Here is a 112,558-nt window from a genome sequence, read left to right as displayed (position 1 = left end):
GAGGTGTGTATATATATGTGTATATATCACAAGTGGGAAACGCTACTGGTGAAGAAAAGATGGTTCTGATAGACAAACTGTGGGACGACGTTCTTGGCGGGGCGCAGCCTGATCAGGGCCTTGACCAGCTCCGGAGGCTCACCACTAGGCCCTTGCCTATCATTGGAGGTTTTCCTTTTTCTTTCCTCCCTTCAAATTTCGTTTCTTAGAAGGGCTTTTATCTTTCTTTTAAAACCCACTTTTCCAAGCTTTCCATAAATTGCTCAAGCAGACATGAAGAAAGGCTTGTAAGAATTTTGATATTTTAGCGAAATCAATAGGTAGATGATCTTGTCGCCTATAAGATCCGAGTCTATTTTGTCACTAACCTCATAGTTCATTGGTACACTCTTCTCGGTTCAGCCTAGTCTTTTTGTCTTCCCGAGATTTTGTATGGTCTAGTACCTTAGTCCTGTATTTTTTCTGAAAGTACTATACGGCCTACGCCATAGGATGATCCAAACCGTCCATTTGGTGGGCCATAACATAAATAGGTTTTGCCCAAAAAAATCATTTACGTATGATGATTTCAACCCATAGAGGATCCAAACCGTCCTTTTGACGGGCCATAACATAAATAGGACAAAGCCCCCTTCGATCTATAGAGGAAATGCATATTATGGAAACCATCTATAGAAGGTTGAAATCATCATACTTAAATGATTTTTTGGGCACAAACTATTTAGGTTATGGCACGGTTTGAACGCCAAACCCTATCTTACCGATCAAAAAAAGTTGATCTGCTCTGTTGTTGTGCAGAAGGAGATGCAAACAGCAAATACCAGAGGTCGATGTCGATGCCGGCGACCCCAGCCACGCCGAGGACACCGACCTCGCCTTCTACTCCTCGAAAGGACAACGTGTGGAGGAGCGTTTTCAACCCTGGTAGTAATCTCGCCACTAAAAGCATCGGTGCCCATGTTTTCGATAAGCCAGAGCCCAACTCCCCCACCGTTTATGACTGGTATTCATCATCCTCTCACTCTCTTGAAACCAAAATAAGGGGCTGTATCTATCAAAATAAGAGGTGTAAATATCATTTTTATCGTCCTAATTTTCTTCGTCGTTTCGACTGCAGGCTCTACAGTGGAGACACTAGGAGCACACATCGTTAAGGTGGCGTTTCTATAGAGAGAGCGGCGTTGGTGGTGTACATAAGTCTTCCGTATGCTTAATGGTTTGGTTTTCAGCGAGTCGTTTTTATGTTGGGTATGGTTTCTACTGTTTTAAGTATGAATGTACAGAAGTTGAGTCTACTACTACTGCTGCTACTACTACTACTATGTACGACTAAACTTGCAATACTTGAAATAAAGGTTGTTTCCCTTTGGAAAATGGTATAAAAGGAACACTTCTACATTCTTCCTAAAATACACTGATTGGGCCCCACTGCTACTCGTTTAGGTGTGATCATATCCGTTGGTCAGAACAGAAACTACTTCCGGGCAGTTGAGAACAACTTGATCAGATGATGATTCTGGGCCCCTTTCATCTATAACCCTCGTTTAGGCTTACTCCTGGAAAATCTAAACGTTGATTTTCCCATCCTCGCATGGGATGAGCCCCACTATCATGATGTTCTACTAGATCAACGGTCTTGATTTCACGAAGATACCCTAGTAAGCCCAAATTTGGCTTCTACCATTGATCATAACTGCTTACTGGTTTCCTTTGCACTAAATATTTATTTAGTAATTTTAATTCGATGATTGAAAGGAAAGGAATCAAGTGATTAGCCTTCACAGTTCACATTAACGACAAAAGAAATAATAGATGTCACAATTAAAGTCGCATATGGTACTTTCGTGTGTGGGTAGCTCTGGAGTATACAAAAAGACTTTGATTATTGTAATCGAACACGACAAGATTAGGTGAGATGTCATTAGGATATAATGAAAGGAAAGTGATGTATTCGTCCCCTGCTGTGACCTGTTTCAAGGCCTAATTAAAAATCAGCACTTATAAATTGCAGTGACAAATCGACCCCCAAATATTTTAAATCGACCCCAATGTGTCTCTCTCTCTCTCCTATGGGTTAGAGAGAGAGACACATAGGGGTTGATTTAAGATATAGGGGTCCATTTATCACTCCCCTTATTAAAACAATAGGGGCGTCCTATCTTAGAAATTATGTGGTGTAAGGCCTTACAACAATAAGGCCCTTGTCAGGTAAAGGTACCACCCTTGATATTTGATCCAACTGTGCCTTGTCCGGTAAAGGTACTACACTTGATATTTGATCCAACAGTGGCTTCCCAGAAAGTGAGCTGCTGTTGGATCAAATATCAAGGGTCGTACTGGAAACTATATAAGTTTAAAACTTGGATTGTTTGACTTTAAAATTTAGTAATAGGTGGTGAATTTAAATTTTAATTTGAACTTTGCAATCAGAATTGGGATTTAATCTTCCTTATAAGTTTAACTATTCACTCAAGGTCCTGATATTAATGGACATTGGGGTCTGATTCTTTAGTACAGTGCTGAACCTAGATGGTCATAGACAAGGAGGAGAACTGTAAGTGATATGCAATAAAACAATGAAGCAATGAGAACTTATGATAACAGTTCCAAGCCGCCACAAATTGGATGTTCGTGTGAATTATTGAACGCAAATTCTCATGAATGTTTGTGAGAAGGAGGAATCAGTTAGGGCCCGTTTGGATACCCCTTGGATTTGGATTTGGATTTTCAAAATCCATGGATTTGAAATCAAGAATTTTAAAATTCACAAATTTATAAATAACGCCGTTTGGATGACCACGTATAGATTTGGATTTCAAGTCTAAATTATTATTTTTTGTTTGGATGCTCTTTGGATTTGAATTTGAAATCTAACAAAACCAAAAAATCCTAAAATACTTGATATAGGGGTGTATAGATTTGGATTTCAAGTCTAAATTATTATTTTTTGTTTGGATGCTCTTTGGATTTGAATTTGAAATCTAACAAAACCAAAAAAATCCTAAAATACTTGATATAGGGGCATATTTGCCATTTTTCATGATCCAGTGGTATTCTAGTCATTTTACTCTATATGGGGGCATTTTGATCATTTTTATGTCATAAAGGCGTTTTAGTCATTTTCCATGACTCAAGGTATTTGGTAGTTTTCACCCAGTATAGGTTATTTTGCATGACCCGGGGGTATTCTAGTCATTTTACCTAATATGGCGTACTTTTATCATTTTTATCTCATGAGGGATTTTTAGTTATTTTAGTCATTTTTCATGAGCCATAGGTCATTTTTAATTGATATAAGAGTATTTCGATAATTTTTCATGATCTTGGGGTATTTTAGTCATTTTACCCTATATGAGGTTATTTTGATCATTTTTATGTTATAAGTGTATTTTAGTCATTTTGCACGACTCGGGGGTAGTTTGTCATTTTTACCTAATATAGGGGAGTTTACCTAATATGGCGTATTTTTATCTCATTATGGTATTTTTAGTCATTTTAGTCATTTTTTATGAGCCATGGGTTATTTTTACTTGATCTAGGGGTATTTTAGTAATTTTTCATGATATTGGGGTATTCTAGTCATTTTATCCTGTATGAGGTTATTTTGATCATTTTTATGTCATAGAGGGCATTTTAGTCATTTTGCATGACTAGGGGTATTTTGTCATTTTTACCTGGTATACGATGTATTTTGATCAGTTTTTAATGTCATGTGGGTACTTAAGTCATTTAACACTTTTTTGGTATATATTAGTCATTTTAACCCCTTACGGGTCAGATTTAGATTTATAAATAACTTCTCGCAGAAAGGATTTATAAATCCAAAAAATTACACTAACATGAGGAATTTGTAAATCTTGTGGATTTCACTCAAATCCAAATCCAGATGTAATAGAGGCTTGCCAAACGCCGAATTTGGATTTAAAAATCCAAATTCACCTCCAAATCCAAATCCAAGGGGTATCCAAACGGGCCCTTACCAAATTCAAACTTCAGACAGAACTATAAACTAAACAGGGTAGTTCAAAATCCTTACGTGTGCAGCGAGATATAGGTGTGAACACGAATAGTGAAGTAAATTAGTGTAAACAGACACAAGAAAAGATGATGAAAATGGTGTAAATATGAATAAGATCAACACAGGCAGATCGGTGCAAATAAAATCATGAATATGAGAGTAGAATCTGCATAAATAAATCCCTATTATGAAATAGAAGGGTTTAGGCCTCTCTTGTTTACAGAGATGACCGGAGAATCGCGTCAAGGAAGAGATAGTGAAGGTATGTTTGAAGACTCTGAGATGGCATTGAAGCCGCTGCCCCGGTGTTGAAGTAACGGAAAATGTAGGAAAAAAAAGAAGGAAAATGTTAAGAAAAGCTTGCTTGTTACTGTGATTTCTTGTGTAGGGCTGGCAATGGTGCGGGACCGGATGTTGCATTCCCTGTCCCCGTCCCCGCGGGAAGGGAAATTCCCTTCCCCGCCCCACGGGGAATATCTAATCCCCGCCTCGTCTCCCGTCCTGCACAAAAAATCCTCACCTCAAAAAAGATTTTTAATGCCCATAAAAAAGAAAAAGACAAGCCGTGTTTGTGCACTTATCAAAATATGGTAGTGCCAATATCACTAGTCTAAAAAAATATTTACTGTTAACAAAAACAAAAACTAAAACATTACTAAAATAAGAGGATATTGATAATGGCTTGCATATTAAAACGGGGCGGGTCCATCTCCATCCCCACCCTGTCCCCGCTTCGGGGAATTTTTTAAGTCCCCGTCCCCGCTGCAAGTCATGGAATCCCCGCCCCATGCAGGGCGGATCCCCGTTTTCACGTGTGAAATTGCCAGCCCTATTCTTTTGTGAGAGTTTTTATGTAGAGAGGAGGATCATTGAGTGGTATTTATAGAGAGAAAAATGGGAGGATAAGAGACGTTTGGCCAAATCTATCAAGGGGATTTTGATGTCTTTTTATGGAAAATCAATATGTAAACATGGGTTTGATTGAGATTTCTTGAAGGAATGGTGGATCTAGAGTGGGATTCAAAATTTTTGAAGAGATTTAATGTGGAAAATGGGATTTTGGAAACTTTGGGGGGAAATGCCGGTGGAAAGAGGGAAATCACGTTTTTAGGGCTTAGTGGCAACCCTTTGTAGATTTGAACATGGTGTTAAATTTCGACCGAAATCGAAATTTCGGTGAGGAACGAAACGAAACGGTACTGAAACCGAAATTCCCGAAATTTACCAAATTTCGATCAAACTTTCGTAAAATTCGGTAATTTTGTCGAAATTTCAAATAAAATAATATTTTTTATTCCTTTAAAGAATTCCGATCGAAATTTCGTCCTTAAAAAATGGGATTTTGTGCGGCAATACCAAATTTCGCACGAAATTTCAGGATTTCGGCTTAATTTTCGGTTTCTGATAGGTCCGAAATTTTAGACGAAACTGAAATTTAAAACCATGGATTTGAATAAGTTTGGGGTGTTTTTTACACTTAAAGAAGCATGGCATATGTTGTAAATAGGGAGGGAAATGAGGGCCTTCCTTTTTTGACTTTTCAAAGGAAGAGAAAAGGACAAAATTCTTTTTAAAATATTTAGTAAGAATCAGAAATTTTCATCTAAGAGACTACGCTAACAATCCATCCCGTGGAACATAACACTATTCTTCCCTGCCTGGAGTGTAGCTTCTTTAGGCCCTGTTTGTTTTGGGTTTTGTGAACCTATTGTGAGTCAAAAACTGATTAATGGACTCAAAATTAAGGCCCTTCGACTCCAATAATCATATATGGACTCAAAATCAATTCTCAAATCCCAAACAAACAGGCCGTAAATGTAAATTTGAGCCCGATAATCAATTTAGGAAATAATTAATTTTCAAAATCCAAAATAAACAGGGCTTAATGTTTTTCTTCAAGTTGGAGCTGAATTTGCAAGTTGGGGGTTTCAACCAGAGGTTGCTAATATCGATCCCATGGCTCGAGAGGGTTTTGCCCACCAAATGTTTTTTTTTTTTTTTTTTCAAAATTTTTAAGGCACTGGTACATTTCCCCAATCCCATGGCTTGAGAGGGTTTGCAATATCTTTTTGGATAATCCCTGAGACAACCCTAATCACAGCAGTTATGAAATACCTAGCAAGGGTTCAACTCATTGGTAGGGCCATCAAACATTAATAGCACTTATCAACCCTTATAAACCCTTAGACAACCTTAATCACGACAGTTATGAAATACATAGCAAGGGTTCAACTTAATGGTAGGCCCATCAAACATTAATAACACTTATGAGCCCATATAAACCCTTAAGATGCCCTTAAGACACCCTTATACACCATCATAAAAAGACAGAGTTATCAAACACATTAAATGAGATATTAGGGGTTACAAGCACAAACCCTAATAAGACAAAAATAAAACTCACATTTTTCTCCTTTTTTTGTTCCAGGCGTTAATGGAGATTGGGGAAAAAAGAAGGATTGGTAGAAAAATAAGGGAACCCTTTTTTATCCTTTTTTATGGTTTAACGTGTATTTTGAGGGTGGAAGGGTATTTCGGTCAAAAACCTTGTCAGGAAAAGCAAAATGGAACCCTTTGACAAGTTTGAAATTCAAGGGTTCCATCTCACTATTTCAAATATGGAACAATTACCGATGGGGGACAAACAGTAGGCGAAATTATCAACATGACCCATGCTTTTCAAAAATTATCAACGAGGGACAAAAGAGATCTCGTCAGTAAGAGCTGGACGAAAATGCCCTTTGGCATTTACAACACGTTTTGACTTTAGTTTTTACCTTCTTCCCTCTTCTTTTACTTTCCCATTATCACCTTTTTGATTTTTTACCCTACTAGTCATCTTCCTCCTCGTTCAGCCACAATTGTTGCTGGCAAATCTTGAAAACTAGAATGTTGAGTTCTTATCTATATCTAGGTTTTGTTTTTCTATTTTTTTTAGCAAATCCCAAGCTAAAATAGTCACTCGTATTTAGCAAATCTCAAGCTAAAAATTGTGTGGTTGCTGTCTATAGCTAAAAAATGGTGGTTGCTAAGAGGAGTTTTTATATGGTGTAAGCCCAAACAACAATGCTGTGGATGAAATATCAAGGTTGGTACTTCCACCTAAGAGTCCCTTCTTATAAAAAGACATCCATGCAGCATAAAGCAAAGCAAAACAGAATCAGTGAAGAGAAGGAAGTGAAGGGAAGATGCCTATGAGACTGGTTTTTGTGCCGTTACCCGCAATCGGGCACCTTATTTCCATGGTGGAGTTAGCTAAGCGCCTTGTCCAACACAATCCCTTCTCTATCACCTTCCTCTTGGTTCCACCCCCTTACAAATCCTCTACCTTCTCCACCACCACCTCGTATATCGAATCAGTGGCCTCCTCCGGCCTCGACATCCACTTCGTCCACCTCCCTTACGTCGAATCCACACCAAATCCGAGCCCAGAAGCCTCCATCTCAATCTACATAAACAGCCATAAGCCCCACGTCAAACACGCCATCACTCAACTCCTCTCCTCCTCTCCTTCCACCCCTATCGCCGCCTTAATCCTCGACATCTTCTCCCTCACCATGACCGACGTGGCCTCCGAGTTCGGCATCCCTCCCTACCTCTACTCCCCAATTTCAGCCATCTTGATAGCTTTTATGCTCTACCTCCCCACCCTCCATACTAAATTCGCGTGCGAATTCAAGGACTTTGGAGGACTAGTCGAGATCCCGGGCTTTGAGCCATTGTCACCCTTCATCCTTCCTTCTGTAGTCATGGACAAGAAATGAAATCCAAGTAGTGACTTGGTTTGGCAACCTAGAGGGGGGGAGGGGGTGAATAGGATGTTTATAAAACCTTTACCTTTTTAAAAACTTTTCCTAAGATTTCACCCAAGACTTATCCCTTGTTTAATTAAGTTTGAAATAGTTGAACTTAAACAATATTACAAATTAATATAAGTTCAAAACCCTTGTTTATTAGCAAACTTAATTAGGTGATTTTAATAGCCTAGTTGGCAAGGTTAAGATATTTAGGTTGATTGTCAATGCTAACTACTCACTCAATTCTAAGCACAAATAATCAAATAAGAGAGTGAGATGGAGTGAGAGAAATACCAATCACACAAGTGACACAAAGATTTATAGTGGTTCGGCAAACGGCCTACTCCACTCTTCTCAAGGTCGCACTTAAGGATTTTCACTATTGAGACCTCCACGACGCCCGGCTCCAAGGCTTTTACAATCCAAGGGAATTAAATAAGGATGCCCTTCCACCTTTACAATGACTCTCCTTCTCCGCCGAGTTCTAAGCACTTCACCCAAGGAAATTAAAAACAACGGATGCCCTTGCCACCGATCGAATAAAGAAAAAGATAAAAGCTTTGCCTCTATGTAGGCTACAATGCAAGTTGAAGCTCCAAGGATGCTCTCAAGAATAGACAAGTTTAAGCCTAAACCAATCTCAAATGCTTTTCTCAAATCAAGGCACAAGAGGTTGGTGAGAGAAATTACCCAAAATAGTTCACAAATGATTTTCTAGGGTTTTTTGAAGTTGGACAATGTTCATCTTATCTTTTAGACCCTTTGAATGGGTATATATGAAGTCCCAACTCCATGTGACCGTTTGGGGGGGGGGGGTAAAACAGTCAAAACTGGGTCAAATATTCAACTAGCCGTTGCACCACAACGGCTATATTTTTTTGAACAAAAACACTTCTCGGAGTTCCGAGAATTCAAACAGAATATGGGATTTTATTCCCTGGACCATTTCTCGGAGCTCCGAGAAAATTCTTGGAGTTCCGAGACTGGTTTTTCAGCATTTAGTGTTTAACTTGTAAAATTCATATCTCCCTCATTTCTCATAAGATTTTGACGTTCCTGTACTCTACGGATATGAGAAAAATGAGAGCTATCCGTTAAAAATATTTTCAAAAATATTTGAAAATATTTTAAATAAGTTTTGATAGTATTTAGTTGCTGGTCCAAGTTGTTGCTTCGGAACTCTGTTTTGTTCATTCTTGTGTTGAATGTCATATGGGTCCCAACATGTTGGTACACCACCATGTCCATTCACTTATCCATTTAAGTCCTTAAAGGGTGTGTTAGTCTCTTTGAAAAAATATTTTTAGGGGTTTTAAGATGTGCCTTGATAAGAGAAAACACAAGAGAGAAAGGTGATGCATACTGTCTCATTCTAAGTACTCTCTTGTTCTCTTGAGCCAATCTTCATTTGATCTTCAATGGTGTGCTTGGCTTGCTTTGGGATCTTCAAGGTTGAGCGTTTTTGCTTGACACCTTCCAAGGATGATGCCACCATTTGGTTCAAGCTCCTTTGAAAGTTGTTGATCCACAAGCTTTGGCCTTTATTAATCTTCTTTTGTTTGTTCAATGCTTTGACATGGTTGTGTGGAACTTCTCCTTGGTTGATCCTCCAAGGTATGGTTTGTCCAAATATTGTCTAGCTCCTTTGTCCTTTGTTTGGTTAATCTTCAAGCATAGGCCATCAATGGTGTGTGCTAGCATGGATTGACATGTGAATTCCTTGTGTACAGCACAACACTCAAGGCAAACAATTAGTCCATAAATGACTAATCAATTTGCGTTTGTTAATCATCAAAACAAGATGATTGAATGAACCCATGGGGAACCCTTGGGCTTACAAGAAATCTGATGGCTATAAGTGGTTCACCTTCCTCTGCGAAAAGATGGGTTTGACGAAGGGCATAATAATCAACACTTTTACAGAGCTAGAATCCAAGGTCCTGGAAGCAATCAATGAGGGCCGATGCTTAACTGACCATCCGACTCCACCCATTTATGCAGTCGGACCCTTGCTCGCTCTCAATGGCGAGCCACCATCGTTAGAAAACCCATGCATCGAATGGTTAAACAAGCAGCCCGCTGCGTCGGTGGTGTTCTTGTGCTTTGGGAGTAATGGTGCATTCCCTGAGCGTCAGGTGAAGGAGATAGCTCTTGGGTTACAGCAAAGTGGGTCTCGATTTTTGTGGTCATTGCGGTGCCGTTCTGGAGAAGGGTTTGGCATGTTAGAGGACGCGAATCTGAATGAGGTTTTGCCGGAAGGGTTCTTGGAATAGATCGAAGAGAGAGGATTGGTATGGCCATCTTGGATCCCACAAACAGCGATCTTGGCACACCCTGGTGTGGGGGGTTTCGTTTCACACTGTGGGTGGAACTCCATTCTGGAGAGCCTGTGGTATGGGGTGCCGATTCTGGCATGGCCGCTGTATGCTGAGCAGAAGCTGAATGGGTTTCAGCTGGTGAGGGATGTGGGTTTGGCAGTGGAGCTGAAATTGGATTATGAGGGAGGGGTTTTTGTTAGTGCGGACGAGGTGGAGAGGGGAGTGAGGTGTTTGATGGGGGACAGCAGGGTGAGGGGGAGGGTTAAAGAGATTTCAAATGCGAGTCGTAAAGCACTGGAAGAAGAGGGTTCTTCGTTTGCACATATGAAGAGCCTGATTGACCAACTCACCAAATTGGACGTGTAGTAAGCAGTTCACTAGCTGCTTCAAGAAGTTTGATGTTCTTAATTTGTATTTTGGGTTTAGTATTGTAGACACCCCATTTTTGACCGTGCCCTGCACCTCCATGTTTTGTGCTTAACCTTTTCAAATCAGTGTGTATGGACCCCAAATTACACCCTGGGCTAGCTTAGGGTCCCACCAAGGTCCCTATGAAATTTCGTCAAGATCCGTCCACATTTGCCTAGTGAACGAGCTAAGGCAGGGTCGCGATGCAAGTTCGGAAGGGCGGAGGTGAAATACGTCATTTCCCATGTACAAGAGGGCATTCTTGGAAATTTCTATTTCTTCCTCTTCAAGCAATGAGTAAGGGCCATTAGATCAAATTAGAGGGTTAGGATCATGTAGAGAGAGGGGAATCTTTGCCCCATTTTTTTTTTACTTGGACACCCCCTGTAGGTCATAATTCGTTAAAAATTACATAGAGGAGGGCTGTCCAAGGGAGAAGTAGGGGGGTCAATTTCATCATCTTGTTTTTAATAAAACCCATCGAGCTAGGGTTTGAAAGGGAGGGGTGATTCCTGCAGCCGCATAGCAGAGGCATAGAAGCAGAGAGAGGGAGAGGGAAAAGAGGGTGAGGTTTTGGTTTTTCTCCCTCTCCCCATCTCCGATCATCTCCTTCAACCGGCAAGCCGGAGCTCCGGCCTCTTCTTCTTCCTCCTCCTCTTCTTCTTCTTCTTTTATTCTCAAAACCCACATCAACCTCCATCATCTTCTCCGGGGAGAAATACCCAAATCCGGCCGGCCACCATCATCAAAGCCGCACCAAACCCACCTCCGGCCACCACTCCATCCCATTTCTCTGCAAACCCACACACAAACCCCATTTCATGACCCCTTTTCTATCTTCCCCACTAAACCCATTCATCTCCACCATCTAAGCCACCGACCACCACTTCTCCATCTCCACCCATCTCTGCAACTCCGGCCGGCCACCTCCATTCTCAGCCACTTCTCATTCCCATTTCCCCAGTAAAACCCCGTTCTCCGACCACCTCCATCTTCACAACCCCACTAAACCCACTCCATTTCCACCATTTCTATTTCAGCAAAGCCCATTTCGAATTCCTCCTCATCAGCCACCCCCCCAAACCCTCTACCCCATTAAATCTCTCGAAATAGAAGAAGAGGGTTTCTAGCGATTTCAAAAAAAAAAAAGGAAAAAAAAAGAAGGAAAAAAGGGAGATCGAGAAGGAATTTGCACAGAGAGATCAAGAGGAAGCGAAACCAAAGAGTAAGACAGAGAAGAAGGTACCCCCTTTACTCTTCTTGTTAATTCCTATCATGGTTGTTCTTCAATCGTGGGTTTGAATTTTGCTCCTTGCTAGAGAATTTTTCTGCCGATGGTGTCTGAGAAGTGTTTTATTGATGGTGTTTGGATGAGTGTTGAGTGGTTTTCAATGATTTTATCGGATCTTAATTGATTTCTTTTCTTGGTATTCTAATTCGAGCATTCGAGTAGTAGCCTGATTTGTATCGATATCGGATAATGCTCTGTTTTGTCTGAGATTTTGCTATACTCTAAAAACTCTATAAAATATTGCTCTTCCTAGCTTCATATTCACTACTTCAGTAGTCTCAGATATTTGTTTCGTATAACTGACATAATTTGGACCTAGGGGCTGATATATTCACTCTTTCTCTCTCAAATGTTCATGTATGAGCCCTGTCATTTTTCTTTGGAGTATTGTATATCGTTTATCTTTTGGGAATTTTTGGGTCCACTTGCTGATTGCACAAATCCTAGAATCTGTACATTTTCTGTTTGTAATAGAACCCTTTCTCTCAAAATTTTGATCCAATATAGATGGGTATGACCATGTTCAAAAACTTGCCATGATCTAGATTGCCGACACCTGCTCAATGGTCATGTTCCCTGTTTTGACAAGAGTCAGCCCATGGCTATTCTCCCAGTTTTAAGCATAATTCAGACCATGGTTATCCTCTTTTATACAGATTTTTCAATGGCTTGAATGGGTATTGTGGTTATGTATATCTGACTAGTCATTTCATTGTGATTAGTTTTAAAATTTAGTTTGTAGGGGAAGCAAAGTACATTTCTAGTAAGGATTTTCTAGTGATGATTTTACTAATGAATGATTGTTATCCATCTAATCCTGGAGGGTGTTTTCATGGTGATGGCCTCACAAATTTTTGGCGATGTGTGAGAAAAGTTATCAAATTCTAGAGAAAGTTTGCGGTCAGATTCTTTACATTGGATATGGCCCAGTCAGCCCATTGAAGTGTAGTGAAGAATAATCATTTGTTTACAGCTGGCAGCCATGATAAAAAAAGGGGGGGGATGTCTTAGATTAAAAGCTATTTTAAGAACCATCAAAGCTCTGTAAAGGTTCTAATTCTACTTGAATGGTTGTTGCCCTTTATTGAATCTTGGAATTGAAATCTTTTGAGTTAAAGTGATTAGTCATAGGTATTTGGGTAATGAGTGGATGTCTTGACCTGACTTATGAATTCTTTGAGAACTGGAGAATCAAGCTGTAGGGTTTCTAATGAGAGAATCATTTCGGTTAATAGAGCAGAGAGAGTAGAGTAGAGGATTTATCATTAGAGTCTCTTTATCCACCCCTTTGCCCTTCGTGTCCATTTTCATATCTCATCATTTTCTACAGGGCTTAGAGGTTTCCCCTTTTTCGAGGTCATTACTTCTTTTACAGTTTAGGAGTTTCTTCACTTTCGAGATCATTTCTTGCGCGTTCCTTGGGATCCCTTTTGAGTTTCGGGATTCTCTCGATTTTGGGAACACTGTGTCGGGCTTTGGCAACGATGGAATGTTTCTTGAGCCAGCCTCTTCCCTTCATGCCTTAGAGTTTTCGCAGGTTAAGGGATTCTCTCCTCTTAGAATGTTTAGCCAGTTAGGACCCTTCCTTAGTGGCTGATTGTTTAGTAGTTCTTATTATAAGGTTTTTGTCTGGGTCTTTTGTTTAGAAGTCTACCCTTAGGGTTAGAAGCTTTTCATCTCTCGTTTGTTAAGGGTCTTCCCTCGAAGGTTAGTTTCGTTTTCGTCTCTTTGAGATTATTTTCGTGTATCGGATTTTTAGTTCCCTCATATATTTTCTTTCCCCCAAGGCTTTAGGGATCCCGTTTCCCTCTAAATTACTCTACCGCGATATGGTGGGTAAGGAGGCTCTTCTATCGGATCCCTTTTAGCTGAAGGGTGTTAACACACTTTTTAATCGTCAAAAATATAAAAGCACTTCAAAAACAGTTTAAAACCTTAAAAAAATATATAAAGTGTTTCTTTTAGAAGCGTAGTTTGAGAGTTCGTTTCGAACTACGTTGGCTTGATTCTCTTTCACGAGGTACATAGTGCAGCTTGGGATTCTTATCCCAGGTCCAGCCAAACCTTTGTAAATAAATCATTCAAACTCTTTAAAAAAAGTACAAAAATATTTCATAAACCTGTTTTCGAAATTCTTCCTCTAGAGTTAGAACTTTGTCCTAGAAAGAGAGTTTTAGAGTTAGGGGTTTGTCTTTGGTTTTAGTCTTTGATTTGTTATGTGCTTGTTTACGTTTGTTTTAGAGTTAAGAGTTTCTCCTTGATGTGTTGTTTGATTTGTTGTGTGTGGTTTGTGTTAGAGTTAGGAGTTTGTTACGCCTCCGTCCGGTCAGTTGGCGATTCACATCGTCGACTGATGACTAGGTCTAGGATGCGTTAGCAATCCTATTATTTTCCTTAGGGCATACAGCCTAGTTACGCGTAGGTTGTAGGAACCACCTGCATTAGCTTAGGGCTAACCTGCATTTAGTTAGGGCATATAGGGTGTCCTAAAATCTACAATTCACTGGAATTTAAATAATCGTCTAAGAAACTTTAATAACTGGTCCGGTCTTTTAGATCGAGTCTAGGATAGAGGTCCAGGTGTCTTAGGCATCCTAGTTTAGAATAGGCGCGAAGAACTACGTTGCCTTGATTCTCGTGGAGGCGGGGATACGTAGGCTTCTTTGGATGAATATCAGACCATCCGAGGACTCGGGCTAAATCGTTTAGAGTCTTAGGATTTGTTGCGCAGACCTTATACCTGTAGCTGTAGCATGCATGTGTTCGTCCACCAGAACTTAGATACCAGTTAGGTATGTCACTCATAACCTAGCAATATTTAGGTGACACATCTTTTATTTTATTTTGTATATGCTTATTATTTTATCCCCTGGTCATGCATGATTAGGTAGACGTCTTCCCGGGGATATTTTATTCCCATTTCACATGATTTTGCCCAAAATTCTTCGAAGTTAATAATAAATGGCATAAGAGACCAAGTGTTCGCACTCGGGCGAATTGGGGGCGCTCTTCGGACCTTCTCCATTCGTCATCAGGCACGGACCTTTTGTATCTCTGGTTATCCAATGCAAACAGAGCATTTGTTTTTGGTTCCATGGCGCATCCATGGATGGCGACTCTGAGTTATTTTCAGGTACATCTTGGTTTCGAGCCCTGGCTCCGGATCAGGATGTATCTCTTTCTTTTTATATCGCCACTCATGCTATGCTATGAGGGTGGCATCCGTTTCGAGAGTTCCTTGGTAGAGCTCTCCTTCACACGTGGATGATCCAGAGAGGGTGTTGGGGACTCGTTCCCTCACTCGTCCTCTCAGGATCGGGGTCCACAAGTATCTATCTATCTATATATCTATTCTCACTTGTTAAATCGCCTTTGTATTTTGTAATTTGTATTTTGGGTTTAGTATCTATCACTTGTTCTTAATTTGTATTAATTGAGTTTTGTTAACCTACTAATATGATGCCCCTGACTTGAGCGACGTGACATGCGCCGCACGGTTGCAATGCGGTCACAAACATGCAAGGCCTCCGAAACGAATCATCTCAAACAGCAGTAGTTACATGCATGGTTTAAAATTTCGGTTTTAGTAACCGTTTCGGACCCCACCAAAAATCGAAATTTCAGTCCGAAATTTGGTAATTTGGTTCCAAATTCCGGACCCAAATTTTCGAAATTCCGAAATTTTGTAACACTTTTTTTTAAATAAATAATGTCTTTAAACTGAAATTTCGGTCCGAAATAGCGAAAAATTGAATTTCGAAAATTTTCGGTTTCGGTCCCCACCAGTATCCGAAATTTCGGATTTCGGTCGAAATTTTAAACCATGGTTACATGCATAAATCAATATCAACCACCATATAGATAAAGGTGGAAAACTACTAAATAAAATGAGTAACTAGAAGTGTCTATCTATCTAGTATCTACTACTCTCTCTCTCTCTCTCTCTCAACCGGAGCAGGAGAAAAACCCCATGTTCGCCTTCTCTTTTCCCAGTTATTTTGGGTTTTATCTTTTTTATGTTTATCTTATTTTCTCATGTCTGTATTTTTCATTTTCAATTGGTACAAATCTGTAAACGAGGAGCTTGCTGCTTTTATGGTTGTTTCAGATCTCCAGGAGAGAGCGTCTAAAACCTCTGACGATTTGCAGGGGTTCGACAAGGGTATCACGATCACCAAGTTCCAGGATTTCCCGATACAAGGTACTCCTTCATTTGGTTGATTTCTCTTTTTTCTTTTAATGGGATACCATATCTGAACTCTTAGTTGGTTCAGAAATCTCTCATGGGAATTAGCAAGGGAGTTTTCCCAAAGCCTAGGTTGTGTGACCAGTTTTTTATTTCCATTTTTTAAATCATGGATTCATTGTTCTTTTGTTTTAGCTGAATTGAGTTTCATTTTCAAACACTGATGCTGCTTATTCCTGCAGATTTCTTCCTTTTAGGGACTTCTGGCGCAACCCAAAATACCAAGATCAGACAAAAATCAAGAAAGAACAAGTAACAAGAAGAACTCGTATGAAATTTCACGTATGCCGTGAAGATAAAATTTTATTCAATCTCAAAAACTCCCACAACTCCAATCATCCATCTCTTTTATTACATTTCTAAAAGATTTCCAAAATCTAAAATGTAGCTAAAAATGATATTGGCATATCTATCTAAAATGTTAAAGTTTCCTCAGCTAAAAACTAAGAAAAGCAACTAGAGCCTATCAAATCTAGTAAATAGCTAAATTAGAAAATGATCACCTTTTTAGGAAACAAAATACTTAAGAGAATAGGAAATCATATTTTCCAAATCTTAAAACTTGCTAAATCTCAAAGCTTGTAATCTAGCAAGCTTTCCAAGAATGTAAGTTTCCCATATCTCAAAATCATGTAACCTTAGCAAGTTTCCATTCCGCCAAAACACCTCCTTATTCACGAAAACTTTTTGAAATACAGGTGTGACAACCCAAGAGGGGGGGTGAATTGGTCAATTATAATTTTTAGGCTTAATTAAGGGGAGATTAAAAATCAATCCACTAATTAAGCACTTATTAATTTAACACTTGTTCAAATAGATATATTAATTAAATTTAGGGTTTATATATTTTAATCATGCACATTTACTAACCCTTGTTCAAGTAGGCATTATAATGTTTAGGGTTTAAACATTTCAATCAAGTGCATTTACTAACCATTGTTCAATTAAAATCACAAACACAAGTTAGGGTTAGAGATTACCAATCACCACACGTGCAAGAGAAAGAGAGAAAAGAGCAAGCATCCACAAGGCACAAGAATTATAGTGGTTCGGTCTATCACAAGACCTACTCTACTCTTCCAAGTTTTACCTCCTTGGGATCTCCACTAAAAATGATGAAGCCGTACACCCGACTCCTCCATCTCCGAAGGGAACAAACTCTTTCTGCACGAAGCCTTGACGAGGGGACACATCCTCATACCTAATTCACCTTTATTAAAGGGCTGAATCGGAGACCCTTTCCATGTCTTCTCAATTCTTAACGGGCCGAAGAGAAAGCCCTCGTCTTCGCCATTCTTAACGGGTCGAAGAGAAGACCCTCACATGAACAAAATAAAAAGTGAAAAACTCTCAATGCCTCCTAATAGGCGGATTAGAACATCGATAGCTCACAATCACTCAAAGAAAATACAAATGTAAAACCCTATGGAGTGCCTGTTGATAAGATGTAGAAATAGAAGATCAAAGAGATTTTTGCTTTTGATTAAAAACTTGAAGCTCAAAGAGAAAATGAGATTTTATCTTTCTCAAATGTTCAAAAACTTGTAGAGATAGGCTTTAATCATGTATGTATAGTGTATAAGAAAATATGACCGTTTGGGGGTAAAACAGTAAAAAACTGGGTTGACAAAGTCAACCTGCGAAAGTCCCACAACTGCTAGTTTGCCCGACCGTCCCTCTCGGGCGTCTTTTTATATTTTCAAATTTCTTATCGTCGCGGTCGACCTGTCCCATGGCGGTCGTCCGGCGAGGTCAACCTGTTTACTCAAAAAATTTGGCTCAAAAACCTATCTCGGTCGACCGACCCACGGCGGTCGCCCGCCCAAACCCATGATGGATTGTTCTGTTTGAAACAAACACATATCCATGGTCGCCAGGCTTGACCCGGTTGACCGACCCGATAATTTTCGAGATGCCCTGGAATTTCAGGTTCCATCCCGCGGTCGCCTGGCATAGCCCGGTCAACCGACCCTGTGTAAAATTTCATTTTTAACTTTAAAATTCTAGGGCCTTGGGCCATGGTCTTTGGACTTCTTCTACTTGGGTGAACATCTTGACTAGGGGTGGCCAACCGGTTCGGTTCTCGGTTCTCGGTTCATTTTTTTTCGGTTCTCGGTTCTCGGTTCCATGAACCGTAAGAACCGAACCGAACCGTAGTACACAGTAGGACCGAACCGAACCGGACCGAAAATAATCGGTTCGGTCCGGTTCGGTTCTTCGGTTCTAATGGCTAATTATTAATTATTAATTATAATTTATAAAAACTTTTAATTAAAGTTATAATATAAGTTACTTTCTTATTATAAGAATAGTATTAACTATTACTTATTAATATTATAAGTAATTTATATTATTAAGTATATATATAATAGAATATAAAAATATTATATATATATATTCAAAGTTCGGTTCTTCGGTTCCGGAACCGAACCGAGAACATTAGACCCGGAACCGAACCGAAATTTTTCGGTTCTTCATCAGTGGAACCGAACCGGACCAAAAATATTTTTTTACAGTTCGGTTCCGGTTCGGTTCTTCGGTTCTGGTTCGGTTCTGGCCACCCCTAATCTTGACCTTGTCTTGGCTCATGTGACTTGTCCTCCAATCTTCAATGCATGTTGAGATACATGAGGAGTTACCATGACATGGTTAACTCCAAGCTCCTTCTTGACACTTGCTTAGGGAACTTGTGTGATCTTCATGATGAGCGTCTTGATTTGAACATCTTCAAATGATGATGTCTTCACTGTAGATGTAAGCTCTTAGTTCCTTTGCTCCCTGATCCACAAGCCATGTGTTGTGAAGAGTTATGTAATGACGATCATGACATGAAATTCATGTATACAACACAACACTTCAAAGCAAAACATTAGTCCATAAATGCTAATCAATTTGGTTTGCTAGCATCAAAACAAGAATGTAAGGTGAATGATTAACCCATCAAAACAAGAAACACTAAAATTCCAGCATAGCAGACAAGTTAGTTGTATAACATGTGATTCTTTTATTTTATTTCTTTCGAACTTGCAATATCTTTTGCTCAATCACTCTGCATGATTGCGATTATTTTATGCTGTATATAAATGTTTTTTATTATTTTCTATACTGGCAAGTTTTCATTAACATTCGTCAGCTAAAAATTAAAATTTAAACAACATCCTGATTGTGACTTATGCATGGTCCTCTCTTAGAGCAGAGTAATTCAATTTACAATATTATATGAATCTTAGATGATCTGTTTCTCATGAGCAATGATCTGACATGTTTGTTGTTCCATTTTTCTTAAAGAAATAATGCCAAATTCCATTTATGTTCTTCTACAGTGGAAAAAAAAGTCATTGTATTCATACTTTTGCATATTTATGTTCATTGTTTTAAGGCTCTGATTTCTTTTCATTTCTTTCAAGACATAAATGAGTTAGTAGAAGAGTGTATCCGTGAATCCAAAATAAGAACAAAGAAAAATAGAAAAAGAGCAGAAGAATCTTTTAAGATATATATGGGGCTGCATTTATCACTCCCCTTATTAAAACCATAGGGGCTTTATATCTTAGAAATTATATGTGTAAGGCCTTACAACAATAAGGCCCTTGTCCGCTAAAGGTACCACCCTTGATATTTGATCCAACAGTGGCTTCCCAGAAAGTGAGATGCTGTTGGATCAAATATCAAGGGTCGTACTGAAAACTATATAAGTTTAAAACTTGGATTATTTGAATTTAAAATTTAGTAATAGGTGATGAATTTAAATTTTAATTTGAACTTGGCAATCAGAATTGGGTTTTAATCTTCTTTATAAGTTTCACTATTCACTCAAGGTCCTGATATTAATGGACATTGGGGTCTGATTCTTTAGTACAGTGCTGAACCTAGATGGTCAGAGACAAGGAGGGGAACTGTGAGTGATATGCAATCCAACAATGAAGCAATGAGAACTTATGATAACAGTTCCAAGCCGCCACAAATTGGATGTTCGTGTGAATTAATGAACGCAAAATCTGATGAATGTTTGTGAGAATGAGGAATCAGTTACATAATTCAAACTTCAGACAGAACTATAAACTAAAAAATATTTATGTTAACAAAAAAAATACTAAAACATTACTAAAATAAGAGGATATTGATAATGACTTGCATATTACAACGGGGCGGGTCCATCTCCATCCCTACGCCGTCCCCGCTTCGGGGGATTTTTTAAGTCCCCGTCCCCGCTCCAACTCATGGAATCCCCGCCTCATGCGGGGCGGGGCGGGGCAGATCCCCGTTTTCACGGGTGAAATTGCCAGCCTTATTCTTGTGTGAGAGTTGTTATGGAGAGAGGAGGATCATTGAGTGGTATTTATAGAGAGAAAAATGGGAGGAAAAGAGATGTTTGGGCAAATCTATCAAGGGGATTTTGACGTCTTTTTTATGGAAAATCAATATGTAAACATTGGTTTGATTGAGATTTCTTGAAGGAATGGTGGATCTAGAGTGTGATTCAAAATTTTTGAAGAGATTTAATGTGCAAAATGGAATTTTGGAAACTTTGGGGGGAAATGCCAGTGGAAAGAGGGAAATCACGTTTTTAGGGCTTAGTGGCAACCCTTTGTAGATTTGAACATGGTTTTAAATTTCGACCGAAATCGAAATTTTGGTGAGGAACGAAACGAAACGGTACCGAAACCGAAATTCCCGAAATTTACCAAATTTCGATCAAACTTTCGTAAAATCCGGTAATTTCGTCGAAATTTCAAATAAAATAATATTTTTTATTCCGTTAAAGAATTTCGATCGAAATTTTGTCCTAAAAAAAGGGGATTTTGTGCGGCAATACCAAATTTCGCATGAAATTTCAGGATTTAGACTTAAATTTCGGTTTTTGATAGGTCCGAAATTTTAGACGAAACTGAAATTTAAAACCATGGATTTGAATAAGTTTGGGGTGTTTTGGGGTGTTTTTTACACTTAAAAGAAGCATGGCATATGTTGTAAATAGTGAGGGAAATGAGGGCCTTCCTTTTTTGACTTTTCAAAGGAAGAGAAAAGGACAAAATTCTTTTTAAAATATTTAGTAAGAATCCGAAATTTTCATATAAGAGACTACACTAACAATCCATCCCGGGGAACATAACACTATTCCTCCCTGCCTGGAGTGTAGCTTCTTTAGGCCCTGTTTGTTTTGGGTTTTGTGAACCAATTGTGAGTCAAAAACTGATTAATGGACTCAAAATTAAGGCCCTTCGACTCCAATAATCATATATGGACTCAAAATCAATTCTCAAATCCCAAAGAAACAGGGCGTAAGTGTAAATTTGAGTCCGATAATCAATTTAGGAAATAATCAATTTTCAAAATCCAAAATAAACAGGGCTTAATGTTTTTCTTCAAGTTGGAGCTGAATTTGCAAGTTGGGGGTTTCAACCAGAGGTTGCTAATATCGATCCCATGGCTCGAGAGGGTTTGCCTGCCAAATGTTTTTTTTTTTTTTTTTTCAGATTTTAAATATTTTTTAAGGGCACTGATACATTTGTAACCCCTGTAGGATAGTTCGTGATAGCATATGTATTTCTATGTTTGTTATAGTATTGTAAAATCACTCTTATCTAAGGGCATTATTCTCTTGTAATAATTATCTAGTTAATATAAATAGCAGCCACATCTATCATTGATTTGCAATTTGCAGAATTACTCAAAATATCTAACTGTCTTCATGGTATCAGAGCCGAGAACGATCTTTCCCACCGATTCCTTCAAATTTTATTTTGGTAACCAATTCCAAATCAATATGGCATAATTGGTTATGTCACCCTGGTCAACCTTCATTCAACCATATATATGTCGTTCTGTACTTGTAGACAAATGTAAACCAGATGTAAATATTTTGTGTCACGCTTGTGAAATTGGCAAAAGTACTCGGTTGCCATTCTCTTTTTCAAATTCTCGTTCTACATCTCCTTTAGAAGTTATTCACTCTGATGTATGGATGTCTCTGTAACTTTCTTTTTAAATTATAAATATTATGTGTTCTTTTTAGATGATTACTCTCGTTTCTCTTGGGTTTTTCCTTTGCAGCAAAAATCAAAAGTGTTTGCTAAATTCCAAATTTTTAAAGCTGCTGTTGAAAATGTTCTACAATGTAAGATCAAATATCTACAATGTGATAGTGGGGGTGAATTTATTAATGCGAAATTCCAAAATTTTCTTCATAAAAACGGCATTCAATATCGTCTTTCTTCTCCTTACACTCTTCAACAAAACGGGGCATCAGAACGTAAGCATCGTTCATTATTAAACATGGTTCGTTCCATGTTATTTCAAGCTAATTTGCCTTCATCATTTTGGGGTGAGGCATTACTTAATGCTGTATATGTCATAAACATGCTACCTTGAAGCACTTTAAATTTTCAAACTCCTTATTTTACACTTTTTCGTAAATTACCAAATTATGATTTCTTAAGAGTTTTTGGGTGTTTATGTTTTCCATATCAATCTGCTACTGCATCTCATAAGCTCTCTCCTCGTTCTTCTCCATGCATGTTCGTTGGATATGCATCAAATTATCATGCATATAGATGTCTTAATTTAGAAAATAATAAAATTATAATCTCTCGCCATGTCAAATTCTTTGAAAATGAATTTCCCTTTCATACTTTTTCAACGAAAAATAATTTTTCATTCAGTTCTAATTTCGCTAACCCTTCTCAGTTCCTTCCTAATTTATCTCCATTTTGTTCTTCACGATTTTCTACGCCTCCTAATTCGTCCGCATCCCATCAACATTAAAAGCTTTAAAGTCTGCCACACACACCCTCTTTTAAAAGGAGTGTGAATTATCCTACAGGGGGTGCGAATTTATCCTCGCCCTTTTATAAGTGCCAAAAGTCCCAAAATTAGGAAGCCCATTTCCTTAAATAGTTGAGATTGAACTAATTTAGGGCTAAATGAGGAAAAGTCAACTGTTACAATCCTAGGTATTGATCGAAGGTACTTTCCCATATATGTTGCAAATGATGCATAGCTTAACTAAGTCCCTGATGGTTTTGGATTTTGAGAACCCATTGTGAGTAGAAAACTGATTATTGGACATTTGGACTCAAACATCAACCGCACTCATTTCTCAAAATCCAAAGTAACCACCCCTGATGCCGAAATCCAGATTGGAGCAAGGAGGTGCAATGGAGATGCTGAGCTTGACAGCTGGATATGACCTATGCTCAGAAAAACTGTCAAGAGACCCGTAGTTTGGATTCTGGGGGAACCCTTCGACACTCAATTCAGACCATAGCTCAACAATACAATATGAATAAAAATAAGAGTAGAGCTTAAGGGTGGTTCTGAGAGATCGTGCATACCTCTGAGTTTGGTCGTCCATTTTTATAAGTTAAAGCCCTAGGAAACTTAGAATATTTGCCATGATTGGAGTCTTTCTAGCTAGTTGGCTAGCTTTCCAAGAAGCCGGTTTCCATGTTCATCTTTTGCATTAGCCAAGTTGCAATTTGAGGCTCGTTACTAATATTAGGGCTTTAGAGGAGAGGTACGAAATGACCTTCTTACCCTTGGTTATCCTTTTGGTCGTATGGAGCTTCCTATCATCTCGGCATCTTATTGGATGTCGGATTTTTAGCCCAACCACTCTTACTCCAATGCACCTTGCTGACATGGATACCATGAGGAGCCCTTGTGGTTGTTTTTTGCAAGCGCATCATTTACTTTAGCATTCCTCTTCAACAAATTAGTTGTTATTTAGATAGAGGTGAAACAAAAAGAAGAAGAGATCCTATCCGATTTATCTTCTGTTGTGCGAATGGGTCCCTAGGGAACCTAGATACACAGGTGCCCTTGCATGATAAAGAAGAAAGGGCGACCTCATTGGTATAAAAGCTAACTTATGGTAACCTCCCATTTAATTCTCCCCCTCCCCAACCCAATTGGTTAAGCCACCAAGAACAATATAAAACAACTCTGAATTCAGGTCTTTTAAATTCGTCAGCTTCTATACATGCATGAATTATTTTCTTGTTTTTTTATAACATAGGGTATCCCCACCCCAATTTTTAGGGCGGGACTATTCCTTACAATACACGCATGAATTCACATGTCACTAAAACTGTACTCCATTGAAGAAGTAAATGATTTGTTGGGTCAATTTCGTTACCCTAATCAATTCTAACTAATTTGTTTCCTTTCTCTCTCATCTTCGACCATCTTGACCAAAACGCTTCTCTTTTCACATACAAAGCCTCCTTCAAGTGACATTCCTAGCACAGACCATGGAAAAAGTTAGAGCTCAAATTCAAAAAGCTTGGAGTGTCTAGATGTTAGATCAAGCAAGGTTGCTTGATGCATTACACCCTAGGTATCTAGTTTGGAATACCTAGTTTGTTGCCTCTGGCCAGCCCCTATATATAGAGATACACTAGGGTTATTGACTGGTTAATGGACTCTAGCCCATGTAGGCCCACTACACCGGTCCTTTATCTTATTGGGCTTATATTAGAACATACAAGGGTTATATTATATACCCAACACTAGATGTGAAGAGGATGCTGGGCGTGTTAACAGATACATGCCACATATCTCCATTATCTTTTTCTTATCTCATTCATCTCTATCTCTTGTATTTTAGTTTTATTTGATCCCTACAATCATGGGATGACAATGTATGTGATTGTGATATTAAATAACCGCAAGTGCACGGATCGTGTAAATACGGGTCGAACTCAGGGGAGAGAAATCTTGTTTGTGAGTCCGATTCTTGTATCACTTAAAATATAAACTATGATATATGTTGCCTGGCATTTACTCAGAATTTCCATGGACGTACATCGGAGCCAACAATATCTATAAATTTGTATTCTAAACAATCTAAGAATCGAACACAAATAAGATTGTGATTTGAAAATCTTAATTTAGGTAAAGTGTACCAAAATTCTAATGATCTCTATTAACTACTTATCTAAACTAATTAGAAAACCAAATTCTAAGAGCTTAAGTAAATTGGAAAATTGCAAAAGTAATTTGGAATAGTGTTAAAATCTTAATTCATTATAAAAGATTACTTAGGGTTAGAATTCATTATGGGTTTGGATATATTTGATTAATTAAATTAAATCCTTTGAATTAGGTTGAAAATCCAACTGAACAGTCAATAAATAATAAGATCTAAAAGATGTTATTATTTATGAGTATTTAATCGAATTAACCCTCTAATTTATATTAATTATATATAATTTAATCTTTGTTAATCAACAATAATCCATACGAAAGGGGAAAGCCAATGGCATAGATGATTGAGATTTGTACAAAAACAAAGCCCTACATAATTCTTACAAAAAGTTTGGATGGAATTAATTGAATATTTTTCTCCTCCCCCATTGCTTCAACTAAACCCTAAGTAACTAGGATTTAGTTGTTCATGGAGAAAGAAGAAAAAGATAAAATAGAAGAGAGGGAGGAGAGAGGAAGAAGTGCCATCAATCACAAATTAAAAAGAAAAGTAAAGAGATGCTTTCACTAATTCTTACAAAAACAAAGCCCTACATAATTCTTACAAAAAGTTTGGATGGAATTAATTGAATATTTTTCTCCTCCCCCATTGCTTCAACTAAACCCTAAGTAACTAGGATTTAGTTGTTCATGGAGAAAGAAGAAAAAGATAAAATAGAAGAGAGGGAGGAGAGAGGAAGAAGTGCCATCAATCACAAATTAAAAAGAAAAGTAAAGAGATGCTTTCACTAATTAAATTTAAGACAAATTACATAAATTAAATCTGGAAATTAAATAAAACAAAAACAAAAACTTATTATTTTGTCTTCTAAGCCTGGGACAAGCCTTTCTCCTTTCTTGTATCACCCTTGATTAGAGTTGGAATGGCCTTGGAGATAGAGGATGTGAGAGATGGAAAAAAAACTTAAAAAAGAAAAAGAGAGAACAAGAGAGTAAAGAGAGAGTAGAGAGAGAGAGAGTTGTAAGAGGGAGTGGAGAGAATGTGTAGAGAGTGCCTTCACTTCAATATATAGAGAAAATCCCCTTCTATTTTCAACACCCAAGAAAAGACACAAACTTGGCAAGTTTCTTGTATTTTTGGCAACCACCACCTATCCTTGGCAATTTATCAACTTTCACCATTTGTTGATAATTGCACAAACTTCTTCTTTTCTTCAAGATTTTACCAACTTGGTACCCTTTTTTGGTAATTTTTTCTCTCATTTTTAACTTTTCATCGTGGGAACATGAGTGGAGATTTTTTGACGACACTTGCTTTTCTTCACTGTGGGTCCCACCTATATAATAAATAAACAAGAAAATGTAGTAAGTGATTGAAATTTTGGTAAGAGGACAAAATATCATACCTATATTAAATGGTAAGTGGGTCCCACGTCTATATTATATATATACACAAGTGATTGAAATTTTGGTAAGAGGACAAAATATCATACCTATATTAAATGGTAAGTGGGTCCCACGTCTATATTATATATATACACAAGTGATTGAAATTTTGGTAAGAGGACAAAATATCATACCTATATTAAATGGTAAGTGGGTCCCACGTCTATATATATATATATATATATATATATATATATATATATATATGAGAAAACGGTTCCTACACATATGTGTAGAGAGTTCTCTACACACTAGCTTAAAATACAGTGGGGGCCCACATTGTTTGGGTGATCCAAGCCATCCATTTTAAAGGCCCTCACATAGATAGGGTGTCTACAAAAAATCAGATCCATAGGATCATCCCAACCCTACGATTTGTGGAGGTAAAATGGATGTCTTTAAACCTTCACAAATTAGTCCATTTTTTACCTCCACAGTTTGAATGGTTAGGATGATCCTATGGATCTGATTTTTTGTGGACACCCTATCTATGTGAGGGCCTTAAAAATGAATGGTTTGGATCACCCAAATAATGTGGCCCCCACTGTATTTTAAGCTAGTGTGTAGATAACTTATCTACACATATGTGTAGGAACCGTTTTCTCTATATATATATATATATATATATATATATAGAGAGAGAGAGAGAGAGAGAGAGAGAAAATGGTTCCTACACATATGTGTAGATAAGTTATCTACACACTAGCTTAAAATACAGTGGGGGCCACATTATTTGGGTGATCCAAACCATTCATTTTTAAGGCCCTCACATAGATAGGGTGTCCACAAAAAATCAGATCCATAGGATCATCCTAATCATTCAAACTGTGGAGGCAAAAAGTGGACTAATTTGTGAAGGTTTACAGACATCCATTTTACCTCCACAAATCGTAGGGTTGGGATGAACATATGAGAAAACGGTTCCTACACATATGTGTAGAGAGTTCTCTACACACTAGCTTAAAATACAGTGGTGCCCCACATTGTTTGGGTGATCCAAGCCATCCATTTTAAAGGCCCTCACATAGATAGGGTGTCCACAAAAAATTAGATCCATAGGATCATCCTAACCATTCAAACTGTGGAGGCAAAAAGTGGACTAATTTGTGAAGGTTTACAGACATCAATTTTACCTCCACAAATCGTAGGGTTGGGATGATCCTATGGATATGATTTTTTGTAGACACCCTATCTATGTGAGGGCCTTTAAAATGGATGGCTTGGATCACCCAAACAATGTGGGCCCCAACTGTATTTTAAGCTAGTGTGTAGAGAACTCTCTACACATATGTGCAGGAACCGTTTTCTCATATGTATAGAGAAAACGATTCCTACACATATGTGTAGATAAGTTATCTACACACTAGCTTAAAATACAGTGAGGGCCACATTATTTGGGTGATCCAAACCATTCATTTTTAAGGCCCTCACATAGATAGGGTGTCCACAAAAAATCAGATCCATAGGATCATCCCAACCATTCAAACTATGGAGGCAAAAAATGGACTAATTTGTGAAGGTTTATACACGTCCATTTTACCTTCACAAATCGGAGGGTTGGGATGATCCCATGGATCTGATTTTTTGTGGACACCCTATCTCTGTGAGGACCATTCAAATGAATGGTTTGGATCACCCAAACAATGTGGGCCCCCACTGTATTTTAAGCTAGTGTGTAGGTAACTTATCTACACAAGTGTGTAGGAAATGTTTTCTCATATATATATATATATATATATATATATAGAGAGAGAGAGAGAGAGAGAGAGAGAACATTTCCTATACACTTGTGTAGGTAAGTTACCTAGACACTACCTTAAAATACAGTGGGGGCCCACATTGTTTGGGTGATCCAAACAATTCATTTGAATGGTCCTCACATAGATAGGGTGTCCACAAAAAATCAGATCCATAGGATCATCCCAACCCTACGATTTGTGGAGGTAAAATGGACGTCTATAAACCTTCACAAATTAGTCCATTTTTTGCCTCCATAGTTTGAATGGTTAGGATGATCCTATGGATCTGATTTTTTGTGGACACCCTATCTATGTGAGGACCATTCAAATGAATTGTTTGGATCACCCAAACAATGTGGGCCCCCACTGTATTTTAAGGTAGTGTGTAGGTAACTTACCTACACAAGTGTGTAGGAAATGTTCTCTCATATATATATATATATATATATACAAGTGATTGAAATTTTGGTAAGAGGACAAAATATCATACCTATATTAAATGGTAAGTGGGTCCCACGTCTATATATATATATAATTGCTATATCAAACAAGTTTGCATGTAAGTGCAATTCCAAGTGGGTCCCACAGATATATAAAAAGAAAAATCAAATAGAGGTATGCATGCTTGCTATCTCGGTTGCATGTGCACTGGAAGAAGGGGGTTCTTCGTTTGCACATATGAAGAGCCTGATTGACCAACTCACCAAATTGAACGTGTAGTAAGCAGTTCACTAGCTGCTTCAAGAAGTTTGATGTTCTTAATTTGTATTTTGGGTTTAGTATCTATCTATCTATCTATCTATTCTCACTTGTTAAATCGACTTTTTATTTTGTAATTTGTATTTTGGGTTTAGTATCTATCACTTGTTCTTAATGGTTTTAAATTTAGGCCGAAATTCGAAATCTCGGACCGAAAACGAAATTATCTGAAATTTCAGATTTTGCCATTTACAAATTTTGGTAATTTCGGTCTGAAATTTCGATTTTATGCCACTTAATTAAAAAAAAAAAAATTGTTACAAATTTCAGCTGAAATTTCGGATTTCGGTGGGGTCTGAAATTGGTACCGAAACAAAAATTTAAAACCTTGATCGGAGGAATATCAGCGCCCAAAATCGTATGCACATAACAAAACCAGATTTTAAGGGCACTCGTTAAGGAGCATTTATGCTCTGTTTGGTTGCCGGGTTTTTTTTGTTCCTGGGAGTTTTGTGGGAGAGTAAGTTAAATTTTGGTCCCAGCCCATGTTTGGTTGCCTTTTAGCACTAGGTTTATTTTAATCCCACTCTTGTAATGATTACTTATAGGGTGAATTTTTTAATCCCACTTTTGTAATGATTGCCTTTTCATCCCATCCCAAGATAACCCCAGGAACAAAAATAAACTCAGGAACCAAAAATAAGCTTGAGAAGAATTTTTTTCTACCCAACAGTTCAAACAACCAAACAAAGGTTTTTTTTTTCCCACCATATCTCCCAGGGTATTTTTTTTCTCCCACATAACCAAACATGGGATTTTTATTTTACCAGGATACTTCCAGGACTTTTTTTTTCCCACCTATCTCCCAGGGTATTTTTTTTCTCCCACATAACTCCCGGGACCAAAAAAAACCTGGCAACCATACAGAGCATTAAAGCACCTATTTTCATGCACCCCCACGCATATATCCTCAAACACATTTATTAGTGGAGCAACGATTTTAGTCGAGATTTTATTTCCTTAATTACAATTTCAACAAAAGAGGCTTGAGTTTGGCTTTTACAAAAATACCCCCACCATGACAAAATAACAAGAATACCCTTATCTCATAAAAGATAACGAAAATATCCCTACTTAAATCTCATGAAAAATGACAAAAGTACTTATATCTCATAGAAAGTGTTAAATACACCTATCTCTTCGGGGAAAAAAAAAAAACTCATATATCATGGAAAATAAAAAGACCCTATCTCATAGAAAATGATCAAAGTACCACTCACTCATAAAAAATGACCAATACACTTATATCTCATAGAAAATAATAAAAAAGACCTATTTAATGCAAGACAATTTACATGGTGGACGGCTCTGCACTTACGTGCAACCCGAAAAAAATACTGGTGGCCGCATTTTTTTGGTGATCCAACCATTCATTTTGTTGGGCCCTGATTTTATTCTCTAATTCAGATCTAATTTTATTCTCTAATAAAATCTTCTCCATAGAATGATCTTAACCCTTTGATTTGAGAAGGTTTAAAATGGACACCACAATATAAAAAAACTACATAGATCGGGGTTAGGATTGAAAAATATTTTCTGGGCACAATAAATGGGTGGGTGATCCAACCATTCATTTGTTGGGCCCTAATGTAGATAGTGTGGGCCCGTAAAATCTTCTCAATAGAATGATCTTAACCCTTTGATTTGAGGAAGTTTAAAATGGACACCACAATAAAAAAAAATGCATAGATTGGAAGGTTAGGATCATCGATCCTATGAACAAAATACACTATCTCATAAAAATGACAAAATACACTATCTCATGAAAATGACAAAAATAAACTTATCTCATATAAAATAATAAAATATTTCAATCTCATGGAAAATGGGTTAAGGTACTTTGGCTATTATCTTTTATGACATAGGGGTATTCTTGTTATTTTCTCGTAATAGAAATGAAATTGTGGGAAACGGTTCTCTAATAATAAATGTGTTTTGAGAATAAAAGTGTGGATACATGAAAAGAGGTGCTTTAAATGCTCCTTGACTAATGCCCTAAGGGCACACGTTAGCAAAACCCTTTAGTATTTATAATTTTTGGAAGCGAGCGCTGGTCCTTTGCAATCACCAGTCACATCCCATCAAGTCCATAAAATTTAAACAAATGGGAAAAAAAAAAAAGTATCAGAGAATCGAATAGGCCTGGTATGGATCCAATATGAGAGGTTGCTGAAATGTCGAGGGTTTCGAAAGAGGAGAAGGTTTTTCGTAGAGACTAAAGCGTCTAATAAAAATCGCCATGACTAAGAGTTTCTTTTACTCCTTACTAACCAAGAAATAAAAAAGCAGAAATACGGCGTAGAACGGGAACTAGGTAAATATGTCGGTTTCAGATAAAATTAGGACGCTGATATTCCCCCCCCCCCCGGGAGCTGATATATCCGCCCCTATTCATTACTAGCGACACCCGTTTCAAAGTCCTAACAACGATAGGGTGGATCAAATGTCAAGGTTGGTACTTCCACCTAAGAGTCCCTTCTTCTAAAAAGACATCCATGCAGCATAAAGCAAAGCAAAACAGAATCAGTGAAGAGAAGGAAGTGAAGGGAAGATGCCTATGAGACTGGTTTTTGTGCCGTTACCCGGAATCGGGCACCTTATTTCCATGGTGGAGTTAGCTAAGCGCCTTGTCCAACACAATCCCTTCTCTATCACCTTCCTCTTGGTTCCACCCCCCTACCAATCCTCTTGCGTCTCCACCACCTCCTCCTATATCAAATCCGTGGCCTCCTCAGGCCTCGATATCCACTTCGCCCACCTCCCTTACATCGAACCCACTCCAAATCCGAGTCCAGAAGCCACCATGTCAATCTACATAAACAGCCATAAGCCCCACGTCAAACACGCCATCACCCAACTCCTCTCCTCCTCTCCTTCCACCCCTATCGCCGCCTTAATCCTCGACATCTTCTCCCTCACCATGACCGACGTGGCCTAGTTTGGCATCCCTCCCTACCTCTACTCCCCAGCTCCAGCCCTCTTGATAGCTTTTATGCTCTACCTCCCCACCCTCCATACTAAATTCACATGCAAATTCAAGGACATTGAAGGACTAGTTGAGATCCCAGGCTTTAAGCCATTGCCACCCTTCATCTTTCCTTCTGTAGTCATTGACAACAAATCTGATGGCTATAAGTGGTTCACCTTCCTTGCCGAAAAGATGGGTTTGATGAAGGGCATAATAATCAACACTTTTACACAGCTAGAATCCACGGTGCTGGAAGCAATCAATGAGGGTCGATGCTTGCCTTACCATCCGACTCCACCCATTTACCCAGTCGGACCCTTGCTCAATCTCAATGACGAGTCATCGTTGTCGGAAAACCCATGTATCGAATGGTTAAACAAGCAGCCTCCGGCGTCGGTGGTGTTCTTGTGCTTTGGGAGTAATGGTGCATTCCCTGAGCCTCAGGTGAAGGAGATAGCTCTTGGGTTACAACAAAGTGGGTCTCGGTTTCTATGGTCATTGAGGTGCCGTTCTGGAGAAGAGTTTGGCATGTTGGCGGATGTGAATCTGGATGAGGTTTTACCGGAAGGGTTCTTAGAATGGACGGAAGAGAAAGGATTGGTATGCCCATCTTGGGTCCCACAAACAGCTATCTTAGCACACCCTGCTGTGGGGGGTTTCGTTTCACACTGTGGGTGGAACTCCATTCTGGAGAGCTTGTGGCATGGGGTGCCGATTCTGGCATGGCCGCTGTATGCTGAGCAGAAGCTGAATGGGTTTCAGCTGGTGAGGGATTTGGGTTTGGGAGTGGAGCTGAAATTGGATTATGAGGGAGGGGGTTTTGTTAGTGCGGAGGAGGTGGAGAGGGGAGTGAGGTGTTTGATGGGGGACAGCAAGGAAGGAATGAAGGTGAGGGGAAGGGTTAAAGAGATTTCAAATGCGAGTCGTAAAGCACCGGAAGAAGGGGGTTCTTCGTTTGCACATATGAAGAGCCTGATTGACCAACTCACCAAATTGGACGTGTAGTAAGCAGTTCACTAGCTGCTTCAAGAAGTTTGATGTTATTAATTTGTATTTTGGGTTTAGTATATATCTGTCTATTCTCACTTGTTAAATCGACTTTGTATTTTGTAATTTGTATTTTGGGTCTAGTATCTATCACTTGTTCTTAATTTGTAGTAGTTGAGTTTTGTTACCCTACTAATGTGATGCCCCTGACTAAAGGGACGTGACATGCGCCGCACGCTTGCAATGCTGTCACACAAACATGCAAGGCCTCCGAAACGAATCATCTCAAATAGCAGTAGTTACATGTAGGGCTGCAACTCGGGTCGGGCGGGTCGGGTTTTAGAGAACCCAACCCTACCCGTGAAATATCTCGGGTCGGATCAGGTCGGTTTTTTTTTCCGGAAAACCCACGATTCCCAAACCCAGCCCTACCCATGATAAATCTCGGGTCGGGTCGGGTTTTTTCACGTTGACGCAATTTTTAAGGAAAATTCTTGTTTGACAAGGCAACTCAAGTCATAGAAGCAGAAATTACACTCACATTACACTTGAATCAAACAATGCTGTAATCAAACAATGTTGTAATTACAATCAAACAATGCTGAATCAAACACTTGAATCAACTCAACTCATAGAAGCAGAATTTACACTCACATACAATAACAGTGGGTGCGTGGGTTTTCACTTGTAACTTTTAACTAACAATAGAAAAAAATGTACATACTATAACTTATGTAACTCGAGTGGGGTCGGGTCGGGCCCCTTCAAACCCGGCTCGACCCGAGATTCATGCGGGCTTTTGAATGCTCAACCTTGCTCGACCCGAAATCCATGAAACCCGAACCCAACCCAGGCTATTTTCAGGTCGGGTCGATGCGGGTCGGATAAAACACGGCTCGAGTTGCAGCCCTAGTTACATGCATAAATCAATATCAACCACCATATACATAAAGGTGGAAAACTACTAAATAAAACGAGTAACTAGAAGTGTCGGTCTATCTAGTGTCTACTACTTTTATAGCCAGAGAAAAAGAATTTCTTGTTTTTTAACCTCTCGATTTTTCTCCTTCCTTCTCTCTATGCTTTTACCCATCTACCCCTTATTTACAAGGGTTTTAAATGACCTTATCATAACTACCGAATTTTAACTCTTCACCTTTTCCAATCGACCCAGCAGAAACCATCGAATGCCACGTAACAAAAAATATCTTGCCACTTGACGCGAGATATTTTACACAGCACCCCCATGTGGCTTGGAGTCTCTCTCTCTCAACCGGAGCAGTAGCAGGAGAAAAACCCCATGTTTGCCTTCTCTTATCCCAGTTATTTTGGCTTTTATCTTTTTTATGTTTATCTTATTTTCTCATGTCTGTATTTTTCATTTTCAGTTGGTACAAATCTGTAAATGAGGAGCTTGCTGCTTTTATGGTTGTTTCGGATCTCCAGGAGAGAGCGTCTAAAACCTCTGACGATTTGCAGGGGTTCGAGAAGGGTATCACGATCACCAAGTTCCAGGATTTCCCCATACAAGGTACTCCTTCATTTGGTTGATTTCTCTTTTTTCTTTTAATGGGATACCATATCTGAACTCTTAGTTGGTTCAGATATCTCTCATGGGAATTAGCAAGGGAGTTTTCCCAAAGCCTAGGTTGTGTGACCAGTTTTTTATTTCCATTTTTTAAATCATGGATTCATTGTTCTTTTGTTTCAGCTGAATTGAGTTTTATTTTCAAACACTGATGCTGCTTATTCCTGCATATTTCTTCCATTTAGGGACTTCTGGCGAAGCCCAAAATACCAAGATATGACAAAAACCAAGAAACAACAAGTAACAAGAAGAACTCATACGAAATTTCACGTATGCCGTGAAGATAAAATTTTATTCAATCTCAAAAACTCCCACAACTCCAATCATCCATCTCTTTTATTACATTTCTAACAGATTTCCAAAATCTAAAATGTAGCTAAAAATGATATTGGCATATCTATCTAAAATGTTAAAGTTTCCTTAGATAAAAACTAAGAAAAGCAATTATAGCCTATCAAATCTAGTAAATAGCTAAATTAGAAAATGATGACCTCTTTAGGAAACAAAATACTTAAGAGAATAGGAAATCATATTTTCCAAATCTTGAAACTTGCTAAATCTCAAAGCTTGTAATCTAGCAAGCTTTCCAAGAATCTAAGTTTCACATATCTCAAAATCATGTAACCTTAGCAAGTTTTCATTCTGCCAAAACACCTCCTTACTCACGAAAACTTTCTGAAATACAGGTGTGACAACCCAAGAAGGAGGGGGGGTGAATTGGTCAATTAGAATTTTTAGGCCTAATTAAGAAGAGATTAAAAATTAATCCACTAATTAAGCACTAATTAATTTAACCCTTGTTCAAATAGATATATTAATTAAAGTTAGGGTTTATATATTCCAATCATGCGCATTTACTAACCCTTGTTCAAATAGGCATTATAATGTTTAGGGTTTAAACATTTCAATCAAGTGCATTTACTAATCCTTGTTCAATTAAAATCACAAACACAAGTTAGAGTTAGAGATTACCAATCACCACACGTGCAAGAGAAAGAGAGAGAAGAGTAAGCATCCACAAGGCACAAGATTTATAGTGGTTCGATCTATCACAAGACCTACTCCACTCTTCCAAGTTTTACCTGCTTCAGAGTCCACTAAAAATGATGAAGCCGTACACCCGACTCCTCCATCTCCGAAGGGAACAAATCCTTTCTGCACGAAGCCTTGACGAGGGGACACACCCTCATACCTGATTCACCTTTATTAACGGGCTGAATCGGAGACCCTCGCCATGTCTTCTAAATTCTTAACGGGCCGAAGAGAAAGCCCTCGTCTTCACCATTCTTAACGGGCCGAAGAGAAGACCCTCACATGAACAAAATAAAAAGTGAAAAACTCTTAATGCCTTTTAATAAGCGGATTACAACTTCGATCGCTCACAATCACTCCAAGAAAATACAAATGTAAAGCCCTATGGAGTGCCTCTTGATAAGAAGTAGAAACAGAAGATCAAAGAGATTTTTGCTTTTGATTAAAAACTTGAAGCTCAAAGAGAAAATGAGATTTTATCTTTATCAAATGTTCAAAAGCTTGTAGAGATAGGTTTTAATCATGTATATATAGTGTATTTGAAAATATGATCGTTTGGGGGTAAAACCGTAAAAAACTAGGTTGAAAAAGTCAACCTGCGAAAGTTCCAACGGCTAGTTTGCCCGACCGTCGTGATCGACCGAGCCACCCGCCCCTCTCGGGCGCCCTTTTATATTTTCAAATTTCTTATCTTCGCGGTCGACCTGCCCCATGGCGGTCGTCCGGCGAGGTCAACCTGTTTGCTCAAAACATTTGGTTCAAAAACCTATCTCGGTCGACCGACCCAATAATTTTTGAGATGCCCTGGAATTCCAGGTTCCATCCCGAGGTCGCCCGGCATAGCCCGGTCGACCGGCCCTGTGTAAAATTCCATTTTTTACTTTAAAATTCAAGGACTTTGGGCCATGGTCTTTGGACTTTAGTCCTATGTTTTCAAAACACATTTTTGGGTGTGTTGATGGTTTTCAAAGATGTAAAATGTTAAGTATAAAAACTATTTGAAAACCCTTTGAAATTGCATTTACACATAAAATCAAGAGGACTCCAAATACATTCTTTTGCTCCTTGATCCACAAGCCATGTGTTGTGAAGAGTTGTGTAATAGCGATTATAACATGAAATTCATGTATACAACACAACACTTTAAAGCAACACATTAGTCCATAAATGCTAATCAATTTGGTTTGCTAGCATCAAAACAATAAGGTAAGGTGAATGTTAATCCATGGGAACCCTTGGGCTTACACTTTCCGTATTTTCCACTTATGAAACTTCATAAAATGGCAATCCTCAAAATTTATTGCTAATTTTTGGATTGCATCAACTTCCAAACTGATCTGCTATTTTGATCATTTTCCTCTCTTTTTTGGCTTTATTTTATGATCTCTGCTGTTGAAAGAAGAAAAAGAGTGATTTCCTTTGGTTAGGATGGTTCCAGAAATATAGCATGTAAGTAAGACTTTCCATTTGTTCTGCTTAGGCATTTGCCTTTTTCTTCACATGTTATGTCAATGAGAATTGCTTATCACTTTTCTTACTTCTTTATCCTTTTCTTCTTTCTATTATGCCATTTATTGTTGTGATTGCAGATTACTTTGCATTAGTAAAGCTTTGAGATGGTGGGAAATAATTGAAGAAACACTAAAATTCCAGCTTAGCAGACAAATTAGTTGTGTAACATGTGATTCTTTTATTTTATATCATTCGAACTTGCCATATCTTTTGATTGCAATTCTTTTATGCTGTATATATATGTTTTTGATTGTTTTCTATACTGGCAAGTTTTCATTAACATTCGTCAGCTCAAAATTAAAATTTAAACAACATCCTGATTGTGACTTATGCATGGTCCTCTCTTTGAACAGAATGATTCAATTTACAATATTATATGAATGTTAGGTGATCTGTTTCTCATGAGCAATGTAAGCCCAATGGTTTTTACCTTGGCATTCCCATCTTGTTTTGATGATTCCAATACACAAGTGATCATTTATCACTAATGTGTTTGTTTATCTAAGTTGTAGATCTTGATAAAGTAAGATCAAGGATGCTTGGATTGAAGGCCAAGAAGCCCACATTGGACCACTAATTGGAAGGCCAAAGTCATCAAGCAAGAAGTCATGAAGACTTGAAGACATGGAGAAATTAATATTGAAGACCTTTTCTTAAATGTAATTGATCCAAACCTAGATTAGGTTTTTAGAGGCATGATTAAAGTAATCTCACACACCCTAAATAAACAAGTGATTGTACTTGTGGAGTTCCAACACCTTGGAACCCTCATAGCAATCCCATCTTGATTGAGAACTGGAAGCCCAAAAAAACAGAATTGAAAATCTGCTCTGCATAGGCTTCTCGGAACTCCGAGAATTATTCTCGGAACTCCGAGAAATGGTCCAGTAGACTTTTTCCAATTTCTGTGAGGCTTCTCGGAACTCCGAGATTTTTTCTCGGAACTCCGAGAATTCTCGGAACTCCGAGAATTATTCTCGGAACTCCGAGAACACTCCAACGGTCTGAAAAAGAGCCGTTTGGAATTTTGCTGGAATTACCTCAATGCCATTGAACGGTCATATTTTGGTTTTCCTATAAATATGAGTGTTCTAAACATACAAACGATCAATCCTAACACTCTTAAACTTCATTTGAATACCCAAGAGTGAATCAAGCTTCAATTGTGCCTCTCATCACCAACTCTAGGATTTGGATCATAGGCTCTCAATTGTACATCTCTTGTAACCCTTGTGAAGGGATCTTTTAGTTCTTTCTTTCATCTTTCAAGATTTGTATTCGGGCGAGTATTCGGAGAAGCGGAGCCCTTTTTCTCCGTGGTGAGGATTGCCACCAAGGTTAAAGCAATTGTAATTGGCACCGATCTTCGCCAAGGTTAAGAAGATCAAATAGTGAAGCCATCAACGGGTTTGGTTGGTGGAGTGGAGTAGGCCTCGAGTTTGAGGACCGAACCACTTTAAATCTCGGGTGCACTCTTTCTATCTCTTTGCTCTTTCATTTGCATTGCACCATTAGATTTAACTTGTACGCTTAAAATATTATTTTTGATCTCTTAATCGGTTTAAGTTTTTCAAATTGGTAAATTCTAGTTTTCTTAAACAACAGTATTCTCCCTCCTCATAGTTGCCATTTCTAAGACTACTTGGGACCCCCTATATCGGATTTTCAAGCAATGATCTGACATGTTTGTTGTTCCAGAGGAAAAAAAGTCATTGTATTCTAAACGTTGATTTTCCCATTTAGGGTTACGCCTGGAAAATCTAAACGTTGATTTTCCCATCCTCGCATGGGATGAGCCCTAGTATCATGATGTTCTACTAGATCAACTCTCTTGATTTCACGAAGATATCCTGGTAAGCCCAAATTTGGCTTCTACCATTGATCATAACTGCTTACTTGTTTCCTTTGCACTAAATATTTATTTAGTAATTTTAGTTCGATGATTGAAAGGAAGGGAATCAAGTGATTACCAATCACTGATCATCACAGTTCACATTAACGACAAAAGAAATAATAGATTTCACAATTAAAGTCGCATATGGTCCTTTCGTGTGTGGCTACCCCTCCCCATCACATGACTAGCTTTGGACTATACAAAAAGACTTTGATTATTGTAATCGAACAGGACAAGATTGGGTGAGATGTCATTAGTAGGGCTGCAACTCGGGTCAGGCGGGTCGGTTTTGGAGAACCCAACCCTACCCGAGAAATATCTCGGGTCAAGTCGGGTCGGGTTTTTTTCCGGAAAACCCATGATTCCCAAACCCGGCCCTACCTATGATAAATCTCGGGTCGGGTCGGGTTTTGTTACGTTGACGCAATTTTTTAAGGAAAATTCTTGTTTGGCAAGGCAACTCAACTCATAGAAGCAGAAATTACACTCACATTGCACTTGAATCAAACAATGATGTAATTACACTCACATTACACTTGAATCAAACAATGCTGTAATCAAACAATGTTGAATCAAACACTTGAATCAACTCAACTCATAGAAGCAGAAATTACACTCACATACAATAACAGTGGGTATGTGGGTTTTCACTTTTAACTTTTAACTAACAATAGAAAAAAATGTACATACTATAACTTATGTAACTCGGGTCGGGTCGGGTCGGGTCGGGCCCCTTCAAACCCGGCTCGACCCAAGATTCATGCGGGCTTTTGAATGCTCAACCCGGCTCGACCCGAAACCCATGAAACCTGAACCCAACCCAGGCTATTTTCGGGTCGGGTCGATGCGGGTCGGGTAAAACCCGGCTCGAGTTGCAGCCCTAGTCATTAGGATATAATGAAAGGAAAGTGATGTATTCGCCCCCCCGCAGGAACCTCTTCCAAGGCCTAATTAAAAATCAGCACTTATTAAGGGCAGTGATAAATCGACTCCCAAATATCTTAAATCGACCCTATCCGTCTCTCTCTCCTCTGGATTAGAGAGAGAGAGGAGAGACAGAGACACATAGGGGTCGATTTAAGATATACGGGGGTCCATTTATCACTCCTCTAATTAAAACCATTGGGGCTTCCTATCTTAGAAATTATATGGTGTAAGGTCTTACAAGTTACAACAATAAGACCCTTGTACGGTAAAGGTACCACCCTTGATATTTGATCCAACAGGCGGCTTCCCAGAAAGTGAGCTGCTGTTGGATCAATATCAAGGGGTGGTACTGAAAACTATAAGTTTAAAACTTTGATTATTTGAATTTAAAATTTAGTAATAGGTGGTGAATTTAATTTTTAATTTGAACTTAGCAATCGGAATTGGGTTTTAATCTTCATTACAAGTTTCACTATTCACTCAAGGTCCTGATATTAATGGCCCAATAAGGGTCTGATTCTTTAGTACAGTGCTTAACCTAGATGGTCATAGACAAGGAGGAGAACTGTAAGTGATATGCAATCAAACAATGAAGCAATGAGAACTTATGATAACAGTTCCCAGCTGCCACTAATTGAATGTTCGTGTGAATTAATGAACGCAAAATCTGATGAATGTTTGTGAGAATGAGGAATCATAAGTTCTTCCATCCCGTGGAACATAACACTGTTCTTCCCTGCCTGGAGTGTAACTTCTTTAGGCCCTGTTTGTTTTGGGTTTTGAGAACCGATTGTGAGTCAAAAACTGATTAATGGACTCAAAATTAAGGCCCTTCGACTCCAATAATCATATATGGACTCAAAATCAATTCTCAAATCCCAAACAAACAGGGCCTAAATGTAAATTTGAGTCCGATAATCAATTTAGGAAATAATCAATTTTCAAAATCCAAAATAAACAGGGCTTAATGTTTTTCTTCAAGTTGGAGCTGAATTTGCAAGTTGGGGGTTTCAACTAGAGGTTGCTAATATTGAAACCCATGAAACCTGAACCCAACCCAGGCTAATTCGGGTCGGGTAAAACCCGGCTCGAGTTGCAGCCCTAGCCAGCACCTCCACCTTTCTTTCCATCCCAATCACCTTGTCCTGATGTTGATACTATACAACCAACCCATCAAAACAAAGCCATTTCACAAACCCAATCTACCTACCTATCAATGAGTGTGATTCTGGTCGACCGGCACCACCTATTTCAATCGAACCTACTCCCACATCTATAATACGGGACCACAGGTGGAGTCAAGTGGAAAGGCAAGTTAACTTACAGGGGGTGCTGCTAAGCAGTGTGCCGAGGATAACAAAAGCCCTATCTCGGTTAGTCCATGGTTAGGAATTTCTAGAGCCTTTTGGTCTCCTATTCTTTCTTTGTTTTTTTTTTTCATTTTTTAAATTTTGCCTTTCTGCTTCCTTTTCCCTCCATGTGCTTTTTCCCATCACTACACTCACTGCAACTAGAATTGATCGTGTACTCTCCCTCTTGGTTTTTTAAAATTTTTTATTTATTAATTTGAGAAATTATATGGTGGACGGCATGTACACCCAAAAACACGTGGGCACCACATTGTTGGTGGTGAACTAAACCTTTCATTCGTTGCGCTGTAACGTAGATAGGGTCTGCCCAGAAAACCTTCTCCATAGGATGATCCCAACCCTATGATTTGTGGAGTTTTAAAAATGGCGGCACAATTTACAAACCTCCCCGGATCAGAGGAATGATCTGTTAGGATCATCGTATGTAGAAGATTTTTTGGGCACACCCTATTTACGTAAGGGCCCAACGAATGAACGGTTTGTGTAGACATCCCATTTTGACCGGACCCAAGTTCGATATGTTTGTGCGAAACCCCATCATATCAACTAGGTAGGGTCCCAAACTTCACCCTAAGCTAGATTAGAGTCCGACCAAGGTCTCTACGAAATTACGTAGAAATCCGAGCGCGTTTGCCTAGCGAACGAGCCGAGAGAGGACTTTGGTGTAGACATGGAAGAGGGGGGTTGAATTAATCAGGGTAGGGGCTGTCCATAGGGAAAAGGAGATAGAAATATCATTTTCATATAAAAGGGGGTTGAATTAGCCCATTTTTTGTCGCGGCTAGTTTGTGCGCTTATCAATTTTGTGCGCCCATTAAAACTGGTAGTGCCAATATCAGCAGCTTTCTTTTATATATTAAAAAATATATATAATAATAAAAAAAAAGACGAATTTCATTTTCGTAAGAGAAATGAGAGAGAGAGCGAGATTTTTTTCCCCAAATACCTTAACCCTAGTTTTCTTTTTCTTTTTTCCATTTTCTCCGGCCGGTCTCCGGCAAAGCTCCGGCTGATTAGTTCTCTGTTGGATCCTATCATTTGCTAGTTCTTTTGCTGATTGAGCGTTTGGAAACCATAATTTCAAATTCTATTTCACTTTAAACTCTTCAATTAGCTTTAGAAACCACAGATCTAAACTCTAATCTCACAGATCTGAACTCTAATCTCACAGATCCGAACTCTAGCTTCTTCTTTTTTTTCTCCGGTCATCTTCTCCATTAAACTCCGATCTGTAATTTTCCCTTCCTCAAACCTTAGATCTCCTTTAGCAGAAACCTTAGATTTCAAGTTCCGATCATATCTCTTCTCCTTTTTACCAGATCTTCTTTCGTTTTCATCTTTTCTAGTAGATTTCTTTGTTTCCTCACTTAGAAACCTTAGATCCATAAGAAAATCAGAGAAAAAAGAAATTAGAGAGAGGAAATAGATCTCACGGTTTAAAACTTAACCTTAGCTTTTCATTTTCTGATCCTTTTTCTTCTCTCCGGCAAGGGCTTCTCTTCTCCGGCCGATTTTATCGGAGCTCTTACGTGCGATATTTTTTTTATAAAACCTCATATCTGCACCTAATCATTCATTTTTATCTTTTCCTATTTCTAATTCCTTCATTAGATTAGTCCTTAAGGTTAGAAAATCTAAATTCGAGCATAGAATCCTTAGATCCGCGCTTTAAAACTACAGATTCAATTTTAATAACTATATAAAGGAAAGTTCGAGGCATTCAAGCATCTTCTGGAGCAATCTTTCATCAATCTGATTCTCGGCTAAGAAGGAAAAATAGTCAAGTTACAGAGGGATTTCATTTTAATGCTTCGAATGTGATTAATGTTCAGATTGTGATTATTTAGGCCTAAATTAATAGATATTTTATTTTAGATCCCGGTTATGCTTTGTTTAGTGAATAGAATGATTATTGTTATGTACTTGATTTGAGTGGTTTGCTTATTTTCTTTACGTTTAGAAGGCTATTTTTTTTTTTTGGTAGTAGAATGCTTTATGTTGTGATCTACTTGAATATTTGCATCAGTTTCTTATGTACAAATTTTTTTTTTAGTTGAATAACTTGATTGATGTTGCTGCTGAAAATTGTGATAATCTAATTATTATTAAAATGTTATAATAGATGATGCTCTATTTATCATTAGAATGTGATTTCTTCCATGACATTGTTTTAAAATCATTATGTTTATGATGATCTTTGAACCAAAATGTATTCTAAAGTTTTCCTTCCCCTGTATAGCTAACATTGAGTAATTTAATAGAGACAGGTTGAATTTGTATGGTGATGACACTTATAGACATTAAAGGATGAGGAATTGGTCCCTTGTTATCTATTAAGTCTTGTGTTTGATTTCTTTTAATTCATTCTACTAAATTCCTGATTTTATTTCACTGTATATGATGAGTAGATACATGTTTAAGCTATAATTATGTTTAAGGCCTGCACAAAGCATTTGTATATATTTGAGTTGTATAAGGGTAGAAGTTTGGTCTTAATTTTATCCAAATTTAAGAGCCTTAAGGTATTTATTTATAAAGGTATTTAAATCAAAGTGTTGGCAAATACTCTTTTGTGTTTCAGGCATTTAAAAGAATAAAATAAAAATGGATGCGGTTACATGATGTTTTCATTTTATAATTTGATTGATTTATTTGATGGTTATACTAACGCTATTTCCAGATTATGGATATTCTCATTATCTTGTTTTGATAATTGTACAAGCTTACTATACTCCCTGGACCTGTAGAATGCATATATATATATATTCAGGCACCTTAAATAGTCATGATTTCAGCCCAATTTTCTTTATTTGTCTTATACTCTAGTCCATTCATTCAACTCATCGAATCATTATGCCATATGAGAATTTTCTTTCAACCTGGAATTTTGTCTATGTACATAATTGTATAAATATATACCTGTGTGTGCATTGAGAGTGGCTATGTGTGTGAGTGTGCATGCCTATGTGTTGGAATATAACCCAAGTCTTTTTTTTTAACTTGTTATATCTGAAATTAAGATTGGTTTAAACCTCACTGACATATTTTGTGCCTAAAAGTTCATAGAGATTTTGTAATGACATTCTGTATGAAATACGATGAAATAAGATCTCATGGATAAGTATCCCTGTGTCATTGACTGTTTGAATGGCTGATATAATAATCGTAACATTTGAAGTGTTTAAAAGGATAAGAGTGATCTAATTATAATTTCTTTTCTCTACTAATGCTGACTGTAGACACCCCATTTTGACTAAACCCTAAATCTTCCCGGCTCATACCAAATCCGTCCAAATCTCAGCATTAGGGTCCCAAACTTCGCCCTAGGCTGGATTCGGGTCTCTTTTAACCCCCTGCAAAATTTCATCATGATCTGAGCGCGTTTGCCCAGCAAACGGGCTGAGGAGGCAAGTATGGTGCAAGGAGGGGGTGGCCCACACTGTTTATTTGATTTACCCCAAAACCCATGTATTTTAAAGAAAATCCAAGTTAATCCAGGGCCCCAATCACCCATGAATACATTTTTAAAAGCCTTAAAACCCTAGAAATGCCTATGCAAAATTTCAGAAAAATCCGACGAAAAAATTCGAAAAAGACAAGCGGAGTTTGTGCAGTTATCAAGCGTGGGAGGGGTGCATTATCCAGATGAGATCGCACATGTGTGCGCTTATCAACTTGGGGTGTCAATATCATCACCTAAAAAAATCTATAAATAAGAGCTTAAGCCTCATTTTAGCAGATCTTTAGATTTTACTAATTTTTTTAGAGAGAGAGAGACTCTGAGGAGAGAGAAATCGAATCTCGCCGAAACCCTCCTTTTCTGTTCCGATCATCTTCTCCGTCAATCTCCGGCCACGATTCCGGCCCAAAGCTCCGGGTAAAATCATTTCCTATTCCTCCTCCTCCTCCTCTTCTTCTTCTTCAAGTTGAATCCCTCAATTTTTCTTTCGATCATATTCCACTCTCCTCTGGTTATCTTCTCCGACGATCTCACCGGAGTTTCAGTTTTTCCGACCGATCATCACCATTACCTCCTTTGCTTTGGTTAATTCCCTCATCCTTTGATCCTTATTTGGCTGGATTTGTGAGTAGAAAACCTTTTTCCTTGAACTTTAAATCCTAACTCCGGCGAGCTCCATGGATTCCGGTCAGCCATTGCACCCTCCTCATATCCGGCATCATCTTCTCCGATGGCACTATTTAACTCCGGCCGTTCCTCCGTTTCTTCTAGATCCATCCATCTCCACTGCTACGGCTTGGATCCGATCTCCTTTACCCCCAAACCCACTGAAAAATTCATTTTCAAAACGTTAATTGCAGAGAGAAATCCGAGATCTGAGAGAAAGAGTAGGAGATCGGAGAAGAGCTTCAGTTTTTTTCGTTGATGCAAAGACAGAGCAAGAGAGAGGTAGAGAGTCTTCTCCGGCAAGATCATTTTTTCCGGCAACATTGCCGGAGCTCCGGCCAAAAATCTGCTTGTTCGATCACATTGTTCTTGTTCATTATAGAGAAGTCATCGAGGGAAGGCACAATGTTGGATCAATCTCAAACTTGTTGACAGATTCCAGTTCCAGTTTCATCCAGAATTCCAGAATGGGCATTTGTGAAATATTCCCAGAATGGGCAAGCACCGGGAAGGAGAAGTTTCGGATTTCTCCCTGTCCAGGCAGGATCAGAGCATAATACACTTGATAGCTGGCTTGGGCTATGAGTGGGCCTTAAATTCAATTTTCAAATGTGGCATTGGTATAAACTTCAGTGATGTAAATGGGTGGACTGCTCTTCATTGAGCTGCACTCTTCGGAAGGGAAAAAATGGTGGCCGCATTTCTAGCTGCCGATGCATCAGCAGGGGCAGTGACATATCCCACTTCACAAGACACAACAGGAAAAACAGAGAGAAGGAGATGGCATCTGTGCTTCTCTCTGCATTTCATACAGAGATTTTCTCAACAGATAACTTAGTTATGTCTGCTACTACATTTTCAGATTCAGTTGATGCAGAAACTGCTCCCTCTGGTGATATTTCATCTACAAATGCTTATGAAGATAAAACTTCAACTTCTGATCTCTATATGGCTTACAAAGGTCCAGAGGAAATGAAGAGTGCTGTCACTTCAGAAAGTATAGAGAGTTTTTTTTACAAGCCCCAGCTTCCTCCTTGTCTCCAGGAGACTGCAGTGAGGATAGAATTTGGTGATGCTACTGCTACGGCTGATGCATCTGATGCTCTATTAATCATCCGGTCGTTTCCACACACATATGAGTGGGAGTGGTCTTCTGTGGGAGACAATCTCCAGGAGGGCATAATGTTATTTGGGGTCTTCATGATGCTATTAAATGCCACAACCATAATAGTACTTTGCTTGGATTTGTTGGTGGTACTGAAGGTTTATTTGCTTAGAAAACATTGGAAATCACTGATGATGTACTTTCAACCTATAAAAATCAAGGTGGTTATGATTTGCTAGGCCGGACAAAAGATCAAATGAGAACTACTGAGCAAATAAATGCTGCATTAGCCTCATGCCAAGCTTTAAAGTTGGATGCCCTTGTCATCATTGGAGGTGTTACATCCAATACAGATGCTGCTCAGCTTGCAAAAACATTTACAGAAAGGAAATGTCCTACAAAGGTGGTAGGAATTCCTGTTACTTTGAATAGAGATCTGAAGAACCAGTTTGTCGAAACCAATGTTGATGTTGATACAATATGCAAGTTGGAAGTCTCGTTGGCCATTTGAAAAGAGGAGAAAGAGCATATTCAATGCACGAGAACAACACTATGATTTGTAGGTCGAAGGTAATCCAAACAATCCGGATTCAGGTAAGTTTAATTTTGCCTTTGTTGTTCATGAATATTTTAGAATTTAGATAATCTACTAAAGATTCCAGTATATGCTGTCTTTTATATTTTGCTTCTCATTCCTTTTTATTTAAATAAACTGTTTTAGGAAAGAAGGAGATCAGATGACTACTCTATTCGATATTATCGACATGAGTACTGTCTGATCTCAAGGCGGGCTTAGAAATATTATCATGTGTATTTGTGATATCAGATGATTACTTTAGCATCATCTGATTTCACCCCCATATTGGGGCAGCGCTTGTGGTTGGCCATAGAAGTGTTTGATGTTGTTTTTACTTTATTAGGCTATCCAGCGGCTGGTCTGGACTAATTAATGTTATTTATCATTATATGAGTATTACAGGTTGTGCACTCTTTAGTTATAATTTCTTCTTTGCTTAAATATTTGATTTGTTAGAAATTTACGATTATCTGATAGCCTTTTCTTCTCTCTTTGATAGACTAACACAGTCTTATAGATTTCTGTTAAATTTCTTTAGATACTAGAATCCCCTCTTCTTTTCAAAAGACTTGACCAGTCTTTTATATGTGTATCCCCTAAACATTAGGTTTCCCTCTATCATTGCAGAAAAATCAAACCCTTTTAGGAGACAGGCTTTGTCTCATTGGTCATAGTTGTCCTCTCTGTTAGGAGACTTGCCTAGTCTCACCAGCATCCCTCTTTATCTTCTTTTCTTCTATAAGGCATGCTTTGTCTAGATAGCACCCTCTCTTAGAGTCACTAGTTTCAGAGTCAGTCTTTAGCATATGAGTCTGTCCTTAGCTAGAGAGTCAGTCTTTCAGGAGTCAGTCCTATCATCATAGGGGTTAGGATTCTGTCTAACCTCGCATCAAATCATGTGATCTTTATGCACTCTTGCAAGGCATAGGATGCTGTCCAACCCTTGCAGAGTCGTGTTTCTGTCTTTTTTCCCCTGCAAAGCATAGGATGCTGTCCAACCTTTGCGGGATATCGGGAGCCTGTCCTCCCCTTATGATGATAGGATTTTGTCCTCTTGAGTCAAAAAGCATCAAAAACATCTGGAAAACCAAAAATCTCAAAAATCTTGAGTCATTAGGAGTAGTTAGGAAATCTGTTTCGAACTACGTTGGCTTGATCCTCTTCCACGAGGTACGTAGTGCAGCTTGAGATTCTTATCTCAGGTCCAGCCAAACCTTTGTAAATAAATCATTTACCCATTTTAAGAAAAAATACCAAAAATATTCAAAACCTTGTTTTCAACAAGATCTTCCTCTAGAGTTAGGAATTTGTCCTAGTTAAAGAGTTTTAGAGTTTTGAGTTTGTCTTTGATGTGTTGTGTGGTTTGTTTGTGTTTGTGTTAGAGTTAGGAGTTTGTCCTAGAGTTATAGGAGTGCCTCCGTCCAGTCAGTTGGCGATTCATATCGCCGAATGATGATTAAGTCTTGGATACGCTAGTGATCCCATTGTTTCCCTTAGGGCATACAGCCTAGCTACACATAGATTATAGGAACCACCTGCATTAGCTTAGGGCTAATCTACATTTAGTTAAGGCATATAGGGTGTCCTAAAATCTACAATCCATTGGAATTTAAATAATCACATAAGAAGCTTTAAGAACTAGTCCGGTCTTTTAGATCGGGTCTAGGATAGAGGTCTAGATGTCTTAGGCATCATAGCTTAGAATAGGTGCGAAGAACTACGTTGCCTTGATTCTCGTGGAGGCGGGGATACGTAGGCTTCTTTGGATGAACATCAGATCATCTAAAGACTCGGGCCTAGGTATAGATTAGAGTCTTAGGGTTGTATAGTATCGAGTCATTTTTCTATGTTTTGCAGTGTTTTCTTACTTTATTGCGCAGACCTTATACTTTTTTGGTGTGTCGTGCATGTGTTTGTTCATCAGAACTTAGACACCCATTAGCCATGTCACTTATAACCTAGTTATGCTTAGGTGACACATGTTTCTTTTATTTTATCTTGTGTGCCTTTGATTTCATCTCCGAGACATGCATGATTAGATAGACGTCTTCTCGGAGATATTCATTCCCATTCCATATGATTTTCGCCCAAAGCTCTTCAGAATTATTAAGTAAATGGCATAAGAGACCAGGTGTTTGCACTTGGGCGGATGAGGTGCTCTTTAGACCTTCCGAATTCGTAACCAGGCACGAACCTTATTTTATATCTCTGGTTATCCGTTGCAACAGAGCATAGTATGGGATCCAGGGCCCATTTGCCTTTTTCCTTGGATGGCGACTCTTCTTTGTTTAAGGTACGCCTCGAATCTGGGCTAGTCCCCGAAGCGAGAGGTATCTCACCTTTGTATCGCCACTCATGCTGTGAGGGGCACTTCTTTCGAGAGTTCCTTGGTAGAGCTCTCCATTCACGTGGATGATCCTGAGACTGACTTGCGTGGGGGCACACATCCTCCACCGCCGCCTCTCTCTCGGATCGGGGTCCACAGGCTGGCGACTCTGCTGGGGAGTTCTTGGAACATTGCCTAACTCTGTTAAAATGCCATTTGTTATTAATTTTGAAGAATTTTGAGCTGAAATCATTATAAATGGGAATGTAATCGCTTAAAATCCAGGGGCACCAGATAGGTGTTTAAAACAAGGGATTCACACATTGCACAGCATACATCATTTTGTTCTTTATTTTCTTTTATTGATTTTCTTATTATTGGCTCCACGGGATAGATATAATGCGTGCCTCATGGGATATCACTATCCAGATGGTGCTGTTGTATCTATTACCAAGCTATGCGCCAGTGCTGCAGTCTAAACACTCGGTGTACTTGTGTTTACAGCAGCCGGTGAGCAATGAAGCATACTGTATATAACACTCGGTGTACTTGTGTTATATACTTAAAGTATGGATCATATGCATAGTACCTGATAGAGTCCGGAGCTCTACTTTCATTTTACATATATTATGTACATGGATATATTTGTTGATTTAGTAAAACCCAATTAGGATATGCATGTGCTTATATATATATTGCATTCATATAAGGACGAACATGTGTTGCTTACACATGTTGGAGCTTAGATTTAGGAGCCATGTCCTATCCATAGATTATTGCAGTTCACCTTATGTGGCTACAGACGCAGTCCTAATACACTCACATGTCTGTCTTGAGTCAAGCTTCTTGACTCTATGGGATCATCTTTTAGGGCTGGTGCCCCTGGTTAGGATATATATGTATATATCTATATTTTGATTATCAGATTAGAGCCTACTCATTAGTGAGGCTTCCTTATTTAATCAAATTAGGCATATCAGTCCGTTCTTCGGATCTAGACCTGACCAGTGGCTTTTACTTGCCCTCTCATGGTCGTGGCCTATCTTTTGCTCTAGTCATTGAGATTTTTGTCCATATATCTTTTGATTATAAGATTAGGACCTACTTTCTAGTAGAGATTCCTAGCTTGAATCAATCAGTCGTGTATATTCATCTCTCAGATCTAAACCTAGCTAGTGGCTTCTACTTGTCACACTCATAGCTATGGTTTATTCCTTGACCCAATGATGATAAGTATTACCTGTTTTCATCCTTTAAATTCAAACCTTATTTATCCATTCTTTTGTTGTATTACTCAAATTACTGTTCGTCCTGTCTTAGATATGGTCGATAGCTTGTCTGCTGTCTCTATGACCATAGTCTATCATTATTGATCTTCTTGATCGTACATTTTTGTCGTCCACCTTTCAGATTTAGATCAGGTCTATTGATCTACTTTTGTCATTTTATGACCGTGGTCTCTTCCCTGAGTTTCTGATCATCTTTGATCATGGATGAAAAAATCAGTGTTGCCTATTGTATCCTTCTCCTATAATTGATTCTGATCTGATTATGTTCCACTTGTTTGATTGCGAGTTTATCTTGCTGACATTCATTCGAGTGTGTGTTCTTGCTGAGAGCCTTACTTTATCTTAAACCCAGTTGTAGACACCCCATTTTGTTTTGTTTTAATCAACAAAGAAGTTAGTGTTCTTGTTATCAGTCTCCTTCAGTGTTTTCCATTCCCGTGTCCGCTCCTCTTGTTTTCTCGATCTTTTTGGTTATTTTTGTCATGTTTTGTGTCGTCCTGATAATTGTTGAGAAAGGTTATTCCCAAGAATCCGAGCAAGAGAGAATTTGGATCCGATTGATGGGCCCGTCTTGAGCATTTGTTTAGATTTGGATCAAACAGGGTGGCCCGCGTATTGTTTTAGTGAAAAATGAGTTTTGAACCTACTTCGATCCAACACCTAAAGATGATCATCAAGAGAACAGTCAAGATCTCAGAGAAGTCGTTTTAACAACCAATTTTGTTACGATCATCAGGTTGAGTTACTCGGATCAGCCCATTGAAATGATTTAGGAGAACACAACCTACTTAGGTAGGGGACCCATCAATTGGATGGTCTGGATCGTCATAGAGGAATGATTTAAGGGGGCACAACCAATTTACATTGCGACCCACCATTTGAACGGTCAAGATCATCAATTGTTGCCCATCAAATGGACGGTTCGGATCATCAAATGGGAGTGATTTAAAAATGGGGTAACATATTCACATTTTGATCTATTGGATGGTTTGGATCAGCCCATAGGATTGATTAGTGGAGCACAAATTAAATCACATCGCAGCCCACTATTTGAACGGTCAAGATCATCAATTGTCGCCCATCAAATGGACGGTTCGGATCATCAAATGGGAGTGATTTAAAAATGGGGTAACATATTCACATTTTGATCTATTGGATGGCTTGGATCAGCCCATAGGATTGATTAGCGGAGCACAAATTAAATCACATTGTCGCCCATCAAATGAACGGTTCCGATCATACTTTGGAGTGGGGCATATGATTTTATGCACAATTGGGAATTTGGTCACATATGGGACCCACTTGGGTTATCTTTTACCTACTCAAAAGGACTTTAAAAAAACATGCATGGGGCCACACACATGTCAAAATTCAATGTCCACAATGGTGGCCACCTACCATGGAATATGTCCACAATGGTGGCCACCTACCATGGAATAAGTCCACAATGGTGGCCACCACCCTCCCATTCCTTTGCTATAAATGGTTCAATGAGGGGGAGTAAGGGAAGAGAACTCATTTCTCTTCTATCATGAGTTCTAACAAAGTGGCTATGTGGGGTTGAAAAGAAAAAAAGAAAGAAAAAGAAACAAGAAAAGAAGAAAAAGAAACAAAAAAAGAAGAAAAAAGAGAAAGAAAGCGGAAGCGATCGCACGGAGGCGGGATTTTCGAGTTTTTCGGCTCTCGGATTCGGCGAGGATTTCGATCACAGGTAGGTACACCGTTCTCGGAATTTTTTTAGAATTATTTGGTATATTTTCGGATTTTTGCATGATTTTTAACAAAGAAAACTAAACGTTATACTAAACAGATTCCAAAAATAATGAAATTTCGTGGGAAAATAATATGATAATGATACATTCTACCATGAATTTGTGAGAATTTTTGGATTTTGTTTGGTATATAATTTTATGCTTTCTTTGAAAATCAGCAGATTTTGGGGGAATTTTTACTGACATCAGATCACAAAGAAAATTCTTAAAATTTTTACAGTAGTCTTATATTTCAAATTTCTTGCTTCTATAAAAGTTTCAATTACTTTGGATCTTGTTTTACATGGGATGTAGTGTTAATTCATAATCTGGTCTAACAATTGAAAAATCCGAAACTGATAGTAAATAGTTTTTTAAATTCATGAAAATCTCACAGCATGCTAATTTCACTTATATCTTACTAATGTAGAAATTTCATGGAATTTAGATTTCTATTTCTAGTAGTTTCTGTGTTATTTTTGCAATCTGGTCAATTAATTGTTAAATCAAAATTAAATATGAGCTTAATGTAAAAATCTGTAAAAATCTTCCAGCAAGCTACATCTCATCATATCTTGCTTCTGTATAAGTTTCAACTCATTTCGAATTCGTTTGCAACAATTTCACTTGTAAAATCACTCATATGCTTAAAATTGATAAAATCCATTGAAAATCCGAAATTAATTGAAAATCACCTGAAAATCTCTGAAGAACCTTAAATCTTTGTCATATATTAAATCCTTAATCCATTGAAACAGAAATCTTAGGATCTTTAGATTTCCCTGGAAAAATGGCCAATGCATCCATAATCGTATCCCAATTGCAACCGATCTTTGACAATTTGAATACTTAAGCTATAGCACGTTGTTGGCTCCGAGGTTCACTGTCCACGAAAATCCTGAGATATGCCAGGCAATAGGATGCTATAACCTAAGTATTAAATTGCGCAAGGAAAGAGCGCACGATTCCCTTCCTTGGATGCTATCCTGGGCCGAAACTGGTGAACCCTAGAACCATTGGTAATCCTTGAATGTCCAAAAACTGAAAATCCTTGAAATCTAAAATTCATTAACCTCGAGAATTTAAATCGATTTGTCTTGTGTCTCTCGGAACCATTGGATTATGGTTTCCGTCTTAAGAACCATTAGAGCCCACTTTAGGAACACTGGTGTCGTGTCGTGTCCTAAGTTTTAGGGAGTCCTAGAGTTAGGAGTCCAGCCTCATCACGGACGTTTGCTATGTATAGCAACCGTGCCATAGGTCTAGTTACACTAGTCACCCGATCTTTCCCTAGGACAAGCCTAGTTAACTAGGATGTAGGCTAACCTGCATTAGTCTAAGGGACAACTTGCATTTAGATAAGAATCATATAGCATCTTCGATGAAATCCTAAGATAATAAAATCCTCAACTTGAATTAAATAACTTCTCCTAAAACTGTTGAAACAGTCAATCCCGTCTAGGTCGGTGTCTTAGTTGAGTTAGGCATATGTAACTTAGCTTAGGTGCACCGAACTACGTCGACTCTGATCCCAGTGAGGCTTGGGTACGTAGGCAGCTTGGATGTCTGACGGCATACCACCCGCGAGTCGGCACCACAAACAAATTGTGGTGTTTTGTATATTAATTTTCTTGTAAATGCTTAATCAAATCACTTAGGACTTTCCATGAAATTAGAATTTTAGGAGAACTTTCACTTAGATTGAATCCAGACAAATTAATAAATCAAGATACACATTTAGGATTCACATTGAAATTAGATCATAGGATGCATGTCACTTAGTTCGCACATTAACATAGAGTTGAATGAGCCATTTAAAATAAATTTAAAAGAGTTAGCTTTTGGAATCGAAGACCGATTATCGGGCAAGAATGGTGCATGTGGTGGATAACTCCCCATACCTTCCATTCTCGTAACCAGGTAGCGAGTCTAGATTTCTGGTTAATTACGGGTCCTAGATCCCACATCTAGGTGGCGACTCTGTCAGTCTCTTTCGTGTGGAATTTGGATTGCCTTAGTGATCCCAAGTTCACAGGAAAGATTAATTCAAATCAATAATAAAATGCACACGCCAATCGCGTGGATACGAGAGACCAAGAGAGAGAGAGCGGCGGCTCGCGCCCCACACCCCTCTCGCGGGATCAGGGTACCACAGTCTGGCGACTCTGCTGGGGATCACCTAACTTCATTAAAATTCCAAAAGATAATTCATTTGAATTTAATTTAACTGGCTCATAAGAACTCTATCTCTTGTATACTTGTCAGATTAGTTTGTCTTGTTTTATTTTCTCATCACATTTTACTCAAACTTAATCTAACAAAACCTGAAGGCATCATAGATCGCGCGAACTTATTGCACACACTTACATCACTTGCATCTAAACCCTTGCATCTCACGTGCACACACGTCCTATTTTAGGAACCCGGAGTGTTATCTAGCATGGTTGACTGGGATTTCATCACCTGGTGCCTCTGTGCTAGAGAAGCATTCCACCCTTAGCCTAGTACCTTTATGGTGCGTAAACGGATCTCTTGTTCACGTACTGATACGCCGGACACTGGTACAGTATATCGAACATGGATTCGCGCTAAGGGGACTCTTGGCCTTACCCCTAGATTAACCCACACATGCATGCAGTATACGAACACATGTGCACCACATGTGTGAGCCTAGTTTAGGATATCTTACCCATTTGTGTCTAGATTAGGCCGTAGTCCATCTTCCAATGGCTACGATCGGTCCTAGGTACACAAACAAAGTCATGAGTCGAGATCCTCTCTCCACTCCGCTAGATTAGGATTAGGGTTGATGCCTTCAGGTAACACCATGTTAAAATGTGCGAAGACTAAAAACTTTTCCTTTGGGGTTAGGATATAAATCCCATCATTTCTAAAGATCTCATAGGATTAGTTATTCTTAATCTACCCGTTGAAAGTAATCCTATGCAATCTCACATTTTGATCATGTGTCTATCATTCGTCTCTTGTGGGATTCGATTGTGTCTTCATTGGCGGAAATTGTGTCTCAATCATTTGATCATGCAATCTTGATGATCCAATCTTGCCTGTACCCTTGGTCTCTTCCTCCTCTAGGGGATACCTTTTTCAAGAATATTTCTGCTGAATCCTTCAGAGTTTACTCTCATAATCCTTGAACGAGGGGCATTCCCCGCGTGCTGTCATGTCATCATTGCTGTGTGTATTTGTTTTGAGGAACCATCATTTTACCTCTCGTTCCTTATCTAGTCGTATCATAATTATCATGTCAATCATAGAAAGGAGAAATTCCCTGAATTTCAAGCTCGCATCTCGTGTTTATTGTTCCTATGTCAGGATTGCTCACTGCTGAAAATCCAGGAAAGCTTCTTGGGTTTGAATCTATTCGTGGCCAGTGAAGAAGCTATTTCCCCATTTTCTTTGGAAGTCTCTCTATCCACTTTTTCCTACCGATGGCCGATTCTATGGAAAATTTTCAGCTCTTTCATGTCACAGAAACCCTGGCCCAGCTCGTCCAACTGATGAAGGAATTGAAGGAAGAAAATCAATTCATCAAAGCTCAACTTACTGAGAAATTTGGTCCAACCACTGTTGTCTCTAAGGGCAAAAATCCGAGCCTCTCCATGGTTATGGGTTTGGAAGAACTAATTGTGAATCTCTCTAGACAAATGGCTGCGCTAACAGAAGAAGTTCATCAGATGAAGCAACAAATGCAAACCTGGTATTGTCAGTCCCAAAGTTCGAAGCATTTCGCTGACAAAAATACCAAAGTCCAAGGTGTTGTTACCAGAAACTCTATCTCTCAGCACCAGCAGGATTTTATTGGGCCCTTAATTCTTGAATATAACCAAGAGCCACCATCTGAGACTACTAAAAGAGAATTCACTGACTTGCCGATCTCGCGACCTGATGCTTTGAAATGGTTGCTCAAGGAAAGAATGATAACACTATTGGAATCAGAGCCTGTTCCTAATCCTCTTCCCAGTCCTGGGACCTTCCAAATGAAAGAATTTTGTGATTATCATTTACGTCATGGTCATGCAACTGATAAATGCCTCAGCTTGAAATATGATATTCAAGACCTTATAGACATGGGGCTCCTCGACCCTCAAAATCTTTTGTCAAGCGGCGAAGCTTCATCCTTTCCTGATGACCACAAACCGTGGTTTGAGCAAATGAAGAGAAAGTCTCACGATAATCACGACCAGCAATGTACAGTGATGAGCCCGGTCTCCATAGGTCAGGAAATCAAAGTGGCCACAATACATGGGGTTTATAACAGAGGCAATTTTACTTCGAAAAAAATCAAGGAGTTACAAAACCCTATGGTATTCAAATACAATCAGTTAACGGCAACACCTAAGCAAGCGCTCAAGAAGGAATTTACCCCTCTCCCATTTCCACCATCAGTCATTTTGCAGCAAGGGTTAGCTTCAGGTCACATTACCCTACCCGGCATTAGGGCTCCTCCTAATCCTTTACCAGCAAATTGGAGAATGGACCAGTATTGTGAATACCATAGAGGCCCTGGCCACCTTACTGATAATTGCATTGCCTTAAAATTCAGGATCCAAAAGTTGATTGATGAAAAAAAATTAGCCTACCCGAATCATGCAGTACTGCCGCCAGCCGATCGCAATGCTTAGATAACTGAGGGTTCAAAGAAGCACAGGCCCGGTTGCCATGAAAAGAATCAGAAGTTGAAAGTACCACTTATGAGCCAGCTTTCGCCGAGCCTCCGGAGCTAGACAGTTGCGGCAGTTAAAGTTTTAGTCGTTTACTATTTTATGTTGAGTCAGTCATCATGGTCAGTGCAATTGTTGAGTCCGGTTTTACAGTTCAAGGTTAATGCCTAGTCCAGGCAAGTTATCGTTTGCTTTTCTCTTTATTCAGAGTTGTGAATCCTGAGCATGTTCAGGATAGGTCGTCAGATGTAACAGCCTTTCCTTTAAATAAAATTCCAAGTTTCAATAGTTCACTTGTGTCTGTTTCTTAAGTATGCTTCTGATCTTAAAGTAAGACTCCCTCCTCAAATGAGGACAAAATTGACGAAACTCCACTTGAGTCACAGCAATTACTTGAACAAGAGGAGGAGCGCCAATCTCAGCCTTTCAAAGATGAAATTGAAGTGGTAAACACTGGCACTAAAACCTTGATCCAGTAAATGCCGATTGAAAATACATTACCCTCTAAAGAGTGTGAAGAATTGATAAAATTATTTCAAGAATAAGAAGATTGTCTAGAAAAGCTACAACCGATACCAGGGGCAAGACATAGATGGAAAGCTCAAAGAATATGAAGAAAGTGAGAAGATATATGCTATACAAGGGGCATAGAGTGGAAACAACTTTCATATTTCCAATCAATGACCTTGGTTCTCAAATTCATAAAGCCAACAAATTCAAGATGAAAAGTTCAAAAGCAAACAATGAAAAGTGATCATCAGATATCGAGAGTACGAATCCATAGATGGAGGATGTCAAAGAACAAGTTTCGCTCTATGAAAGTCAAAAGCACGTATTAGAATCTTGAAAGAAGAAGATCCATTATCTCTTACCTGGAAATGCCGTCAAACTCCGCGAAAAAAAACAAAAGAGAAAAAAAAAATAATCAGTACCAGAGGGACTCTAGTAACCTAGATCGATTCCCAATTTGAACATCAGAAGGCCTCCTTTGGCCGAATAAATCCCAAAATCAGAACCCAACGTCAAAAGAATACCGATTGCAAACCCTTCGAGCCTGAGTAAAATTTTCTTGAAAACCCATCAAACCAGGGGCATTTCCCCGAACTACGCGAGACCTGATCCCTATACTGGGGTACGTAGGCAACTCGGTTGAACCGAGTTCGGTCGATTCAAAAAGGAAAAGAAATTCAATCCTTTCAAAAAAAAAAAAAAAAAAAAAAGAAAGATGGACAAGTTCCAATAAGAGAGAAGTCAATTATTCCAGAAAGAAAAGAAAATAGAAAAATCAATTAACCTTCAAACAATTTATCTTCAAACTAGAGGCATTCGCCCTGAACTACACACGACCTGATTCCTATCTTGGGATATGTAGGCAACCTATTCATAGGTTCGGTCGAAATCTTTGTCGAGCCTTAAGCCATTCTTTGAAAAGCCCTATCATACCTATAAAGTCCTTCTGGTGTTCAGAACTAATGAGCTAGGTCCCGAGACACAATAAAAAAAAATGATGAATAAGAAAACGAACGGAGTTTGAAGATCTGCTAGACTGAAAACCTGAAAGGGCGGTCTAGGCAAAATTTAAGATCATTCCCCTGCTAAGTTGAAAACCCGAAAGGGCGGCTTAGGCAAAAGCTAAGGGGATAGCCTGCTGGATCAAAAATCTAGAAAGGTGGTTCAGGCAAAAGTTAAGGCTAGCGCGGTCCGCCAAGTTAAAAACCCTGAAGAGGTGACTTGGTCACGGTAAGAGAATCAGTATGAGAAGGCTACAGCTGGTATCAAGACTGAAGATCAACTGAAGTTCAAGCAAATTCAAGTGACATCCTCAAAACTAGGGGCATTGAAGCTAAGCAATCTTAGGGGTCGTAATTAAATCCTTGAGGCATTACTGTTTCAAGGAAGAAGTCCAATGTGTACCAATTGAAAAAAAAAATTCATTGAAAGGATAGACTTACCAAATAAAATATTAACTAAGTCAGAAGTATTACTGTGTCTGTCAGTGTAGTCAGTCAATCTTTGTCATTCTATGTTCACTCCTTCAGAACTGCTCAATCTTTTGAGTAGTGCATTTTATCTAAGTTTTCTCTTTAGAAAGAGTCAATCGTCGTCCTGGTGTCCAAATGATGCAACTGTCTCGGTGAAGAAGGCCCAGCCTCGTTAGCTCCCTGCGATCGTATGAAGGAGTTCGAGAATCTAGTCAAACAGCTACATTTCAAAGAAGATCAACTCAGAAGAGTTCAGAAGTAGAAACATCAGAAAGCCCAACTTCCGTAAAAAGATCATACCCCAGGAAGGCACCTTAAGCTTAGAAGAGCCCCAGATGTAATGGTGGTTGAGCAAATTTCTCAGAAAGATGAACCATTAAAATTCAGGATTTCCTTCCAGTTAGTTAAATACTATCCTGGTCAAGAAATGTTTATCTAAACACCTGTCAAGAGGCAAATCCCACTTTTCCATGATTATATCCAAGAGAGCCGTTGTTCTAAATTACCAATCTCAAATGTCTTGTTCAAAGTTTCAGTTATCAAAATCCCCAGAAGACAAGACTAGCAGTCTCTTTGAGAAAAATCTCGTTGAAGTTTCATAAAGGTATTCCTGATCCATTCTTGTTCGTAATGATTCTTCGTTCCTAAGGTTTGCTGTTTCATCTTTCGGCAAAATCTTAGTTTCCAATATCTTTGTCAGGCACGATCTACAATGTCCCCGATTTCATTAAGTTCAAAAAAATAAAAAATAAAAAATAAAAATTCATCAAATCAAATCCCAATTCAAAAAAAAAAAATCCAATCCTACGTCAAATTCAAATTCATGGAAAATCTCTAAATTCTTCGAGCCCGTTTGTGAACGATGCCTTTTTTCTCGAGGCCATTTGTGAATGGTCTCGTCTTCTCCTTGAGCCCGTTTGCGGACGGTACCTCATTTCCCAAAAATAAAAAATTCATCAAATCCAATCCCCGATTCAAACAAATCCAATCTTACGTCAAATTCAAGTTCATGAAAAATCTCATGTCCTCTTTGAGCCCTTTTGTGAAAGGTGCCTCATTTCTCGAGTCCATTTGTGAATGGTCTCGTCTTCTCCTTGAACCCGTTTGTGAACAGGTTTCTCATTCTCTGAGTCCATTTGTGAATGGTCTCATGTCCTCTTTGAGCCCGTTTGTGAACGGTGCCTCTTTTCTCGAGGCCATTTGTGAATGGTCTCATCTTCTCCTTGAGCCCGTTTGCGGACGGTACCTCATTTTCCAAAAATAAAAAAAATTATCAAATCCAAAAAAAAAATCCAATCCTACGTCAAATTCAAGTTCATAAAAAATCTCTAAATTCTTCGAGCCCGTTTGTGAACGGGGCCTCATTTCTCGAGTCCATTTGTGAATGGTCTCGTCTTCTCCTTGAACCCGTTTGTGAACGGTGTCTCATTTTTTGAGTCCATGTTCTCCTTGAGCCCGTTTGTGAATGGTGCCTCATTTCTCGAGTCCATTTGTGAATGGTCTCGTCTTCTCCTTGAGCCCGTTTGTGAACGGTGCCTCATTTCTCAAGTCCATTTGTGAATGGTCTCGTCTTCTCCTTGAGCCCGTTTACGGACGGTACCTCATTTCTCAAAAATAAAAAATTTAGCAAATCCAAGTCCTTAACTAGAAAAAAAAAAAATCCAATCCTACGAAAAATCTCATGTCCTCTTTGAGCCCGTTTGTGAACGGTGCCTCTTTTCTCGAGGCTATTTGTGAATGGTCTCGTCTTCTCCTTGAGCCCGTTTACGGACGGTACCTCATTTCCCAAAAATAAAAAATTTAGCAAATCCAAATCCTTAATTCAAAAAAAAAATCCAATCCTACGAAAAATCTCATGTCCTCTTTGAGCCCTTTTGTGAAAGGTGCCTCATTTCTCAAGTCCATTTGTGAATGGTCTCGTCTTCTCCTTGAGCCCGTTTACGGACGGTACCTCATTTCCCAAAAATAAAAAATTTATCAAATCCAAATCCTTAATTCAAAAAAATCCAATCCTACGACAAATTCAAGTTCATAAAAATTCTCTAAATTCTTCGAGCCCGTTTGTGAACGGGGCCTCGTTTCTCTAGTCCATTTGTGAATGGTCTCGTCTTCTCCTTGAACCCGTTTGTGAACGGTGTCTCATTTTCTGAGTCCATTTATGAATGGTCTCATGTCCTCTTTGAGCCCTTTTGTGAAAGGTGCTTCATTTCTCGAGTCCATTTGTGAATGGTCTCGTCTTCTCCTTGAACCCGTTTGTGAACGGTGTCTCATTTTCTGAGTCCATTTGTGAATGGTCTCAGGTCCTCCTTGAGCCCGTTTGTGAACGGTGCCTCATTTCTCGAGTCCATTTGTGAATGGTCTCGTCTTTTCTTTGAACCCGTTTGTGAACGGTGCCTCATTTCTCGAGTCCATTTGCGAATGGTCTCGTCTTCTCCTTGAGCCCGCTTGTGAGCGGTATCTCATTCTCTCGTTGCCCGTTTGTGAGCGGCACCGCAGCAGGATTTTTTTTATTGCATTCCAATTCTAGGACTTCGTTTAGGGTCTTGCATTAGGTAGTAAATGTTTGCGTCTAGGTTCCGTTTTGTGTAGAGTCCTTTGTCGATTAAAGCTACGCAAAATGGTTCTGTCATTTTTAACTTTGGTATTCAATGACTACGTCATCTCTACCAAAGAGGGGCATCTGTAGACACCCCATTTTGTTTTGTTTTAATCAACAAAGAAGTTAGTGTTCTTGTTATCAGTCTCCTTCAGTGTTTTCCATTCCCGTGTCCGCTCCTCTTGTTTTCTCGATCTTTTTGGTTATTTTTGTCATGTTTTGTGTCGTCCTGATAATTGTTGAGAAAGGTTATTCCCAAGAATCCGAGCAAGAGAGAATTTGGATCCGATTGATGGGCCCGTCTTGAGCATTTGTTTAGATTTGGATCAAACAGGGTGGCCCGCGTATTGTTTTAGTGAAAAATGAGTTTTGAACCTACTTCGATCCAACACCTAAAGATGATCATCAAGAGAACAGTCAAGATCTCAGAGAAGTCGTTTTAACAACCAATTTTGTTACGATCATCAGGTTGAGTTACTCGGATCAGCCCATTGAAATGATTTAGGAGAACACAACCTACTTAGGTAGGGGACCCATCAATTGGATGGTCTGGATCGTCATAGAGGAATGATTTAAGGGGGCACAACCAATTTACATTGCGACCCACCATTTGAACGGTCAAGATCATCAATTGTTGCCCATCAAATGGACGGTTCGGATCATCAAATGGGAGTGATTTAAAAATGGGGTAACATATTCACATTTTGATCTATTGGATGGTTTGGATCAGCCCATAGGATTGATTAGTGGAGCACAAATTAAATCACATCGCAGCCCACTATTTGAACGGTCAAGATCATCAATTGTCGCCCATCAAATGGACGGTTCGGATCATCAAATGGGAGTGATTTAAAAATGGGGTAACATATTCACATTTTGATCTATTGGATGGCTTGGATCAGCCCATAGGATTGATTAGCGGAGCACAAATTAAATCACATTGTCGCCCATCAAATGAACGGTTCCGATCATACTTTGGAGTGGGGCATATGATTTTATGCACAATTGGGAATTTGGTCACATATGGGACCCACTTGGGTTATCTTTTACCTACTCAAAAGGACTTTAAAAAAACATGCATGGGGCCACACACATGTCAAAATTCAATGTCCACAATGGTGGCCACCTACCATGGAATATGTCCACAATGGTGGCCACCTACCATGGAATAAGTCCACAATGGTGGCCACCACCCTCCCATTCCTTTGCTATAAATGGTTCAATGAGGGGGAGTAAGGGAAGAGAACTCATTTCTCTTCTATCATGAGTTCTAACAAAGTGGCTATGTGGGGTTGAAAAGAAAAAAAGAAAGAAAAAGAAACAAGAAAAGAAGAAAAAGAAACAAAAAAAGAAGAAAAAAGAGAAAGAAAGCGGAAGCGATCGCACGGAGGCGGGATTTTCGAGTTTTTCGGCTCTCGGATTCGGCGAGGATTTCGATCACAGGTAGGTACACCGTTCTCGGAATTTTTTTAGAATTATTTGGTATATTTTCGGATTTTTGCATGATTTTTAACAAAGAAAACTAAACGTTATACTAAACAGATTCCAAAAATAATGAAATTTCGTGGGAAAATAATATGATAATGATACATTCTACCATGAATTTGTGAGAATTTTTGGATTTTGTTTGGTATATAATTTTATGCTTTCTTTGAAAATCAGCAGATTTTGGGGGAATTTTTACTGACATCAGATCACAAAGAAAATTCTTAAAATTTTTACAGTAGTCTTATATTTCAAATTTCTTGCTTCTATAAAAGTTTCAATTACTTTGGATCTTGTTTTACATGGGATGTAGTGTTAATTCATAATCTGGTCTAACAATTGAAAAATCCGAAACTGATAGTAAATAGTTTTTTAAATTCATGAAAATCTCACAGCATGCTAATTTCACTTATATCTTACTAATGTAGAAATTTCATGGAATTTAGATTTCTATTTCTAGTAGTTTCTGTGTTATTTTTGCAATCTGGTCAATTAATTGTTAAATCAAAATTAAATATGAGCTTAATGTAAAAATCTGTAAAAATCTTCCAGCAAGCTACATCTCATCATATCTTGCTTCTGTATAAGTTTCAACTCATTTCGAATTCGTTTGCAACAATTTCACTTGTAAAATCACTCATATGCTTAAAATTGATAAAATCCATTGAAAATCCGAAATTAATTGAAAATCACCTGAAAATCTCTGAAGAACCTTAAATCTTTGTCATATATTAAATCCTTAATCCATTGAAACAGAAATCTTAGGATCTTTAGATTTCCCTGGAAAAATGGCCAATGCATCCATAATCGTATCCCAATTGCAACCGATCTTTGACAATTTGAATACTTAAGCTATAGCACGTTGTTGGCTCCGAGGTTCACTGTCCACGAAAATCCTGAGATATGCCAGGCAATAGGATGCTATAACCTAAGTATTAAATTGCGCAAGGAAAGAGCGCACGATTCCCTTCCTTGGATGCTATCCTGGGCCGAAACTGGTGAACCCTAGAACCATTGGTAATCCTTGAATGTCCAAAAACTGAAAATCCTTGAAATCTAAAATTCATTAACCTCGAGAATTTAAATCGATTTGTCTTGTGTCTCTCGGAACCATTGGATTATGGTTTCCGTCTTAAGAACCATTAGAGCCCACTTTAGGAACACTGGTGTCGTGTCGTGTCCTAAGTTTTAGGGAGTCCTAGAGTTAGGAGTCCAGCCTCATCACGGACGTTTGCTATGTATAGCAACCGTGCCATAGGTCTAGTTACACTAGTCACCCGATCTTTCCCTAGGACAAGCCTAGTTAACTAGGATGTAGGCTAACCTGCATTAGTCTAAGGGACAACTTGCATTTAGATAAGAATCATATAGCATCTTCGATGAAATCCTAAGATAATAAAATCCTCAACTTGAATTAAATAACTTCTCCTAAAACTGTTGAAACAGTCAATCCCGTCTAGGTCGGTGTCTTAGTTGAGTTAGGCATATGTAACTTAGCTTAGGTGCACCGAACTACGTCGACTCTGATCCCAGTGAGGCTTGGGTACGTAGGCAGCTTGGATGTCTGACGGCATACCACCCGCGAGTCGGCACCACAAACAAATTGTGGTGTTTTGTATATTAATTTTCTTGTAAATGCTTAATCAAATCACTTAGGACTTTCCATGAAATTAGAATTTTAGGAGAACTTTCACTTAGATTGAATCCAGACAAATTAATAAATCAAGATACACATTTAGGATTCACATTGAAATTAGATCATAGGATGCATGTCACTTAGTTCGCACATTAACATAGAGTTGAATGAGCCATTTAAAATAAATTTAAAAGAGTTAGCTTTTGGAATCGAAGACCGATTATCGGGCAAGAATGGTGCATGTGGTGGATAACTCCCCATACCTTCCATTCTCGTAACCAGGTAGCGAGTCTAGATTTCTGGTTAATTACGGGTCCTAGATCCCACATCTAGGTGGCGACTCTGTCAGTCTCTTTCGTGTGGAATTTGGATTGCCTTAGTGATCCCAAGTTCACAGGAAAGATTAATTCAAATCAATAATAAAATGCACACGCCAATCGCGTGGATACGAGAGACCAAGAGAGAGAGAGCGGCGGCTCGCGCCCCACACCCCTCTCGCGGGATCAGGGTACCACACCAGTTGGCATACCCTTTTGTGATTAGCAGCTTTAGACCCTCTCTATATAGCTGTTATGCTGCCGAATTTTCTGCAAATACCTTGGGTTTGGTCGTTATCCTTTAGACTTGTTGACAAACTCTATGTGCTTATCTTACCACATCTCCTTGCATAGATGTTATGCTGCCGGATTTTATCCATGGGAGGATATATTCGTATCATCTTTTGTCTTAGCTTACATATGGCATTTTCATTCGATTACCCTATGCTGAACTATAGTGTTTGCCCATTCCATGGCAGGAGTCTGACCTTGTTGGCTTCACTCATTTGTAGTACATATTCCCATTCTACCTATACTTGAACCCATGGCGGAGAATGGAAATAATACCCTTGACACCAATGAGGTTATGAAGGCTATTCTGGCGCAGTTGGGCACCATTAATGAAGAGATAGCCCGTCTAAAAAATGATAAGAGTTCTACTTCTAAGGAGCATGCACCCCAGCATCCTTCAGTCATACCTCCTCCACCTCCTATGATGAGCAGACCAACAGTGTTTGCTGTTGAGGATGACTTCGAGGATGAGCAGTATGTAGATGAGAATTGTCGCCCTCATCTGGAGAGAGCTGATAAAAGCAAAGGGATTGTAGACAGGTTGGATAAGCTAACCCTAGAAATGGAAAGCATGAAGTTCCAAGGCACTAAGAAGTTGAACATGTCTGACTTCATGATAGCCCCAGGTGTTGTTCTTCCTCCTAAGTTCACAGTACCTGATCTTGATAAGTATGATGGAACAGGGTGTCCCACAAGCCATTTGAAGTCTGTCATTCCTATTTTGCAACAGCATGGACTTTCTCCAGAGCAGATTGCCCTTGTATTCCCTCGATCTCTAGTCGGAACTGCAAAGAAATGGTTTTTGAGTCTAAAGTCTGATGAGATCAGAACTTTGGAAGACATTGCCAACAAGTTCGTGGAACAGTTTTCCATGGAAGAAGGAATAGACATAACCAAAAGGGATCTGAAAATGTTGGAACAGGGACATAATGAAACCTTCACTTCCTTCATCCGAAGATGGAGAAGGAAAGCAGCTCAGATGACCCACAGATTGTCCGATGAAGACCAGATCAAGATTGTGGTTAAGAATCTGTCTACACAGTACTACCATCATATGGCTATCCAATACTTTCTCGATTTCAATCATCTCATCAAGACAGGAACCCAAGTAGAGGATGCACTGGCCAAAGGACTAAAGACAAGGACCTCAACTGATGTTAGAGACGGAAAGAGGACTATGATAGCAGCTAAAGAGGTCAGCAATGTGGAGACCTCTCGTCAACCTTTCAAGAAGGTGGCTCAGAAAGGAAACAAGCCTATTCAGAAGCCAAATAAAGAAATTCCTCCATTGCCGAAGAATCTTGAAAAAGCTTTGAGAGAATTGGTTGAAGTGGGTAAAATTGAACTTCCTGAACCTTCTCCTCCTCCAAATCCTCTTCCTAGCAACTTTTATGAACAAGACTTCTGTGAATATCATAGAGTTCATGGACATTCATCCAACAGTTGCCAAGCCTTGAAACATAAGATCCTAAAACTTATCAAAGATGGTAAGGTAGTTGTTGGAGAACCTGGTGCTACCAGAAAACCAGTGCAAAGATCAGTTGGCCCTTTACCGATGGTAGGAGCTATCTCTACGGATGAACCATTATTGGATCTTGCATCCCTTATTCGTCCTATCTCAGAAACACCACTTGTTTCATCAAACTCTCGACCAATGGAGGAATCAATTGAAAGGTTGGCCCTCATCAGAATGGAAAACTGGATGGTTAAGCTTTTTGGTCAGATGGCCATGTTAACTGAAGAAGTGAGGGAGATGAAAACTCAAATACGATATCTGTCCACCGGATATGATTCAGCTCCTAAGCAGTTTGCCGATATGGGTACTATGACAGAAGAAGCATCAGTTCAGAGTTTAATTCTTGACAGATATGTTGATTTGCATAGTGGGACCAAGCCTGTCATTGTTCCCAGTGAAGTTAAGAATGTTGGACCCTATCGTCAACCCTTTAAGAAGCCAATAATAGAAGTGGAAGAAAGGATGGGTCAGAGACTGAGGAGGGAATACGCTCAGCTGCCATGTTCTCAGGAAGTTATCATGAAGAAATGGGTCAGTGAAGGTCGTTTGACACTTTTAGATCCGAAGCTTCTTCCTAACCCGGTCCCCAAACACTGGAGAAGAGATCAGTATTGCGAGTACCACGGAGGTATTGGTCATACAACAGAAAAGTGCATGGCATTGAAACATAAAATTCAGGACGAGATAGATGGAGATTCATCTATTCTTCCTGAACTCTATGCTTTCGCGAATTATGCACCGGTTAGACCCATTCAACCCTTCAAATGTCCCACCACATTTGCTTATGCCACCTCAGAGCAGGGAAATGAATCGAAAGGAAAAGGAAAGATGTCAGAATTTGAGCCTCCGAAGAATGTCAGGGCAGAGGGCATGATGCCACCAGCTGGTTTTCAAGGGCAGTTTGGGCAAGGTAGACAGAACTACATGGGACCGCCTCTTCCGAGATTCCTATACCAGAACCGAAACCACTAGCCGACAACGTCATGGAGGAAGGCATGCTACTTGTGACCTTCAGTGCCTAGTCCTTGTCCATGTCCAAGTGTCATTGTTTCAAGTGAGGTGTTCCAAGTATCATGTTTCAAGATTTGGCTTCTATCAAGTGTATACCAACTCTTGTGTTGAAAGTTGGTGAGTGATAGTGTCAATGTCAAAAAAAAAAAAAGAAGAGTGTCATGTTTGTCAGTCTTTCTCATTTAGAGTCAGTGTTTTATTTTCTGTCAAGTCTGATATATAGCCCACTGAGGCGTGTTGAGAACTATTGATGTACTTGAAAGTTTTCAATTCAATAAAGTTTGATTTCAATGTTATCAGTATTCTTATGATTCACTCTTGATCTAATGTTTAAAATAACTAAAGACACCCTTCTCGGATGAGAATGCAGACGAATTTCCCCTCGAGATCTGAAACATGATCAAACGAGAGGAAGAGCGTCGAGCATAGCCACTCAAAGAAGAAATCAAAGCTGTTGATAGTGGTATCGAAATCCGAAACTCGGGAAAGATGGATTGGAAAAACTTTATCTCCCGAGGAAAGCGAGGAATTGATAAACCTGTTTATAGGGGTTTGAGGTAATCTTGCTTGATCCTATAAGGATAAACCGGGTGAACGCCTTGTGCAAAGCAAGACTCCATCGGCTTTAGATATCAGTTGTAAAGCAAAATTCAAGAGAGTGAAACATCAGACATCCAGTCGAGCTGATGAGAAATTTAGCGAAGACTTTCAGAAAATGAAGTCATCAATTCGAGCCTGAAAAGTGCACTTGAGTTCCATGTTTTCAATGAGGTTCCGATGTAGAATAATTCAAGAGTAAGGACATTGTTAATGTCTAAAAGCAAAAAAAAAAGAGAGTAGAAGGAATGTGTTTCTAAGACAACTCTTTAGAAAAATCAAAGACCCAAGTGATGGAGTTTATGAGATAGATTGAATATCAGAATTGTCTCCAACATTTGGAGACTATCGAGAGCTGTATAACCTTGAGCATAAATTCAAGATATTTGAGAAGCGCACAAATTCAAATGGAGCATCGTGGTTGAAGTCTTGCCCAAGAGTACCGCCAGACTCCTCGACAAAAATATTCAAAGCCGTTGAACCTTAAACATTCAAAAGCTTGTACATCAAAGCACCAGGAGGCCATCCTTGGACGTTTGAACCTTTATAGCCAAAATCCCAACGTTTAAAAAAAAAAATCCTTTTGTGAGCCCTTTGAGCTGTTAAAACCAAACAATTCTTTCAAACACATTATAAACCAGGGGCATCTTTTATGACTTTCGTCATAAAAGATAAGCAACCTGAACTACGTCATGACCTGATCCCCAACACTTTGGGGGTACGTAGGCAACCTGATCAACTCAGGTTCGGTCAAACCTTGGGGATAAAAGCTAAATCATCCCCCTTTCAAAATTTTGAAGCTAAAAAGCTAAACCATTCTTTGTTAAACCCCAAAGCGAACTACGCGGACCTGATCCTCCATTTTTGGGGTACGTAGGTAGTCTGGCAAGACCAGATTCGGTCCAAATTCTTAGAACTTTAGATATCCAACCTTTTTGAACCCAAGCTTACCTGGAAAGTCCTTCGGGTGAAACAAGTAAAGGTTAAAGGCAAATAGAACAAAAACAGAAAGAAAAGAAAAGAATGAGAGTCTGAAGACCCACTAGGTTGAAAACCTGAAAGGGCGGCCTAGAGAAAAGAGATTCATGTATTTGCTAAGTCAAAGAGTTAGCTTATACAAAGAAAGGGTAGCGGTTTGCTAGATTAAAAACTCAAGAAGACAATCTAGTCGGCAGCAAGACTTCTAAAAAGTGAGCTGATAAGACATGGAAGGAGTTCCTCGATTATGGAGAACTCAAAGCAAGAATCAAGACAAGCGGTCTGCAAGACTGAAAACCTGGAAGACATCAGTTTGACTTCCTTGAAAGAAAGAGAATCAAAGAGTTGGAGAAGCAGTCTTCAAACAGGGCAGGATCCCAGAATCTGAGTAGTGTCAGCGAGACTTACTTTGATACCCTTTTAAACTAGGGGCATTAAAACTGAGCAATCCGAAGGGGGTAATAACCATGACATTACTCTTGATGGAGGAAATTAGAGCCTCTTGACATGGTTTTCGAAATTACTCTGAGAGCAGCTAGCCTAACCATAAAAAATGACACATTTGATCTAAGGGTGAATCGAAAGGGAGTCAAGTCCTTTGAATAATCTGAGTCTTCTTTGATTGAGTCATTAGCAGTTTATTCCTCATTCTTATCCATTTTTCTCTAAAGGTCTAAAGTTGTCTGGCATTGGAAGAGCGAGAGTACACCTTCCAAAATGGGAAGAAAATTCAAAGTAAAACCTGGTTGAGAATCAAAGAAGGGGTAAGAGACACCTTGTTCACACCTGTCAGAGATATCAAGGCCTCAAGCAGTGAGCAAAAATAGAAGAGATTCTCAGACTCAGCCATCATGGAGATTGTCTTATTCCCTCCCATACCAAAGAAAAGAGCCTGTGCAAACTTAAGCTTCCACAGATCAAAGCATTTTTTCTTCAACCACCAGTGTACCACTTCCTTAAGACTCTTGTCATGGAATCACAACACACTAGGGGCATCTTTTATGACTTGCGTCATAAAAGATATCAAATACACAAAAGGCAATCAGTGCCAATGTCTATAGCAAGTTGAGATAAGAGACGCGAGTGTATTTCGAGTCAAACTTTCAAACTCCTAGTTGAGCCTATTCTCTAGCAGAATCAATGTTTCAGAAAATCATTTTTCCCAGCGGAGTCTAGAATGAGCTCCTTAAAGTCTTCAAACCTCAGTAGAATTCTGTTCTCCTGAAAAATAAAGTCAAATACCCAAATCCCAGCAAGTTATCTGAATCTGGTTCTCAGCAGAAAACTCACCCTCCATTGAGAATTTGTCTAACTAATCCTTTGAGAGTTTTGTCTCACCGTCATTCATTGAGAGTCTGTCTCATTATCCCCAGTGGAGTTTCCACCCGCAAAGTGTAATTAAACCAAGCATTCAAATTAAATCATCTGCCTCTGTGCATAAACTGCCCTGCCTCTGTGCATAAACCATCAAGCCTCTGAGCTAAAACTTTCAAGCCTCCGAGCTAAACCCAGGCCTCTGTGCCAAAACCCTTGCCTCCGAGCATAAATCCTTGCCTCCGAGCATAAATTCCTTGCCTCCGAGCATAAAACCTTGCCTCCGAGCATAAAAACCTTGCCTCTGAGCATAAAACCCTGCCTCCGAGCATAAAACCTTGCCTCTAAGCAAAAACCCTGCCTCCGAGCATAAAACCCTGCCTCCGAGCATAAACCCTGCCTCCGAGCATAAAACCCTGCCTCTGAGCATAAAACCTTGCCTCCGAGCATAAAATCCTTACCTCCGAGCATAAAGTCCTTGCCTCCGAGCATAAATCCTTGCCTCTGAGCATAAATTCCTTGCCTCTGAGCATAAATCCTTGCCTCCGAGCATAAAACCCTGCCTCTGAGCATAAGTTCCTTGCCTCCGAGCATAAATCCTTGCCTCCGAGCATAAATCATTGCCTCCGAGCATAAATTCCTTTGTTTCCAAGCATAAATCTTGGCCTCCGAGCATAAATCCTTGCTTCCAAGCATAAAGCCTTGCCTCCGGGCATAAATCCTTGTTTCCAAGTATAAATTTTGGCCTCCGAGCATAAATCCTTGCTTCCAAGCATAAATCCTCGCCTCTGAGCATAAAACCATGATTTTGAACATAGAAACAAGCCTCTGTGCAAAAACTCAGGCCTCCGAGCTAAAATTCCCTAGCATCTAAGCTAAAACCTTTCAACCTCCGTGCATAAACTATTTGCCTCTGAGCATAAAACCATCCGCCTCTGAGCAGAAAACCAACACTCCTAACAAACCAACCTTCTAATAATCCAACCTTCACCAAATCATTTTCTCCATCCTGTTCTCTAAATCAATTTTGGGTTAGTCAAAATGTGACGTCTGTTCAGCTTTGACATTCGCGCGACAAGCACGCTCTGCCAAAGAGGGGCATCTGTAGACACCCCATTTTGACTAAACCCTAAATCTTCCCGGCTCATACCAAATCCGTCCAAATCTCAGCATTAGGGTCCCAAACTTCGCCCTAGGCTGGATTCGGGTCTCTTTTAACCCCCTGCAAAATTTCATCATGATCTGAGCGCGTTTGCCCAGCAAACGGGCTGAGGAGGCAAGTATGGTGCAAGGAGGGGGTGGCCCACACTGTTTATTTGATTTACCCCAAAACCCATGTATTTTAAAGAAAATCCAAGTTAATCCAGGGCCCCAATCACCCATGAATACATTTTTAAAAGCCTTAAAACCCTAGAAATGCCTATGCAAAATTTCAGAAAAATCCGACGAAAAAATTCGAAAAAGACAAGCGGAGTTTGTGCAGTTATCAAGCGTGGGAGGGGTGCATTATCCAGATGAGATCGCACATGTGTGCGCTTATCAACTTGGGGTGTCAATATCATCACCTAAAAAAAATCTATAAATAAGAGCTTAAGCCTCATTTTAGCAGATCTTTAGATTTTACTAATTTTTTTAGAGAGAGAGAGACTCTGAGGAGAGAGAAATCGAATCTCGCCGAAACCCTCCTTTTCTGTTCCGATCATCTTCTCCGTCAATCTCCGGCCACGATTCCGGCCCAAAGCTCCGGGTAAAATCATTTCCTATTCCTCCTCCTCCTCCTCTTCTTCTTCTTCAAGTTGAATCCCTCAATTTTTCTTTCGATCATATTCCACTCTCCTCTGGTTATCTTCTCCGACGATCTCACCGGAGTTTCAGTTTTTCCGACCGATCATCACCATTACCTCCTTTGCTTTGGTTAATTCCCTCATCCTTTGATCCTTATTTGGCTGGATTTGTGAGTAGAAAACCTTTTTCCTTGAACTTTAAATCCTAACTCCGGCGAGCTCCATGGATTCCGGTCAGCCATTGCACCCTCCTCATATCCGGCATCATCTTCTCCGATGGCACTATTTAACTCCGGCCGTTCCTCCGTTTCTTCTAGATCCATCCATCTCCACTGCTACGGCTTGGATCCGATCTCCTTTACCCCCAAACCCACTGAAAAATTCATTTTCAAAACGTTAATTGCAGAGAGAAATCCGAGATCTGAGAGAAAGAGTAGGAGATCGGAGAAGAGCTTCAGTTTTTTTCGTTGATGCAAAGACAGAGCAAGAGAGAGGTAGAGAGTCTTCTCCGGCAAGATCATTTTTTCCGGCAACATTGCCGGAGCTCCGGCCAAAAATCTGCTTGTTCGATCACATTGTTCTTGTTCATTATAGAGAAGTCATCGAGGGAAGGCACAATGTTGGATCAATCTCAAACTTGTTGACAGATTCCAGTTCCAGTTTCATCCAGAATTCCAGAATGGGCATTTGTGAAATATTCCCAGAATGGGCAAGCACCGGGAAGGAGAAGTTTCGGATTTCTCCCTGTCCAGGCAGGATCAGAGCATAATACACTTGATAGCTGGCTTGGGCTATGAGTGGGCCTTAAATTCAATTTTCAAATGTGGCATTGGTATAAACTTCAGTGATGTAAATGGGTGGACTGCTCTTCATTGAGCTGCACTCTTCGGAAGGGAAAAAATGGTGGCCGCATTTCTAGCTGCCGATGCATCAGCAGGGGCAGTGACATATCCCACTTCACAAGACACAACAGGAAAAACAGAGAGAAGGAGATGGCATCTGTGCTTCTCTCTGCATTTCATACAGAGATTTTCTCAACAGATAACTTAGTTATGTCTGCTACTACATTTTCAGATTCAGTTGATGCAGAAACTGCTCCCTCTGGTGATATTTCATCTACAAATGCTTATGAAGATAAAACTTCAACTTCTGATCTCTATATGGCTTACAAAGGTCCAGAGGAAATGAAGAGTGCTGTCACTTCAGAAAGTATAGAGAGTTTTTTTTACAAGCCCCAGCTTCCTCCTTGTCTCCAGGAGACTGCAGTGAGGATAGAATTTGGTGATGCTACTGCTACGGCTGATGCATCTGATGCTCTATTAATCATCCGGTCGTTTCCACACACATATGAGTGGGAGTGGTCTTCTGTGGGAGACAATCTCCAGGAGGGCATAATGTTATTTGGGGTCTTCATGATGCTATTAAATGCCACAACCATAATAGTACTTTGCTTGGATTTGTTGGTGGTACTGAAGGTTTATTTGCTTAGAAAACATTGGAAATCACTGATGATGTACTTTCAACCTATAAAAATCAAGGTGGTTATGATTTGCTAGGCCGGACAAAAGATCAAATGAGAACTACTGAGCAAATAAATGCTGCATTAGCCTCATGCCAAGCTTTAAAGTTGGATGCCCTTGTCATCATTGGAGGTGTTACATCCAATACAGATGCTGCTCAGCTTGCAAAAACATTTACAGAAAGGAAATGTCCTACAAAGGTGGTAGGAATTCCTGTTACTTTGAATAGAGATCTGAAGAACCAGTTTGTCGAAACCAATGTTGATGTTGATACAATATGCAAGTTGGAAGTCTCGTTGGCCATTTGAAAAGAGGAGAAAGAGCATATTCAATGCACGAGAACAACACTATGATTTGTAGGTCGAAGGTAATCCAAACAATCCGGATTCAGGTAAGTTTAATTTTGCCTTTGTTGTTCATGAATATTTTAGAATTTAGATAATCTACTAAAGATTCCAGTATATGCTGTCTTTTATATTTTGCTTCTCATTCCTTTTTATTTAAATAAACTGTTTTAGGAAAGAAGGAGATCAGATGACTACTCTATTCGATATTATCGACATGAGTACTGTCTGATCTCAAGGCGGGCTTAGAAATATTATCATGTGTATTTGTGATATCAGATGATTACTTTAGCATCATCTGATTTCACCCCCATATTGGGGCAGCGCTTGTGGTTGGCCATAGAAGTGTTTGATGTTGTTTTTACTTTATTAGGCTATCCAGCGGCTGGTCTGGACTAATTAATGTTATTTATCATTATATGAGTATTACAGGTTGTGCACTCTTTAGTTATAATTTCTTCTTTGCTTAAATATTTGATTTGTTAGAAATTTACGATTATCTGATAGCCTTTTCTTCTCTCTTTGATAGACTAACACAGTCTTATAGATTTCTGTTAAATTTCTTTAGATACTAGAATCCCCTCTTCTTTTCAAAAGACTTGACCAGTCTTTTATATGTGTATCCCCTAAACATTAGGTTTCCCTCTATCATTGCAGAAAAATCAAACCCTTTTAGGAGACAGGCTTTGTCTCATTGGTCATAGTTGTCCTCTCTGTTAGGAGACTTGCCTAGTCTCACCAGCATCCCTCTTTATCTTCTTTTCTTCTATAAGGCATGCTTTGTCTAGATAGCACCCTCTCTTAGAGTCACTAGTTTCAGAGTCAGTCTTTAGCATATGAGTCTGTCCTTAGCTAGAGAGTCAGTCTTTCAGGAGTCAGTCCTATCATCATAGGGGTTAGGATTCTGTCTAACCTCTCATCAAATCATGTGATCTTTATGCACTCTTGCAAGGCATAGGATGCTGTCCAACCCTTGCAGAGTCGTGTTTCTGTCTTTTTTCCCCTGCAAAGCATAGGATGCTGTCCAACCTTTGCGGGATATCGGGAGCCTGTCCTCCCCTTATGATGATAGGATTTTGTCCTCTTGAGTCAAAAAGCATCAAAAACATCTGGAAAACCAAAAATCTCAAAAATCTTGAGTCATTAGGAGTAGTTAGGAAATCTGTTTCGAACTACGTTGGCTTGATCCTCTTCCACGAGGTACGTAGTGCAGCTTGAGATTCTTATCTCAGGTCCAGCCAAACCTTTGTAAATAAATCATTTACCCATTTTAAGAAAAAATACCAAAAATATTCAAAACCTTGTTTTCAACAAGATCTTCCTCTAGAGTTAGGAATTTGTCCTAGTTAAAGAGTTTTAGAGTTTTGAGTTTGTCTTTGATGTGTTGTGTGGTTTGTTTGTGTTTGTGTTAGAGTTAGGAGTTTGTCCTAGAGTTATAGGAGTGCCTCCGTCCAGTCAGTTGGCGATTCATATCGCCGAATGATGATTAAGTCTTGGATACGCTAGTGATCCCATTGTTTCCCTTAGGGCATACAGCCTAGCTACACATAGATTATAGGAACCACCTGCATTAGCTTAGGGCTAATCTACATTTAGTTAAGGCATATAGGGTGTCCTAAAATCTACAATCCATTGGAATTTAAATAATCACATAAGAAGCTTTAAGAACTAGTCCGGTCTTTTAGATCGGGTCTAGGATAGAGGTCTAGATGTCTTAGGCATCATAGCTTAGAATAGGTGCGAAGAACTACGTTGCCTTGATTCTCGTGGAGGCGGGGATACGTAGGCTTCTTTGGATGAACATCAGATCATCTAAAGACTCGGGCCTAGGTATAGATTAGAGTCTTAGGGTTGTATAGTATCGAGTCATTTTTCTATGTTTTGCAGTGTTTTCTTACTTTATTGCGCAGACCTTATACTTTTTTGGTGTGTCGTGCATGTGTTTGTTCATCAGAACTTAGACACCCATTAGCCATGTCACTTATAACCTAGTTATGCTTAGGTGACACATGTTTCTTTTATTTTATCTTGTGTGCCTTTGATTTCATCTCCGAGACATGCATGATTAGATAGACGTCTTCTCGGAGATATTCATTCCCATTCCATATGATTTTCGCCCAAAGCTCTTCAGAATTATTAAGTAAATGGCATAAGAGACCAGGTGTTTGCACTTGGGCGGATGAGGTGCTCTTTAGACCTTCCGAATTCGTAACCAGGCACGAACCTTATTTTATATCTCTGGTTATCCGTTGCAACAGAGCATAGTATGGGATCCAGGGCCCATTTGCCTTTTTCCTTGGATGGCGACTCTTCTTTGTTTAAGGTACGCCTCGAATCTGGGCTAGTCCCCGAATCGAGAGGTATCTCACCTTTGTATCGCCACTCATGCTGTGAGGGGCACTTCTTTCGAGAGTTCCTTGGTAGAGCTCTCCATTCACGTGGATGATCCTGAGACTGACTTGCGTGGGGGCACACATCCTCCACCGCCGCCTCTCTCTCGGATCGGGGTCCACACTGACTTTTGAATTACATCATCATGATCGATTTTCCTAACTCTAATGACGATTTTATTCTTTAATCAGATGATTTGATGATGTATTTTTGTAATGAAATTGGCTTTTGGATCAGGTTTTAGAAATCAATTGCTATCACTGTTATTGAATATACAATATTTTTATTTCTTTAGTTTAATTGCAAAATTGAAATCTTTTTTTTTAGAAAGTCGACGTTAGAATAGAAAGAAGAATGAAATAATGTAATTTTTCTTTAAATTTTCAAAGTTATTAGGAATTTGCTACTAATGTATCCTTATTCTTGCTATGAATTGTTTATAAGACCCTTAACCGTTGGTTTTACTTGGTGATTATTGTCATTAAGTATTATAAGACATGTCCTTAAAATAGTAGTTAATGGAATTGTTCTAAAGCTTTGCTTTTATTTTAGTTTTAACACCTATATTCATGTCTACTCTGTTTCAGAAAAACTACTATAAAGATATCTGTTCATAAGTTATATTTTGTTTCACATGTTAAATTTTTTATTTTTTTTTCATCATACAATAACTCATTTCCTATTCTTGTAACTTATATCCATGGTTTAAATTTAGTCTACAAATGGTTAAAATTTTGGTTCAATACAATTGTACTCCCTTCAAGTTTTGTTATTCTTTTAGGGAATATTGATTATAACTGATTGTCATTTAGAAGCTATTGCAGCCTATTTTTTTTTAAACTTTATGTTCGGCTGTGTTTAAATTTAGATGATGATGAATGCATATAGATAATGTATAGTGTAACTAAGTATTAAGTTTCTTTGAAATCATAGTTGTAATTTGGGCAGTTGCATTGGCACAAGGATATGATAATGCTAAATCATACAGGTCAGGTCTTAAAGATGACATGGTTTTGGTCTATATTTTTCTCTTAAATAATGAACAAAAGGCCTTTGAGCCTTTATACTAGATATTTGACAAGAGTAATGTCTTTGGAAAATGTATAAAATCTATTTGTTTGGGGATGTGCTGAAATTCTGAGGTGTGTGAGTAAAGAGCATGTCCAATTTTTATGTGGAATGTTTATTTTGGTGGTTTTTATAATTAAAGAGATAAGTGTATGGTCAATTAGATAAATTTTTGAAAGCAGGTTTGATGTATTTGGATTAGGTTGTCTTGTATGTTGTGAACCTGAACTTTCTGTAGACATGTTGAAATCCATAAAAGAATGATTTCATGCTCATCTCTGCATACTAGGTAATTACTTATCCACGCATTTATAAAAAGATTAGAGATGTCTGTTCTGTCACATGATGCATATATTTAGGCTGCAAATGGAATACATCAATAGTAGAATATGGTCCTATACAGACAACTGGGTTATTATAATTGCATATTTTGTTTCTATATGATATTGGTACACCTGTTTGAGCACAGATTTCACTTATTTTAGTCCCTGTTTGAGCACAGATTTCACTTACTTTAGTCCCTGTTTGAGCACAGATTTTACTCGCTTTAGCCCTTGTTTGAGCACAGATTTTACTCGTTTTAGCCCCTATTTGAGCACAGATTTTACTCGCTTTAGCCCCTGTTTGAGCACCGATTTTACTCGCTTTAGCCTTGTTTGAACACAGATTTTACTCACAATCCAGCCCCTGTGTTTAGCACAGATTCAGCCCCATGGCATGCCCCTTATAAATGATTATTAAAGGATGGCAATCTGTATTTCTGATATTTTATCTTCATTAGGTTGAGATATTCTTATAAATATATGAATCTTATTTTTAGCTGTTCATGGAAATTTACGGTGTTTAGAGAGAATCACTTGCTATAGAATTATGTTAATAGTTGTATTCTAAACAGAGTTGTCTGATGTGTACAATGTTGTTTACTCAGTTTAGAATATCTCAGGTCATAGTATATAATAGGAGGTTTTTTTTATCCCCTGTTCAGGTGCTGTGCTTGTGGATTAATTTGATAGTGTTCTATGGTTTAAACTTCAAGCTATAATTCATGTTACTGTTTGGAGTTACATCTTGCACATTCATTTAATACTGTAGTCAATACATGTGAGTGGATATATGGTATTATTTTAATCATGGCTGAGGGTTGTATGTTTGAGTCTGTGATTTGTAGTTAAGTAGTTGTTACATTAGAGCACATATTCTTTTTCAAATTGGTTATAGACATCTAGGAGCAGTCGCAGTACTTTGACAAAATTTTTAGGGGATTATTGGGGTACTTTGTGAAATATATTTGGGGAAAACACATAATTCATGCAAAGGGAGTCAGCTACTAACTTCTAAATCTAGCCCCTACTTGTTTATATATATATATATATATATATATATATATATATATATATATATATATATATATATATATATATATATATATATATATATAGAGGAAAGTGTCTCTAGTCTCTCCCCTAGATAAGCTTATCTACTCCACCCTTTAAAAAAACACAGTGGGCCCACGCTGTTTGGATGATCCAAAGCATTCATTTGATAGGTCCTAACATAGATAGGGTGTGCCCAAAAAATCAGCACCAAAGGGTCATCCTAGAACTTCATTTTGTTGGGCACACCGTGTCCAAAATGGACGCATATAAACGTGGATGTTTATATGTGTCCATTCTGGGTACCACAAGCCACCACAAAACAAAGTTCTAGGATGACCCTTTGGTGCTGATTTTTTGGGCACACCCTATCTATGTTAGGACCTATCAAATGAATGCTTTGGATCATCCAAACAGTGTCGGTCCACTGTGTTTTTTTAAAGGGAGGAGTAGATAAGCTTATCTAGGGGAGAGACTAGAGACACTTTCCTCATATATATATATATATATATATATATATATATATATATATATATATATCTGATCTTGTGATCGCTGACGATAGGTCATTAAGCTATTATTTTTTATCCACAATTAGTCGTGTGTATGCTTTAAGTAATTAGAAGATTGTCTTTTCCTCATATAACTTATATTTGTGAGGGACATTTTAGGAGTATATCATTATTTACAAGATTAGGTTATTGAAATTATGCATACATTCTTTAATATCTGAACTTCATTTGTTTTCAGTTTGCATAGCATCTTAGAATTATTAAAGCTAGTTGATAAGCATGGAGTCATTTGCAGATTTTTGATTGAATCTCATCTGTTTGGTAATAGTTAACCTCCATAGGTATACTTAGTAATATGTCTTAGAGGCAGGTTATCCTAGCCTAGCTAGCATTTGAATATCCAATGGGAGTGATTCAATTTCTTGAGTTATACCCTCCTTTCTTCATCTTCTTTAGGCAGAGGCCTCTACCTTTTTTAGGTGCCTTTAAACCTTAGGTTTCCTTCATTGAAAGGGCGATGAAGGTGCTAGCCCAAGCCCATCCTTAGGAGACTTGCTCAGTCTAAGTAATGCTCTCCTCTTTATTTGGTAGACTTTCCAAGTCTTTCAAATACCTTTAGATAGAGTTTTTCCCTCATTACAAGGGCAATGATAGCACTAGTTGGAGCCAGCCTTTTAGGTTAGAGACCAACTCGGTCTATTAGTTGCCTACTCTTTTCATCATTGCAAGGGCGATGATAGGGATACTTGGAGCACTCTCTTGTTTAGGGGACTTGCCCAGTCTCGTTGGTCCTTTGTCTACATCCTTTGTGTATAGGAGGCATGTCATGCCTCATTTCTGGAGCCCTCATAGGAGACAAGCCTTGTCTCGTTTAGAGAGATACCCATAGGAGGCATACAGTGTCTCATTTATAGAACCTCCCTACTTGTACCTCAATTTGTGATTCATTTTTAGTGTCGCTTGATTTAGAAGTTTATCCTTAGAGACTGGCGTAGTCTTGTTCGAGTTTAATTTGTTAGAGACCTTATCCTTTCTCTTTTATTTTAGATTTCAGTTACTTGTTTGTGGTTTAGTTCAAGTGTCTTTGACACTAGTTTGCTTGTTCAGGGTTTCCCCGTAGCTTTAGGGTTTTGCCCTAGTTTGTTGCTTTGTGTGTTCTCTTTGGGTCTTTGACCAAAATGGTGAAAACGTTTTAAAAATCTAAAAAATACTTGAACACTTTAAAATTAAAAAAAAAACATTTGAAAATATTTTAAAATTCAAAAACATATGAAAACTTTAAAAAATATCAAAAGCTTTTAAATCATTTGGAATGTTAAGCTTTTAGTGAGAATTAGGAGAGTTCGTTCCGAACTACGTTGGCTTGATCCTCTTCCACGAGGTACGTAGTGCAGTTTGGGATTCACATCCCAGTCCAGCCAAACCTTTAAAATTTTTTTTGTCAAACCTTCAAAAAAATACAAAGCTTCTTCAAAACCTTATTCAAAAATATCTTCCCCTAGAGTTAGGAGTCTGTCCTAGTTATTTGGGGTTTTTTAGAGTTAGGAGTCTGTTCTGTTTGTATTGATAAGGTGTGTCCTGTCGTGTGAGTGTCCCTAGAGTTAGGAGGCCTCGAGTCGATCGGTTAGACATTTAGTCGAACCGGTGGCTAGACTAGGAAGCATATAGTTAGCCCATGGTTTTCATTAGGTTGCACAGCCTAGATACACATAGGATGTAGGGCCCACCTGCATTAGCTTAAGGCTAACCAACTTGCATTAGTTAGGGCATACAGAGAGTCCTAAAACTTACAATTCACATGAACTTAAGCAATTGTGTAAAAAGCTTTAAAAATTAGTCGAGTCTAGTGGACCGAGTCTAGGATAGCGGTTCTAGATGATTAGACATCATAGTTAGAATAGAACATCGAACTACGTTGACTCCGATTCTTCCCGAGGTCGGGATACGTAGAGCAGCTGGGATGGACGGTCATCTTGGTCTGAGTCAAGTCGCATTAGAGTTTTAGGATTCATCTTATCCAGTCATATATAGAATTGATTAAGTGTTGTGTGTTTTGATGTGTTTTCTTACTTTCTTGTACTGATACTATATCCTTAGCTGTAGCTTGCATGTGTATGTCCATCAGAATTTAGACACCCATTAGGTATGTCACTCATAACCTAGCTTTGCTTAGGTGACACATTTTTCATTTCATTTTGTATGCTTATTTCTTTATCCTCAGGAAATGCATGCTTAGGTAGACGATTCCTGAGAATTGTTCCTATTTCATATGATTTTCGCCCGAAACTCTTTGAGGTTAATAATAAATGGCATAAGAGACCAAGTGTTTGCACTTGGACGAATTGGAGGTGCTCTTCAGACCTTCTCCATTCGTAATCAGGCACGGACCCATACATATCTCTGGTTATCTATGGTATACGGAGCATATTTTGTTTGAGGATCCATGGCCATATACCATATGGATGGCGACTCTGAGTTTGTTTAGGTACGTTTCGAATCCGGACTTGTTCCCAAATCGAGAGGTATCTCTTTTATATCGCCACTCGTGCTATGCTATGAGGGTGGCATCCGTTTCGAGAGTTCCTTGGTAGAGCTCTCCTTCACACGTGGATGATCCTAAGAGGCCGCTGGGGGCTCGTCCCCCACCTCTCTCTCGGATCGGGGTCCACAGTTTGGATCACTCAAACAATGTGGGCCTCACTATTTTTTTGGGCTGCACATGCCTGCACGGTCGTCCACCATATAAATTATCTTAATTTGTGTTACTCTTGTTTTTTCCAAGGTTAATTTGTTTCTATTTTTTTAAGTCATTCCCCACAAATACAATATAGAGAAAAGATATATATATATATATATATATATATATATATATATATATATATATATATATATATATATATATAGAGGAAAGTGAAGCTACACCACCGGTGTAGCTAACTTAGCTACACCGCCGGCTTAAAATACAATGGGCCCACATTGTTTTGGTGATCCAAACCATTCATTTGATTGGCCCTCACATAGATACGGTGTCCACCAAAAATCACCTCCATAGGATCATCCCAACCCTTCAAACTGTGGAGGCAAAAATGGACAAATTTGTGAAGGTTTTTACACGTTCATTTTTGCCTCCACAAATCATAGGGTTGGGATGAGCCTATGGAGCTGATTTTTGGTGGACACCCTATCTATGTGAGGGCCAATCAAATGAATTCTTTGGATCACCAAAACAATGTGGGCCCATTGTATTTTAAGCCGGCGGTGTAGCTAAGTTAGCTACACCGGCGGTGTAGCTTCACTTTCCTCATATATATATGGTGCCCGGCCATGAAGTCCTGTGTGGGCGGTACCGCCCTTGATGTTTGATCCAACAGCAAACTCGACACCATATAATTTCTGTAGAGATAAAACTAGGGCGATGATATTTTCACCCCCTGCATTATGCACGTGCCTCCCTTATAACGTGATTTGACGTCAAAGAGCGTTAAAGTTGCCCACTTTTCACGTCAAATCACATTATAAGGGGAGCGTGCTCTAGATGCATTGGGAGTGAAAATATCATCTCCCTAAAACTATTACTGATGGAAGTGGAGAGGTTGCTGATGGAAATCATCTGGAGCAGAAAAAGACCACTGAGAGAAGATAAAACGAATCAATGTGGGCATTCCCTACTACCGTGAGCCCCATGAGTGTCTGATTGGAACATCTTTGCCTTTTTAACATGTTGTTTCTACAATAATTCAAGAGAATTTCCTAAGAATAGTAGCTTGACCAAGCATGAATTTTTTGAAATCTAGAAAGACTCAACTTTCTAATTTTCCAAATATTCCAAAATTAAAAAGTAATAATAGTTTCACTTTCATGATTAAATAGCTAATTCACCTTTTCATTGATATCTATATATATAAGTAAAGCTGAATGTGGGAAGCTGAGGCTGTGCCACGTGTCACACCCTCTGCAAACCACATTCAGCTTTACTCAAACGTTGAAATTGAATACAGACCCACGAGACTTTAATTACCGTTTTCACACGTTTCCTCTAACACACGTAACTTTAATTAACGAATTTTGAAAACCGTGTTAAGGGGATGTGGCACCCGGATTTTATAATTATTAGATAACGTTCCCTGCCTGATTTATTTCCATAAATATAGGTCAGCCCATACGTTTTTCCTTCATGAAAGAAAAAAAGAAGGAATTCTTTGTCATTTATTCCACTACTATTATTGGCTTTTCCAAAATGCACATGGTAAACTAAAATTCCTTTCCATATCCCTCCTCTTTCACTTCCTCCCATCCCTCTTTGTCCGTTTCTATTGTCTCAAGAAACAAAGGAACAGCTTACCTGTCCGGATGAATGATCCAATTTGAATGCCCTTGCCTGTTTATGGTGTGTTCTTCACGCAAAGAGGGTGTCCGGTATTGAGAAGGAGAAGACCGGGTAGTGGAGCCGCGATTGCTTTTGATTTTTTTTTTCTTCCCACGATGAAGGTATCTATCATTTGGATCTTTGCTTTGCCCTTCTCCTTCCATTTGAAAATGCAGAGAGAGAGAGAGAGAGAGAGAGTCCCCTCATTTTCACGAGAACTTATTGTCCTTTTCTTCCTTATTTAGGGCATTTTTTAAAAAGTTTCGTAGGCTCTCCCAAGGATTTCTCTGCATTCGGAGGGAAGAAACTGGAGGATAACTTTATACTATTTTCCTTACTATCAATTGATATTCTTTGCAAGTAAGATTTTGTTTTATTTTTATTTTTATCAATTTATAATTTGCAAATCACATTTATTTATTTAATCTAATATTATCATTTCTCAATATCTCATGGCTCTTTCCATGTTTAGATCATGATTTTTTATTATAAATTGTGCATATGCATTGTTCCGAGCATGTAAAAATTCCAAAAAATATATTATTATTTCATTTTATTGTCACTTAAAGAAATGAATTCAAAACTTATGCCCATTTGATGAATGCATTTTATTTCATTTTTTAAACATTTTGTCTCAATCTTTCCGTGAAACATTTAATTCTTGATTTTTTTTTCTACACCATAATTCCCACAATTTTGTTTGAATCATTTTCTTTTTTAGTCGCTCCGTGCAACTAGTTTTCAAGTAAAGTACATAGAAAAGCAGATGGCAGACCTTTTCTTGAAATCTTTATAACTTTTGGAAGCAATCAAGCAGTCTTCCTTTACACCCCTCACATGCAACAATGCTATTTCATCTTTCCATCGGTATTTTGATGGATAAAATCCCCCCCCATAACGTTATTCGTTAGGTTTTAAAGGCAAAAGAAAAATGTTAAAGGGGTGAATTTATCCTAAAGCAGCGAACTTGGTTGCCAGAATTTTTTTGGTTCTCGAGACTTTTGTGGAATGTCCATAGGAAACCCACGTTTGCTTGCTAGGCCCAAAATAATCCAAGGATCCAAAATAACCCCGCACGAAACCCTACCCTGGAAAAAAAAAACACTCCCAGGAACAAAAAATAAGCTTGTAGAAGAATTTTTTTCTTCCCAACAGTTCAAGCAACCAAACAACCATAGTCCGGTCAACCAAACATGGTATTTTACCGGGATACTTCGAGGGAGTTTTTTTTTCCATCAATCTCCCAGGGATTTTTTCGTTCCACTGAAATCCCAAGAACCAAAAAAATTCCGGCAACCAAACGGAGCATTTTAAGTGGGGGATTTTATCCGTCTACTAGGGGCATGGTTTTAAATTTCGGTCCGAAACCGAAATTTTCTAAATTTTCAGATTTCTTCATTTACTAAATTTTGGAATTTCGGTCAGAAATCTCGATTTTATGTCATTTGATTTTTATTTTTTTAAAATTGTTACAAAATTTCGGCTAAAATTTTGGAATTTCGGTCTGAAATTTCGAATTGAAATACCAAATTTCAGATTTCGGTGGGGTCCGAAATTTGTACCGAAACCGAAATTTAAAATCTTGACCGGGGGGGATATCAGCGCCCAAAATCGAATCCACATAACAAAACCAGATTTTAAGGTTGGATGAACCTTTTCAAGTACTCGTAAAAAGGCACGTGCTCCGCATGTGCGATTGAAGTATTTTATATTTTAAAACATTAAACCATAAAAGCCATATTTCATTAAATGATAAATATGTCAGTTTCAGTCATTAAAGTTGTTTAAAAATGCATGTTGATACTTATTGATTGGATAGCAAATATATACATTTTCAATGGCATGACCAAACCGAATTTAGAATTACATATAGATAAGATTTTGGAATCTTATATACAGTACAGAACATTCATTCAAAATACTTGATTGTTAAGATTTATTCCTCTATAAATGAAGAAACAAAATAGAAGAAGTACTTGGGTTTGTATGTTTTTTTTTTTGACAAACCGTGCAAGCAAATATTTCTGTGACGAGGTTCGTAAACCATGTTCAGATTCGGGTTTGATGGAGCAGATCAATTATTGAATCATCCACATGTCTAGTATCTGTTGCACAAAAAAATATTTCAATTAAATTCCATTTTGTAGTTAATCGGTTCTAAGGCACTCCAGACCTTCAATGTGAAGCATATTAAATGATCCAAGAGAGATTAAAAGATGCTTGTAGCCTCCATGATTGCTAGATTACTTGAGCTTCTTAGTGTCAAAGTATATCATATGAGCAACTCGGGCCGGTGACCCAATAGCTCATCATGTGCCGGGTTAAGGATTGTACTTTTACAAGCTTGGATGATAAAATTAATTTCAAATCAGTTTTTTTTATATTTGTCAATCATGAATTATTTGAACTGATGCTACAGATTTGACTGTACAGGTTAGACGAAGCAGAATATTTAGAGGATAGAAAACTAAATGCATACCTTCTTATGGTACCATGGAAGCTTTTGTTTGTGGCCATGATGATGCAAATCAAGAGATCCAACCACATGGCAAATAAATGTAAGTACATACAAATTGAACAAAAATGCCATATATCGAAGAAAGACATACGAATTCTCGCTAGAAGAGAAGGAATTTTCCCCCAAAAAAATGCAGAATCTAGCCAATATGGCACACCATAGAGTTTAAACAAATAGATGCAGAAAATAGGAATTCAATAAAAATTAGGGACTCTATATAAATAGGGAGATTATAAATTCGCAACCCTTGTAGGATAATTCGTACCCCTTATATAATGAATTGTGGAAGACTTTAACGCGTTTTGACGTCAAATCACATTAAAAGGGGTGCGAATCATCCTGCAGAAGGTGCAAATTTATCATCACCATTTATATAATAGCAAAAATAATTTTATTTGCTTTTTGGTAGAAAATTAGGGAAACAACTACTTAGTAAAAAAGAATTTGTCTTTCAATAGATGTCAACAACGCAGTTTCATATCTCAATGTGATTGCATGTATTAGTTGGCAAAATGAATCTTCTGCAAGAAAAAAGCAAGAAAACAAACAGACCTTTCACATAAGCCACTATTTTCTTCCCTTTTGTCTAAAACACTTTAAAATCTCTTAGCAGGACAGGAACACAACTAAGGTAAAACTGGGTCTACTCAGACGAGATAATGATTGATGAAGTTAATTTTTTTTATATTTAGTAAAGTAGGTCAATTTTAAGAGACTTAATAAGGGGAAAAAATTAACTCAAATATATACTTTGCAAGATTAGAGAAAATCGACTCAGCGGAGTCACTGATTGACTCGGGAGGGTTTTTAAACAGTGGTTTAAAACATCAAGGTCATCTAAATCTAGTAGTTTTTTGAAGGCAAATTTAGGTGAGGTTAAGTTTGAAAATTTTCAGGATATGTTTTCACTCTAAAGAGAATGTAGGTCTCTTTGCATCAAAACAACTTGAAATTGGTTAAATTTTACTCAATCATCAGGTGTAAAATAATAAATTTTATACCAAAACAGAGTCTCTCTTTTCTTTCTAATGCGACAAAGAAAACATATTTCAGCCATGAAATGAACCCGGCCAAGTTCTGAAGTAGGCCATGTTAGAGCCAAGTAGGAAAAAAGGTGGAAGGAAAAACACCTTTGAAAAAGGGCATTTGCAAATGACAGAAAAGCCTTCTCTGTTGTAGATGGCTGGGAATAAAGGAAAGGGCTGGGCTGTGGGACATGAATGTGAATAACTACAAAGTGAGGAAGAAATTAACCCATGATTCTCGATTTATATATAGTATAAGGATATCAAAAATTATTGTACGGACCACATTATAGGACGATCCAAATCGTCCATCTGAAGGGACGCAAGGTGTAGACACCCCATTTTGACCGGACCCAAATTCGTTGCTTGAGCGAAGCCTCGTCAAATCAGTGAGCTGGGGTCCCAAATTGAATCCTAAGGTAGCTTAAGGTCTCCCATAGGTCTCCGTAAAATTTCGTCAAGATTCGAGCGCGTTTTCTCAGTGAACGAGCCGAGAGAATGTACGCAGTACAGACTAAAAGGAGGGTGATTCATCTGAAAAGGGGCTGTACATGGGGGAAAAGGAGGTAAACATATCATTCTCATGTATAAGGGGGGTGCATAATCCCGTCCGGGCCCGATCCGATTTCGCGCGCTCATCAAATATTGGCGTGCCTATCAAATTCTGTGCGCTTATCAATTTTAGGGGTGCTGATATCAGCGCTTATACTATGATATATATAAGAAAAATCAAGAGAAAAAACAAAAACTGTTCATTTTCGTCTAAAAAAACAGAGAGAGAGAGAGAGCGAGAGAGAGAGAGAGAGAGAGAGAGAGAGAGAGAGAGAGAGAGAAGGGATTTCATCCCTAATCATCTTCTCCGACGATCTCTCGTCGGATTCAGGTTAATCCTCCCATTTTCCTTTAATTTTCCCATCTTTTTCTCTTTCTCCGATCATGCTCCCCATCTTCGGCGATCTTCCCGACTCGACCGACAACCACTATTTCCCCGATAGTGCCGCTATTCCATTTCCAGGAGGAGTTGAGAGAATCAAAGAGAAAGAGTAGATCAAGGAAGGAAAGAGAGATCTGAGAAGAGAAAAACCGATTTCCTCTCTCCGATCATCTTCTCCGATCGTCCATCTTCTCCGGCGGATCTACCGGGCCGGAATCTGAGCTCCAATCGCCAGATCAAATATCTTCTTCTTCGATTAACTGTGCCGGATTCTGGTTAGGTTTTGATCGAGTTCTTGTTTTTCCATCTTCATTACACTATCCTTTATCATTACTTTGAATTTGAGGTTTAAGATTTAATTTTTGTGGTTGAAAATCTCAGATCTTAGGTCAACAAAACCCTAGTCTCTTCTTATCTTTTCCTCCGGCCAGGATATCAAAGCTCCGGCCAATTCGAGCCAGAAATCCTAGATCCATATATTGGAACCTTGATCTGCCATTTCCTTAGCCAGAGTCATAGATCTACCTTGGAAATCTTGGATCGAACTTTGACAACCTTGGATCTGATTTATTGTCCATTGAAATTGATCATTGCTACCTTGGATCCAATTTACCTCTTCAAATCTGTCTGTGAAAGAGAGATCTCAGATCTGAGAAGACAGAGGGGGGGTTTTATTTTCTCATTTCTTGTTAGAGAGAGGAGAAAAGGGGATCTAGAATTTTCTCATTCTCCAGAGGGTTTGAGAGTGAAAATTAGAGGGGAGGTTTCTCATTTTTAGGGTTCCTCGTTAGAAATTTGAAGATAGAGAGAAAGGACATTAGGTTTTAAGCTTTGATCTTTTTCTCTGGCAAGTCTCCGCCATCTGCTCTGGCCGGTCTTTGATCTATTCTAAAACTTGTTTTCTGCCCTGTAATTTACCAGATTCGTTGATTCTCTTGATTCCTAAAATCCTTCAAATCCTAACCGAGTTTGCTTTTCTTCCGATCAAATTTTCCGATCATTGCCGGTCAAGATCTATCATCTCCGGTCAGAATCCATGAAGGTTGGAGAAAGCAAGCGAGAGGTACGTGGTATCTTTGAATCGATGGTCCTCTATTAGCTTCAGCAAAGTAATCTCGGTGAATCAATTGTAAAAAGGATCCCAGGTAATGAATTTTCTCCTCTTGAAACGTCCTTTGATTCTTTCAGATGTGTGAAAATTTCTTTATTAGGAGGAGCTGATAGCATGTGTAGACACCCACATTTTGCTTTACTTTAACCAACAATAACCTAATATATGTTTTAGGTCATTAATATCTTGATCTGACTTTACGGATCATCAATCGGGACAAAATAAGATAGGGTCACTTCATAGCCCGAACCCTGATTCCATTCTGAGACCCGATTTCCGTAAATCGTTAGATCAATGGCAGATCTTGACCTGGGTCTAACCATCCAAAACCACCTAACCTCTCCTCTCATCCTAACCATCCAAACCTCACCTAACCTCACCTAACCTCTCCTCTCATCCTAACCATCCAAACCTCACCTAACCTCACCTAACCTCACCTAACCACCTAACCTCACCTAACCTTACCTAACCTCACCTAACCTCACCTAACCTCCTATCCCATTCTCCTATAAATACCCTCTCATCCCACCATCCAACAAAAAGAAGAAAAAGAACCCCTCTCTTAGAAAATTCATCCCTCTCCCTCATCTCTTCAAGGGTTCGGCCATCCTTGCCGGATCGGGTGATTTTATACGTTGGGTGATATATATCAAAAGCAGTCATTATCAAGCAAGGAATCATCTTCAAGGAATTACCATCAAAGAAAAATCAAACACAAAGTGGGTTTCCAAAGAGGTAGGCATTTATTTCAATTCTATGTAGGGTCTGTTTTCATGCATATCTTTTACTTTAAAAGAAAAACCATGTTAGGAAGCATGTAGGGTCTGTTTTCCCCCTGGTTAGCCTCTGGTTAGACCCTGGTTGCACCCAGGTTCGCTGCTGGTTGCACCCAGGTTCGATGCTGGTTGCACCCTGGTTCCCTACTGATTCGCACCCTGGTTCCCTGCTGGTTGCACCCTGGTTCCCTACTGGTTCGCACCCTGGTTCCCTACTGGTTCGCACCCTGCTTCCCTGCTGGTTGCACCCTGGTTCCCTACTGGTTCGCACCCTGGTTCGATATTGGTTCGCACCCTGGTTCCCTGCTGGTTCGCACTCTGGTTAGACCCTGGTTGCACCCAGGTTCGCTGCTGGTTGCACCCAGGTTCCCTGCTGGTTGCACCCTGGTTCCCCTGCTGGTTCGCACCCTGGTTCCCTGCTGGTTCGCACCCTGGTTCCCTGCTGGTTCGCACCCTGGTGCACCCTGGTCCGCACCCTGGTTTGTACCCTGCTTCCTCCTGGTTAGACCATGGCTAGTCTCGGGTTTGCTCCTAACTTAGACCCAACTCACTAAACCCCCTACCCATAAGCCTTAAACCCTATAACCGAGTCACATCAGCCCAAGCCATACCTTTGTCCACTCACTGAGGCACACCATTTATCCATAAATCTGGTTACATTAAATCTAACCCAGCCAGGCCACCTGCAGCTTAAGTCAAATCGCCCCAATACAATCCAACCAAGTGGGATCCCAACCCAGCTCAACTGAGTCAACTCTAGCCAACCTCCCTAGTCGAGTTGACCCAACTCTCTAGTCGAGTATGCTCAACCTCTTTAACCGATTGGACTCTCCCCTTAGTTGACTCAATCCAATTCCTTAATCAACCCATCCCAATGCAACCGAGTCGCATTCGACCAAGTGGCGGCCTTCCATGTCACAACCGAGTCATTCCCCTATTCTACTAATGCCCGTTTACACCTAATAGAACTTCCTCCCTTTTGCCTAACCAAGTCATATCCCAACACAATCTGAGTCGCATGTCTGAATCCATTTGGCCGAATCTCATAAGCCCGCCCATTTTGAATTCCCAAAATTCAAACCCTTGATGATTCCTATATGCTCAATTCTTTGATGCAAATTCCCAATTCCAAAATCCCATTGATAAATCAATGTTTCTGAATCTCAAGTCCAATGCTCAAATACAAACCCGATTCCTGATCCAAATACCAATTCTGTTTTCCAAAATCCAAGTAACCTCCCCAGCGGAACTACGTGTGGCTTGATCCCCATCGCGGGGTACGTAGGCAATTTGGCACTCCCAAGTTCAGTCGCACCTTTCTCTATCTTTCTCATTCCCTCACACTATTTCATCATCTCTTCCATCCCTTTTTTCACTAACCTCAAGAACTGAAATCGATTCACCTCGTGTCTCTCGGAACCGTTGGATTACGGTTTCCGTCGTAAGGACCCTTAGAGCCCAATTTAGGAACACCGGTGTCGTGTCGTGTCCTAAGTTTTAGGGAGTCTTAGGTTTTAGGGAGTCCTAGAGTTAGGAGTCCAGCCTCATCACGGACGTTTGCTATGTATAGCAACCGTGCCATAGGTCTAGTTACACTAGTCACCCAATCTTTCCCTAGGACAAGCCTAGTAAACTAGGATGTAGGCAAACCTGCATTAGTCTAAGGGACCATTTGCATTTAGATGAGAATCATATAGCATCTTAGATGAAATCTTAAGATAATAAAATCCTCAACTTGAATTAAATAACTTCTCCTAAAACTGTTGAAACAGTCAATCCCGTCTAGGTCGGTGTCCTAGTTGAGTTAGGCATAAGTAGCTTAGCTTAGGTGCACCGAACTACGTCGACTCTGATCCCAGTAAGGCTTGGGTACGTAGGCAGCTTGGATGTCTGATGGCATACCACCCGCGAGTCGGCACCACAAACAAATTGTGGTGTTTTGTATATTAATTTTCTTGTAAATACTTAATCAAATCACTTAGGACTTTCCATGAAATTAGAATTCTAGGAGAACTTTCACTTAGATTGAATCCAGACAAATTAATAAATCAAGATACACATTTAGGATTCTCATTGAAATTAGATCATAGGATGCATGTCACTTAGTTCGCACATTAACATAGAGTTGAATGAGCCATTTAAAATAAATTTAAAAGAGTTAGCTTTTGGAATCGAAGACCGATTATCGGGCAGGAATGGTGCATGTGGTGGATAACTCCCCATACCTTCCATTCTCGTAACCAGGTAGCGAGTCTAGATTTCTGGTTAATTTCGGGTCCTAGATCCCACATCTAGGTGGCGACTCTGTCAGTCTCTTTCGTGTGGAATTCGGATTGCCTTAGTGATCCCAAGTTCACATGAAAGACGAATTCAAATCAATAATTAAATGCACATGCCAATCGCGTGGGTACGAGAGACCAAGAGAGAGAGCGCGGCGGCTCGCGCCCCACCCCTCTCGCGGGACCAGGGTACCACAGTCTGGCGACTCTGCTGGGGATCACCTAACTTCATTAAAACTTCAAAAGATAATTCATTTGAATTTAATTTTAAATGGCTCATAAAAACTCTATACTTGTTAGATTAGTTTGTCTTGTTTTATTTTCTCATCACATTTTACTCAAACTTAATTTAACAAAACCTGAAGGCATCATAGATTGCGCAAACATATTGCACACACTTACATCACTTGCATCTAAACCATGCATCTCACGTGCACACACATCCTATTTTAGGAACCCGGAGTGTTATCTAACATGGTTGACTGGGATTTCATCACCTGGTGCCTCTGTGCTAGAGAAGCATTCCACCCTTAGCCTAGTACCTTTATGGTACGTAAACGGATCCCTTGTTCACGTACTGATACGCCGGACACTGGTACAGTATATCGAACATGGATTCGCGCTAAGGGAACTCTTGGCCTTACCCCTAGATTAACCCACACATGCATGTAATATACGAACACATGTGCATCACGTGTGTGAGCCTAGTTTAGGATATTCTACCTATTTGTGTCTAGATTAGGCCGTAGTCCATCTTCCAATGGCTACGATCGGTCCTTAGATACACGAACAAAGGCATGAGTCGAGATTCTCTCTCCACTCCGATAGATTAGGATTAGGGTTGATGCCTTCAGGTAACACTGATAAAATGTGAAAAAAAAAAAAAAAAATTTCCCTTTGGGTTAGGATATAAATCCCATCATTTCCAAAAATCTCATAGGATTAGTCATTCATGATCTATCCGTTGAAAGCAATCTTATGCTATCTCATCTAATCTTTTGATCGTGCGTCTTTCGTTCTTCTGTCATACGATTCGATCGTATCTTCATGCCATCCCCTAACTGGCAGATGCAGAATCTCACAATCTTTCTATTATGCATTCTCATGATCTGATCATGCCTGGTCCAGATAATCCAATCTTGCTTGTACCCCTGGTCTCTTCCTCCTCTAGGGGCTACCTTTTCAAGATCATTTTGCTAAGTCCTTCAGAGTTCACTCTCAGAATCCTTGAGCTAGGGGCATTCCCCTATGCGAATCAGTCATCATTGTCCAAAATTGAAAGTATCAGCCATGATGATGTTCAGAACGAACCAGCCTTCGCCGAGCCTTCAACGCCAAACAGTTGCAGCAGTTAAAGTTTTAGTCACTTACTACTTTATGTTGAGTCAGTCATCATGGTCAGTATAATTGTTGAGTCCGGTCTTACAGTTAAAGGTCAATGCCTAGTCCAGGCAAGTTATCTTCTGTTTCCCTTTCTTATTTAGAGTTGTGAATCCTGAGCATGTTCAGGATAGGTCGTCTGATGTAATAGCTTTTCTTTAAATAAAATTTCAGTCAGTTCCAAAAAGTTCACTTGTGTCTGTTTCTTAAGTGTGCTTCTGATCTTAAAATAAGACTCCCTCCTCAAATGAGGACAAAATTGACGAAACTCCACTTGAGTCACAGCAATTACTTGAACGAGAGGAGGAGCGCCAATCCCAACCTTTCAAAGATGAAATTGAAATGATAAACACTGGCACTGAAACTTTGATTCAGTGAATGCCGATTGAAAATACATTACCCTCTAAAGAGTGTGAAGAATTGATAAAATTATTTCAAGAATAAGAAGATTGTCTAGAAAAGATACAACCGATACCAGGGGCAAGACATAGATGGAAAGCTCAAAGAAAATGAAGAAAGTGAGAAGATATATGCTATACAAGGGGCATAGAGTGGAAACAACTTTCATATTTCCAATCAATGACCTTGGTTCTCAAATTCATAAAGCCAACAAATTCAAGATGAAAAGTTCAAGAGCAAACAATGAAAAGTGATCATCAGATATCGAGAGTATGAATCCATAGATGGAGGATGTCAAAGAACAAGTTTCGCTCTATGAAAGTCAAAAGCACGTATTAGAATCTTGAAAGAAGAAGATCCATTATCTCTTACCTGGAAATGCCGTCAAACTCCGCGAAAAAAAAACAAAAGAGAAAAAAAAAAAATAATCAGTACCAGAGGGACTCTAGTAACCTAGATCGATTCCCAATCTGAACATCGAAAGGCCTCCTTTGGCCGATTAAATCCCAAAATCAAAACCCAATGTCAAAAGAATACCGATTTGCAAACCCTTCGAGCCTAAATCAAATTTTCTTGAAAACCCATCAAACTTGGGGCATTCCCCCGAACTACACGAGACCTGATCCCTACACTGGGGTACGTAGGCAGCTCGGTTAAACCGAGTTCGGTCGATTCAAAAGAAAAAGAAAAAGAAAAATCAATCGTTCCAAAAAAAAAGAGGGACAAGTTCCAAAAGAAGAGAAGATAATTATTCCAGAAAGAAAAGAAAAAAGGAAAAAAATCAATTAACCTTCAAACAATTTATCTTCAAACTAGGGCATTCGTCCTGAACTACACACGACCTAATTCCTACCTTGGAATATGTAGGCAACCTGTTCACAGGTTCGGTCGAAATCTTTGTTGAACCTTAAGCCATTCTTTGAAAAGCCCTATCCTACCTATAAAAGTCCTTCTGGTGTTCAGAACTAATGAGCTAGGTCCTGAGATACAATAAAAAAAATGAAATGATGATGAATAAGAAAAATAACGGAGTTTGAAGATCTGATAGACTGAAAACCTGAAAGGGCGGTCTAGGCAAAATTTAAGATCATTCCCCTGCTAAGTTGAAAACCCGAAAGGGCGGCTTAGGCAGAAGCTAAGGAGATAGCCTGCTGGATCAAAAACCTAGAAAGGTGGTTCAGGCAAAAGTTAAGGCTAGCACGGTCCGCCAAGTTAAAAACCCCGAAGAGGTGACTTGGTCACGGTAAGAGAATCAGTATAAGAAGGCTACAGCCGGTATCAAGACTGAAGATCAACTGAAGTTCAAGCAAATTCAAGTGACATCCTCAAAACTGGGTGCATTGAAGCTAAGCAATCTTAGGGGTCGTAATTAAATTCTTGAGGCATTACTGTTTCAAGGAAGAAGTCCAGTGTTTACGATTTAAAAAAAAAGCATTCCTCGAAAGGATAGACTTACCAAATAAAACGTTAACTAAGTCAGAAGCATTACTGTGTCTGTCAGTGTAGTTAGTCAATCTTTGTCATTCTAAGTTCACTCCTTCAGGGCTGCTCAATCCTTTGAGTAGTGCCTTTCATCTAAGTTTTCTCTTTAGAAAGAGTCAATCGTCGTTCCTATGTCCAAATGATGTAACTGTCTTGGTGAAGGAGGCCCGGCCTAGGCAGCTCCCTGCAATTATACCTGAAAGGGTTCGAGAATCTAGTCAAACAGCTACATTTCAAAGAAGATCAACTCAGAAGAGTTCAGAAGTAGAAACATCAAAAAGCCCAGCTTCCGTAAAAAGATCATACCCCAGGAAGGCACCTTAAGCTTGGAAGAGCCCCAGATGCAATGGTGGTTGAGCCAATTTCTCAGAAAGATGAACCATTAAAATTCGGAATCTCCTTCCAGTTAGTTAAATAGTATCCTGGTCAAGAAATGTTTATCTAAACACCTGTCAAGAGGCAAATCCCACTTTTTCATGATTATATCCAAGAGAGCCATTGTTCTAGATTACCAATTTTAAGTGTCTTGTTCAAGGTTTCAGTTATCCAAATCCCCAAAGACAAGACCAGCAGTCTCTTTGAGAAAAATCTTGTTGAAGTTTAATAAAAGTGTTTCTAATCCATTCTTGTTAGTAATGGTTCTTCGGTTTGCCGTTTCATCATTCGTCACGGTTTGCCGTTTCATCATTCGTCAAAGTCCTAGTTTCCGATATCTTTGTCAAGCACGATCTGTAACATCCCCGATTTCATTAAGTTCAAAAAATCAAAAATTCATCAAATCCAATCCTATGTCAAATTCAAGTTCATGAAAAATCTCTAAATTCTTCATTGTTGAATTCATCAATCAAAGCTATCTTGTTTCCTTGAGCCCGTTTGTGAACGGTGCCTCATTTTCTGAGTCCATTTGTGAATGGTCTTGTGTTCTCCTTGAGCCCGTTTGTGAACGGCGCCTCATTTCTGAAGTTCATTTGTAAATGGTCTCATGTTCCCCTTCATCCCGTTTGTGAACGGTGTCTCATTTTCTGAAGTTCATTTGTAAATTGTCTCATATCCTCTTCAAGCCCGTTTGTGAACGGTGCCTCATTTTCTGAGTCCATTTGTTTATGGTCTCATGTCCTCCTTGAGCCCGTTTGTGGACGATGCCTTATTTCTGAAAAATCAAAAATTCATCAAATCCAATCCTATGTCAAATTCAAGTTCATAAAAAAACTCTAAATTCTTCATTGTTGAATTCATCAATCAAAGCTATCTTGTTTCTTTGAGCCCGTTTGTGAACGGTGCCTCTTTTCTCGAGTCCATTTGTAAATAGTCTCGTCTTCTCCTTGAACCCGTTTGTGAACGGTGTCTCATTTTTCTGAGTCCATTTGTGAATGATCTCATGTCCTCCTTGAGCCCGTTTGTGGACGGTGCCTTATTTAAATCAAATATTCATCAAATCCAATCCTACGTCAAATTCAAGTTTATGAAAAATCTCTAAATTCTTCATTGTTGAATTCATCAATCAAAGCTATCTTGTTTCTTTGAGCCCGTTTGTGAACGGTGCCTCTTTTCTCGAGTCCATTTGTAAATGGTCTCATCTTCTCCTTGAGCCCGTTTGTGAACGGTGCCTCATTTTCTGAGTCCATTTGTGAATGGTCTCGTGTCCTCTTTGAGCCCGTTTGTGAATGGTGCCTCATTTCTCGAGTCCATTTGTGAATGGTCTCATCTTCTCCTTGAGCCCGTTTGCGGACGGTACCTCATTTTCCAAAAATAAAAAAATTTATCAAATCCAAATCCTTAATTAAAAAAAAAAAAAAAATCCAATCCTACGTCAAATTCAAGTTCATAAAAAATATCTAAATTCTTCGAGCCCGTTTGTGAACGGGGCCTCATTTCTCGAGTCCATTTGTGAATGGTCTCGTCTTCTCCTTGAACCCGTTTGTGAACGGTGTCTCATTCTCTGAGTCCATTTGTGAATGGTCTCATCTTCTCCTTGAGCCCGTTTGTGAACGGTGCCTCATTTTCTGAGTCCATTTGTGAATGGTCTCGTGTCCTCTTTGAGCCCGTTTGTGAACGGTGCCTCATTTCTCGAGTCCATTTGTGAATGGTCTTGTCTTCTCCTTGAACCCGTTTGTGAACGGTGCCTCATTTCTCGAATCCATTTGTGAATGGTCTCGTCTTCTCCTTGAGCCCGTTTGTGAACGGTGCCTCTTTTCTTCGAGTCCATACAACTATGGTCTCTTATCCTCTTTGAACATCATACATCTATGATGTCTCATTTCCTTGGAATCCGTACAAATACAGTATTTCATTCTCTTCGAGTCCATACAACTATGGTCTCTTATACTCTCTGAACATCATACAACTATGATGTCTCATTCCCTTGGAATCCGTACAAATACGATATTTCATTCTCTTCGAGTCCATACAACTATGGTCTCTTATCCCCTTTTGAACATCATACAACTATGATGTCCCATTCCCTTGGAATCCGTACAAATACGGTATTTCATTCTCTCCGAGTTCATACAACTATGGTCTCTTATCCCCTTTGAACATCATACAACTATGATGTCTCATTTCCTTGGAATCCGTACAAATATGGTATTTCATTCTCTTCGAGTCCATACAACTATGGTCTCTTATCCCCTTTGAACATCATACAACTATGATGTCTCATTTCCCAAAAATAAAATTTTAAAAAAATAAATTAAAAAAAATTCATCAAATCCAATCCCCGATTCAAAAAAATAATAATAAATCCAATCCTATGAAAAATCTCTAAATTCATCGAGCCCGTTTGAGAACGGTGCCTCTTTTCTTCGAGACCATACAACTATGGTCTCTTATCCTCTTTGAACATCATACATCTATGATGTCTCATTTCCTTGGAATCCGTACAAATACGGTATTTCATTCTCTTCAAGTCCATACAACTATGGTCTCTTATCCCCTTTGAACATCATACAACTATGATGTCTCATTTCCTTGGAATCCGTACAAATACGGTATTTCATTCTCTTCGAGTCCATACAACTATAGTCTCTTATCCTCTTTGAACATCATACAACTATGATGTCTCATTTCCTTGGAATCCGTACAAATACGGTATTTCATTCTCTTCGAGTCCATACAACTATGGTCTCTTATCCCCTTTGAACATCATACAACTATGATGTCTCATTTCCTTGGAATCCTTACAAATATGGTATTTCATTCTCTTCGAGTCCATACAACTATGGTCTCTTATACCCTTTGAACATCATACAACTATGATGTCTCATTTCCTTGGAATCCGTACAAATACGGTATTTCATTCTCTTCGAGTCCATACAACTATGGTCTCTTTTCCCCTTTGAACATCATACAACTATGATGTCTCATTTCCTTGGAATCCGTACAAATACGGTATTTCATTCTCTTCAAGTCCATACAACTATGGTCTCTTATCCTCTTTGAACATCATACAACTATGATGTCTCATTTCCTTGGAATCCGTACAAATACGGTATTTCATTTTCTTCGAGTCCATACAACTATGATCTCTTATCCCCTTTGAACATCATACAACTATGATGTCTCATTTCCTTGGAATCCGTACAAATACGGTATTTCATTCTCTTCGAGTCCATACAACTATGGTCTCTTATACCCTTTGAACATCATACAACTATGATGTCTCATTTCCTTCGAATCCGTATAAATACGGTATTTCATCTTGCCCAAGCCCATTCAAAAATGATGCTGCGTTTTCATTAAGAATCTTTCAAAAGTCATCCATTATTCTCTCTGAGACCATTTGAAAATGACGTCTCATTTCCTCTGAAGCTGTTCAAAAGCGATATTCCTTTCCCTCCGAAAATCCATTTGAAAATGGTATCCCATTTCTCTCGTTGCCAGCGGCACCGCAGCGGGTTTGTTTTATTGCATTCCAATTCTAGGATTTCATCTAAGGTCTTGCATTATATTAGGTTGCATTGTGTTTAGGGGGTTCTTTGTCGATTAAAGCTACGCAAAATGGTTCTGTCATTTTGACTTTGGTATTCGATGACTACGTCGTCTCTACCAAAGAGGGGCATCTGTAGACACCCACATTTTGCTTTACTTTAACCAACAATAACCTAATATATGTTTTAGGTCATTAATATCTTGATCTGACTTTACGGATCATCAATCGGGACAAAATAAGATAGGGTCACTTCATAGCCCGAACCCTGATTCCATTCTGAGACCCGATTTCCGTAAATCGTTAGATCAATGGCAGATCTTGACCTGGGTCTAACCATCCAAAACCACCTAACCTCTCCTCTCATCCTAACCATCCAAACCTCACCTAACCTCACCTAACCTCTCCTCTCATCCTAACCATCCAAACCTCACCTAACCTCACCTAACCTCACCTAACCACCTAACCTCACCTAACCTTACCTAACCTCACCTAACCTCACCTAACCTCCTATCCCATTCTCCTATAAATACCCTCTCATCCCACCATCCAACAAAAAGAAGAAAAAGAACCCCTCTCTTAGAAAATTCATCCCTCTCCCTCATCTCTTCAAGGGTTCGGCCATCCTTGCCGGATCGGGTGATTTTATACGTTGGGTGATATATATCAAAAGCAGTCATTATCAAGCAAGGAATCATCTTCAAGGAATTACCATCAAAGAAAAATCAAACACAAAGTGGGTTTCCAAAGAGGTAGGCATTTATTTCAATTCTATGTAGGGTCTGTTTTCATGCATATCTTTTACTTTAAAAGAAAAACCATGTTAGGAAGCATGTAGGGTCTGTTTTCCCCCTGGTTAGCCTCTGGTTAGACCCTGGTTGCACCCAGGTTCGCTGCTGGTTGCACCCAGGTTCGATGCTGGTTGCACCCTGGTTCCCTACTGATTCGCACCCTGGTTCCCTGCTGGTTGCACCCTGGTTCCCTACTGGTTCGCACCCTGGTTCCCTACTGGTTCGCACCCTGCTTCCCTGCTGGTTGCACCCTGGTTCCCTACTGGTTCGCACCCTGGTTCGATATTGGTTCGCACCCTGGTTCCCTGCTGGTTCGCACTCTGGTTAGACCCTGGTTGCACCCAGGTTCGCTGCTGGTTGCACCCAGGTTCCCTGCTGGTTGCACCCTGGTTCCCCTGCTGGTTCGCACCCTGGTTCCCTGCTGGTTCGCACCCTGGTTCCCTGCTGGTTCGCACCCTGGTGCACCCTGGTCCGCACCCTGGTTTGTACCCTGCTTCCTCCTGGTTAGACCATGGCTAGTCTCGGGTTTGCTCCTAACTTAGACCCAACTCACTAAACCCCCTACCCATAAGCCTTAAACCCTATAACCGAGTCACATCAGCCCAAGCCATACCTTTGTCCACTCACTGAGGCACACCATTTATCCATAAATCTGGTTACATTAAATCTAACCCAGCCAGGCCACCTGCAGCTTAAGTCAAATCGCCCCAATACAATCCAACCAAGTGGGATCCCAACCCAGCTCAACTGAGTCAACTCTAGCCAACCTCCCTAGTCGAGTTGACCCAACTCTCTAGTCGAGTATGCTCAACCTCTTTAACCGATTGGACTCTCCCCTTAGTTGACTCAATCCAATTCCTTAATCAACCCATCCCAATGCAACCGAGTCGCATTCGACCAAGTGGCGGCCTTCCATGTCACAACCGAGTCATTCCCCTATTCTACTAATGCCCGTTTACACCTAATAGAACTTCCTCCCTTTTGCCTAACCAAGTCATATCCCAACACAATCTGAGTCGCATGTCTGAATCCATTTGGCCGAATCTCATAAGCCCGCCCATTTTGAATTCCCAAAATTCAAACCCTTGATGATTCCTATATGCTCAATTCTTTGATGCAAATTCCCAATTCCAAAATCCCATTGATAAATCAATGTTTCTGAATCTCAAGTCCAATGCTCAAATACAAACCCGATTCCTGATCCAAATACCAATTCTGTTTTCCAAAATCCAAGTAACCTCCCCAGCGGAACTACGTGTGGCTTGATCCCCATCGCGGGGTACGTAGGCAATTTGGCACTCCCAAGTTCAGTCGCACCTTTCTCTATCTTTCTCATTCCCTCACACTATTTCATCATCTCTTCCATCCCTTTTTTCACTAACCTCAAGAACTGAAATCGATTCACCTCGTGTCTCTCGGAACCGTTGGATTACGGTTTCCGTCGTAAGGACCCTTAGAGCCCAATTTAGGAACACCGGTGTCGTGTCGTGTCCTAAGTTTTAGGGAGTCTTAGGTTTTAGGGAGTCCTAGAGTTAGGAGTCCAGCCTCATCACGGACGTTTGCTATGTATAGCAACCGTGCCATAGGTCTAGTTACACTAGTCACCCAATCTTTCCCTAGGACAAGCCTAGTAAACTAGGATGTAGGCAAACCTGCATTAGTCTAAGGGACCATTTGCATTTAGATGAGAATCATATAGCATCTTAGATGAAATCTTAAGATAATAAAATCCTCAACTTGAATTAAATAACTTCTCCTAAAACTGTTGAAACAGTCAATCCCGTCTAGGTCGGTGTCCTAGTTGAGTTAGGCATAAGTAGCTTAGCTTAGGTGCACCGAACTACGTCGACTCTGATCCCAGTAAGGCTTGGGTACGTAGGCAGCTTGGATGTCTGATGGCATACCACCCGCGAGTCGGCACCACAAACAAATTGTGGTGTTTTGTATATTAATTTTCTTGTAAATACTTAATCAAATCACTTAGGACTTTCCATGAAATTAGAATTCTAGGAGAACTTTCACTTAGATTGAATCCAGACAAATTAATAAATCAAGATACACATTTAGGATTCTCATTGAAATTAGATCATAGGATGCATGTCACTTAGTTCGCACATTAACATAGAGTTGAATGAGCCATTTAAAATAAATTTAAAAGAGTTAGCTTTTGGAATCGAAGACCGATTATCGGGCAGGAATGGTGCATGTGGTGGATAACTCCCCATACCTTCCATTCTCGTAACCAGGTAGCGAGTCTAGATTTCTGGTTAATTTCGGGTCCTAGATCCCACATCTAGGTGGCGACTCTGTCAGTCTCTTTCGTGTGGAATTCGGATTGCCTTAGTGATCCCAAGTTCACATGAAAGACGAATTCAAATCAATAATTAAATGCACATGCCAATCGCGTGGGTACGAGAGACCAAGAGAGAGAGCGCGGCGGCTCGCGCCCCACCCCTCTCGCGGGACCAGGGTACCACAGCATGTTGTTGTGATGTGGTTTGGAGCTTATTATAGTTCTCTTGGGGTTTGTTTATGGCACGTTTCTGGATTTTCATTTGTCCTCATATTTCAGGTTACTTTCTTCAAGATATTCGTCTTGCTGATTGCCATATGTATCTATTGATTTGATATCAATATATTAGCATGAGGATGTGGTTTTCTCATAATTAGTTTATCATCAGAGATGTCAATATGCCAACTGAATGTCTGTTAAAAATGATCATATAATGCTAAGAAGATTTGTGAGATTTGAGTTATGTGGTGTATAAATGGCTATGAATGTGTGTGGGGCCGAATACGCATTTAAAATTGTATGAGATGCATATTTGTCTTACATAATGGAAGCATGTGTCTGTGTGTATCTCTGTGGGCATATATGTGAATGTGTGTGAACTGAAATGAGCATAGAATCATCTTCTGGTAGTCTAAACAAATCTTTCTCAATGTCCTGTGATAATGTAAGCCAGAAATAATAGATTGGTATTCAATATATTAGTCAAACCCATCTGTAGGGGACTTGCTCAGCCCCAATAGGGTTTCTCCTCTTTTGTTTAGAAACTTCTCTAATCTTTTAGATGGTAGCTTCTCCTTTTCATTGCTTGAGCGATGAAAGAGTCATTTAGAGTGTACCCTTGAGAAAATTTGTCTTAGTAGAGAGTACTCGTAAGAGGCATGCCTTGCCTCATTTGTGGAGTCCCTATTTGGAGACGAGCCTTGTCTCATTTAAAGAGTTTCCTCTTTAGGAGGCTTATCCAGCCTCATATTAGAGTCCCCCCTCCTTCTGGAGTTAATCTTTGGCTCCTTTCTTCTTCTGGAAGTATAATTAGAGAGTCTTCGACTCATTCGTCCTTTTAGTAGTTTTATTAGAGAGTCTTTGACTCATTTATTTTTCTTAGCGATGTTATTAGCGAGTCTTTGACTCATTTGTCCTTTTAAGAGTGTTATTCGAGAGTCTTTGACTCATTTACCCTCCCTTTTGATAGTGTTATTAGTTGGGAGTTTCTCATTAGTGTTGTCGTCGTTCTTATTTGCTGGAGACTTGCTCAGTCTCATTCGAGCTTTGCCTTTTGGGGTCTTAAACCATTTCATCATCCTTGATAGCTAACTAACCTGGTTTAGGGGTTTCCCTGTTAGCCCTAGAGTTTGGCCCTAGGGTTTTGCTTTGTATTTTCCCTTAGGTCTTTAACCAAAAGGGTGAAAACTCTTTAAATTTCAAAAACATTTGAAAAGCTTTAAGCTTCAAAAACATTAGAAAAGTTTTAAAATCTAAAAACATGTTAAAACATTTAAAAATCCAAAAATATTGAAATACCTTAAAATCCAAAAACATGTTAAAACATATAAAACTAAAAAACATTAGAAATTTTAAAACATCAAAAACATTAAAAAAAAATATCAAAAGCCTAAAATGTTGAGTGTTTTAGAATTAGCAATTAGGAGAGTTCGTTTCGAACTACGTTGGCTTGATCCTCTTTCACTAGGTACGTAGCACAGCTCGGGTTCCATGTCCCAAGTCCAGCCAAACTTTTGTAAATAACATTTTAGATCTTTTTCTTTAGATAAGCAACCTTTCTAATCTTGTTTTCAAAAGATCTTCCTCTAGAGTTAGGAGTTTCTCCTAGATAGAGAGTTTTAGAGTTAGGATTTTCTTTTGATAGGTTGTTTGTTTGTTTGTTTGTTGTGCATTTGTTTTAGAGTTAGGGGTCTGTCCTAGAGTTATAGGAACGCCTCCGTCCGGTCAGTCGGCGATCCACATCGCCGAGTGATGACTAGAGTAGGATACGCCAATCCACCCTTGGTTTTCTTTAGAAAATACAGCCTAGTTACACATAGGTTGTAGGAATCACCTGCATTAGCTTAGGGCTAATCTGCATTTAGTTAGGGCATACAGGGTGTCCTAAAATCCACAATTCACTGGAATTTAAATAATCGTGCAAGAAACTTTAATAATTGGTCCGGTCTTTTAGATCGAGTCTAGGATAGAGGTCTATGTGTCTTAGGCATCATAGCTTAGAATAGGCGCGAAGAACTACGTGGCTCTGATTCTTGCGGAGGCGGGGATACGTAGGCTTCTTTGGATGAATACCAGACCATCCGAAGACTCGAGCTAATCATTTAGAGTCTTAGGATTTGCTGTGAAGTTATTGTATGTTTTGATGTGTTTTCTTACTTTCTTGTACTGATCCTATACCTTTAGCTGTAGCTTGCATGTGTTTGCACATCAGAACTTAGACACCCATTAGGTATGTCACTCATAACCTAGCTATGCTTAGGTGACACATCTTTTCATTTTATTTTATGTGTGCTTATTATCTTTATCCTCAGGAAATGCATGCTTAGGTAGACGACTCCCGAGGATTGTTCCCATTTCACATGATTTTTACCCAAACTTCTTTGGAGTTAATGAAAATGGCATAAGATACCAAGTGCTTGCACTCGGACGAATTGGGAGTGTTCTTCAGACCTTCTCCATTCGTAACCAGGCACGAACCCATATATATTTCTGGTTATCCATTGCACAGAGGATTTGATTTTAGGGTTCCATAGCATATCCATGGATGGCGACTCTGAGTTTATTTTAGGTATGTCTCGGTTTCGAGTCATGGCTCAAGATCAAGACATATCTCTTTCTTTTTATATCGCCACTCGTGCTATGCTATGACGGTGGCATCCATTTTGAGAGTTCTTTGGTAGAGCTCTCCTTCACACGTGGATGATCCAGAGGGTGTTAGGGATCCGGTCCCTCACCGTCCTCGGATCGAGGTCCACACAAGGTAAATAGGTTGTGCACAAAATATCACTTCTATAGGGTGAATCCAACCCTCCAATCTATAGAGGAACTGCATATTATGAAACCTTTATAGATCGGAGGGCTAGGATCATCCTATGGAATTGATTTTTGGGTAACAACCTATTTATAGTATTATTGATGCAATGGTTAGCCACATAGCACATTATGGTGGCGCCCACCAAATAAATGGGTCTGATCATCGTGTGAGTGGGCCCAATTCTCTATATCACTTATCACTTGGATGACCTCCTCTCGTGATCACATTTACTTGTTGACTTAAAATTACCAAAATGCCCTCATTTTTTATCATCGATTCCCCTTCATAACCTAACTATCCCCGTGGCCCACACCACCCTCTAAATTAAAGGGGAGTGGCGTTCTTAAAAGGGTACTCGGGTCATTTCCAAATAACATGCATGCCACTGTGAAGGGGCAATTCAATAAATTTTAAGGGGTGGGATCATCAACATAAACAAAAAAACCAAGCTTGAAAGTCATAAAAACAACTTCTAGAAAAAAATGATATTGTATTGCCGAGATTTCATATGTTGTTCACTATACCGTTAAAACCGAAATAACTGACCGAACCGAATTCAGTCGGTTATTTCGGTTTGGTTAAATGGTAATTCGGTTCGGTTTCGGTTTCTATTTCTAATAAATTCGGTTTTCAGTTTCAGTGTCAGTTTTTATTAAAATAATTCGGTTAGAACCGAAAAACCGAATGAGGAGGATTGACATATGCTATTTTGTTTGTCCCCATCTGTTCCCTTCCTATGCTCATTTGTTTTTTAGTGAAGAAAATTTGGTCAAAAGGGTCCAAAAAATAGCGGAAATAGTGAAACGGTACCCCCACATTTCAAATTTGTGAAATGGGTCTATTTTACTTTTTCTGACATGTTTTTTTACCTAAAGACCCCTCAGGCAGTTTTGTTTATTTTAAAAATATTACAAGCTTACAACCCTCTTTTACCTGGAAGGGGTTACCAGGTCAAGGAAAATGGGGGTATCACATATGAAAATGGGGTGACCAAGAGATGAAATGGGGTTATCACACCTAGAAAATTTTTGGTTCATGTTTGTTGGGCCTGGAAGGGGTTACCAGGTCAAGGAAAATGGGGGTATCACATATGAAAATGGGGTGACCAATAGATGAAATGGGGTTATCACACTTGAAAAATTTTCGGTTCATGTCAGCTGGGCCTGGAAGGGGTTACCGGGCAAAGGAAAATGGGAGTATCACATATGAAAATTGGGTGACCAAGAGATGCAATGGGAGCATCACATATGAAAATTTAGAAATTTCCAGGGATGGAGGGGACCTCTATTATTACTTGACCATATCAGGCCGAGTTATGCCAAATTGTGGGACCCACTGTAATAACTCAGCAATCAATTCATTACCATTTCAAAAATAGGGTGGCTTCTACTCCAAAAAGTTTATAAGTGTATCTGAATACAGTCACTGTTTACCAAATAACAAAAAAAATCATAAGAGTATATGAGTACATAAAAAAAATCATACACAACTTCTCCTCAAAAAACCCACACCCTTACGCAAAGAAGGGAGCTTGACAAGGTACGCCCAACCTCGTGAGTATTGGTGCAGAAGGTCCAGTAGCAGTTTCCTCGAGGTTCGGTCCGACGACGGGAGGTTCTTTGTAACTTCTGCTATTGTGACCAAGTTGTCGGCATCGGGTGCACTTGTAATGTAATTCACCTTTCAACTCGTGATTCTTTCTTCTTGTACGTGGCCTTCCAGGCAGTCGCTTCGCAAGTGGTGGTAATATTGTCATCAACGGTTCGGAATTTTCATGCCATTATGTCCGATCTAGTGTTGCGTGTACAACCTCAGCATATGTATCCCGATACCTCTTTGCATCAAAAAATTTGTCGCAGTAATCGTACGGATCGAATTCTATGATGTTAATGGCTACGATTGAGTTATCAAATCCGTCGTAGTAACCGTACGGATCAAAAAATTTGGAAGGCACGACAACTACACGTTCGAGTTATCAAATCGACGAAATCTGTAGTTTCAAGGGGCTTTACGGATGGACGTCCTCTGAGCGAGCGAATAAACGTAAACATGTCTCAGCTACCGAAGCTGCTGTAATGAGAGGGTGATTATTACCCCATTATGTTAGTTGTACACGTATGGTCCGCAACAAACGACTTCACTACCACAAAAGTCATATGATTCACACCCGTTATACGCCATTTGCAACCATCTTCCTTGCATCGAACGAAGTACTTTTTGCGTGATGTCTTTGCCTTCTTAAAAATGAATCTCTGTTGAATAGCATATTCTCGAACAACCTTCTTGAAGTGTCTCATGTCATAAAATATTGCCCCAACTGTTAACTGGTCAAATTTTAATGTATCAGCTTCTATCTCTTGGGCTCCAACAAACATACCATATACTTCCATTGGCCCATTACCGTCACTCAGAACCAATTGAGTACCACCTCTGATAGGAGTACCCTCTCTGATAGGAAAGCCTTCGTTGTAGCCTTCGTTGATAGGCTGAGCGGTTGGACTAACAACGATGTTTTCATGATGATCATCCTCGTCCTCCACTTCCTCGTCCTCCTCCTCTTCATAATCATCATCATCATCATCATCATCATCATCATTATCATCATTTCTTTCTTCTTCACAATCTAAACCCCTTACACAGATATCTTTTCAAAAATATTATTGATGTCCACTTCATGATCTCCAACATTTTGTAACTCATCTATACCTCCGGTAACATGGTTAGCATGCAAACCACTTGCCAATGTTTCATTTAAGTCAAATCGAGACCTGTATAGTTCGGAAATATATAATTAGCCTCAATCCATATGATTAATTCATAACTTGAACTATGAAAGTCTTGAAAGATTACCAAAAAACAAAAATACCTTATGCTGCGTTGATCTCCAACATTTTGTAACTCATCTATACCTCTGGTAACATGGTTAGCATGCAAACCACTTGCCAATGTTTCATTTAAGTCAAATCGAGGCCTGTATAGTTCAAAAATATATAATTAGCCTCAATCCATATGATTAATTCATAACTTGAACTATGGAAGTCTTGAAAGATTACCAAAGAACAAAAATACCTTATGCTGCGTTGATCTCCAATATTTTGTAACTCATCTATACCTCCGATAACATGGTTAGCATGCAAACCACTTGCCAATATTTCATTTAAGTCAAATCGAGACCTGTATAGTTCGAAAATATATAATCAGCCTCAATCCATATGATTAATTCATAATCAGCCTCAATCCATATGATTAATTCATAATTTGAACTATGGAAATCTTAAAAGATTACCAAATAAAAAAAAAACCTTATGTTGCGTTCTCCTGGACCACCTCCTATACTGGTATCAAGGATCTCTTCACTTACAAATTCACTTTCGTAGTCTTTTTACAAGTCCACTTCAAAACGCGGGTGAAGTTTGACATTTTTCCGTTCGTGTGCACGTTCTTGGAGCGGAATCGAAGTAGATGGAATGTTAGAATTAATAAAGGTTTTACTAATACAAACATTGTTTGGGGGAAGCATTGACGAATTCAATGAATTAAAACCGTTCTCACTTATGGTTTTCGTTATGTATATCATCACAGAATTAAACATGTCTCTGTCAGACATCCTCAACATTGTTTGAAGGACATCATCATCATCAACGTCGATTAAAGTGATTAGATATGGATCAAGAAAGACCTTATAAACGTCTTTGTGAATATGTACGTCACGGCGATATTGATCCTTGAACTCTCTAAGTCCATATGTTTAAAAGTATATTTATAATTAGGTAGCTCAAGAAAGACCTTATAAACGTCTCCCAACTTTCAGTTACAATTTAAAAGGAAAAAAATAAGACGATACTAAGCAAATCCCAAGCTAAAATGAAGTTTACAAAGCACCTGAAATAGTCACTTAGCAAATCCCAAGCTAAAAATTGTGTGGTTGCTGTCTACCGCTAAAAACTGGTGGTTGCTAAGAGGAGTTTTCATATGGTGTAAGGCCTTACAATAATACGGTGGATCAAATATCAAGGTTCGTACTTCCACCGTACAAGGGGCTTACTGTTGTAAGCTCTTACACCATATAAAATCTCTATTGTTGTATATAATTTCTCTACTAATAGTCCCTTCTTATAAAAAGACATGCATGCAGAATAAAGCAAAGCAAAACAAATCACTGAAGAGAAGGAAGTGAAGGGAAGATGTCTATGAGACTGGTTTTTGTGCCTTTACCCGCAATTGGGCACCTTATTTCCATGGTGGAGTTAGCTAAGCGCCTTGTCCAACACAATCCCTTCTCTATCACCTTCCTCTTGGTTCCACCCCCTACCAATCCTCTACCTTCTCCACCACCACCTCCTATATTGAATCCGTGGCCTCCCCCGGCCTCGACATCCACTTCGTCCACCTCCCTTACGTCGAATCCACTCCAAATCCGAGCCCAGAAGCCTCCATCTCAATCTACATAAACAGCCATAAGCCCCACGCCATCACCCAACTCCTCTCCTCCTCTCCTTCCACCCCTATCGCCACCTTAATCCTCGACATCTTCTCCCTCACCATGACCGACGTGGCCTCTGAGTTCGGCATCCCTCCCTACCTCTATTCCCCAATTTCAGCCATCTTGATAGCTTTTATGCTCTACCTCCCCACCCTCCATACTAAATTCGCGTGCGAATTCAAGGACTTTGGAGGACTAGTTGAGATCCCGGGCTTTGAGCCACTGTCACCCTTCATCCTTCCTTCTGTAGTCATGCGAAAAGATGGGTTTGACGAAGGGCATAATAATCAACACTTTTACAGAGCTAGAATCCAAGGTCCTGGAAGCAATCAATGAGGGCCGATGCTTAACTGACCATCCGACTCCACCCATTTATGCAGTCGGACCCTTGCTCGCTCTCAATGGCGAGCCACCATCGTCAGAAAACCCATGCATCGAATGGTTAAACAAGCAGCCTCCCACGTCGGTGGTGTTCTTGTGCTTTGGGAGTAATGGTGCATTCCCCGAGCGTCAGGTGAAGGAGATAGCTCTTGGGTTACAGCAAAGTGGGTCTCGATTTCTGTGGTCATTGCGGTGCCGTTCTGGAGAAGGGTTTGGCATGTTAGAGGATGGGAATCTGAATGAGGTTTTGCCGGAAGGGTTCTTGGAACAGACCGAAGAGAGAGGATTGGTATGGCCATCTTGGGTCCCACAAACAGCCATCTTGGCACACCCTGCTGTGGGGGGTTTCGTTTCACACTGTGGGTGGAACTCCATTCTAGAGAGCTTGTGGTATGGGGTGCCGATTCTGGCATGGCCGCTGTATGCTAAGCAGAAGCTGAATGGGTTTCAGCTGGTGAGGGATGTGAGTTTGGCAGTGGAGCTGAAATTGGATTGTGAGGGAGGGGGTTTTGTTAGTGCGGAGGAGGTGGAGAGGGGAGTGAGGTGTTTGATGGGGGACAGCAAGGTGAGGGGGAGGGTTAAAGAGATTTCAAATGCGAGTCGTAAAGCACTGGAAGAAGGGGGTTCTTCGTTTGCACATATGAAGAGCCTGATTGGCCAACTCACCAAATTGGACGTGCAGTAAGCAGTTCACTAGCTGCTTCAAGAAGTTTGATGTTCTTAATTTGTATTTTGGGTTTAGTATCTATCTATCTATTGTTAAATCGACTTTGTATTTTGTAATTTGTATTTTGGGTTTAGTATCTATCACTTGTTCTTAATTTGTATTAATTGAGTTTTGTTACCCTACTCATTTGATGCCCCTTACTTGAGCGACATGACATGCGCCGCACGCTTGCAATGCGGTCACACAAACATGCCTTTTGATAAATTTCCTCTCTTTTTTGGCTTTCTTTTATGATATCTGCTGTTGAAACAAAGAAGAAAAAGAATGATTTCCTTTGGTTTAGGATGGTTCCAGAAATATCGCATGTAAGTAAGATTTGTTGACTTATTATGTTGAAAAGTCATTTGGTAATTCAAAGTTACAACGGGGTTATTTAAGTCCTTATGGGTTTGTCTTTTGAGACTTACTTTTTGGTTTGTCTTTTGTGGCTCTCTTTGCCTTTTGAGCGTTTTAGCTCAAATTTTGAGTTTCCCTCCAACTCTTATAAAGTAAGGTGAAATCCTTTAGTACTAGATGGGAGAATGGAGGAGAAATTTAAGGGCATATATATAGATCCACTTTTCTTATCTTGTGAATGAGAAAGAGGAAAAGGGAGGTCCTATGCGCATCAACCGCCAAGTCGACCCGGTGGGCTTGTTTATACCACACGCGCGCCGCCCGGCCGCACGCGTGGGCCCTAAACCTTTTCTTTTCTTTTCTTCTTTTATTAATTATTTATATTACCGTTTTTATCTTACCGTTTAAGATAACGCGTAATCGTGGTTTAGTGACCGTTTGGGAAACGTCTCTCAGGCACTAAAAGAGTATGACGTTTCACCCTAACGTGTCCCTTAATTTTCTATATAATCAAAATTA

General features: G+C 39.2%; 1 protein-coding gene and 3 pseudogenes across 2 annotated transcripts in view; all 4 read left to right on the top strand.

Moving 5' to 3' along the window:
• The window catches only part of LOC143884167 (dormancy-associated protein 1-like), a 1,576-nt gene extending 202 nt beyond the window's left edge, over positions 1–1,374 (top strand). Inside the window, exons 1-3 of the mRNA XM_077387585.1 lie at positions 1–168; positions 799–1,003; positions 1,118–1,374. The exon at positions 1–168 is cut by the window's left edge and continues 202 nt beyond it. Coding sequence (XP_077243700.1) covers positions 60–168; positions 799–1,003; positions 1,118–1,154 — 351 coding nt within the window. The 5' untranslated portion in view covers positions 1–59 and the 3' untranslated portion in view covers positions 1,155–1,374. The remainder of the gene's footprint in view (positions 169–798; positions 1,004–1,117) is intronic.
• A 5,709-nt stretch (positions 1,375–7,083) lies between these two features.
• Positions 7,084–10,554, top strand: LOC143882631 (UDP-glycosyltransferase 88B1-like; annotated as a pseudogene).
• Positions 10,555–31,362: 20,808 nt separating this feature from the next.
• On the top strand, positions 31,363–33,163 carry LOC143884166 (malvidin galactosylase UGT88C3 pseudogene; annotated as a pseudogene).
• A 1,050-nt stretch (positions 33,164–34,213) lies between these two features.
• LOC143884164 (malvidin galactosylase UGT88C3 pseudogene) lies at positions 34,214–111,673 on the top strand (annotated as a pseudogene). The gene is made up of 3 exons (XR_013252762.1): positions 34,214–34,436; positions 86,599–86,723; positions 110,236–111,673. The product of XR_013252762.1 is annotated as a malvidin galactosylase UGT88C3 pseudogene (transcript).
• The last annotated feature ends 885 nt before the right edge of the window (positions 111,674–112,558 follow it).

The sequence above is a fragment of the Tasmannia lanceolata genome, unplaced genomic scaffold, assembly GCF_043159265.1.
Source record: "Tasmannia lanceolata isolate RefF3 unplaced genomic scaffold, GAP_Taslan_0.1 ptg000008l, whole genome shotgun sequence".
Taxonomy (NCBI): domain Eukaryota; kingdom Viridiplantae; phylum Streptophyta; class Magnoliopsida; order Canellales; family Winteraceae; genus Tasmannia; species Tasmannia lanceolata.
This window is presented reverse-complemented; position numbering and strand designations above follow the sequence as displayed.